The sequence below is a fragment of the Tauraco erythrolophus genome, chromosome 12, assembly GCF_009769465.1.
Source record: "Tauraco erythrolophus isolate bTauEry1 chromosome 12, bTauEry1.pri, whole genome shotgun sequence".
Classification (NCBI taxonomy): domain Eukaryota; kingdom Metazoa; phylum Chordata; class Aves; order Musophagiformes; family Musophagidae; genus Tauraco; species Tauraco erythrolophus.
Genome location: NC_141476.1, coordinates 16,761,177 through 16,905,355, shown reverse-complemented (window position 1 = coordinate 16,905,355; position 144,179 = coordinate 16,761,177). Strand labels below are relative to the sequence as shown.

The 144,179-nt window shown below is 47.0% G+C and overlaps 2 protein-coding genes across 4 annotated transcripts in view; both read right to left on the bottom strand.

The window, feature by feature from the left end:
- DUSP7 (dual specificity phosphatase 7) overlaps positions 1 to 3,954 on the bottom strand; it is an 8,160-nt gene extending 4,206 nt beyond the window's left edge. The window contains exons 1-2 of the mRNA XM_086618867.1: positions 3,543 to 3,954; positions 718 to 1,146 (exon numbers count right to left, since the gene is read on the bottom strand). Coding sequence (XP_086474993.1) covers positions 718 to 1,146; positions 3,543 to 3,954 — 841 coding nt within the window. The remainder of the gene's footprint in view (positions 1 to 717; positions 1,147 to 3,542) is intronic.
- A 45,598-nt stretch (positions 3,955 to 49,552) lies between these two features.
- Positions 49,553 to 107,140, bottom strand: POC1A (POC1 centriolar protein A). 3 transcript variants are annotated; one of them, XM_086618806.1, is made up of 11 exons: positions 107,106 to 107,140; positions 105,594 to 105,678; positions 102,661 to 102,832; positions 99,162 to 99,341; positions 97,900 to 98,007; positions 96,411 to 96,526; positions 91,030 to 91,163; positions 81,287 to 81,355; positions 78,120 to 78,218; positions 62,532 to 62,672; positions 49,553 to 49,814 (listed from the first exon to the last, which is right to left on the bottom strand). In XM_086618806.1, exons 1-11 carry the CDS (start codon positions 107,121 to 107,123, stop codon positions 49,716 to 49,718), a joined length of 1,221 nt encoding a protein of 406 aa, XP_086474932.1. In that variant the 5' UTR covers positions 107,124 to 107,140; the 3' UTR covers positions 49,553 to 49,715. The 3 variants fall into 3 exon arrangements, with proteins under 3 accessions (XP_086474932.1, XP_086474934.1, XP_086474933.1); XM_086618808.1 differs by lacking the exon at positions 62,532 to 62,672; XM_086618807.1 differs by lacking the exon at positions 107,106 to 107,140 and having other exon boundaries at positions 102,661 to 102,828; positions 105,594 to 105,629.
- Positions 107,141 to 144,179: the final 37,039 nt, after the last annotated feature.

Genomic DNA, 144,179 nt, shown 5'->3' with positions numbered 1-144,179 from the left:
TCGAAGTCAACACAAGCCTGGGAGAAGAGACTTGCACCCCTCCCCACGACCAGCCAAAGCTGTCTCAGGGGCCATCCGCACAGCAATTTTTCCAGCTGAGCTCGGCAGTGTAATTATAATCACTAACTCATTGTGTTGACACTTACCTTAGGAGAAGTATCCATACAAGGAGTTAGTTATGCTAGAGAGACATACAGCGGGATCACAACTAGACTAGCAAATTCCCTCAGGAAAAGAAAACATTCATACACCGGCCCCCCCGCCCCCCCCCAAGATTTTAACCACACTTGAGGCTAAGAAATCGCTGGCACCAGTCACATTAACGCAACTCCTATCAACACCCGTTCCTCCGAGCAAAGCAGGCAGAGGAGCTCCCCGCCACCTCGGTTCAGCCATTCCACACAAATGCAAATCCCCATACAAGGGCAGGAGACAGCAGGGCCGGGTTCAGCAGGGCCGGTCCTATCACTTGCAGGTAACTCGGCCGAGGTGCTGCAAGAGGGCTGAATTTTGGAAGGGAAGGCCACCCTGAACCCAGCCAGGGTGACAGGCACCAGAAGTGTCACCTCAGCAGCATGACGCTCTGCTGCTAAGCCAGCATGGATGCTGTGCCCTGGAGAGGTGAGGCCAGAGATGAGCAACAGCCCTGGGAAGCGGCTTGGGATGCCACATTCCCGAGTGGTGAGAATGAAAGGAGATGTTCTGCCAGCTACCTACCAATGAAAGCAATGGCCTCAGGAAAGAACTGTGAGAGGTTCTGGCTCCAGTGATCTGAGATGGGGATCTGCTTGTACTTGAACTCTCCGTCGTGCTCAAACATGTTTGGCAGGTTGGGAGTCACATTCAGGATGTACTTAATGCCGTATTTGCCCAGGACGTCCAAGTTGGTTGAATCTTTGGCACAGCCCAGGTACAGGTAAGGTAGGATCTGGACCGGAAAGGCAGGCTGATTGTTAGGGATGGGGCTCCCATCCGACTCCGTGGCACTGCTGGGTTCCCTGTCGGATTCACCATCCGAGCAGTCAGAGCTAATCCGCAGCCCTCCCAGGCCAAGGACCGATGCTGGGGGAGAGTTGCTGGGTGAGGAGCTGTCAAGGTTCGTCTCGCAGTGCTCTGAATATTCGGTCTGAAACTTGTTAAAGCCACCTGGGAAGGGGGAAAGGAGAGAGGGAAGGGGAGAGACAGAGAGAAAAAGATGTTTTATTCTTCAGAATAGGAAATCCTTCTACCTGGACACATGTCCATGTTACCTAGCAAGTCTTTGCTAGCAAAAAGTTGGTATATCTTAAACTTTGCCCCAAGAAAGGCATCTCCCTGGTCCCTCATCTTTCCTGGGCAGACTGCTGCTGAGCAAACAGGTCCTGGGAAACCAAAGAGAGTTTCTAAGGAAGTTCGATACTGCTTGTGATAAATAGGGGCCAAATCTCAATCGCAAAAGAAACAAGTATCCAAAAATAAAATCAATGGCAAGGGACAATCTCGCCTTGTTTAGCTTGTCAGAAACATGGGTCTGGGGCAATCCAGGCAAGAGCTATTATGCCACCTGGACAGAAAAGCGCAGAAGTATCTGCGTCTGAAAGATAAAGCAAGAACAACCACAACCACCAAATACCCAGCCCAGGCACTAAAACCCACTAAAATAATTCGCCTTCAAGCAGGCAAAAAGGCCTTAAGTTTTGCCGAAGAGCGATCTTCACACCTATTTTATCACTACAAACACGTTTCGTGGCAGAGCAGTGTCACGGGTTTGTTCTTCATCCAAACTGCAGCAGGCTGGAGGAGGGATGGGACCGCCTTCATGTCTAAGGGGGGTCCAAGTCTTTTTCTCCAGCTCCTCAGCTCAACAACTTGGGAAGGAAGGCAGAGGCAGGGAAGCAAAAACCCCACCAAACTACCTTTTTTCCAGACAATATTAAACCTGAGCTCAACCATTGGTAGCTGACACTGACAAATGGTTTAATTAGAAAGGCCTCCTGGAAACTTTGTTAGTGGGTTCAGTGGTTGTGGTGGGGTCACTGAGCAGGACAGACAGCTCCTGCCACATCCATTCATGAAAAAGGCTCGTCCTCATCCTCCTCCTCCCCCCTGCACTGCCAGACAGCACCGAGGAGCCATTTTGGAATTTTAATTGGAAACATTTCCCACCGAGGCTCCCGGAAAGAGGCAGAGAAAGGGGCTCAGCTCCTCCCCTGCCCATCGGGGAGAGCTTAGGAGTAACTTCAAAGCTTCTCCTTCCTGCTAGGGATGAGGACAGGGAGGGAAACGGGAAGACAAAGCAAAGGAGCAATGGAGCCCATCAGGAAATCCCAAACCGGGATGGGATGGGAGACCCACCCACCGGCAGGGGCAGGGAGTGGAGGGACTGTGGGGGAAGAAAGTGGGATCGACCCCTGTGCTTGATCCCCCCCCCCCCCGCCCTTCCATGTCACCTTTGAAGGAGGCTTGTGCGGGCAGAGCAGTCCTGAAGGCTGGTCGCCAAATGCCTGCCTGTCCCCCTGCCACCCCAACCCCTTAGCGGGGGCTCCCCCGGCTACCCAAAAAGGGTCTCTCAAGAAGCGGCAGTGTTTTTTGACGAGCTGCAAGTGGCAACTTTCTTCGCCGCTCTCCTCACCCCCCCCCCCGCCAACTCCTCGGCTCTCCGGTTATTTCTGCCTCAAAGCCGCCACCCAGCGACCGCACCGGGCGGACCGGGAGGACGGGAAGGGTCCCAGCAGCCCCGCTCTGGGCTCTGCTCTGCCCGCTGCGGAGGCCTGCTGGGATCTTTCAAAATGGCAAAAAAAACCTCAACCTCAAACCCTCAAAAAACAAAACGGAAAAACCCTAAATCACCCTCAACCCTCAGGAAAGGGCATGTGCGGGGCTCGGCTCCCCCGCAGCGAGGAGGGCTCCCCGCTCCTCCATCGCCCTGCCCCGGGGGAGCAGCCGGGCTGCCCGCTACCAGCCCCGCCGGCATTCCCAGGGAAAGAGAGAGAAAAAAGCAAGCCCTGGCTTTTCGGAGATGGAGGGGAGAAAAAAAAAAAAAGAAAAAAAAAAGGAGGAGGGCTCTTCTGCCCCCCCAAAACCTGGCCATCCCTTCCAGAGGGGCTAGAGGGGAGCCCGACGCCAGGAGCCCCCGAAAGGCTCCGTGGAGCAGAGGCGAGGGGCGGCAGCGGTGCCCAGCCGGGGTCGGCTTGGGACAGGGCAGCGCTGGAGGGGCCGGCCCGGCGGCGGGGTTGGGGGGCTCCTTCCCGTCGCTGCCGGGGAGGCGACGCAGGAAGAAGCGGGGCGCTCCCGGCCGCTTCCAGCCTGCGACCATTTTGTGCGGTGGATTGACGCGGGATGCAGAGGAGCAAAAAATAAGTAAATATATATATAAAAAATATATAAATCAGGCAGAGGGAGGTGGGGTGAGGAAGCAAAACAACCCAGCCACCTCCGGCCGGCCAGGGGATGGGCGCCCAGCGATGCAGGCGGCCGGCCGGGGGCTGCGGGGGAAGACGGAGAAGGGCTGCGGGAGCAGGACGGGGCTGGAGGAAGGGCGGGGGGGAGTGGGGGCACCTCACCTTTCAGGTAATAGGCTTTGCAGCCGTCATCGCGCAGCTTCTGGAGCAGGAGCCCCAGGACGGAGGTGGCGGCGCCGCCGTCCTGCCAGTCGGCAGTGGCCTCGTCGTAGAGCAGCACGGTGTCGGCCTTGCAGCGCTTGACGAAGCGCTCCTTGTCCTCGTGGTTGGGGATGATGGAGCGGATGGGCAGGTTGCCCTTCTTGAGGCGGCGGAGCATGAGCCCGGGGATGGCCAGGTTGATGGCCGTCTCGATGTGCGAGCTCTCGAAGAGCTCGTGGGGGCGGCAGTCGAGCAGCAGCAGCGAGCGGCCGCCGCCCGACTCCAGCTCCTCCTGCAGCCACTCCGCGCTCTTGCACGGCATCGCCGCAGCCATGGGCGCCCGCGGGGAGCTCCCCCAGACCTGCGTTTTCATGGGGCTCGGCAGCGGCGGCCGCCAGCGCCCGGCCCACCGGCCACCCACGCGGCGGCCAGACGCGGCCCCGCTCCCCTGCTCCCGGACCGGAGCGGGCTTGCGCTCTGCCGGACGCGGCTCCGCTCCGCACGGCCGTGGGTGCGCGCTGGCTGCGGCCCGGAGCGCGGCGGCCCCCGCTCTGCCCTACGCGATGCGCCCCATCCCGGCGGCCTCAATTAAAGCGGGGCTTCGCCGGCGGCTCGGCGTGTCATGCCTCGGGAGGCGGGGCGGGCAGCGGGGCCGGCCGAGCGGCGGCACGCCCCGCCCGGCGCGGCGCGGCGCGGAGCGGCGCGGAGCGGATCGGCGCGGCACCGCGCGCACGCACCGGGCGCCGCGGCACCGCGCCGACGCCCCGCCCACCGCCGCGCGTCACCGCCGTCCGCCGCGCCCCCCTCCCCAGCGCCAATGAGGCGCGGCGGGGGAAAGCCGGCGAGCCCAATATGGGCAGGGGGCGGGGCCCCCCGCGCCGGGGGCGGGGCGCGGGAAGGCGCGCGCGGGGGCCCGCGGGCCGCGGCCCACGCTGGCGGGAGCCCGCGCCGCTGCGGGGCAAAGCCAGCCCGATTCGGCGGGCCGGGGCGCCGCCCCCTCCCCTCCGGCAGTTTTCAGCCAAAAGTTTACGAAAAAGTTAATGGAAGTGACAGAGTCCACAGGCCGGCGGCCGCGGGGGCCTGCGTGGGTTTGAGTGGGTCACACGCAGCCCTGCCTCGGTCTGTGACAGCAACGCACGGTTCCAAAATAATATTGGCTGAGGCTCATTGAGCCTCCGGATTCCCTTTCGTTCTCAGAGTGAGCCTCAAAATAGATTATTTTATCTGTGCATCCTCGTTTATTTTTAGAGTATCTTCCCTATTGGTATCCACTACTATAAATACAAACCTTTTGTGCTACAATACTGAAATTTCAAAACAGGAATGAAACTGGAGGCATCCTTCTGGTTTCCTTCCATCTTTTATGTGCCTGTTGATGTGAATCAGTCCTCCAGTACTGGAAGTTTTCCATGCCTCACTGATCTTTCTCTTTTTAATAAGTAGGATGAGATTAAAACTATGGTTTTGTGTGAGCTGCTTCTCTTGCAGTCTGGTTTCACCATGCAGGCAGTCAAACATTGATGGGTTGCCCAATCTCCATCCTTGTTGGTTTTCAAGATTCGACTCAGCACAGCCTCAAGTAACCTGGTCTGACCTCAGGGCTGACCCAGCTTTAAGCAGGAGGTTTGACTAGAGCCCTCCTGTGGGCTCTTCCCACCTGGCTTATTCTCCAAGCCTATGATCTCCAAATTCTCATGGGCACCAGTGGGATGGGGAACAGCTCCTACTCCCCGATCTGGGACAGATGAGCTGTTCCTTTTTTGCCCTAACTTCTGTTCTCTTTAGCCTCTTACTATAAATTTTCTCAGAAAACACTGTTACACAGGGAAGCACCAGGGTCTGTCTCACCACCAGATTCCCAGGCTCAGTGACCTGACTAGGTCTCGGCAGGGTTTTTTCCCAGCTGGCTGAATTTCAAGACCTGGGCTGTATCTTTTGTAACAGGAAAGATATTGTTCTTTAAAACACACACCCCCCAGACAAACAAACACGTGTGCACACACACACACACAGAGTTTTGGTTGTAATACTGTTTAAAACTGTGCTATTTAAATGACATTGTCTCAGGGCAAAAATTACAAATTGGATTGCATTTGAGGATACTTTTCATCCAGTCGACATCTGCTTTTCTCAAAGCCAAGATCTACTGCTCAAACCATAACAGAGCCACTGTCTCCCCAGTGGTCTATTATATACCCTCGACCCATAAAATATCCCAAGGAGGGTGTTTTCCTTTGTCTTTAGTACAAAAGCAGCACTCGGCTGCGCTGGGGTCCCTGTCTCCTTTTAGTCTAACTCATAAGCCTGGATCCTAATGAAAATACAGACTCATCACAGCCCTTGAGCACATGCTTATCTTTGAGCACGCCAAGCATCCCGTTGCAAAACACTCCGTGATTTCAGCGGGACCGTGCTCCGGACCGTTCGTGGATTTCATCGGCATCAGCGAAATAAACGGCCCGTTCTACATCGCTTTTTTTTTTTTGTGACTCAAGTGTGCCCGAGAAAGCGGAACAGCAGAAGCCGTCCACTTCCCCTTGCCCAGTTTATTTTTACCGCTGGTTGCTGTGGGAAGCTATTGTGATTCAGTGTTGCAGTAGGAAGTTACTAACGCTGCTCTTGCGGCAGAGGATGTTGAAGTTCTTATGCAAGCCACAGTGAAAATAGCTGACCTTTCAGTATGTTTATCAAAGCACCTTCAATTCATAAGGGGAACAGCAGCAGGTTGTGCAGAGAACTTCCACCTGGGTCTGAAGCCCTTGGCGTGCTGAGAACAGTGCTCAAAAACCTTCCGGGGACTCCCTGGCTCCTCTCGGGCGACGCGAGGGAGGCAGGTGTAACCGCCGGCGTGCGGTGCTGTGAAACCAGAAGAGGAATGTTTCACCTCCATTTTGCGGTCGCATTAGTAACCACACAAGTTTCAGGACAGGCTCCAGGCGCATCACCTGCAGAGGCGAGACCAGAGTTCGCCCTGATGAGGGCAAAACCAAAACAATGTCACCAAACGCTGATGTGGCAGCCTCCGCCTGCCCGGCCGGGAGCTGGGGGACACTGGCAGGGGAGCAATAGAGCTTCCCCTCGCTTGTCCCATCTCCCGGCCCTGGGAAGCACGGCTGGCCCTGGGGAATGCCTCCGCCGGCAGGGCGGGCAGCAGCCGGTGCCAGGCTGTCGGGGTGCTGCCCTCTTCAGTCAGCTGCTCCAAAGTGCACCGCAGCCAAAGGCCAGACCTTTCCCTGGCCCTGCAGCCTCCCCACAGCAGCCGGGGCTGCCATCCAGGGAGGTTTCTTCCGTGGAAGAAGAAACTTCTGCTCTGCAAGGAGCCGTGGGCATCCCCCTCAAATCCTCTCCCAAGGAGAAGGCACCTCGCACCCACCAGGTTTCCCAAACAGAAACGATCGGAAGTCTGGGGCCAGGACGCTGTGTGCAGGTGCCAGTGCCTCCTCCAGCACAGCAGGGGTGGCAGGGGCTCGAGGGTCTTGGTGGTGTTTGTCTCACCATGTACGTGGCTTTGCTGACAGCTTGAAGTTCAGCATGCATCCAGAAATGAGCAGCTTTCGGCTCAACTCCCAAGAGTCCTGAGCTCTTGCGACAATGACAGCAAAGCGATAACCACTCTACACGTGGATGGCCATCGTCTCCATGCCGTATCGCCACAACTGCCCTCGGATTTCTAATACACAGGGCTGTGTGCGTCTTTCTGGTTGCTGTCCTGCTGCAGAGACACTCTCCTCCACCAGCCTTTCTACTCGATGCCCAGCACGGTCACCAGCAACTCCCCCATGCCCACAGCCACGTCTTGTTGGCTTGGCTTTGGATTGCTTTTGTCCTCATCCAAACTGGTCTCCCATGATGCCGATGCAGCCACTATCTCAGGTTCCTCATTTCCATCCGCCACCACTTCTCCCAGGTTCTCCGACCGCTGAGCCCACAGGTTGTGTTTTGATGTCTCTTTTCCGCCTGGGTCTTCATTTTGTGTTTTAGAAACAAAGAACATAACCATGAGTCAGAAATGTCAACCCAAAACTCACTCCAGGTCCTGACATAGCGCTGCAGTGGGCATTGCTCCTAAGAATGTGGCAGTTGCTACTTTGAGCCAAAGGAGCAGCCAAAGTCTGAATAAAAGGAAGAAGGTGTCACACCACGAGAAGACTCATGGTACTAAATAACAGCTTAAGCAAGGGCTAGGATGCCCAAGGACTTCAAGAGTAAAGCAAAAGCATTTGCAATCAGAAGCCAGTCAGAAGTTAAACCACGTTTTCTTCTTAAAAATGAAACCCTGAAAAACATGTCTTCTTTTTTTTTTTCTTTTTAACATGCACTTTCTTAACACTGTTGCACCCCGAAAAGATTCTCCTTCCAGTGTCAACTGTCAAAGTAGCCCTTCCCCAGCAACTCTGGGCTGCAGCAACTAAACCTTCTTCCTAGGACTTACCTTCTCATCGCTCAGTCAGCTGTTTGCAACATCTAATAACAAGTATCAAGTGTGATTCATGGTCCAGATATCAATCCACAAAGCTATTAAGCTCCTTCCAGCAGGAGTCTTCACCTGTCTCAGGTGCCGGTGGTCAAATATCCATTAGTACCAAGAGAGGATGCTCCTTTCTGGCAGTTTAATGATGGACTGGCAGCTTGAAGCAGTATTTTGTGGGCAGTATTTCAGCTGGGAATTTGCTGGGATGACCTGGGCTCCCAGGATAGCTTCTGGTTTGCTCTGTGACGTTGAGCAAAATCACAATTTTCTCTACTGCACTCTTCTAATCTGTAGAATGGGACTGGTGCCTCCCCATCACCTTTGCAAGCATTTGGATGCTAGGGAACCAGGCAGGTGGGCTGATGTGACGTTAATATCCTCTTGCACTGCTGAATTTCTTGGATTGAATCACTTTCTTCTAGCTTTAAAAAAAAAAAGGCTTTTTATTTAACTTCAACTTTTCTTCCTGATTACTTAATTGAGGTAGGAGTTATTTTGTCAGAGAAGGGCACTTGTTGATGGTTTACCCTGTGTTTCATTAATGCCTGTAAGAGGTTAAGTCCTGGAAGAGAAATAGATGCATGGCTTTAACAGGGGAAAAAAAAAAAAAAAAAAAAAAAAAGGCCCAAATTTGCTTTCTACTCCTGCACTAATTTGTGACTATTTTTATCACCGTTAACACTGAGCCAGGGTAAAAATATTCCCTAGAAAGTTTAGAATTTACATTTGTCTTCATATATATTCAGCAGAAATCTAGCTCCCCAGCCTCCGCGCTGCCTAATCTGGATTCATTAGCTTCACCCACCCCCGAGAAAAATGTCAGATGACTTTGGCCTGGTGAAGTGCTTCACCCACAAATGCTCAGCAGGACGATCTAAGAGCAGTGCTCTCCTTTCTGCAGCAAGCTGTCCCCGTGGAGAATCAGCTCTGACACTGCAGGTGTCCAACTCGGCGACGGGAACAGATTCCCCCTTCCTAACACAGCCCCGCTTCAGAGCAAAGTCTGCGGTGGGCTCCATCCTGCGAGGACGCCGGCAAGCATCTTCCCCCACTGCTGCCCCAGCAAAGGCAGGTAGACGTAGGCTGAGGAAGAACCAACACGAGGACAAACCTTTGTGGAGCGACTTGTGGAGCATGAGGGAGCCATGAGCATGTGCAAGTTGCACAGCCAGGTCCTTGCGCGGTGCCGTTTTTCCTCTGTTAAATGGGCATAGCATCACTTGCCTCTCTGAGATGCACTCTTGCTGCAGAGCTGGAGGCTTTCATGCCAAGGTGTCAATGAATTCTGGTCCAAAGACAACACAATTGTTCCCTGGCATGTTCCTGCAGAAGAAGCAAACCAGCCCCTCCTGGGCAAAGCCCAGAAGTCATGTGCAGCAGCTGGGCAGCTCAGGGCACTTGTCCCCTCTTTGTGTCTGCACAACCCAACCTGATGTAGGAGCCTTCCCCTCGGGCTGGTTCTTGTCTTTCCACCATTTAGGTCTCCAGGTAGATCTAGAAGATCTGTGGCAACTGCAGGGGAGCAAAGCTGGGTGCAGAGTGCTGCAGGCCTTGGGGAATGTAGACATTTGCTTCCCTTTAGACACCTCCAGAGCAAAATCAAGGCTCCAAGGACCCCATTTTATTGTTTTCTGTGATCATCTCTTAGTGGTTACAGAAGCCCAGAAGTGCTGAGGCTGGAGGTCCCTCTGAGGACCATCTGGTCCAACTCATTTCAAACAACAGCATCTTGGAGCAGGTACTGCATCTCAGTTGGGTATTCCACTGTCTCCAAGGATGGAGACTCCACAACATCTCTGGGCAATCTGGTGCAGTGTTCGACCATCCTCAATGAAAAAGTGTTTTCTTACGCTTAACTGTCACGCCCCATGCTTCAATTTGTTCCCATTGCCTCTCATCCTTTCACTGGGCAAAGTCTGGCTCCATCTTCAGGGTCCAAGGAAACTTCTGCATTCTAATGGAAAGGGGGGTGCTTCCAGCTGGGTGTAAAAAGTCTGATCTGCAGAACCAAAAGTAGTTTTTCTGGGAAATATTGGCCCAACTTTTCTTACAATGCTTTGGCTGGGATAGCTGGTTATATGAAAACTCGGGAGGTCCCCACGCTTTCTACGAAATCCAGGAGAGAAAGGGGGCTTGTGTTTAAGCAGGAGCCAAGACTCCCCATGGGCTCTGCCAGCAAGAGAGGGAAGCTCCAATCTCATTAAACTGGGAAAACATCGTTGAGCAATGACTGTTTCCCTCCTCCCCTGCCTCTGCTTCCTGAGCTCCAGGCTCCTTCCAGAGGAAGAACTGGAGAACATTTCAGATTATTTACCCTTTTAGCAATAGGTTTTAAATGAGCAGGTGCAGAAGCCATGTGCCACCGCCCTTCCAAAATCCTTCCCTGCGGAGGATTAGAGGAGGGGACAGCTCTGATGCTCCCTTTGGCATTAGACCCTCCGGAGTCTGTCACTGCAATGACAGAGCAGAACAGGACATTCATGGGACTTAAAATCTAATAGCAACTCCTCTCAAGCCTGTCTCGTGCATATATTGGACACTGACTGCACAGTGAGTAGCTCAATATATACCTACATACCCCATTTATAATCATTCCTCCTTTTATGTGCCAAAAAAGCCCTTCCTCCACAGAAAACAGCCAGGTGAGAGAGGAATGGCCCAAGACAGGTAGCGCAGGACCAGTTGGTGCTATCTGAGCACCTCCCCTCTGATCCCCCCGCGTCTCCATCGCCTCCCCGGCTCCACACTTCCAGCATCCTTGGCCGCCCGCCCTGTGCACACGTCAGTTCCTCCGCAGCTTCTCCCGGGTGGCCAGGCTGTTTTCAAGAAGCAATTTCCTGCGGAGAAATATTTCTTTTTCAAGGAGGGCAAGTGGCGAGCTTCCTGGTGCGAGCTTTTCGCAGGAAACTGTTGCGAAAGCGGCTTCGGCTTTGCCACCCGCCAGGAAGGGCTGTAAACGAGCATGGTGGGTGCAGGCAGCACCCAGCTCCGTGTCCCTAACCCCACCTTCCCCCTATACATGCCTAAGGTGTCACTTTTGTGCCCCTCGCCCACTTCTCCCAAGGTGCTGCTGGGACGCTGGCTTGAAGCGGGGGAAGAACCTGGGATGGTGCAGGCGGTGCAGAACCTCCTGGTGAAGGTTCTGCGTCGCCCCTCCAGCTCCCAGCCTGTCTCTGTGGTGAGAGAAGGTGAGAGAAGACATGATGACTTTGCCAGGCTTTGGCTCACCAGCCTTCACGCTCTCCCTCTTCACCATGTTGCTGGGTCTGATTTCAAGCAGGGCCACCAAACACCAGGACAGTTCTTCTCTCCCCACCCTGAGCTCGGTGGTCACGGCTCCCCAGCCTGGTCCTGCACTAGGCTTTCTGGGTGCTCCTCTGAGATGCAAACCCTGCCAGGACTTCTTCCCACTGCTGAAGGGTGAGGTAGTCCAGCTCAGCTCTGCTACGGTGGATCTGACGTGGTCCTGGTGGCTTCGGCAGCGCTGTCTGGGATGTACAGTGTGACAAGATCAGAGGCAGACTCAGCAACATGGCGGTGCACCACATCCCTGCCTATCAGCCAAACCCCAAACTGCACCAATTAATCTCTCAGCCGATGCAGAGATATCGGGGAAGGAGGTTGCACCGCGCTGCTGCTTCTCCATCCGTGGCTTTAAAGTCAACTATTGTTCATATCCAGTGAGCAGGGCAGGTCCCCCAGCCAGCGCACGGTCCCCCACAACGCTGCTTTTCATTCACATGGTTGTTCTGGTTTGGATGCATTTGGTGGCTACTACTGGACAGGCGACCCCGGCTCCTGCTCCACTTTGCGATCTCACCACCTGTGCTGTGGCAATGCCGCTTTTTCATGGAGACGTTTTGGTTGTCATCCATCAAGATGCTCCGGTTCCTGAGGGTTATTTTTTTCTTGCACCAAGTCTTCTGGATTTGCAGCCCCTCATTGTGATTAAAATACAACTGAACAAAACCCAAGAAGCCATTTATGTGAAGCGCTTCGTAAGGAAGGAGCTGGTTCCCCTCTCAGACCATCAGAAAATGACTTCTCTTTTCCTTCCAGTGTTAGTAATGTTCAGCTGAACCCTGCTCTTTTTCCCAAAAAAATTTAGTTTCCAGGAAACAAAGCTTTATTTTGAACACAGAGGGTCTCTCGGAGCAATCTCTTTTTTGCTTGCCCTTTTTTTTTTGTTTAATGTATTTCACAAAACTCCAGTTTTCTATGAACTTGTTCAGCAATCCCTGCCGGCCATTGGTCCAGCCTGTTTGACGTTCCTGGGTACACTCACAGCTTTCGGATACACATATACAACCTGCAAGAATGTGACCCAGCACAGAGGGAACTGGACCAGGTTCTCAGGGAAGAGACTGGTCCCTTCCCAACTCACCACTGGCCTAATTGCGTGACGCTGGGCAGGCCCCTTCCCTCTGTCTGTGACCCTTGAAATGGGTCCCTTCGTGCAGCACTTTGCTGGACCTGAGAGTTGGCAAGAAATACCTGAAACACCCACAAGAAGCAAGTCCAGTTTCCACCAGTAGCAGCAGTGCTTGGTGACGAAGTGGGAATCAAAATCTTCTTTCTTCTCCCTTGGCCTGCTGACAGCGCTCTTCCCAGTGCAGCCCATGATGTTGCTGTCTGTGAGAATGCATTGCTGGCTCATGGCCAGCTTATCATAGAATCGTTAAGGTTGGAAAAGATCTCTAAGATCATCAAGTCCAACCGTCAACCCAATACCACCATGTCCACTAAACCATGTCCTGAACTGCTACATCTACACTTTTTTTAACACTTCCAGGCATAGTGACTCCACCACTTCCCTGGGCAGCTTGTTCCAATGAGCTCCAAAGAGCCCAGCTTTGGTGGCCAAAGGGGACATGGGGGAAACCTTCACAGCTGTGACAACAGCCCGGCTTTCACAGGCAGCTGCTATAGCTGGGATGGCCCTGGGACACATGCAAAGCTGGGGAGGCAGGGAGAGCATATGTCATTTAACAGCTCAAGTGGTGGACAAGGGAGAAAATGATGGGTTTTGAGTTGCATGCTTCTCCACATCTGACCACTGACCACAACGGGGGGGGGACACATGGCCTAGGAACACACAAGGCACGAGGGAAAGGGGGATCCTGCAAGCAGCCCGTGCCATTTCAGCGCACGCGTGCGTTGTGCCTGTGCGTCACCATCTCTTCACTCCCTCTTTGAAAAGCGAGGAAGCAGTGATCAGAGAAAGAGGTGAGCAGGCAACTTTTGAGCAAACACATCCTGGGGAATGAGTCACCGGCTTTGCATAAGAAGCCAGACTCCTCTCTGGAGGCAAGGGGGCAGGCAGGGCATCAGGCCAGACGGACGCTCTGAGGAGATGCCTGCAGCATGATAAAAAGGCAACTTGGGACCTTGTGTTAGGAGACCCATCTGAGATGGCAGGTGGGGGTGTGAGATGAAAGCTGAGCGGGGTCTGGGTGAACCCATGCAACTCAGCGCGTAGTGAGCCGGCCCCAGCCCCACAAACTGGCTGTCCACATGGACACGACACTGGGAGTACAGCTCACTGGGGTAGGGTGCTCCCCAGAGCTGGAGAAATCACAGCATCTACCTAACCCAAGTTTTTCCCAGGAAAGCTAGGGAAGGCTTGGGTCTGGGTGGTGGCATTTCTCACGTGGAACGTTATTTCCTTGAAAACCATGGGTATTCAGGTCAAGTAAAAGCTATTAGCAAAGCGGCATCAGACACATTGGGTTGGTTGAGTCAGAGGTAATTTCCAACAGCGTATAAGGTAATTTCCGAGGACCGGGAGTGTTTCGTCACCATGTTTTTGTGGTGACGTCTTCAGCTGTTTTGCTTGTAAGAATCAGCCTTTTGTTTACTATTTTAGCTCATTTCCCCATGGAAAGCCTTTCATTTACTCCCCAGCGTTACCTGGAGCTTTTCATCTGAGTGGGTGAAGAAGGAGGTGGAAGAGGAACAGTTCTTCGGCAGCGTGGCCAGTGTGCCAGAAATGATACTCTTTTTTTAAGCTATTCATAAAGATAACAAGAGATGAAAAGGTTGTGTCGGGAGTGGGATCTTCGCTGGTTGGAAAAAGCGAACTACAAAAGCGCTTCTGTCCTTTCTGCTGGTGCCCTGGCATTTCTGATGTTACCTCTCCCACGGTTTGCCCTATGGGGCAGATGCTCCAGAAGGACAGCCAAGGTGGATGGATGGATGGTAGAGGAGCCCACTGAGGAACTCACGCCCATCCCAGTGGGGCTGTAAGGCCTCAAAGAGAGATGAAAATCTAGCTGAAAAAAACCCAAAACCTCAGAGCCCAGACTTGTTGGGAAGAAGGTGTTGGAAATGCAAATTATTAATTTAAAGAACTGGGACAGGAACCAGGGGTGCCAGGCTGAGCTGTTATCTGCTGCATCAGCTGTGAGTCTGGCTCAGTATTTCAAAATAAAATTAGACTTGCAGTATATGTCTTTAAATATTTAAATTACTTTCAGTAATTCATATGGTGACATTTAAACAAAGTACGCCCAGCAAATGGCTCCCAGTGCTAAAAGGAAATGTTTGCAGGTAATAATATTTAATTTAAGAGGGAACAGCTGATATCAAGGCAGAATCTTAATGCTGAATCCAGCCTACATTCCTCTCTGAACCATGAAATGAAGAATAAATCCCAGGGCCTGTGAACGGTTTAACAGGCAGAGTGATGTGATTCAAGTGCTGGTCCCAGGCACCCCAACAGAGCGGGGAATTACGTGTGCGCCAAAACATTCGCAGGATCGGGGCCTCTGTGCAGAGTTGCTTTGTGGTCTCCCAAAGGCAGGGATGAGCAGCTCCGCGCTGGGAGGTGAGGACCACCGGGGCTTGGTGATGCCAGCCCCTCCTGCCCCCCCACATCCTTCTTGGGCCCTTCGCCGTGGGTCTGATTTAGTAACTAAGGATGAAATCCGTCCCCGGTGCAAACAAGCGCAACTCAATGAAGGCAACTTAGACATGGGCTGCGCTTTGCTGTTGGTGCTCCCGGCCAATTTGGAGAGCTTAGCCGGGTCTGTTACATCAGTCACACTGGATTTCATAACATCAGACATTTCAATGAGAGTGACTCATTCTCTCTTGAAGTGTATTGTATGTATGAGCAGAGATGATTAACTTTTGCTGAATGGTATGATTTCTGGGATGGGAACTGCTATTAATTAGGAGCGGATCTCAGATGTTCGCAAACCCTGTTTTCATGGCCTACTTTGTATATTTTTCTCCATTCTACTTGTTTTTTTAGCTCAGGATAAATATTCAAGTGCGCTTCCCTGCTATCTGCCTCTGAAGCAGCCAGACATCCAGCAATGGCATCTGACTTTCACGGCCAGGAACGGCCCAGGGCTGTCAGTTCCTGTGGCCAAGCTTCAGCTACCTGCCCCCCAAAATCTCTGTTTTCACAGTAAATGCAAATGAAACACAATAAAAGGGAGCTTGCAGCCATTGCAAGTGCAGCAGATAAAGTAGCAAGGGAAATAAAATAAGCTTATGGCTCAGAACATAAAATACAAAGAATTACCCTTCCCCATCCTCCCTCAAATGTTCTTTACCAAAAGAAATTCATCTGGGGGCTTGTGCTAATCTTGTGCTTCTGACTGTTGAGGGTTGAGCTTTTGGGGTTAGCAACACCAGGGACCCTTGGGATAAAGAGTTTCCCAGGTCCAGAAGAAATACCAGCTACAAAGCTGGACAAATTGCCCAGCAAAGGTCAGGATGCTCAGTGGCATCAAACACATCCACAGCACCCGATACCGTGGTCCTTCGCGAAGCACCGCTCTGCCCAAAGAGCCTGAAGGCATTAAACCCAGCCTGCTTGCAATGGCTAAAGGAGGCAGGGATGGGACAGGGTCATCCTTCCCCACCCTACCACAGGCACAGGCAGCCCCAGGCAGTGCCCAGGGGATGCTGAGGAGCAGCTGGGGCTGAAGTTTGGGACGTGGCAGGCCAGGATGGGCCAGGTTGTTTACTGGCACCTTGCCACCACCTTGTGACTCCCAGCATCCACATTTTGATGACAAGGTCCCCTCCCAGCTCCCTCTTGCCCCATCCCATGGCACTGGCAGTGATGGACACACCATCCCACACAGCCAAAGACTCCATCCTACTCCAGCTCCATTGCTGCTGTAGGCAGCAAAACAGTCTTGGGAATAGCCAAACTCTCTTCCTGGCCAGCGAGGAGCTGGAGGAAGGTTTCTTGTCCCTGGTTCCTGGCAAGACACCCCTGTGCAAGTCAACTGGGACTTCCAGAGAGAGAAAGGATGGGCCACTGCTCAACCTGGGGCTCCACCAGCAAAGATAAGGTTCATTCACTTTGCCCAGCACTCCCATCACCGTGCCCCATGCCACCTCCAGCACTTACGGTCGCTCCTCAAATGTCAGGCAGGGACTGCAGGCAGTGGTTACGCAAACAAAGGTCACCGGATCCACGCTTTTCCCTTTCATCAGCTGAGGCTGCACACAGCGCCAGGGCACAGGATGGAGGAGGTCTGGTCCTGCTCCGTGGCAGGCAGCAATGACGAGCACAGGCAAAGCCCAAGAGAAGCAAACTCTGCCAGTATTTGTAACTAACCGAGATGAGAAGAGCTGAAATTTTTGGTCAAAACTGGGATGAGAGGGCTGGGCATTTCAGTGCAAATGGGGAGTGAGCAGTGAACCGCCTGTGTGGCTGGCCTGTGTGGCTGGGCAGCCCAAATCCGGGCGTTTGGGAAATCTCCAGGGTAGCGATTTCTTGCTCTGCTCCGCTTGGCAGAGGCAGCTCGGGGTGACTTGCTGTGGCTCGGGCACTGCAGACGGGCTGGTGGCAGCAGACCTGGAAGCACGGGCTGCCCAAGCTTCCCCGTAACCACCACAGCTCCCAGGCTTGCTCTGGAGAAGCTGGGAGGTGTGGGAACATCAAAAGGCTTCTCCTTTCAGACTCAATGGTGAGGAATGTGAATTCAAAACAGAGATAGGGCTAGTTTCTCTCGAGCTCATGGGAGGACATCACTTCTCCTGCACGCCAGTCCAACCCTGCGTATCTTCAAGGTAACGTGGCATCCAGCGGTAGGAAAACCCCACAGTTTTCCTAAAACAGGGCCGTTTGCACTAGTGAAATGCCACTGGCAGATGGAAGTACGGATGTGTGATTCAGGCACAAGTCTGGGACACGTGAGCCACAGCCCAAACTCCAGGCATGTGGCAAAGGCTGAGCCACGCAGCCCCGAGGGTTTCCTTGGAGACTGACGCAGAAGGGGCTTCTCTTCCAGAGGCTCCTTCTCTCTGCCTTATCAGGCAAAGAAACACCCTCAATCTCATCCCTGCCAAGAGAGATGGCAACACGGCACCGTGCTGGAGGAAGGGGCAGCACTGGGAGCCTGGCGGGGGGCTTTCCTCCCCTCGGAGCGGTTTTCCTGCTGCACAGCTAACTCGTGCTTCTAAAAACTTACGTGGGAGCAACTGTCTCCAAGGCAATTTCCATAACAATGGGTGCAGAAGAACAATCCATGCTGCTGGTACGCCTTGCTCTCTCACACACGCCAAGGAACGGGCACACTGATATTTCAGCAGGGAGATGCCCATGTGAATGAAAGAAAATGAGTATTTAAGTGGTTTGCTCTTGATAGCAACTAGAAATCTCCCCAGGAGACCTGCTGTCCATTGCCCAGACGAGGGGCACAGGCAGGGCTCCCCCCTGCCTTACCCCGAGGAGGCGGCGTGGCCCCGCGTCATTGCCAGACCCTTGGAGCTTGTAGACATAAAACCACCTGACGCCAAAGGTTCTGGGTGCTCAGCCCCAGTCAAACCCGCTGGGTTTGCTCCTTCCCCACACCTTTTCTGGTTGACCCATTAAAGTCAACGCTCAGCAACTGCCTCCGGTTTGGATCGCTCACATCCTGCCGTTACAGCTTTGTTTAAATCCGTGCGGAGCTCAACCTGTTGTCAGACATACACTAATTTGTGTGTTTCTAATTATTTGTTTCCGTCTTAAAACCTGTTTTTCAGCAGATTGCAGCTTTATTTTAATACATGCTTGGCTAGAGCTCGATATACTGGTTGCCAGTAGCCTAGACACAAATGGACTCACATTGCATAGGGGGAGAAAAGAGACGGAGTTAAACTGAATTAAAAGCCTGTTCATAAAAATGAATTAAGCAAAACCACAAAACAAGTGGCAGTTTTGCGTCACAGAAGATCCTGCTTTTACCTTCCTTTGTTTCTACCCCTTGACATAAGATGAATCTCAGCGCTCGCAAAAGGGCATTTGAAACATCTCCTTACACAAACACTTTGACCATTTGACCACCTCCATTTTATGTGACTAAAGCTGTTAAACTTATGTTCAATCCTTTTTTTTTTTTTTTCACTCACACACTCAGCATTAAGAACTAGGAGGCTTTTGGTTTGACTGCCCTGTCCAGAGCACCTGGGAAAGGCATCTTGCTCCTGGTGTGCGGAGGCCCAGCTAGAAGGCTGATGCTATGCAGCATCTCCAGATGGACACCAGTGACCTCCTCCTGCTTGCAGGTCTTGGACTCTGTGGGCTGCTCCTTCATTGATACCAGACACCTGGCAGCGACATGGACATCACCTGGGAAGAGGACTTTTGCTAGGTCAAATTTCAGTGTGGGCACCAGCAGCAAGGAGATGGGCTGGAGGTGGCCACTGCCTCCTGGTTTCATCCTTGCAGAGGAGAATGTCATCCAGATACATCTGCCTCCACCTGCCAGCTGAGCCAGTGGGGACACAGAGGGTCCTTCACCTCCTTATAGCCCTTCCATGTTTCCACCCGAAGATGTTTTTGGTGAGCTTCTGCTCCTTTTTTTGCTAAAAAGGAAAGAAAAAGGGAAGAGACACACTTGATGTTAAGGAAATCTAACAGAGCGTGCAGCAATCCAACTGCTCAGACACATATGCCGCCTTCCTTCTGCTCGGTACCAGCGAGGCTGTGCCGTATTTAGATCTGGCTCCATCTCTCACAAACTTGACCAACTGTTCCTCCACAGTGTCATCTTCACTTGTTTACCCCCAAACTGTTTGCTGAAATCCTCAATTTGGTGAGGGAAAAAGAAAAAATAACTCAAAAAAAAAAAAGTAGGTTTACATTTTTAATCACAGGAAAAGCACTAAATGCTGAGAAAGCCAGACCACCGCACTGCTGAATGGAGAGGTTAAAAGATCCCTTGGTGAGTCACCATCTTCACCAGGGACCTCCTGTGCGTGCACGCAGATGTGCTTCCTAGAAATCACTCTGCTGTGGCGGCGGGGCCAGCCCCATGCAACTGCCAGGGCAGTGTCCGGCCCCAGTCATCAGCCCACGGGATGCTCCCGCAGCGAACGTGCTCCCGGATGGGCGGCACCTTCAGCCACCACTCGTGAAGGCAGGCGAAGACTCTGCGGTGATGTTTGCCCTTGGTGTAACCACCCCGAGCAGATCGCCCAGAGCAAACGAATGTGGGATGGCCTCACTAAGGGAATGGCTGAAGAGTCCAGCAGAGACGGCCCTGCTCAGCGCCTTCACCTGTGGTTACATCATGCACGAGGCAGAGGTGAGCCCTTGTCCTCCTGCATGCGGTGGGGAGTCTTGGAGGCTTCTCATTGAACATCCACATCTCTTCCTGGCTTGCCCTTGATGTCAAGATGCTGGTGTCTCATGGAGGATCTGGTGACAACATGTCCTGCAGCCTTGCAGGACACTGCAACGTGCAGCATCTCAGCCCTCCCACCAGCTCTGGGCCTTGTATACAAACCTTTCTCACGCTTGAGTCAGATCTTAGGGAGTTAAGAGCGTTTTCTCGGCTTGCTGTGCCAGTGGAAGAGCGACTTACAGCACAGCAGATGGATGAAATTCTAATTTGGGTTTCACATGATTTATATAAATAGGCTTAGACGAGGTTGCGCATAGATGGCGCAGCCATCCGCCAGCTTCGCTCTGTTTACCTTAAGACCCTCTCCTCTCTTCCCATTTCTTCCCTCCCCAGTAACGTCATGTGTTCGCAGTAACACATCATCTCAGCCTGTGTCATCCTCCTGCAACTGCACCACTCAGATCTGCTCCCCAGTAACACGGAGCAGCCCCCTGGCCACCCCAGTTACCTGGGGACGGCGTTTATGCTCACCCCTTAAAACAAGGGACTACTTGCCAAGGAGCACCTGGAGCCACAACTCCTCGCTTGGCTCAGGAGATTGGAGAAGGGGTGCATGGACCATGCTGCTTCCTACCCAGGTGACTGGAGAGCAGAACGGGCTCCCTCATCATCTTCACTCACTCATAGAACACTCATTTCTGCCAAGGCTTCTCCCGACCGATGGGTGCTTGGAATGAGGGGACACCAGTGGCCCCACTGCCACCCTCATGAAGATGACATGGCAGCTCCTTCCTCCTCCTCCTCCCCACCAGTCCATCACATCCTGATGAGGAACAAATCAAAGAGCACATCCTTGCTGGGTTTAATTTGAAACCCCTGCCTCGTCCCCACTGCTCCTCTGTCCTTTGCATGGGCTGGTGCTGCTGCCAAGGAGCTTGTGAGAAACAGACGAAGGGGTCACTCCATGCCTGGTGCAGAGGAAGGCAGAAGGGCTCTGCTTTTAGCATCCATCAACCCCCAGACGTCCCTAGGTCTGAGCTGCCAGGGTGATCAATGCCGAAAACACCGAGTCCAGGCTGAAATGGGAAGATGGACACAGGTTTCTCCAGTTCGAAGGCCCAAAGCCGGACTGCTACACAGAATGACATGTCCACTCACCTGCTGGTAAAGGTGGACCCGACGTACCCCAGCCCAACGCTCCGTCGCGCAGCACCTCGGTCTCTCGAGGCTCCAGCAAAAACGTCACAAAGCAGATGCGTAGTTCAGGGCAGAAATCGGCGGAAACGTCATGAAACTTCCTGAGAAGATGCTCTGCCTGCATCCTTCACTTTACAATCTGGTTTTCTGGGGAGACAAGGTTTAGGCAGCCACACCGTCCGCGCACCCCTCCTCTCTGCCTCTCCTTTTTTTTGGACGCTTTCAGCCACATTGTACAGGGGCTCCCGGTTATAACAAGAACACAAATTTTGTGAAGCTCGGAGGCTGATGAGAAGCTGATGAGTGTGCGTTTGGCTTTCACTGGTCGGTGAGAGCCCACGCGCACCCTTTACCCCGCAACACAACCCGTCGGAAAGCAGGCTTTGCCGGTTTCCGCCGCTCGTGGAACAAGTTGGGTTATTTGTATTATTGTATCCTAGGAGTCCTCGTTTCTGTCCTGCATTTAGTCCCTGGCATGAGCAGTATTTTCCATGGTCAGCCTAGAAGGAGGGAGCAGACTTTAACCCCTTCAGTAGAAAGCGCAGATTCCCACACTAGGCTATTTCCATGGAACCCTCTCCATGAGAAACAAAGCCCTCCCAGGATCAAGGCACTTGCAGAGCACTCCCGATGCCAGCGTGGGTTTCCCTCTCAGACAGGTGCAAGGTGGCTCGGGAGCTGCCGAGGAGGCTCCTGGGGGCTGCTCGACCCTTCACAGCTCCTGCAGCTGGTACCATGCTCAAACCCCACCTTCAGTCCAGCCGCTGCCAAAAGTCTCTGATTCAGTCTCTCTTTTCCAGCCACACGTTGTAAAATAGCTCTTCCACAGCTAGACTATGGCACAGGTCACCAATAAATAAAGAAAAAGAGATTTCTCAAGAGACAAAGCAGATAAAAGTCCATGTTTTGGCCTAGTTTCCCTGCTCATGCATCTCTGGTAGAGAGAGCAATGTTAGGCTGGAAGTTGGAGCTACTTCTACCTGGGGAGACACAAGCAGAGCCAGGTCCTGCTCTGGACTTCTGTGGAATATGACAGGAGCTTCACCAGGCGTCTCTGGCTTGAGATGGGCCAGTCAAGGCTTCGCAGAAGTGACACATGACTTGGAGCTTCTTGGGATCAGTCTGGTACATGCTGAAGGACTCTGAGTTGAGAAGGACTCAGGGAGGCCTTCAGGGAGTACAGCTACCCCAAGTCCTTGTGAATTTGAGCCCATTACTGAGGTCCTCCTTAGCGAGCCTTAGCCACATCAACTGCTATTCCCACTTCTGCATGGGTCCATGGTCTGAGATCTGCCTCTAATCATGGGCAGCAGAGAGAAGAACAGAAGCAGAGAAAGGCTAGAGATTCAGGTCAAGAAGTGGTGGGTTCCTGGGACCATGAAAAACTTCTGTCAAGCTTGGAGGCTCAGTTTTCACTGGCGTGGGAAAGAAGAGCAAGTGGCAGATTCAGGGTACTGCTAGCAGAGCAAAGTTTGCAGCGGCTGTTGGGCAAGCGCCCTTGCATTTCCCCAGTGCCCACGACACTGGCAGATGACAAGCATGTCATTCGGAAAATATTTGGGGTTTTCTTCTAACAGTTGCTACCCCTGTGCTGAGGACAAGCAAGAAAAAGGGCTGGATCATCTGTCAAAACCATTTCCCGCTATTGCAATGTTTTTAAGCAAAAACCAAAGCATTCCAAAAAAGACCAAGGAAGACGCCCATAAACCAGAGAAAATAACTTGGAGGATGCAAAGCAGCTCTTGGGCTTGAGTGTCATGTGCTCCAGGCATCACCCAGAGAGGAGGAGAAAGTGAGCCCTGGGCTCAGGACCTGACATCTCCTCCTGCTTCCACCGCAGCAGGAATACCAAGCGGGGACAATCCCTGCCCCAGAACCCAATTTTGGGCTGAAAGGCCATCTTTTCACCTGCCAGGATATCTCCGTTGATGGAAATTCAGCCCCCACCAAAGCTGCACGTGTTTCTCACCCAGCTCACAAGTGATTTGCGGCTGGACGTGGAGTCAGAAGGGTCGATGCACATCCCTCGCAATGTTTCAAACAGAAATTTCTCCAAAAAGGTTTGGGTTTCGAATCAATTTCAGAACTGGATGATTTGATTATTCCTGGATTTCATTTCAGCCTTCATTTTTCTAATCCTTTTAAAAAGCACCTGCTTAGTAGTAATGGCAAAAGATATTCCCTTGGAGAAGTTTGAGTAGCTTGTAGAGGCGACACTTGAAAAATAATAAAAAATAATAAAACTTTGCTGGCTCCCAAAAGTAAAGAAAAAACATCATGTTTGTCTAGAAACATACTTGCACCAGCAGGATTTTCCTAGCACGTGAACCAGCGTTCAGTACAGAGTCTCTGAGGCTTTCCCTGGGTATTAACAATAAAGGGACATTATTTCAGTCCCAAGCAGTAGAATTTTTTACAACATCTTTGACAAACACCCTGTGGCCAAGCTGGAAGCTTCGATGAGCGGGACAGCTGATTCCCACAACAGGTTACAAATCACTGCTTCCCCTTCGCAAGCCAACGTTGAGTTAAACATGGATTTCAGTGTGAACCGTGAAGCACAAATCCAGACCTCAATCCATGCCAGCATAAAAGCTTGGATGAAGCATCTGTTGAAGCCTCTTTCTTAAGCAAGGGCATTTCCCGAGCTGGGCACTTGGAGTCTTTGCCCTGGAACACAAGGGCATCACCTCGGCTCTTTTGGTCTCACACCGAGTGAAGTCACCGTTGCTGCAGCACTACATGGACAGAGCCGTTCCCATTCACAACTCCTGTTCATTCACTCCAAAGCCTTCCTGTTGGCCAGATATTATCATTCTTGTATCACCCTCCAACTATTTTGCAGGGGTGGTAGGAGTGGCTTTTGGAAGTCATTTGAGCGCACATACAAACACAGGCTTGGGCTGCTGTGTGTTTGGACAAATAAATAAGTGCAACTTAAAAAGAAACGTTTTTATGGTAGGCTAGCTACGAGCAGGAAGAGAGTATCCCAGCCCTGCCAGAAAAAAATCCCCGCGGGGATTTCTGAGTGTGCGCAAAACCAACTGGACTAAGAGCCTGCCTGCCCACCCCTCCAATGTGCGTGGGCAAGGAATTTGAGAAAACAGGAAGTTTTTAAAAAACAAAACTAAGGAAAAAAGATGATCCCCTTTCCTTCATAAACACGCTCTAAACTGCCTGAAAAGCAACATGTGAGTCAAGCAATAGAGCCGCCAGTCCAGGTCTCTCCAGCCCCAAGTGCCTGGGAAGGCAGGAGCTGCAAACGCAACACTGATGTAGGCAGCTGCTCCTGCAGCTCCCAGCACCTGGGGACCAGCAGCTTCTGCCCAAAACAGCCACTGGTATATATATTCAAATACATATATCTATTTAATACCATTTATAACACACCTAGGAAGGTCAGCCTGTCTGGGAGTGCTTTTCCCAGCCCGACGGCACAGCAGCAGCGGGTGAGCAGCAGCCCTGGTGCAACACTGTTGGTGGTAGTGGTTTTCCATCCCTAGATAAACCATCCCAGGGCTGTTTGCCTCGACATCCAAAAGAGATGTGGGCAGGATCTGGTTATGGGCCACAATGAGTTGTTTCTGTATCAGGAGATGGTTATGAGAAAGCAGGTGAAGATTTCACAGCCACTGCTCAAGGAGGTTTCACAGGCAGCTCAAATGGAGCAAGGTAGCCTTGGTCTGGAACCAGGACCTGCACAGGGGAGAGAAAGCACAACCAGGGCACACGCCACCATCCCAAGTGCTCTGTGAGCACTGCAGGGAGCAGGATCCCGGCCGTGTGCTCCCCCCTGGGCAGGGCAGCCTGTCCCACTGAGGGCAGTAGGGCAAATGTGCTTAACACCTGGGAGCAGGTCCCAGTCCTGATCCCTCCAAAACCAGCAGCTAAAGCTCCCATTTAGCTTCAATGGTGCCAGGATTTGGCCTGGATTGCAACTAAATCCAGGACCGTCAATGGCTTTGCTTGGGATTTAATTCCCTGGATTAAAGGGAATTCACCCCACAGTCCCCTGGGGAGACCCAGCTCCCCAGGCAGAGCTCAGTGCCCACATCCCACCACCGCTCTGTCATGGCCAACACGAGCAAACCAACCAGAGGTCTCTGGGTTTTACACAAACAAACAGCAAAAAAGAGAAAGAAAGAAAAAAGAAGAAGAGCATTTATTTTCCCCGCAGCTGTGCTCTGCCGGACAGAGGATTTCTGTGGCAGGACAATAACGCTTTATACGGCGAGGTTAAGTTTCAGTTACTTGAAACTATCAGCTCTTGTGTTCAAATCATCTTATTACCTCCACAATCACACAAGGCTTCCCCATCGGCGAGGATTCGGTCATGCTGTTTAAATCGGACGCAGAGGCCAGGCAGGGCTGGATTTAAAGTGATCTAATGGGAGCTGCCTGAAGCCACTTTGGGGAGGGGGGGTACAACCATCCTGTTATTCACCCCGTTGGGCTGTCCAGCCCCTCTTCTGCGGAGAGAGGCAGGTAGCACATGCCATGCTGAGCCCTGTTCCTAAGAAAGAGGCACCCAAAAAACCCAAGGTCTAGCACTGGGCTTTTGGTTCCCAGATATCCCCTCTGACAGTGATGGGCAACCACCTGGCACCACTTTTGGTCTTCTCCAAAATACTTAAGTATTACTTTCTCACTCAAGTATTAAACCTTACTGAATACTTAAGTGAGAAATATTTCTCACTTAATAGTTTAGTGAAGGAACACTTTTATCTTTCTTCAAGCAAACCTGCAACCCAATTCTCTCCTGGCTATTGCCTCTCCCACCAGCAGGTTGCAGAGGGCAGCGTCTCTTCTAATAATCTATCCCAACGCTCTCTGTCACCCATGTGGAAAGAAACAGTCCTAAATCCCATCAGTCCGAGCTCACCCCCAGCTCGGGAAGTTACTTAATATTTTGGCAGGTCCCACAGTCAGCAGTGCTAAATGTGTGATGGAGCCAACGCATGTTTCGGAGCTGTAAAGCTAAAGATAGCAGATGCTGCAGCCCGAGAGCTGCTGCTGAGCTGCGAGGAGGCAGCAGGAGCGCGGGGAAGCGTCTGCCCAGCATCGTCTGGAGAGGCAGCAGGTGCCCAAGCGCTCGCGTTTGTCCCGGTGCAGGGGACGGGGATTCGCAGACCAACCCGGCGCGGCACAAACAGAGGCGCAGAGACAAGGGGACCATTCCGGTCTGACATCTCACTGCACAGGCATGGAAGGCAACCAGGAGCGAAACAGGAGGAATGAGTTGCTCACGTCTTGTTTATCCACGCTGAAACCTGCTGCTCCTCCACCCAGCCTCACCGTGCCGGCCCCCCTTCCCTCTGCCCCAGCCCAGCGCCTCGGAGCCGCGGTGACAGAGAGATGAAGCTGCTGGTAAAAATCAATGATGCTTCAGCAATAAGAAGCAACCAGTGAACTGGCTGCTGCCAGTACCTTCTGTGGGCAGCGGAGCAGCCTGCTGCCTGACCTGGGAGAGCTTCTCCACACCTTAACAGACACCACATAATTGATTGCGCTTGGGTTTCAGACGCAGCTTGACAGCCCTTCCACCGGGCACCCCAGGTACCAGGGCTGGCTCTGTCTCCGAGGTAGGATGTGAAGATTCAACAGCAACAAGCTGCATGGAAGGAAATGGCAGCACTGAAAGAAAACAGCCTTATGAAACACGGTCATGGGCTGGGAATACTTCACCCATCGAGGTACCACAGCTTGTCCCCCATAGCTACCCCAAACAGATGCTCCAAGCCTAAATCATTCCCAAAACATCCACTTTTGAACTGATTCTGCTCTTCCTCACCTGTAAATAGTCTCTGGCCCTGCTCTGCACCAGAGTGGATGGCTCCCCCCAAAACCAGCAGCTGAGTGGGTCTTGCAGCAGGATCCTGCAGCCTTCGTAGTACTGGTGGCCCCTGGATGCTCCCTCAGTCAGGCTCCATGCAGCCTGGTGTGGAGCAGGCACCAGGCCTGGGAGCTGTGCTTGGAGCTGCTCCAGCTCTGCACGAGTCTCCAAGGGAAAACCGTGGCTCCCAGGATCTGATCCACCCCTCGCCCCGAGGTAAGATAACATCATTCTCCATTGAAGAGCTGTAGGATGAACACGTGGCATGAGATTCCCCCTGCAATTAGTTTGCTGTCCCAAAGTCTTGACTACCAAAAGAGAAGATGTTATGTTATCATATCCCAGCATGCAGTCCTGGCTCTCTGGAGGTCTCATGGCCTGGGAAGGGAAGGTGAGGGAGCGACACAGATGCTCCTGGGAATGCACACAGGCCTCCTGGGCTGTGTGGGCAATGCGCTAAGGAAGGTCCCAGATGCAGAGGCCTGGGCACATAGCAGATCACCCTGTGGCTCCTTTCACACTAAAAGGCTTTTTCTCCTACCCAGCTTCCTCCCTGGTTCCTTGGGATCTCAGTTCAGGGGAAGGAGGCGGCCAGCAGAAAGCATAAATGCAGGAGACTTAAAGCAGAGCCTTTCTAAAAGCAGTGCTAAAATGCTCAGTTTCCACAAAGTGGGACAGATTCTGCCCGAAGACTAGCACCTGGAGTCTGTGTTCCAGATGCGCACACCTCTCCTGGATGTTCCTCAGCTCCTGTCCTCAGCACCACCAACCCGACCTCGCTGGCCGGCTCAAGGCGAGGTGACTCCTGGCCTTTTCAGACAAGCCCCAACTGCCCTGCAAAGACGGAGTGGAGGCTCTGCTGGGCTCTCTGCGGGAGCGAGCCCTGCCTGTCCCTCCAGGGACATGGGCCAAGAACCAGAGTCACTGCAAATGGCAGCTCTGTTTTGGGGCAGGCAGGTACTCAGGGGATCGTCTAGACATGATTGCCGTTTCATATGCCTGATCTCACATCTTCCATCTCCAAGCAGCTCTTAAGTAGCTTGACTTAACAATTCAACAAGTTCCCACCCAAGCCCCAGGCTACGGGGAAATTTGCACAGGTGTGGTGGTGTTTCATTGCACAGCAAGATGCAACAGCTCCCGGCCGGCACCGGTGCTTCCCAGGGCTCCCAGAGCACGCTGGATGCTGCCACTGTGTTCTCTCCCACTCGAGATGCTCAGTGCGTGGCCAACATAATCCTTGACATCTCTGAGTGGAGGAGCTGGCACAGGTCGGAGGCACAGCTGTGTCCTGCAGCAGTGGTGGAGCTGGGCATGGAGTCCACCTCCTCTCATGGCTCCATCTTGCAGGGCTGTGGGATCCAGAAACAGCCATACCATTATTATTTTATCATTATTACTTTTACATTATTGTTATTAAATTGCTTTTATCTCAACCCACAAGTCTCCTTCCCTTTTCTCCTTTAATTCTCTTCCCCATTCCCCAGGGGGTGGGAGAGGGTGAGTGAGCGGCTGCATGGTGTTTAGTTGTGGGCTGGGTTAAACCACGACACTCAGCAGAATGCCCAGGCAGAGAGGGCAAGGAGGTGCCCCGGGGGATGTTGGGCACCCAGGCTGGTGACCCTGGGAGCAGAGCATCCCCAGACCCAGAGAGAGCAGCTGGGAGTAGCTCCCAAATTAACAGGAGTGGAGGCTGAGCTCCTGTGTTGGAAGTATTTAAAGATTTTTTGGGCTGGCATCTTCACCTCCTTGTCCACCCCAGCAGCACCCGCCGTGGGTTTAGCCAAGAAGAGTCCCAGTATAGCTCATCCCGCAGCACTGGGGCTGCATGCTGCCCTTCCAAAAGCTTTGATCCGCTCAGGATGCCCCTGCCAACACACCCACAAATACTCTCCTTCTGCCCCAGTTTCCAAATCAAACGTTTTAATTTAAGGCAGGATGAACTATTTTCAAGGGGGGGGCAATCACATGCAGAAAGTGGAATCTCTCTTCATTTTTCCAGAAATTAGCATGAGCCACTTCTTTACTCTTTAAAGTTCTTAAGACATTAACCGAAAAATGCAACATTTGGCCTTTTCATTAGTTCTCTCCCTTTTTTCCTTTCATTTTTTTCCTGTGACAAAATGAAAAGAAAAAAAAAAAAAAGAAGAAAACATTGAAACCATTGGAAATCATTTACAAAAGGGAAGAAACTTTCATTTCTCAACCACAACACAAGCAAAATCCATAGTCTTTTTTAGCACCTTCACTCTCTACCTTCTTACTCCTAGAATTTAGAAGGGGGAGACTTCTTGAAAAGATTTAGGGGGGAAAAAAAGCTGGATTCCAGAGATCCTGCCTCCTCGTGCTCTAGAGAAGTTGCCAAAACTTACTGATATTCGAAGACTATACACTAGCACTGGAACCATGTTGGTGGTGGCAATAGCCAAGAATTGATCTGAAATTAAGTGGGTTTGATGGTGTTTGTACCTTTGTGTGTTCACTTTCATGCTGTCAGGGTCCAACAATAGGCTGAGACGTAACCCTTGGGTTTATAACTCTCTCACGGGGCAGTGATGTTCCTCTGGGCTGGGGACAGCAGCAAAGCCACGTGATCAGCTCCAGCAAAGCTGCATAGCTGGGATTTGCTGATCTGACTTCCAACCAGAGAGAGAGTGCAAGTTGAGAATAAGCTTCCCCTGAGCAAGTTCCGTGACAAAGTCCGAAATAATTGTGGATCTGTTTGCGGATGCTCTGCCAGCAAGGGAGGATGTGCTCACGAACGACGGGATCTGCTCTGATGGCTGGCAGCCGGCTGTCCGCAGTTTATTCAGATGGTTGAGAGATACCAGCTTGGGAATGAGGTTTCCTTCATGCCCTAGACCTACAGAGAGAAAATACGTAACGTGAAGGTTGCGTGCAGCCCAATGTGCTGTAGAGGTGCTCTTTAAGTGGCCTCCAAGCTCTTGCAAATCAAACGCACCTAAATACCAAGCGGATCTCAACCTAATTCCAGAGGTAACACCACCTACTCACATGCCAAAGCAGGGAGCAGACGGCTTGCTAATTAACATGTCTCCTTCATGAATGTTACACTTCCCAAGGAGGAATTTGGTGCTCAAGCGAAAGACTGCTGACAGTGAGCCAAGCTCATCAGAGCCAGGAGGACGCTTTGAGACCGCTGCGATCCCTCCGGCGCGGCTGCTGCTAAAGCTGGTCCCCAGTTCTCACAACCACCAGGTGAGTCGGTGGGTGCCACCCAGGTGACACCTCCAAAACACACACGCAGCTCACAGCCGCATCACGGGGAGATGGGGACAGGGCAGGGAACACAGTAAACCACAGGGTGCTTGTGGTCCTGGAACCTCCATGAACGGAACCTGAAGCCTGATCTTTTATAATCCACACTCAAATTCTTCCCTAAAACCTTCCAGGAGCTTCCTTGGGCTGGGATACCCCACTGGCACTTGCCCTAATTTCCACCATAAGCAGCTGCCCCGGGCAGTTGCCAACGGTACCATCCATGCACAGACATTACACGGCCTGGGGAAGGGTTAGCACAGCCGCACACTTTGCGCCGGGAAGAGCTGGCATTGCCAGCCTGGTTGGAGCTGGGCAGGGCTCCCAAGGCTCTCCCGTGACGAGGTGTTACCTCAGTCTCTATTTGTTTCCATTGGCAGCCTCCTTTGATGTTACCCCGTGAGACTGAGCGGGCAGAGACCAAAGAAACCTCACCGAGATGCACCTGGTGTTCTCGGAAAGCAGCACATTCCCTCAGTGTCCGCCCCACCCCGGCATCTTCGATCCCACTTCGGCACAGCTCAGATGCCCAGACCTCCAAAAACCCATTTAGCGCCTAAATCCCATTGGTCTTGTGTATGGTTGAGATATTTAAGTAGCAGTTGTGCTCCTAAAGTCCTCCGGCAATCTCACTTCGCTAGTCGTAGTTGAACTGCCCAGAGAAAGCCAGGTCTGACCACATTAAAAGGGCTCTTGCTTTTAACCAAAGTTTTGCAACTGCCACGCTGGAGTTGAAGGACTCGTCACTTTGGATGCCGGCAAATTCAGCTGCCATGCTAACAGTGCTGGAGAGCCACCAACCAACAGTCCCATCAGCAGCAACCACCAGCAGTCCCATCACGGCCTCATTTGGAAGAGGCTTCCAGAGGTACCCAACAGACACTCTTGGGCTACAACACATGCTTCAGAGGAGGAGACAACGTCAGGATGTTGCAAAGGCATCACTTGCCAAGCTGTGTAGCCCCCAGCATCGGCTGCAGCCCCTGCTCTACCAGTATAAGATGTGCCATGGGCTTTGCCGCCCATGCCTAACCCCATGGGAGGTTAGCAGGTGTGCTGCAGTGGGAACATGGACCACGCGAGACCTTTGGCCCAAGGATCCTTAGGTCACCTACCATGAGAGAGGGTGGCAGCCTGATTACCATGGCAGAGAGGCGACACAAGGATGACAGAAGGAGAGCAGGATGGACCAGGGTTTGGAGAGCAAATGAACCTTTCCAATTTCCTCCCAGGTCAGCTCGAAGGATGCTGGTAACCCTGCTGAGAGCTAACAGAGAAGCTCTGTCCTTCAGGTTGGGAAGGTAAGAGACCAAGTGTGGTCTCATCTTCATCACTGGACAAGCCAAAACACAGTCCTGCCTGGCTCTCGCTCTTAAGAGATCAAATTCAAGGGCTGCGTGTGAGCTCCCCCCACAACCCAGCTGTTGGCATTTGGCCCATGACGAAGAGCCATCCCAGCAGCAGACTCCAAGCTGAGACTGGATCCCACAGCAACCTTCAAAGCCACCTCTAAGAAAATACACAGCCTGCTGTTATTGCCCTGTGGGACAGGCAGAGACTTCGGAGACCTGCTCCATAGCCCTTTCTGGACAATCACCCTTTAAATTTAGCTCCGACTATGACTGTGCACGAAATCTACTTGGCAGAACAAAACAAAAATCCCAGAAAACTCACTCAATCTTCGTTAGCATGTCTAGCACTGTCCAAACAGCCTCCCCAGCCACTGGAAGGTCTGACTTTCCCCAGCCAAAACACTCCTCTGCAAGTCATTTGAGCTCTTACCTCAGAAAACTCCTCTCCTGCCTGCACACACAGGGAAGCAGCTGTAATCTGACTTTATTACGGCCACATGCGTGCTGTTGCCATGGAAATGGCCACGATGCTACTGGGGCCGACTGCGGCACGGCCGGGCACAGGCAGGGACTGCAGCCAGGCTCCCCGAGGCAGTGCTGCTGGAGAACTCCCCCTTGGCCAAGCTGCTAAAAAAAAAAAAAAAAAAAATCAACCCAACCAGCAACAGCAAAACCATCTCAGGCTGGGGACGAGCAGGTTTCATGGCTGCTTGAACCCTCAGGGTAGAACCAACACCAGGAGACCATTGGAGACCACTTGACATTTATCTTGGTAGTGATGCAGCTCTTGCTATGTCATTATCAATGCACCTGCTTAATTGGCTCCACTGAAAAGTCATTAATAACCCTTAGGAAAGCTAAGGGACAAACATCCCCAAATGTTTCTTGTTCTTCAGGTAACTATTCTCAAGGTCTTGTTCTCTTCAACGGTTTAGCCAGTCAAGTCAGCCCCGTGAGGGTGTGATACCAGTCAAGGCAAGGAAATAGAGAAAAGTCCTTGCCAGTAAAGAGCAGGACATCTCCCAGCCCGACACATCCTCCTCCTTAGTCTTGAACCTGCTAGGTGAAAGAGCAGGAAGAAATGGAAAGGTCTCACTGCCTTCCTCATTCCGGTGGCGCAGGCACTGCCTGGATCCCAATCTACAGGGTGTAGAGGATCACCTCGCGAAAGTGACAGGAGCCTCAGCGACAGGGACATTTCCACAGACCCTGGAGGACAAGTTGAGATGGTGATGGAAAAGGAGGCTGTAAATTCCTAGAGAAGAAGCTGTACTCTCTTAAGCACGATGGATTGGAAACCATCTATACTGGGGAAGCAGAGCTTAAACCACAGCTTGCCAAGGGCTGCCTGCTGGGGAAGGATGGGTCTAAACATGCTCCTAATTCTTCTCATAACCCCGTGGTATCCTTCACAGTTGCTGTTGGAAACAGGAGATACTTCCAGTCAGATCCACTTATCTCCTCCTTCAGCCTGTGCTCAAGCCCCGAGCTGGGCAGGGCTGGGGAGGCCCAAATCCAAGGCTTGGGCTGTGCCAAAGGGCGCTACGCACAATCCCGCGCCAACCCGTGCTGGTGGCCAGGACAGAGGATGGAGCAGGAGTGTTGTAAGCACGGAAGGATGCAGAGACAGACGACTCCTGTGAGTTTCAGAGTTACCAGGGGGTCAAGCAGAAGGGCTCTGTTGCACCCGTAGCAGATTGCGGAAGAAAGAATAAAAACTTGGTTCACTGAAAACAGAGAGAGGATGAAGCTTCAGCTGTCAGGTGTGGGACTTGAGGAAGCAAAAACACTCCTCTAAGGCACAAGGAAGGAAGGAAAGGCATCATTGCACCAACCTGCCCACTGATGCCCAACTGCTCCATCACCGCGGGGAGCGTCAGTGCTCCAAGCCCCGCACCCTTGAGCAAGTGCTGCAAATTCCCAGAGGTGCACCCAGTGCCACGTCACCGAGGTTCGTCTCTCCGTCTGGGCAGGAACGCTTTTAGTGTCCTCCCATCACAGAGCCAGCGTGAGTTATCTCCCAGGCTGGTGCTCAAGCAGGTAGAAACGGCAGCAAAGGGAGATCCCACATCAAGCGCGTGCCTCCCTGCTGCACCCCGGCACTTGGGCTCCCAGACCGCAGGGCTGAGCACCCCACTCACAATTACACATCTCCCAGTTCCTTCGGCCCTTTCATCATCCCAGACATGCAATACCAAGCAAACCTGGCAACGGCTCCTCATTTGCCTTCAGAAGAGTTGAAAGAACCTGGCCAATATTTATAGCAGCGAATCAAGCGAGTAGTGCACCGGCTGCTTTGAGAAAAATAGCTGAGGCTTTTCTGAGCCCGAGATTATTTATTATTCATCAAATTGTATTTCACATTCCCCCTTCAATTTTATGTGGGGTTTTTTCCCTAAAATACGGATTTTTCTTTATGTTGAGGTTTTACTTAAAAAGGAGGACACAGAAAGGGAAAACAGAAGAAAGGGGAAAGAAAGATAACAAAACCCTGTAATTTTATAAAAACAACAAAATTTTCAGTTAACAAAACTGACCCTCACAGAAGCCTGCAGAGGAGCGGGACATCGACAAAAGGCACGATGCACGTTTTTTAGGAACTACTTCTTACGAACTACTCAATGGATCGAGAACCCAGTTTATACCAACACCTCCACCAGGACTGAACCCATACGGCTGATAGCAAACTGTGTCCCAAACTGGCTGCAGGAACGAGTCCCCAGCAAACCAGGAGGATCCCTCTGGGAGGGCTGGAGCGGGGCAGGAGGTGCAGGAGCAGGCGCTCGGCTGACGCCTGGCTCCAGCTCGGAGAACCTCGCTCCTCCGTCAGCTACCCAGAGCACGTCTGACAAAGCTGGCTGACCACAGGGCCGTGAGAAAAGGACAGGATCTGCAACTGAATTACGACGTTTATTTTCTCCAGGGCTTGCCCAGGAGTGAGTCACATCAAGAGAAGGCTTTGAGCATGGTCTGGACCTGGGCAGATAAAAGCAGCGTTATTTGTGAGGGTTTGCTTGAATTAGCCAGAGAGAAAAGTGCACAACGCACCAATCCTGCAAAATAAACACTGTGCCATAGAGGCTTACCCGGAAGAGATTTCCTGAGAAACGCTCTCCTTCGTTTACCACCTGCCCAAGGAGAAGAAAGTGCAAAGCAAGAATCAGCCATGGCTAGACGAGAAGGGCCAAGGCACGGGACACCCTGTGCCCACCCAAACCCCGCAGTGGTGGCCAGGGCTGCCCCTGCGGAGGGAGACAGTGCCCGACCAAGCGGGGATGGAGCAGAATGACAGGATCAGCTCCTGCTGGGATGGCTCCTCCTGGGTCTTCACCCTTTCCCTCAGAGAAAGACGGCCCCGAAGTGGAATACAATATCTGTCTCAGAGGTGGAACGGCAATGGATTATCACACCCTTCAAGCGGGGGATGCTAAGCAAGGCAAAACTGATGACAATTACTTCCTGCTTGACATCTTCCCGTGTCATGGTGTTGGGCTGCTGTCCCCATCTGTACGAGGCCATGATGGGCACATGGTCCCTTCTCCCTGCACCGGGGACCCGAGGCTATGGGGTCAGGGTAAGAATCACCCACAGATGCCCAAGGGCACACTCCTACAGGGATGCCCAGTCTTGAATAGGGAGGGAAAAAGACCAGGGGAGTTTCTTCCCTGGGCAGAGTCCTTTGGGAGAGCCACCAGGAGGGCTTAAATACCGTCAGGCGGGCATCTTCCATTACCCTGGTTACTTTGGCAATGAATGTCTTCACCCCCGTGTTGGAGGTATGCTCCACATGTTATGGGATCACGTCAGGACCAGCTCTCCAGTCCTCATGGCTTGAGCAAGTGGAATTCAGAGAGGCATGGCCTGAGTGTGTCTCATCCACACAAAGGGGAGGGAGAAACAGCAAGAACCACTTGAATGAGGGAAAACGAGTTCATAAGAAAGGTACTGCTTCAGGGGTCAAATCCACCAAGAAAAATCAAACCCAAACCCAAGATATGGGTATATTGGCAGGAGGAAGGCTGCAGAGCAGGGTTAGGGTGGAAAACTGAGGAGAAGGAGAGAGAAGCTCCTGTAAGGGGAACCACAAGTGGAAAGAGAAGAACCAGGCTGAGGAAGAAAACAGGAAAAGCAAGAGACACTCCACAGCGAGAAACAGATGGTCAAAATTAACAGGCAGGTCCTTGCTCATCACATCAGGCACCATTGGCAAACGTTCACTGTTGACATTTCACACCTTCACAAGGGCACGTTGTCACATCTCAACACCCAGAAGGAGAGATGACATCCTTGCTGCGCTTGTCTCCAGTGCCAGGTCCTCCAGCCCAAATCTCTGGCATTAGACTCCAGCCAGGTCTATTCCCTGGAAAGTCTGAACAGGTCTGTGTGTGATGGCAAAGGTGGTCTAGTTCAAGTGGTCTGTTCCTCTGAACAGTTGCTGTGCCTGAGGCATCTCTGTTCGGGAGGTCTCTAATTTATTTGGTCACTTTCCCCTTGTTGTTCAGTCCAGGCCAAGAATTTGCAAGAATTTTCTAGGGACAGGAAAGGCCCTGCCTGAATTCCCTTTGATTTCCTCACCAACCCGAGGGTCACAGTGGCCTTCCAACACTTGCGGTGAAGGGCCACATCACTTGGAAGGGGACACCACTAACATCAACGAGTCGTTTCGTCATCCAAGCCCAGAGGGGAAGTGCACAGGTGTCGTTACCCAAGCCAGTAACATCACAGCAACGGCTTTGCCCAGCCAGGGCGCGTGGTTCAGAGATCCTTTTCCTTCTCGACATTTCAGAAATTAGCTCTGACATCAAACACCTCGATCATTCAAGCGTTTATCTTCCATGGGCTCACCACAGCTCAAACTGAGCCGCTTTCCAGCTGACCGAAAAAACGTTGGAAAAAACAGACGAGTAGGATGTAGGAACTGGGCAAAATGGATTCAGATCTTGCCAGAAGCAAGAGAGAGCTGCACCTGGATGGAACCCAAAGGGAGTGCTCTGAGCACAGCAGGAGCAGCAACGACCTCAGCGCTGCCCTGCCCAAAGCCAGGCTGAACCCTTAATGGTTTCAGGGTAAAGGAAGTCACCTTTTTCTGCAAATTTGCTGTTCAACAAAAGTCTTTCACCCAACTTCACTCTTCTCAGACCAAGTCACCTGGCCCAGAGGCTTTCCACAAGCATCATGCACCAAAGACAAGTTATTGCAAGCCTCTCTGCACAGCCAGGCATCTGCCACTCACCCATCCACACCACATCAGCCAGCTGGTAAACTCATTTCTACTCAAACCTGGAAGCTGTTGTTGCAGAAGACACAACTGAAGACATTTAGCTAAGAGAAGGTACGATCATCTCCTGATGATGCCTCCCATGCAGCCTATTCTGCCCCACAACCCACACACTGGCCTGACCACAGAGACCACCAAAGCTCTGTTCTCGCTCCGCACTGGATGCCCCTGGCCCCGTGCTCGAGGCAGGAACCAAGAGAGCGCTGCACGGCAAAGGGCAGACACACGCACACGCTGCTTGACCAACGTCATGCCTTTGATTTGCAGCCTGTTGTCTTGGTGAGGGTTTAATGAGCTAATTCTTCCCCGTGCTGGGGAGTGGACACGCCGACCTCCCAGACTTCCCTTTGGCTGCGCAGCCCCATGCAGCGATAAGGCTCGAGGGAACCAAGCTGCCAGTTTGCCCGTTGGCAGGTCGAGCTCAAGCTCAGGAAAAGCGTTGAGCTTGTCCTATTTTTGTAGACTCTCCATTAAAAGCATTTCTGAAATCCTTCCACTCCACAGCAGCCAGCCTGAGCAGCAGGAGCCTCACCTCCTGGCTCCTTCTCCTGCCTGTTGCACCACCCTCTCCTCGTGCTCCGATCCACCCTGAGAAACGGAGAAAGTGTGGGTGTCACCCCAACGTATTAGAAAAGGAAGTAACACCACAGCCTGAGCAATCCACTTTGTGCAACGCAGGCGTAGCACAACCAACAAGGGCAGATCCCATCCAGCACATGCTTATTTCATCAGCACAAGCTCCGTGGGTCAGGTTTGAGAAGTGATTTCCCACCGCACGGTATCAGGAACACACCACGCAGCAGCTCTTCTTGGGCAATGGGAGATGTTGCTTCTCTTCCACCAGACAAGCCAAGGCACCGAGCCACGTGGCACCAACCACAGAGGACCTTGCTGCCTGCCCCATTCCAGCCTCCTGCTCAGGATGGCAGAGACCCACCAGGCTTGGCTGAACACAGCCATGGGAGAGTAGAAAGAGGCTGAGAAGGGGAATTTAAGTTTGGGCTTTGTGCGTGAAGCCTGTCACCAAGGAAATGGGTCTCAAAGTGGTAGCAGCAGCCTGTTCCACACCTGACACTTAAGGAAAGGGGTGGTTGTCAGGAACTACAAACTCTACTAGCATATTCTGAGCATCTTCAGGGTGAGCCGAGAAAACAGACTTGGAGGAGGAACATAGGCCTGGTCACTTGGCACAGCACAGTGGGGAGAAAGGCCGTGTATCAAGGGAAGCAGTCTTGAGGGAAGAAAAAGGAGTGAGATGGATCCATTCTTTTTCAGAGCTCTACAGTGAACCCACCAAGCAGCATCAAACCCTTAGCAGAAAAAGAGGAAGGGAATAAGTCACAAAATCAGAATGCAGAAACCAGCTTGCGGAAAGTTAACAGGGGAGGAGGTTTGGTGTGGGAGACAAGAAAGCCTCTTGAGAAAGCACTTGAGAGATGAGCCGTAAGATGCACGGGAAATCCAACAGCACCCACAGCTCCATACCTGGGCCGTGACCCAACCAAAAGCATTTCAACATGGCCACGAGCTATTTCCTCAGCCAAACACGGACACCGGTGAGGGATGCAGGCCATTGTGGGGACCTGTCTTTAGGATGCTCTTCTGCAGTCTCCAAAGAGACTGGCTCACCCTCAGCAACTCCTGTTTTGACCAACAGTTCTGCCTCCTGTGCTACGTCAGTGGAGAGGAGAACATTACAGCAGTGTGGACTCCTTGTAGCTTTCCAACACCTGCAGGTATTTCAGCATTACGTCCGCTCACTTGGCTTTGACTTTCACACCGCCCCATTAATAGAAACGTTATCCCTATCTATGGGAGGAAAAGGCCTAAGTCTTCAGGACTCGGCTCGCCAGCTCCAGCTCAGGACAGGGAGTCCAGAGCCAAACCAAACTCTCCCTGCACCGCCGTGTCTCCATCCAGCGCCCAAACACCGGGGTGCCTTCCAGAAGGCAAAGCCACAAGTGTCCTATGGGATGGCCTGGCCAAAAGAAACAAGAACGCAGGTGCTGATGTTGGCTCAGCCTCTCGCTGGCTCAGATGCTGTAGCTGCAGGAGCTGAGCTCCACGCAGACTGCATAAGTCAGCTGAGACGGTGGCAAAACAGCCGGATGGTCCAGCCGTGCTACACTTCCACTACTGGCCAGCTTAAACCAAACCTGCATCTCTAGGCCCAAGCCACAGATCGCAATGTGACCACATGCAGACAAGTTACACAGTCTTAAGCAAGTCACTCCACCTTCCAGTGAGTCAGGATCCCTGTCCACGAGGGGTGGATTGGTTATGACCTCTCCCATCTCACAGGGCTCCAGCAAAGATCTCAAGGACATTTGCACAATGCTGCGATTACACGACACGCCATCTATGTGGTGGTTTCCATCATGCAGGAGGGCTGAGAAACCTACCTGGTGGGGCTCTGTGAAGGATGCCTCACTGGAGAAGAGGATTGTTTCCAGCACTATCCAAGATTTTTGGGGGTAGGTTGACCCACTGGTGAGACCCACATCCCAGCACACAGAAGTGGTGCACATTGTTCCCTCCAGCCTTGCTTTGTCAGGTCCGCTCACAAGACTGGCCCTGAAAGCCTTTTGCAAAGGGGCTTTGCAAAAGCCTCTCCACTCCCATCCCACGAACATCTCCTTCCCTTCACAGGGGAACTCTAGCAGACAAAGCCCACCTAGAAAGGATAAGGAGTCCTGATCTGTTAGCACAGGAAAGTAAAGGACGAGAGATTTACTTTGCACGTCTGCATGTGCGACATGGATGTCCCTGATACTAGTGAGAAGATCTGGAAAGACAAAGTGTCTTTGGAATGGGCCCCCTTCCTCTACATGCTGACCACCCTGCACCCATCAACCAGGCTTCAGCCTCCAGGCAAGGTCCTCAGCCATGGCACCTGCAGAAGTCCACGATGGCCAGGCTGTGGTGAGAAACACAGTGCACACAGTTCTGGTAACGTGGTTTAGCCAGGCCAAGCTTCTCAGCAGAGGCCACAGGTAAGTAGAGGCAAACAAAAACAAGAGTTGGTCCATCAGGCAAACTCGGAGAGACCTTGCTGAGCTGCTGCATCTCTTCACCTCCTGTCTCAACACAGGTGGTGACCTCGCTGGGGTACCTGCTAACTTCCAGTTCAGATTAGCACAGCCCCTAGCACAAAGGTGAGGATGAGCTTCATAGCAAGCACAACTTGTTACTGCAGCTGGCTCACAGCAGGGACAAACATCTCTGGTTCTCCTACCCATGTCCTGGTTTCTTTTCTCCATCCATCCCACCACAGACCACCCAGGGAATACGACACGTTTCTGTGCTGCCCAATGCACAAAACTCCCAGGGAGGGAACCTCCCATCCCTCTGGCCCGAAGCTCTCTGTTGGTAGCACCTAGGAAACCTTGATGATGGAAGTCTCCTGGTTGACAAGCCCCTTGCCATGGGCTGTCTCACTCTTCCCTGCCTGTTCAGGGATTCTCCAACAGCGATGGAGCTCTCAGCTCACACCTGAGCTCCAGCCTCTCCTTGCTGGCAGAGGAGCTGGCCTGGCAGGAGGAAAGGGAGGCCAGCAAAATCCTTGGGTGAAGGATAAGGAGGGGACTTGAGTCTAATAGTTGTCCTCATGGGCAAATCATGGCTTAATTTGGGGAGGGGACAGGACATTAAATAAATACTGGGGTAAGAACCACATTTATGCTTTCGAAGAGATTCCTGTGCCAAGGCCATGGCATGCACTTACCCCTGGGCTTTGTGGTTGTGCTCGCTCCATGGAGAACACGCTGCCTCCACTGGTGGCACCAGCCACAGTCCCTTTGCCACTCGCTCAGCCGTCGAGCTCTCCAAACACATTCTGTGCCACGGCATCCACTTCACATCAGTCTTCCAGTTGGGGAGAAGCTTTGGCAACGTCTGCCGGGGATCTACCGATTGGCAATTTGGCACCTCCAGCAACCTTCTTCCAGCATAACCCAAGCAGCTGCAGCAGCTTTTCAGCTGCAACACCTCTCCCAGTGCCTGGGACCGGGCCAGAGCAGCTCATTGCAGGACAAGGGGCAGCTGACCCCGCAGCAATCCGAGCAATGCCAGCGTGAATTAGGGAAAGACGGCTTTAGCCAACCTTTGTTTAGCTTTCTGCTGCTCCTTCCCCATCATTCCAAATTAGCAAGGTATTTGCAGGCAAGCCAACCCACATGGGGCCAGGGCAGCAAGCACTTGCAGAAGGGGGCAAAGTGGCTTTTCATTTTAAAAGAAAGGGAAAAAAGCTACTTTCCTGACTACTGGGGCCAGGCTGGAAAACCCAGCCAACATGGATGCACATAAAGCGTACCGCTGCCTTTACCCTCCCCCTCCAGTGCCGTGGTGGAGCCCGGCACAGTCGTGGTGAGATGACCTTGTGCGGTTTCAAAGCTACCTCCCAACTTCAATAGGTGGGAAAGAGGGAAGGAAAATGGCCCCAATCACCGCACCAATTTTCATTGCTATTAAGTATAATCATCTCTGCTCTCTTTCATCTTTGCTTCTCCTCCGAGAGCTGGCAGCAAAGGCAGCACACGGTGAGGAGAGGCAGGAGCACGGGGTAATTGCAGCAAAGAATGTAACCTCCAAAACGAGCGGCCGAGCCGCGGGGCACGGAGCGAAAGGGAAACCCGCTGGCCGCAGGGAAACGAACCCACCCGTCGCTATCGGAAGGCTGGGAAAGGGGAAAGGCAGCAGTGCCGGCGACTTGTTCGACTTTGTTTCTTGAAGCACAGCAAGCGACCGATTCCCAGTGCAGGGAACGACTCGGCAGTGATCCCAAGCTCCAGATCTCACCCAAGCCAGTTTCGCTATGTTGGGATGTGGCTCTGTAAGCGGCGGCAAGGCTGGCCCTTGGCACAGTCAAAGCTGGCAGTTGCTTGCGGCAGTAAATTGCCAGAGGTGCCAAAACCGCCCCAGGCATGCCGCAAGCCGGGGCTGCAGCAGAGCTGGGAGCCACGGCTGTGCCCTCGCCCGCAGCCTGGGAACAGCAAACCCACCCCTGAGTCAGACAACATCGGACCTCCTGCCAGCTGCTGCCTTTCGCAGCACCACGTAGGTGGTGGAGGCAGCTCCAAGCAGGAACACGCTGCTGGGGAGCGCAGGTGCTGGAGGGGCCCTTGGCAAAGCCCTCGTGCTCCGTCCAGAGATGCCATCACAGAGGAATCCCACGGAGGAGAGCAGCAGGGGCCAGGGCTTCACCCAGCGCTTGCTTCCGACCCCACAGCAGGTATGGCACAACGGGAGAGCTCGGCAGTGGGACCTACATGTGCACCCCGCCGCTGTGCCCCATCCCACCCTTGCTACCTCTCCGTGCATCCCACACACAAAGACAGGGTCATTAATCGCCCAGTGCCCAGGTCACCTCATTTATTACCTGGTAGCAGCAAGGGGCAGTTTATCCCCAAGCTCCCCCTGGTCATGTTGCCCGATTTCTCCATGACTCTTCTCCCTTTCCAGGGCCACCACTGCAGCCCCCAAGTCCTGGTTCTGGCACTGGGGCATCCTCCAAGGACTTCTTCTGCAGGCACCTGTGTTCCGACCCACCGGGGCTCAGACTGGCTGTGACTGGAAGGGAGCAGACACTCATTCCCAACAGGAAAAACACAGAAGCAGCGAGAGGGGAGTAAGCACTTTCCCTTACTCAGCTCCGCTGTTTGCAGAAGAGGCCTCTGCCCACAGCCCTCGCTGATACCAAAGGCAGGTGCTACATCAGCTGGTTCTTCTGGTGGCTTTGGTTCCTCTAAAAAAAGCCCCGTCAGTGCTGGGCTACTAACGCCTGGAGCCAGCAGAGCATGGGCTCTTTGCTCACACCAGCTCTTGACCATATCTGAGCCAGGCTGAAGGTTGAGGCCCCTTCTCCAGTTCCCGCGGGTGCAGAGGGAGAAGGCAAAGCCAGGATGCTCCTGGGCCACACCTTGGACATTTCTGGCTATCCAGGAGCCCCTTCACCAGTGGATCCCGTTGCAAAACACAGCTACGAGGTATATTCCTGCTGGCTGGGTCAGCTGAGACTGCTCACTGCTGCCTCCTTACACACAGAATTTGACTTCTCCTCTCTGTAAACAACAGCCTGGACTGTCTCGGCATGGACAAGGGACAGCTGGGTGCCACACCTGGCACAGAGTGTTGCACAGCAACAACAGATCTGCCCTCTAAAAACGAGATGGAGCAGCCTTGTGCACTGCTGTGAAGTCTCCAGAGCAAACCGAGCCTGCTCGACACAACAGCCCCGCTGAAAGGTATCTAAAGAATTTTCAGTTTCCTCCGCAGCACGTAGCCGGGATCACGCCTTCCCTCTCTCACCTGGGCTGCCAAATTTAGAAGACCGATCCCATGGCCCACCCTTATTCCTGCCCCTGCTTCATTGCCCGACCCGCAGGTACTCAGGCAAGAATTTCTGCTTTTGCCCCCATCCCCTGGGCCGCTGTCACAGCATTTTCAAGGACAAACCACCCCTTTGTGCTCAGGTGAGCTCCTCTCCCCCTCGCCGGCACAGACCTCGGCTGATGGCAAGGGCTGTGCTGGCAGGCAGGTTTCTGCGTTCTCCTCCAGCACCTTGCTCCAGACACTTTGCGGCAAATGCTCCTTTTTAAGATCTATTGATTTCATAAATAATAGAGCAAAGGAAAGAAACATCACACAAACACACGGGTCAAATCATCTCTCCCTTAGGAAACGAACAGGGGCTACAAAAGAAATAACGCAGCAGGCGCGCACTGATCTTAAAGCAGAAGATCAAGCGGCATTAAAGTTCTTTGTTAATCAACTTAACAGCACGTAGCTACGGCCGTATTCAAACGGGTCACCTTGAGGGGTCTTGCTCCACGAACCTGCAGGCTCGACACCGGCCTTTTTCACTCCTAAAGCTGTGAGAGCACCTGTAGTATTTTGTCACATTGTTGTACTAAAGACCAAGCCCTTGAAGAAAAGAACAGCTCCATGGCACGGCAGCTGTATCTCTCCCAAATCACCTCTCTCCATCAGGCGTGTAAGATTTTAGTCTCTGCTGCTGGGGCATCGTCTCAAGAGCTTCTGTTAGAGTACGTCCCCCAACTCCTATGGTTTTGTTTCAGCCAGTCGCTGCTGCAGAGCACGACAGGGGAGATGCCTGGTGAGCAGGAGAGTTTGGGAGCACCTTCCCTGGGTAGCATCAGCGCCAAGAACAGAGCCAATCTGCCATTCCTCACCCGTGTTCTCAGACCTGAGGCCTGGGGTAAGTCACTTCCCAGCTGAACAATGCCATTTCCACTCCAGCACTTTGCCTCGCTCCACCTCCACCTAAGCAAGCATCACCCTCTCAATGGGGACTTCACCTGCTGCCCAACACAGACAGCGGCTGAAATGAAGAAACAGCAAGCAGAGGACGAGCTTGTTACAGTCCTGCTTTGCAAAGCTTCTCCACGTTAAGTGCCGTTTTGCCCTACGACCTCCAAAGCAGAACCCAAACACCATCTTGACCTCACTGCATTGACCAAGGTTGAAGCTGCTTTGGGGAAGGGTTTCTTGAACTCTGCCACCACCACAGATGGACACAAGATGGGACAAAACGCCACAGAGACAAAGCTACCAACCCAAAGAAGCCTGCCCTCCCACTCACAGTCTCTCCAAGGATCTGTGATGAAGCCAGATGAAACTTTCAACCATATCGGCTTGCAGGCCACCAGCTCTCAGTAGCGACATGTCACATGCTTCTGCTCCAGCCACGTTTAGTACAGGAAAACGGAACAGTCAGCAGCTTCTGCAATAGCACAACTACCTCTGCCTTGGTTGTACTGACCGATGCTAACAAGGGACAAGTGCTGAAAAACAAAACCAAAATCTTCATTTTTAACTCCTGGAGAAAGCTCTTGTCTAGCAAGCCCAACACACAACAAGAAGCTTCTCCAGCCATAAGCCTGCATCAGAAGACACTGACGTAGAAAGCAACATCTACTGCCCCAGGACGAAAGGAACAATGTCCTCTGAAGCGACCACAGCCTTGGGGAGAAGCTGAGCAACTGGAAGGTAGGGGAGAAGGAAAAAAAAAAAGACTGTTCCTAGGCACCTGCTGCACCACACAGACCAAGCGTAGCAGCAGGCAGAGCCTTTCTTGCATCTACATGTGGCAGAGCGGATTCACAGAAGGGGAAAAGCAACGACGCACACCCTCACCCACCTCCCAGCCCACACATGTTCAAGGAGGTTCTACTCCTGGGAGGATCTCCTGGTGCCCAGCACATCCCCAAGCTGGGAGAGCCCCTAAGATCTGCCCATTTCAGCTGAGCAGTGAAGTTCTGCCTCCAGTTGAGAGATCTGCACACAAAGGTCAGCTGTGGCCTTCAGCAAGGCTGTGCAAACCAGACATGGAAACATTGCTGAGATCAGCCGCCTGAGAGGGAAGTGAGGCCATGCAGGAGCTCCATCCAGGCAGCTACTTAGCTTAACCCTTTCAGTAACCAGCTGAAAGAACAGCTATCACCAACAGCACATGCTCCATTGCAGCCACAAGCTCCTGGAGCAGGCAGGATCAGCCTGTGCAGCACTCCTCGACATCTGCACAAAAATCATCGTGCCACACAGCACCACTGTATCCTCAGCTTGACCGGTGTCCAGAAGGCAGCAATGAGTTATTAGCTGTGTGGAAGATGCCTGCAGGGAGCAGAAACAGCAAAGGAGAATCGAGGCGACAGGTTTTTGGCACTGGGTCACAGTGCTGATTCGGTCTAACTGTTTTGTGACAACAAATGGTGTGTTTCCAGCTGTACTGCATTATCACGGAGGAAGGACCGGAGGGCTGGAGCGAGTACAAAGAAATCTAAGAGTGGTCACTGGGGAAAGACTTCCTTGCAGATGGCAAATTCGTGGCCTCAAGCAGTGGTCACCTAGCCTGTCTCAGCTGCAGTTAAGCAGACCATGAGTGACCCTCTGCCAGAACATCCCCAAATGGTCCATGATGCTCATCCCCCACCAGTAGACACTCCACAGGACCCTCTCCCAACACGCTGATGTTGGGACTAAGCAGAAGTGACACCAGTTGACTTCAAACTCCACCTGAAGCCCTAGGTGACAGCCATCACCAGTGCTGAGTAGTAGAAAGGCATCCAGCACACATACCCCAGCAGCACTGGCTGCTGTGCTACAAGGAGACAGGGAGAAAGAAAAGGATGCCAGAGACCTAAACTCTGGAAGCAAGCCCACCTCTCTCTTCACTGACACACTACGTTCAAATCTCTAGCGAGCTTTTATCCACAGAACCTGTACCTCAAAAGAGGAGGTAAGTTGTATGCATCTCCCCTGATGAGGAGAACAGGGGATTGGAGAGCGATGTTTGCCTGCGGTGGCAGTTCTGTTGCGAGCTGGAAATAGATCCCAGCCTTCCCAGAGACACACGTAAAGCTTCCTACAGCAGGCTAAATCCAGGTTAAACACGCAGATGAGCATCAAAGAGAGCATCTTCCCCATCGCACTTTGTTCCCAAAACTACAGCTGATAGGGTCGTGCCATTTGAGAAGCACTTGGAGACCAACCATTTCCAAAAGCGAGAGAAGAGACGCAGCCCCGCGTGCTCACGTCACAAGTGACAAACCTTTGCAAAACGATTCGCTTCCCTCTCCTCCTACTCGCTCATGTTTCAAAAAACATTTCCTTCAAAAGCAGCTCTTTTGAGAGGTTATATAACGAGCGATTCGTACCACGAGGCTGGCTAGTTTTAGCCCAGCTACTTAGATCATAGTTGGATTTTATCTTCTAGTTAACTGGCGGACTCACGTCCAGCGACGACCCTGGGGGCAGGGGATGCTCCTGGCCATCTCGCTTCCCGGCCAGAAGAGTCAATACCACAGCGCTCCAGTGTTTTTGCCTTTTCAGTTATGAGCTCAGCTGTGGTATCTGTCCAATTCCAGCTCCCAGACAGGAAGGAAAGTGGGCAGTGCCTGAAGATTCTTACTTTTTCACAGATCACGGTTATGTTTAACATGCTCCATACTCATAGCAGCCAAAAAGCCATTTGCAGCAGCGCCGGGCTCCCCAGGGGCCAATCTCAGCACAAAGAACTGTTGCTAAAAGTTTAGTGAGGTCATATGTCTGGCAAATGTAACGGCAACAAATTAAACTACTTTTTTAAGAATCTGGCTTCAAGCATGCCTTGGAGATCCAAACCCAAATCCTTAACTCTTTGTAGCCTCCCAGTGCACGGAGTTCAGCACAAGGGGCCTCCAAGGTAGGCTACATCCTCACGCGGCACAGAAGCAACGTCAGCCCAAGTACAAACAATGCCCTGCTCCTCGCTCGGCTGTTCCACTGCTCCCCAAGTTAACAGCTTCACAAATCAGTCACTGCAGATGTTTCCAAGTCAAGAAAAGGCTGTGGGTTTAAAAGGAAAAGTGGATTTAACTCACTCCAGAGGTTACACTCTCCTCCAGCACTCAAAAACCGTGGTGCTTAGTGGATAGAGTTAAGCATGGAGCCTAGGGACAAGACAGGCAATAGGATTTGGGCTCCTCAGATGTGTTTTTGAGGTTATTGCTCAATGTTTAAGCACAAGGATTGTAATTTAAATGTATTTTCCACACCTGGCCTGCCTCTCAAGCAACAGCCACCCTTTAGAAGTGCTGCTATGTTTTAAGTCTTGATCTCCTCCTCCAGGCAAGGGGTTGTAAGGAGGGGAAATGAAGACAGCAAGTTGCTGAGATTTGGAATAAGGAAATAATTGAGATGGAGAGTACTGTCAGAGGAAATTCCCTTCAGATTACTCTTCTTGCTACCCAAATCATACAGAGGTTGTCAGATTCCCTCTCCTCCTAACTCCCCACACCCACCCACCCTGGGTTACCTCTACAACAATATGTTGCATTGATCAAATGAGTGCTTTTAAGAAGTCGAGTCCAGAAAAGCAACTTTCCCTGCATCCCACTGGCTTGCCCTTCAGCACCTGAGCATCTCGCCTGTCTTAGAAGAACAATTAAATCTTTCAAATGGATTCACTGAGAACATCTGAAACGAAAACACATCTATATCAAATGTGCCCAAGTCATTTGTATTGCCACTCTCCCTAAAACACTACATACAAATTACTTCTGCGGTCTCTAAGACATTAGCAACTACACATTAAAAGGAAGCAAAGGCTATTTTTAAAGCAAAGCTAAAAACCTGATAAATAGCTGTTGGAATAGCTTAAATTTTCTTCTCCCCTCCACATCCACCCCCCCCATCCCCAAAGGCCAGTCCACAACACTGAGGATCAAGTTGATAAATTAGGCGCTTGCAACTCCTTTTTGTCATCGCTTCAGCAGCAGATCGGGGCAGGAACAGCCTTCTCCTAGCAGCAAATTGGCCGCACGTACCTTTGCGTCCCTCCTCCCCACCCACTCGCACCACAACATAAGCTCATTTCAATGAAAATTATGTCAGTGTCTCAGCAGAAAGCCACTGAAAGCTTATAGCAAGAGCACGGAAGAATATCACTGAATTGATTCCATTAGCGTAATCTAAGAGAAAATAATGATTTATCAGACTCGGAGCTTGGAAACAGAAAACAAACAGTCTGTGACAGAGCACAGAGAAACTCAGATTTATAATCAACGCAATAATCATGGAAACGAGAAAGCTCTCAGCCTCCCGCAAATGAAGGAGTGAAATTGATAATGCCAACAAGGGGTTCTTAGAGATGTTGAAAGGACCATGAGGGAAGGAGACCAGAAGCTTCCTAGTGATGGTAGGGGAATGCAAACAGCTTCACCCAGATGGGATGAGGACTAATAACACTATCAAGACACTGTACCAACAGACACAGTCTGCAACAGAAACAGGTGGAAAAAAATAACAACCCACAAAAAAAACAAAAAAAAACCCCACAAACCAAAACCACATGGGCTGGTGTTAAATCTGCTAAGCCCCATGTGAAATAAGGACGCCAGCCAGTCCTCAGGCAAGCATCCACAACACCCACCGCACATCTGGAGACAGGGGCCTTGGAAGCTGTGCAAGGCTGGCAGGCGGTGCTGCAGGAGGGACCACCAAGGGCAGGGACTGAGGCAGCCCCCGGTCTGAAGAGGTCAGACAGACAGTGGTGAGGAGGGTTTCATTAACCCTGCGGTGCTCAAGTTCCCACAGCTCATTTCTCCAGGAATGTGGGTAATGGTTTACTGCAAGAAAGGAGACCTCCAGCGAGTGTTACCGGAAGAGGTGTTGGAGAACAGGATCTCCCAGAAATCCAAATTCTTGTGCAGCTACATATTGAACAGCCACTAAAGCCCTGAAAAAGTCAGGAGGAGCAATGAGGGGAGCAGGGTGAGAGCGCAGAGTGAGTGATGAGCTACTCAACTGTGAAACATCTGCAAAATGACTGAAAATTCAAGACAGTCCAGTACAAGAAGAGGGAAGTTCCACGATGGAGCAAACACTCTGCTATTTGATCACCTTTCCTTTCCCTCTACCCTGCCTTTAATTTAAGAAGCAGATGAAGACAAAGCAAAATCCACTTGGAATCCACCCTGAATCTGACCTGCCAGGGCCTCTCTTCCAGCCTCAAGCAATTGTTTTTCACAAGTTGCACAAGGGAGCAGGTTAAATCCCACCACTGGATTTAATCACCTCTGCACAAATACCAGCCAGGGTCTGAACTGCTCTTTGCCAGATGTGCCAGGCACCACACGGGACTCAGGTGAGCTGGACCCTTCTCCAGGTGCCAGTTGCACTGGGACCTCACCTGCTTGCTATAATCCGAGAACAGAGGTGAACTCCCACTGCCCGAAATATCCCAGGATCTCTTTGCTTGTCACCTATAGCCAGCACACACCTCCGCAACAATCTTAATACAGCCTGAGCCAGACATCTGGCAACTCCAAGATGCTTAAACATCTTAAAACTAACTCAGCAGCAGCAAAGGCAGGAGAGATGCAATCTTCCCAGTTAGTACTCAGACCACACGCTAGCAGCTGTATGTGTGGAAAACACAGGAGATCACAGTCATTATCCATGCTTATGAATAAAATATTCCTTTTATTTTAGTAAAGTAACAAAGCTTATTTACAGATACAATAACTGTACATTCCAATTGGAAAATGGATTGAGCTAAAAATCGCTAAAGCAAGTCACACGCAGTCTGTTAGGAACACAAACAACCTCAAACCTCCCGATGCCTTCGGCTCCCGTCCTCTCTCAGGAAATCAGCTCGTTTTGCTCTGAATGATTTTCTGCTGATTCTCAAGACATTCCTTCAGCTTGTCTTCAGTGAGCGTCAGCCTCTGCTCCAGGATGGAAACCGTCTGCAAAACAAAACAAAAGCTGCTGCTGAGCTGCTCACAAAGACAAGCTACGTGCTGTACTCTCAGTGGGTAACAAAATGCTAAATTCACAGGAGTATTTTGAGGTATTTCAGGGCTTTAACTCCAGCATCAGCATTTGAGCAGGGCAGAGCCCCACACCACTTCAGAGACGAGCGACAGAGGCTGGTGGGCATGAAGATCTCCTGCAGACAACACCAAGCACCCGTTTCAGCACTCTGTGCTTTCAAATTGGGCACTGCGTTTCCTTTCACGGACAAGTTCGTCCTTCCACGTTCATGAGGCACCAGACACTGGAGAGCCACCGGACAATCTTCTAACGACAGACAGAGGTTTTGAACAGTTTTGTCCAGTTTTAGCTTCGATTTTGCCTCTCTGCTTCCGATTCTTTCCTCCTTTTTCCTGAATGCAAACGGTTTGCTGCAATTAAAACACGCAGAACTTGCTGGACAAGCACAATGACAAGCAAGAAAACCCTCCCAATGTAAGGCCGCGCAACAGGCGATGGAGGGGAACTGAAACCCAAAGTGGCAATATCTACCTCAATATAATGCCTGAGTATTTTTGTGTAATTCAGTTACCCCACAAAGGATTGTTATATCTTCCTCCTCGAGCTGAAGTCATCATGTACAGGATGCACAGGAAGAACATTTTCAACACGTGGCAATAAAAGCTTCTGCTGAAAACCTTTTATTGATCACTCCGAGGTAATCAAGGGACCCAGCTATGCAGAACCACTTTCAGCTTCCAAAGACACCGGAACGGCTGATAATAGGCGGTGATGATTTAATGCTTTAATATCCATAAACTTATCAGAAACAATCAATAGCTTCACATTTTGAGCATTTTTACTGCATAAATAACATCCTCTGTTAAAAACAAAGGATGTTCAGAACCTTGGACTTTATTAAAGTAATTCAAATAAACTTGGACAACCGCTGTTTGTATAGAAGTTATACATAGAAAGCCTTTTAATAGCGCATTTCGTAAGCACATCTCAGTGCCTGACAAAAGAAAGCAGGTCTCATTATCCCCATTTTACAGCTGGGGAAACAAAAGCACAAAGAGAGGAAATAGCTTGGCTAAGGCCACTTGAGACTAGGAAAAGTCTCCCGTAAAATGGTTTGGGGAATGAGACGAACGGTGGCGGGAAAGAGAAAACAGATGTAGTAAAAACAACACCAAGCACTATGGCAAAGCCATCTTGCAAGATAGCATATGAACAGTCAGAAAGGGCTATGCATCATAGCATTTACCATCATACTCCCCTTCTCCCTCCCCCAAACATAGCTCAAATGTTATTTCTACTGCACGTCCCGCTGACCTGTGACAAGGCAGAAGAGCTAACTCCTGCTGCCTAGTGCAGCATTGCTGCACCTGTAGAAAGCTTCACCTGAAAGAAAAAACCCTGCATTGATTAAACACTCCCGTGGGCTGTTTATATACAGCACTAGCTTCATTTAGGGTTTTTTTCCTCCTCTCTTGATAGCCCTTTGAGGCACAAGAACACAGCACACAGAGAGCCAGAAGAAGACTCGTGGAGCCAGCAGGTAACATCCTGGTGCCCCAGAGGCAGCAGGAGCCCTCCCTGTCCGCTCAAAGGAGAAGGGATTTCATCTTTTCCACATCCAGCCACACTGTTGCCTAGTGGCTGTCATACAGAGGTCAGGAGTAAAGCTGCTCAGGGCAGAGCACAGCAGGCTGAATGTCTACCAGGCGTTTACAGCAAAGATCTTATCCTGCAAGCAACCAGACAGAGAATGAAAAGCAGTAGGGATCCTGGCTTTTCCATTTGAAAAAGAAGAACCGGTAACTCAAGACTCAGTTAAAAGGGGGAGGTGGTGAAACATTGCATCAAATTTCCTTTAGAAAGATCATCAACTGCATTAATGTCCTGGTCACACTGCCCTGCTAGAAGTAAAGCCCCAAATTATTTGTGGTTCCTATATCCCATGATTTACTGCCACCATGATCCCGCCGATACGAGTTAAGTGCTGTTACACACGGCACCATGAGACTACGCACAACAAAAGCAGATTTCAGAAAGTGTTGAATTTGTGAAAAAGCTGTAAGGAAAATGTTTACTGGAATGGAAATTGCATGTAAGTATAAGCAGAAAACTTGTAGTGAGTATTTTTTGGAAACTAAACGTGGAAAAGTAGCAGTCAGAAATGAAATCCAGGAAGTCCAAAGTAGGAACTGATGACTACAGTCAGTCCATTTAGACTGGAATACAGGATGCCCAAAATACACAGGGCATCTGACATCCTAGGAAGGTAAGGGAAAGCAGAAGCACGCCCGGCTGCTATTAGTGCTATATTGTAACTTACACATAAAAGAAAAGCTCCTTTATTAGCAGCTTTAGAGCATTACAGTTTTACAGTATTTCCATGTTGCTATTCATAAAGCAAGTCCTTGTTGGCAGGCAAATGAAGCTGCACCCATTCCACTCCTGCATGTTTTCACTACTGCTTTTCAGAAGATAACAAACCAACAATGAAGCCAAGGAGGGAAATACCGTTAGGCAGATTCAGCAAGAATTCACTGGAGCCAGGTTCGCACTCCAGCCATTTCTCCGTGGCAGTATCTGGGCTTCCTGTTGTGTCAGGAGCACAGTACGTGTCTCCACTATGCACCAGGGAGTAAACGCTGGATAATTTACTAAAGTCCTGGCTCAAAGTGGCAGAAAGATAAGAGCTTAGGCTTAAATGAGAAGAAAGATCAACTTATTTATTTTTAAATAGTATTTCTGACATTACAGTAATAGACTGAGCATCACTACGGACACTAGAACAGAATATGGATTTTTTCACACAAAAGAAAACTTAAAGTCACTTCTACCAACACTTCCTGTCACATTTGTCTTCATTCATCTCTGCAGACTTAGCCTAGAAAAAACCTGCTCCGCTTTTTGGAAACATTGATGAGAAACTATGTAGAAAAAACAAAGTTGCCTCCTATTTACTTTTTTTTTATTCTGGGGAATATTCAGCTCCATCCTTCCCTAGGACACCTAAACTGCAGTACCTAGTAGTCACACTTGCTTACATGATGACAAGCCCTCTGTGCTCTTCCTCCACGTTATTTTTACTCCCTCAACCCAAATAATAGTGATTTGTGATGCTGTTCCAAGATTATCTCATCAGTATCTTTTGCTTAGTCCCTGTTAAACGTTTCCCTGCCTGATTAAGTGGCAGAGACAGTTTAAGAACCATCAGCCTCAAGGTTGAGGCTTTTGCAGTGGCCCTGGTAGGACCATCAGTCCTGCCTCTTTTGAGGACCGCAGACAAGGGGAAACAGCTGCTCATCGAATGCCAACAGAAACCAGTTGTACAATTGCCAAAGGAAACCTGAAAAGCTGAGTCCAGAGCAAGCAAGCAGAGGCTGCCAGCAGCCCTCTGGAGCAGTGGTAGGAGTCCCTGCCAGCAAAGATCCACCTAGACAGATGGCTGCTCATTAACTAAAGCAGTACTTAACCTGGAGCTGGGGGCAAAGCAGGCAAGAGCACAAGAACAGTGCAATAAGGTCAGGCTCACCCCGCTAAGGGACGACTGCTTTGCAGGGAAAAAGGTGCAGCTCCTGCCCTGCAAGCTGCACATGGGTTTTTCAATACGCTGCTCACACCAGCTTTGATTGCGTTAGCACACGTAATAGCATGGGAGACATAACACCGCTCCAACTGATCACTGGTAACTGTAGGATTCCAAAAAACCCATGTATAGATACAACAGTTACTCAGATCAGGTAACAACAGCTTGGCTGAGCCTACAAGAGATACAATGCTGCACACCAACTGCTAAGTAGATGTGCTCTTGGCTATGTGCAGGCAAAGTATTACACTTGCACTTCTATTCCTGACATCATTTCATAAGATAAAAATCTTCTCTCCCTTGATTTCAAAGGAGGAAGAAGCAGGTTCCTAGCCGTACTTAAAACAAAAAGATTTTTAAAAGTTTGCTCCACTAGTTTTTCTAAGCATATGCTAAAAAAAATATTGCAGGGCACTAACATACCAAATAACTCAACAAAAACCATTACTTTTACCTCTTCAGATTTTTCTTTTCTGTCTGACATGTTAATTTATGAAGACAGCATTTTCTCTTCAATTTAACAAAAAACACCTGCAAAAGAACATCCAACAAGCACCGAGGTTTCTATGTTTCCGTGTGCTCAGTCTCCCTGCTCTACTGTGCTGCTACAGGAGAGACTTCAGGATGCCTTTCAAGAAGTACAATGAAGACTACAGACGGCAGAACGAGACTTGTCAAGTTTGACCTGGAGTTGCAGATTTAAGAGCTCTGCCCTCTGTAACAAGTAAGGCCAATGTTGGTTTATTTTCAAAGCACTAGATGCCCTGCTATAACTTCTATAGTTTTCCCTAAAAACGGTCATTTCAGAGTCAATTTCAGCCCCAAACACAGCCAAGAAATACAGCAAGTGAACTGCATCATAAAAATGCTGCCTTAGCATCCAAGGGTCCCTCCTTGGCAAGTGCTAATGAGTGGGTTCAGCGGTACCTATATACCTCTAGGGCACAAATTCATGACACCTGGACCGCAGACTGCTGCACAGCATTGAGACCTGTTGGCACCATACTGTAAAGTAAAAACAGTCTTGCAAGGGAGGAGGACGGTTGCCCACCTTCAAACGCACCAATTAAAGTGAGTGATATCAACAAGAAGAGGCCCCAGTTACTGTATGGGGGTCACTAAAATGGTACCTCCAACACCCGCCAAAGTCCTGAGCATATACCCAGTCCTACGCAGAGACAGCAAGTAGCAAATATCCAGGTAAATTAAGCTTGAGAGCCCTTTCTCTAAACTAATTCAATGAGTGAAATAAACTACCACAGGAAGGGTTTGCACCACAGTAGCCCTACCTACCTTTTACAGAAAAAAAAATAAAAATTAACTCCTTCCACCAACAATAGTTTAAAATACCAAACTTCAGCTGCAAGATCAAACGGCTCATGGGAGAACTTGTGCAGCAAGTCACTCCGAGGTTCAAGCATGAACCTGTCTGGTAAGAAGCTGTTTTTCCTCCTCTCACACCAAGTTTTGCCTTGACTTGCTGTCAGCCTCCCTTCGAGCTCAGCAGCTGCATCTACCCAACGCAGACCCCTGCTACCAGCGAGCACGCTCACAGAAAGCGAGGCTGCCCTTCTCCTCTGCAAGGTCTATCTGAACGCAGTTCTGAGATGGGACCCAGAACAGCTACCAACATTCCGTGTGCTCTGAAGCATTTTCAGCGAAAACTGGCCGTTTAGACTAACCAAGGAAATAAGCCTCGTACCTGAGAGGTACCACAAGGAATGAAGCCTTCACAGTCATTAACGCTTCATGTAGCAAACAAATGCACACAAGGCTCTTTGCGTGCCAGGACGAGCCTTACTCTAGTGGTCGAAGCCTTAAACTCGGATATCAAATACACAATTAAGGCGGGTTTTGTGTTGTGTTTTTTTGAATATGAATTGATAGCTCCTCATCTGCTCTGAAACAAGACCTGCTCCTCCAGAGACATTTTAAATAAGTTCTGTAGCTCCTTACCGTGTCAACTGCTTTGAATGCAAACTCTAAGATGAATTCTCACAAAGCCTATTTGCATAGAATATTTCACACCAGGCTGATTTACGGACAGTGTATTGATAATTTCAGACTGAAGATGACAGCTCATGTAGCACTTGTGTCTTCCTCTCGATCTTTCTTTAATGCAACTTCATGAATTTTCCTGGGTTTACTTTGTAAGGTGCTTCAAATTCCACAGGCTTTTCTATTTTTTACTACAAAACACTTAGCTCCAGCGTGGCTAGACAGGAACATCTCGGTCAGTGCTGCTGTACAGCTGTGGGTCAGGAAGTCCTTCAACACAGTTTTTGCACATTCAGCTACTGTCGCTGTCGGGTCACGTGCATTGGGAATACGTGACAATGCCTGCAGAAGCGCAAATGCTAGCACTACCTCGGCCTCATCAGGATCCCCACATAGAGCTCCAGATCCGCTCAAGAAGTAGTGTGGCTAAACAACCTGGATATCTGCTCTCTAGCGCAGGGCACAAGAGCTCATAGTCCCAGCAGCTCTCTTCAGCCAACAGTCAGACACACGCTACTCACAATACTTGAAAAGTAAAGAATTTTTTATGTTTAGCAGGCCAAAGCACTACAAGAGGAAGTGGGTAGCTATAAAATTTGAAACTACTATTGCTCAGCTAACCCCTCCTTCTTATTATTACTGTGAGGGTGGTGAGGCACTGGAACAGGTTGCCCACAGAGGCTGTGGATGTCCCATCCCTGGAGGTGTTCAAGGCCAGGCTGGATGAGGCTTTGAGCAACCTGGTGTAGTGGACGGTGTCCCCGTCCATTGCAGGAGGGTTGGAACAAAATGATCTTTAAGATCCCTTCCAACTCAAACCATTCTATGGTTTATGATTATCAGCTGCCATCTCTCTGTCCACCTGCCAGTACACTCCACTTTCTGCAGATGCTTGAATCACAATTAATCAATCCTTTAACTAAATTATAGGAGCAACTTTGGTCTACTGCATGAGTCTACTCATATAGTAGACTCAGTATAGCAACAACAACAAGTTATCGCTTGCAGTGCTCATTGTGCTTTTTACAGTAGGAAAACCATACAGGAGTACCCAAAAATTCCAGTATCATCTGCTTTGCCAGACTCAGCAGCATGGTCAGTACCATTATCACAGTGACCAAAGGGACCCTGTAGGACAGAAAAGGATGTCTTTTGTATTAAATCAACCCTAGCCACAAAGATGAGCCACAGGCTGGGCCAGTTTCTTCTGCACAGTGTGGGGACACAAGGCACACAAGCCATCTGTAACTGAGCCTTTCCATTTACAGCCCTCGTACTAAAAATGTTTCATCACACATTGCTGTTGCTTCAGTCTTGACAGTCGATCAGTCAAAGCTAAACTGATCGCACTCGCTTCAGATCCTGCAAGTTTCTGGAAGGGAATGGCTGCAAGATTCTGCACAGGTACAGGCAGCTTCCTTGGTGCAGAGCTCCTAGATCTCTGGAGTTAGAGCAGCACAGCAAAAGGAGTCAGAAGACTTCAAGTTTCACCACACAGTATGAAAACACAGCAAGTTATGATGAGCTACAACAAAACATCCAAGGACGTACCATGACAGCAACTGCATGACATAGAGGTTAGAACCTCAAATGACTGGAGGTCTCGTCCAACCACAAAGACTTCCCATATCCTTCCCCTGCCGTTCAATCTACCTCTGAAAGGATGCTAAATTAACCCAGCTGCTGGTACTCAATGGCTGAATAACAATTTATATTAATCTGCAAGGTCTGCTTGTGAAAACAAACTGTGGGAGGTGTTTAGTATTCCTCCCCATCAAAGGAAAATGGAAGGTAAAGGTCCTGCACACCTCCAGGGAGACGATCAGCACTTTTGAGAAGCCAGCCTTCAGACTATGTCCTCCTAATATAGCAATATCCCTAGGAGTGCATTTAATTTAGGCAGTCTTAGGAAGAAGAAAAATGTATTTGCATTGAGACTTTGAGATTTTGTAGCAATCATATTTTGGAAGTGAATTTCAGAAAAGTAGCTCTGATGATATTATACAGAGAACTGGCAACAACCAGGGTTCTTCATTTGTTTTGAGTGAGAGATCAAAGCTACTGCATCTCCAAGAAACGGTTTTGACTCATGAGAAATAGCCTCTGTGTCCTTTAAATTAAGATTTACAAACCAAGCTCATCTGGCATTTCACAGATTTTTCAGATGGGAATTTTTTTATTACTGTTTTGGATTATAAACCATTTTTCCCCCCTATGTTGGGTCCACTTGTAGCCAGCAGGTGTTCAGATCTCAAGAGCAACATAGAAACAGAGATATTTGTGCAAGGCAGACGTAGCAGGACTTATGACACCTCCTCCAATTTCCCCTCTCCCCCTAACCCCCCAATCTGTCTTGACTTGGAACTACTTGAAGTCATAAAAGCATTTATTTTACTAAACCAGTTGCTTAACCTACATTCAACACCTCTCAGAAGAGAGGGGCTACGTTCGTTCCTCACCAATGCAGGCTTTGGAGACCACATCTCAGAAAAAAAAAAAAGAGTAAAAAATCTGATGTTACTCTTTTTCATTATAAGCATCAAACACACAAACATTTTCAGTTTTAATTAAAAAGCAACTCACTTGTGTGCAAGTCTTTTTTATGCTAAAGAATTTAATTTAAAAAAATTCTTCTCCTCCCTCCCTCTGCAATCTTTTCTGAAGCGAAATAATCCTTTAATCTCACATGAGCTAGACCACCCTCCAGTTCAGGCTTGGATTATTTTACAGATTTATCAAGTCTTCTCCATCTCACTGCGTTGTTTTCTCTCAGCTTCAATGTAAGATTAGTTTGGGGAAGTATATAAAGCTGTTTCCTGTGGGTGGATTATCGCAGCTATTTATGTATTTTTATGCTAACCTGATTCCGAACTCTTCGTTTGGAGTAGATATCTTCCTTCCCACGTAAAACCAGCAGCTTTTGCCCCAGTGTCTGTTGCTCACCAGTGCTACGGATTAACAGAGTGAACATGGCAGCTGCAGGTGTTTGGAGCGAGGGCAAGGGTATACAAGCTCTCTGAAGATGATCACTGCAAATGCAAGTTTTCCACTGCAGCCGAGACGGTTAACTCACAGATGATCTTCTTTCAGAAGTGCAGTTCAGCCACAAGTGCAGAAAATGCATTTGAGCCAAGTAAATTCTTAATATCTATCTGCTCCATGTTTCTTTCAGCCAAAGCACACCTTTCTGTTCTAGGAAGTTATCCAAGAGATAAAATCACCTTGCTTTCCCCTTAAACTTTATATTCAGCTCACCTCTTCATATATACACTGAGATACTGAGATCCAGCTTTCAATTAAAAAAAAAGTAAAAAAATAATTTATAAACATTTTGCATTTTCCTCCTTTTCACACCTCTAAAGTGTCAATAAAGAAAAGGATTTTTAAACATTGAGATACTGACAAGACACTAAGCTGCAAGAAAGGGAGGAGCAAAGTATCTATATATCATACATTCATTACTCGTCTTCCTCATTCCTTTGCCAGATTTGAATTGCTTCCTTCCCTACAAAGGGGCACCAAGGTATCTTTAAGTAATCCAAAACTACTGGAAACAACCAGTTTATGTCTGGGTCTTAAATTCACTCCATCCTTCAAGGCAGCAGAATTAAGCATGGGCTACTCTTCTGAAAAAGGCAGTCAAACATTAACTTCTTCATTTGCATGTGAAGTATGGCCAAACACAAACCATATTTAGGAAAAAAATAAAAGACGACCTTGTCAGGTCACATTAGACCTCTTTCTTACAAGTAAAACAAACGATGTTCTGACAGAGTTCTGGTGAGGAAGAAGAGAGGAAAGTTTCACTGAATCAAAGACCAGTTTAAAGAAAGTTGCCAAAACCTTAAAGAATAAAATCACAGCACAAAGTAAAAACCATAAAAATAAAGCTTTTTCAATCTGAGGCGGCCATACCTATTCACTGTAGCAGTTACTGCTAGACGTGGTGTGCAACAGCCACTAGTTTCTTCTAATCCATCTTCCTCTAATAAGTGCTGAAGTGTCCAACTGAAGGAGCAAAGCCCGCTCAAGTGTACCCCGCTGCATGGGGCACAACGCCCCTACAGCCACAGCGCTTCTACTTGCAATTGGTGTCTGGCAGGAAGAGACCTCTGAATGGAATGAAAACAATCCCGCTGTCTCCAAGTACGTGACACCCCACTTCATCTGGAAATCTATTGTCACCAGAGGGAAGGTACAGATAATTGGTGAGCGGCAGACAATGCAGCTTCCAGTGTGCAGCTCAGAACAAAGCTGTGCACTGGCAAGAGATGACAGCCTTCAGCTGATGTCTTACTATTACCTCTTTCAGCAGAAATTGAAAGTATTTTCTCTCCTTCCCACTTCTACATGATACCAGGTTTAGCACAATAAACCTTGAAATGATAGTTATGGGAAAAAATATTAGGTTTACATTTGCATAATTAGGTTTACATTTGCATAATTTCCCAAAGTAGTTTATCACAACTTTAAGTTTCCCCCGCTGGTACATTACATCACGTTAAGTGTTGGAAACTACAACAAGAACAAAGAGCGCAGGAACTCAAGGTACCACATCAGAAATATACCCAAGCCCCCATGGAGCGAACAAAATATAAATTCCTGAAAATCCCACGGATAGCTATATCATTAGAGGGTTTCTGGAAATATCATGAGGGCTCTGTCCATTCCCTTCAACGATATGGCCCTGCTTATGCCATTAGTATTCTCTTCAAACAAGCAATGCTTAGGAATTATGAGCCAACAATTTATAACAGAACACCAGGAGCATCCTCAGCCCTTCAAGAAGGGAAAAATACTGACACTTGTTCTGTGTTATTTAGGAAAGCTTTTTGTTCCGTTTTTGAAGAAGCAGTGGTGACCCTTCACAGAAAGAAGTCAGCAGCCCCAAAGCTGCGATATAAAACACGACGTTGGTTTGAATCTGCTACGCTCAGGGAGCAGTGCCTAGTTGTGCTTTGGCAGAAACAGCATGGAAAGACAACCAACCCAACACCACCAGACCGTTGCCATTTCACTTGGATCTCTGCTAGCAATCAGCACACCATGGCTCCTCCTGGTCAATATCTAATTGCATGGAAGAGGAGTAACAGTGGCTCTACCGGAGCTGCATTCCCTTCTCTGTTACAGGCCACCAGCATTGGAAAAATCAAAGTTTAGCTATGCAAGCAGATGCCCTCCAGAGTTACCTTCCAATGCCCTGCCTTGCTACCTACCTGCATCCCTCCTCTTTGAGGAATCTCCTCCCTTACTCTAAGAATAAGAACTTCTTCCAGATTCATTTGCTTAAGTTTGTTTGGTGCTGGTTTGTTTCACCACTTAGTATCAAAACCTTGGCATGAAAATGAAGAATTATGAAACCATTTCAACAGTGTGTCAGGAATATCTACTCGTACAAATGCATTAGAACAGTGTTAATACAAAATACAACATACAGAGATTAGAACCACTCGGAAATTAAGTACTTCAAGGACGGCAAGAGATATATAAAAAAGGTAAAAGGTTGCTGAATACAGAGTTACTTAAGGCAGCTTTTTGGTTTCTTACTATCATTTCAGGCCTTTTTCCAATTTTATCCTATAACCTACTAATTTATTCCTCCCCCACTGATCTCAGTTTCTCTTTCTGCTAGGTTTAAAACAACGCTTGGAATTTTCTACGGTTACACAATATCTTTGAGAGAGATGTTTGCATGGCTTATATCTAGTTTAAATCCCACACATACTGTTTACTGCAGTATTTGCCTACTCTAAACACCTATGAAGTTGTAAAGGAGCCATTACACATCCATCATCAGAAATGTTGATCTGATTTATGTAATGAAAGATAACGATCACATTCCAAATTTACGAGGGAGATGTAAGAAAAAAGTAATAAAATATTTTGCATATACACTGGGTTGCATTTCACTCACAAGCATGAAGGCCCAATGTCGTACAAGATTCCCTCCCCCCCTCCAGCATTCAGCATTTTAGAGATCACAGGAAAAGTGCTTTCTTGCATTTCTGCCAAATGAACTCAAATACCTTTTGGTTTTCACCCTACACTACTTTAGACCATCTATAGTCCCGTAATGTTTTTTAATCCCCAAAATCAGCCCTACTTCAAGCCCCTGGTGGGCTCTCCAATCCATCATCTTACACTTTTCAATGAGTACTTCTCAAGAGCAGAGAGCTAACTCGGACTAGTAATCACTATGTTCAATACCAAGTGTTCAAGACCTGCTTGTTCTTCCTCAGAAACAACATTCAAAGTCACAGAAAAACCCTCCCACACAGATTTTTCCATCCTACAACCACAGTCTCATCTACAGGAGATCATCAATGTTTACTGTCCGTGCTCTCTCCCTGCTTCTCACATACCTCAAAAATACACAACGAAACTCAGCCCCAGACAGTGATCAGAAATGGTATTTCTTCACAGGAGCAATGAGCAGCTACTTAGTTTAACAGAAAACAGCTCTATCCCCAAATTTTTAAGTACACACATACTGTGATGATCACCATTAACAGCTGGTGCTGTTCAAGCACTGCTTAGTGACTCTGAGCAAGAACTGTACATTACCGCTTTAGCAAGGGATTAGTTGTTTGCTAGCTGTGGGTGAAAAGCATGTTTCAGAGATGAGGCACAGAAGGGCCCAAACATGTTGATAGGAGGAGAATATTGCAGAAATTGGACTGTGTAGGTAGGCGTTGGGTGGGGGAAAGGAATAGGATCTGAACAGAGTTTACCTATAGACCGCAGTATAATGGAGGAGGGAAGAGAGAGAGATTATTCACCAAACAGAGTTCTACTGCCAACCACTCCTCTAGGCATCACCTTAGATAAACCTTGGCTAACAGCACAGGTACCAGAGCTGGCTCAAGCAGCACTCTGCTACACTGCACCACAAAGGAACTATGGGAAGAACAGGGCTTGAGCTGGAAGTCGATGCGAGGGAACTGATAGAGATAAGCTGACAAGCAGATGAACACAGATTTGTCAAAAAACTACTAAAAAGCAAAGGTTTTGAACTAGCCACACTTTTATTCTATGAAACTACTGCAAAATATTCCCAATTCTTCCAGTCAGAGGTACCTTTTTCATTGCAAAATTAAAGAGCAAACCATACCTGAGTCAGAACATCCAGCTGTCCCACAATATGCTCCAAGGTATTTGCGAGACTGGCCTCCTCCTCTTGCTGCGCATGGTTCCTACCAGAATCCTGAGCTTTTGTTTTCTTAAGATGAACATCACAATCCATTTCTGATTGCTAGAAAAATAAACAGACAATCTGCTATTACGATGCAAACAACCGGAGAAGGATTGCTGTTTCATGGAGGGTAAACGGCAAAGAACAGTTTATGTTGGGACAGTCTATGTTATTAAAAACAGGCAAAAGAGAACAGGTATTGTGTGTTCTAGCCACAGCTGGAAAAGGAGAAGTTGCTTTAGACTCGTCTGTCTTTATCAGGTGGAGGGTTTTTTTTGATGTTTTCAGAGGGGGGGCGAAGTTGTGCGTGTTTTTTTGTTTGTTTTTAAACCTTCATCAGGAAAGGTGAACCTTAGATAACAATCCTGAAGCAATCCTGCAAGGGTCAAGTTTTGTATGTGAAGAGCTTTGGCATGCTCATGTGGTACACAGGCATAGGTTGTACAGGTAAACGAAGACTTACTGGAGCCACGTGGAAGCACCACATCCGAATTATAAGAATTAAGTTACCCTGAGAGGAGTTCAATTATTTCACTCCAACAGCGCAGTAAAAGCCTCTCCATGTTTGGTAGTTTTAAGGCAGCAGGGATGTAGTACTGTAGTTAAGTTCCACAAAAGCACAATGTTCTAATATGAATTAAAACCAGACAGTTTTGATTTAGTAATTTCATTTTTTTTTTAATATCTGGAACTGGTTTTCCCTCCTCAATGAGGTTAAGAACAAGTTTACTTTGAAGATTCAGTGTCAACTGTTTTCGTTATGCAAGCTTGAATATTTCATTCAGAATAAACTAAGTTTTAAATGCACAAATATATCTTTACTAGAGAACTTATTCTTCTTTCCTTCCCTTTCAAAATGCTATCTTTCTTCTAGAACAAACACTATTTAGATTATTTATCTGCATTACTGCCAGTAAAAGCTCAGAGAAGTTTATCTAACTAAACAAGGGAGCCAACCGATTAAGCAACTGCAGACTTTAGTTTCTCAGTTTACACTAACAGACAAGATCTGAATCTAAAGCCAAGATCACAGCCCAAAACGTAGCTCTCCTTGGCCCGGTGCCGGGTGCAGCTCCATGCCATGCACTTGTAACTCACATAAAGGACTGAAGTTTGCAAATCAACAAAGTAGCAAGGAATTCTGACATTGAAAAATGGTCTCTAAGCTGTCCCACATGTACTTTTTCTAAGCAAGAAATGAAGAGTTACTTCCTTCCCCTCTCTCTATGAATGCGTTTCTCATCAGCGCTGCATTGGTTTACCTGCTCATCTCTATATTTGACGTCAGGTGTATGTAGATGTGCAACTAAGCTGCAACAAGACCTTAGACCATCTCACGGAACTTTAAACCCAAAAATGTTTAGTGCATTATGAAGATATATATACACGTATATGTGTATACACACACACACAAAATATATTTATTTTTTTAAAAATATATATATGTATAAAAAAAATTGTGCTGCTGGGAGTCACTGATTTAGGCCACAAAGGCTTCCAAGGCTGAGGTCCAGCCCAACAGTTAGTCAAAATAATCAATAAGCAGTGAAAAGAACAGAAATGCGACTATATAGGGAAGCTGGAGACTGGAGGTGGGGAGGAAGAGAAAAATGAGGTCGCAGCAATAATAGGCTTTGACAGGAGAATGGCTCGCTGCTGTCCAGTAACTGCTAGTAAGGGCTGACCATTCTTCTAGACCTGGCCATCCAAGCCATCCTCATATAGCCAAGCATCACGAGACCAGTTTCACATAAGGAGCTGGAAAGGAAGGGAAAGGTTTAAAGGATACATATAAAAACCGCTCCACAAGGACCACTGTGCTGCACCACAAGCTTGGGATGCAGCTGGGTATCAGGTGGCACCAACCACACCAGCCTCTGCTAATTTGGTTCCTCCCACTTGCTTGGATAATTTGGATTATCTACAGGCCCCAGGCCAACACAGCCCATGCTCTGGGTCATGTTGCATGGCCTCGGCATGGTAGCCACACTCAGACTACTCCTGTGCTGCAGGTAGCCCAAGAGCCACGCGTTGCTCACCGACGCATTGATTTGATCAACTAAAACACGTTCCTGCAGAGATGAGATAAATGTAGCCTTACAAAGCTGCTATTTGCCATTTAAATTTATAAGTAAGAACAAAAAACCTAAACCACTGCTTTTCAATAGGTAATTAGCATTAAAAAGCATGTTTTCTTGTAATTTTAAGGCTGACTATCCTGTTTTGATGATGTAACTCTAGGCCAGTCAATCATGGCACAGCAGAAATTTGAGTGAGCTAACACTGCATACAACCTGCACTTAAAAACCCCAAATGATGATGAGCTATCCACTTCAAAACCCATTAGAACAAGCTGACTCACAGAAGCAGAAAAATGACTGTACCAACATATTTTCTCCCTCTATCTTTACAGCATATGTCAGACAGCTTTTCATAAAGAGCTGCTGGGTTGAACTCAGAGTTGATATTCTCTTTGTTACAGTCCACAAAGTCTAAGAGCCTGGCGTTATTTGAGGGCAATACTGCACAGATGTTCCCACACCCGATGCTTTAGGGTTCAGGTGGTCCCGCATCGTGTCAAGTTGAAGCCAGGGGACCAGCAGCTGTTTGTCACAGATCCTATTTTCTGCTGACCAGCTCACAGGCTATGTACCACCACCCCCATGAAAAGCCAAGCAAGCCACCTCCACAAAGCCCATGCCAGGCTCCTGAAGGCAGTCTGAATAGTGGCAACTCCCCCAAGAACAGAAGTATATTCACGTCTATAAACAGAAACATGACAATGTGGCATACTGCCCCATTTCAAACACCACAGCTGCTTGAAAGGTTCCTTGGAGCCCATCGTCATCAGGAAGATAACCTGTAGCTAGTGCCTTCAGCAATGAACTTCTGAGTTAGTTTTTATTTGCTGGCTGGACGTGTCCCTAGTTTAGATAGACGAACTACGTCAACACATGGAGTGTGGCTTCCAAAAGGGAGGCTCTCCACTGACCAAGGTCTTTGAATATTCAGTTCCAGGAACAAGCACATCCTACTAGCCTACCCTGCCACAACAGGTGCAAAAAAACAAGTATCCAACACCCACACCTTCAGACAGCACTTTGAATCACTGCCCACAGTCAGGCAGAGAAACTGCAGTCAGTTTGCTCTAGCTTCTTACTCATCCCACCTGCTCTGATGGCATCCAGCTGCAATCTGAAGTCTGGGACCCATCCAAGTAGGCTTCTCAAAGAGGGCCATATATACAGCATTCAGCAAGAGTTGAGCCTGGATTTGCCTAAGGCAGGCACGTCCAGCGCGAGGTGGAGCTCACTGAGAACGCCAGGAAGCTCTCAGTCAGCCGCACGGAAACACTGCAAACTGGAAACGCAGCCCGTGATGGACAGAACGGCAGAAGGACAATGGCAAAGGGTCAGCTGACAGCCAGCTTGGCCAAGGTGGATGTGCACGCTGCTGCATCTCACAGAGGTTGGGTTTTTTTTAACCTTTCCAGAGGTTAAAGCAGACCATTTGCACCCACCTGCCCTTCTGTCCCAGTTCAGATACAGCAAACTGAAGCTGGGTTATGAAGGCAGCAAGGCTGCCTCTACTGAATCCTCAGCATGGCTTCCAAACCTGACAGTGGTAAGCATCACTGTGGGGTCTTTCGGGGGAAGCTTTGCCCTTTACATTTTAACAAGAGAGAAATGTTTGGAAAAAACTTTCCCTTAACAGCCAGACTACAACCTGTACTTACCACTACCTTAATGGCAAGTACCTTTGAAAGGAAACATGAACCCAAGTGAGGGAGAACTGAATTGCCCCTTCTCAAGTTTTGTAAAAGAGGATTAAATCATCCCTGCTACTGCCCATGAGAACGAATGAGAAAACCCTCACAGACTCAATTACAGCCACCCTTCTCCTAGTAGCAATCTATATCACGTGGTGAGCCAGCCACTAGCGATGTAAATTCTAACAGATTTTAAAAAACATTGCAAAAATATAGAAAAAGCCCTGAAACAGTCATTGGCTCTGTGACAGTCTCGGTACTGATGAGCATCACTGTTACAGAGTCACCTGTGCTCCAATCCGACTCACCTGTGAGGTAAAGTGCCAGCTGAATCCTGGGGACAGGCACCAGAAACAATGACACTGCTGTAGGGGTTTAATTTATTTTAGTCAGAGTTCAAGTGCACAATTTATTTGGCACAACTGAACAAATGTATTTGCCATTAAGTATCTTATTACAACATCTGCTTATTAAGCACTGGGAGCATAGCAAGAAGCAGCTGAACATTAAAGGAAGAATAGATGAGCAGTTTCAGAATACAATATAGCTCTCAGTGACAATGAGAAAACAGAAGTGATTTATTTATAGCAACCACTTAAAGACAGCACAGTGCAACTACTTGGGGGAAGGGGAAAATTAATCAGCCTTCATTCCAGAGGTCTCTTACTGAGCCTCTTATGAAAATTGGCCAGCATTCTGGCCAGCTATTATAGTGCTGATCGGGGGTGGAGGGCAAGTATTAACTACACATGTACATCCATAGTAAAACTGGAAGAGACAACTGAAAAAATGCCATTTTACTTTCTAAATTGTGATATTTAGAAGATATATTGACAGGATAACCACCTATCTGAATTTTACACCTACTAATAAAAGGTAGGATTCTTACAATTCAATCCAGAGGAAATATTCCTTTTCCCTTTTCTTCACCCCTCTCCACTGGAAGGGAGGAACTGAGGGGTGCACGGAGGGTAGGTTCAGCTCTACCTTTAGGTGACTTTAAATCAATTTCCACAGTGTATCTACTGTTTTGGGGGTTTTTGTTTGTTTGTTAAAGACAATATGATGTTATGAAGAATTAATTTTCAAGTATCTAGAAAGATGGCATTCCCTTCAAGCAACACAAATACTCAATGTATTCAATTCAACACGGACATCCAATGTATTAAAATTCACTAAGTGCAATTACATTCACTATCTTAACTGAAAAAATTCCCCTAGAAACAACAAAGGAGCAGAAAACTCCCAAAAGGTGGTGTACACTGTTTTATTCAGATCCCAATTCTACTAATTCAAACAAGAGAGAAATACCATTAAAAGTCTTCTATTTGAAGGAGTTATTTTCACCACAGGTAAAGAGATATTTTAAATGTGTTCCCAGAGAGCAACAGTGACATCCAGTGGAAGCATATTGGCTTCAAGGTAAGCTCCACAGGGAGGTCAGATGGAGTACACCACGCTAGGCTGGAGGACTCACTGAGAAGTAACCTCGTTTCTCCCTGCTACATACAAAATGTCATTGACTGAACATAGCTCTCCAAGCACATTTCTCTAGACTGGAAAAGCATCCCCTCTTCAAGGCAGCACTGAAATTTCCAGAGCAATCACATTCTTCAAGACTTGCATTACTCCACATCTACTGTCCAGAGCAGCATAGGGTAACAACTAGAATTAGGATACAAGTTAAATTAGTTTTGTGAAACAACTCATAGGACCATTCATCCCTGGTCACCTTTTATTTCAGGATTTGCTTTTTGATAACAAAAGGGGATTTGGGAAGTAGAGGGAGAAAAAAAAAAAATGAAGGAAGGTGAAAAGAAGGTTACTTCCTTTTATTTTTGTTTGCATTTTGGTTCACACTAAAAGGTAAGTTGGGTTAGATAAGCAAAAGGCCATAAGCGATCTAGACAGAACCCTTCTCCCTAATGGTGCTACTAAAAACACCAAGTTAAAACATCGAAACATGGCACCTCTACAGCAACAGCCATGTTTTGCCATAGGCCAATAAATATTAAGTCTGTGATAACCTCAAGAAGAAATACAGTAAACAGGTACATCTCAAACTTCTTTAAATCCCAAAGCACTCTTGTGCCAAAGCTTAAGTGAACTACTGGCAGAGGCACATGGATGGAGCAAGGTTTGTGTATTTAAGTGAAGCAGCATCACACCATCCAGCTCTGCTGACCAAGCTGCCAGGAAGGAAACAGAGTTAACAACTAATAGCCAGCTACAGTACTCAAATATGCATGAAACCGGCCTGTCCACACGTAGAAGACTGTATGTGGACTGAAATCTGTATTTGCTTACAGAAATACTAGGATCCTATCTCTGCAAGTGATGCTGTTTGGCAATATTCACCCAAGAGCAGGTCCTCATCCTGCTCCTGCCTGTCAGAAGGGAAAAGCTGTTGCCCTCCCTCGTTTCAGTGACCTTGCTCTTCTGGATCACTGTCTGCTGGTCCACTTAACTCACCTCTATATTCTGTAAGTGTCACTTTTAAACCAAGACAGTCATTAGTATCATGGTTTTCAAGGTAACTTCAGGTAGCAATCATCTAGGCAGACTGCCAAAAGCATCCAAGCTACATGCTCTCCATGCTTTTCAGTTGGTTTGTACTGAGCACCACTACATGGTGTATTTCACCATGGTATCAACTGGTTGTGTGCCTGCTATCAGGCTCATGGTTTTTTGTGCTATCTGATCTTTATTTCACACAAAAAGTTGAAAGAAAATAGATCCCTGCACTGATATCCCAGGAGGAAGGTATCTGACACTGGAAGGAATGGAAGTCACAGTTCCTGATACGCTCCGGCAAAGGAGATCACCACAATCCAAAACCAGTAAGGAATACACCTCTAAAAGCTAGGGTTTCCAAATAACTAGTCATTAATACAATTCCCCATTAATTCACAATCTCACTAAGGAAAGATGCTAAAATAATAGGAACTAATTTTCAATAATCAGCTCCTTTCCCATTTTACTTCCTTTTTAAATAGCTACAAAACCCTCTGCAAACATCAAAGAATAGGAAAGTTTTGCATGGATTACATTTCCAAAAGCATAAATGGCATGTCTGTGATGAGTGAAAATTGGAAACAGTGACACCAGACATTGAAAGCCCAGTGAAAGTGCACAGACAGGTAAAACTCAAATGACTACCAGCTGTTAAAAAAAAAAAAAGGGAACGCAGGCCTCTATTTACTGAGAAGAAAAAGGGAAGGGTAGCCTTTGACGTTTCAGACACTGTCTTTTAACATCTTCTATTCCTACTTTTCCTAGGCATTTTACCTCCCTTAACCACTTCTCCCCTCTGTTAAGTCTTAGTGTTTTATTAGGAGATAGGAAGAAGCCTTCCAGAATTTAGGATGGAATAATTAAGCTTTGCTGTACAGGTGATGCTCAACTGGCTATCCTAACATTGCTCCTGGAGAATAACATTACTAAAAATCTGAAAAGAACAGTTTTGTGTGGAAACAAGTCACTATAGGAACAGAAATATAAATATGAGAACATTGATAAGAAATTTCACCAAGAACTGAGCTACTGTTTTCTGGCCCTGTTTAAGATCACTCTTGGGAAAAGCTCCCAAGAAAAAGCAGCCAAACAGCAAAACAAAGTGTTTATCCTCAGCCTTCGGTTATCCAGCTACAGGCTCTTTTACACTAAAAGCAAGTCTCCAAGGCAAGAAGCAAAACACATACAGTGATTTCTTGAAGTGTGAACAACAGCTTCCAGACCATTTTCTTCATCAGAATGATTTGCCTCTTTCTAATAAAATGTGTATATGCTGTGTAACATGTCATGTGCATGCCTACGTGTTACTTATGTGTATATGTATGTAACATGCACCATTTATACATACGCAAACGTACACAGACACACACATATTTGTTATTATTATTTGACACCCACCCACCCATTTGTTATTACTGTTGCTTGAAGTCTGGATTTTAGAAACTTTTAAAGCTTGAGCCATCTTCATCCATCTCAAAGCCGGCACAGAAGAGCAGCTTGAAAAAGAAAGTGTCTTGCCTCTGTCTCTCCTCTTTGAATTATGACTCAAGCATTAAAACAAGCCACATATAGCAGCACCCTAAGTGGGTAAATTTACATTAATTAGCCTGAGATGCTGAACTTAAAAGGCAATTTTTATTCTGACCAATAATGACTTGTCAGGACTTGCCTTATTGTTCCAGAGCCTTAAAGAACAAATCTATTCACTGTAAGATGACAGAAATTAAAAGCTGATCCTCTTATTTCTGAAAAAAAAAAATCTTGTCAAACCAGAACACAGGGAAAACAGCTGTAGCAGCACGGCTACTCCCATCCACTAACGGGCAAAGCTGCTGCAGTCATTCAGAGCTTCTTGGAAAGCCAAGCTGAGGCTGCCTCTACCCTGCCTTTTCCTCTCTCAAGTCCCTCATCAAGACAAGACAGGACAACTCTGACACTTGCAACATGTAAAAACTGTTAGTGCACAAAATCAGAGAAGACATAAGCTTTCATTTGTTTGTCATGCACACCTTTCTCTCCTTACATTGACCAGATCAGGAGGAAAGCAAACCCAAAGGTTTGAAGGGAAAGAGCAACAACATAGGGGCAAAACCCATTAGCTTGTGAAAATTCAGTTTCACACAGTAACAACAACAAAAAAAGCTGAAATACAGTAGTAGAGGGCTAGCCATTAACAGAGGCTTTCTGGAATATCTTCCAGAGCCAAGCTCTTCTGCTGCCTGTTTGTGAGGTAGATACTCATTTAGTGGAGTGAAAGAAAACCATTTATTTTGCTCTGATGCAGCCCCACAGTCAAATTAAGATGCAGAAAACTGACGACATCCGCAGTGTGGCTCCACAAAGAGCACAATCAACTGATACAGCTATTCAGTTCTGCTCAGATAAACTCAGGCTTCCTGATATGAAGAAACCTGGTACTGTTGCTAGACTTTATTCTCCAGTGAATTAGAGTCGGACTCTAGAGCTCAGTTGGATCCAGCTTTCCCAATAATGAAACCGAGGGGTACCTTGTTGGGGGCTACCCACAAAACAGATGATGCAACACTGATGCCTTCCTGCCTGATGTTCTGGGCTGGAACCAGGTTATCTGTACCAGGGTGGAGGAGTTCAGATAGGCCTGTAAACACACAACGTAAGACCAAGTTTCTATCTCTCTTCTTAACACGGTGTGTGTTTATAAATGAATCGACAGTGTGCTCTTTCTGGGCCACACTAGCCGTAGTTCCTACTAGCCATAGTACCACAATGGGAAGAATGATTATTTTGCCATCATCATCCCACTCCAAATCTCTGGCTTCCAGCAAGCTGAGTGGAAGACATCACAGGAGCACATTTCTTGCACAGAAAGAACCACTAGCTTCTCTTGCTAAAAGAAGGATGTGAGCGATGAAAGAAAATGACATCCCTCTGGCTCTCACAAGGTTTACAAGCAAAACCTCTTCAGGCAGTGGCCAAGGTAGAGACCCAACTTTGTCCATACAGTAAAGGAGGGAGAGGAAAGGAGAAGTCTTTTCATCTGTTCCTGTTCAACCTCTGTCTTTAAAAAAAAAAAAAAATACAACAAGGTCACACGTTGGAATAGGCTTACATGAGCAGGCTTCCTTCAGTGAAAGAAGAGTGAAGGTTAGGCAGCTATGAGTAACCATCTGCAACTGCACCACTTGTGAAGGATGTGAGAAGAGCTCCTGAGCATCCTGTGATCAGTCATAGTAAGACTCCTGCCCAAGACTGCTTGGACCACCAAGCAAGGTAGAGAGCAGTGGAAACATCTTGACCACTCATCACATTGTTGTTCTTTTAAGTAAATAATCTACCTACATATTTCAAGAGGAAGACAATCATGTACCAGACTAAAGCTTCCTGGAATGGGAATGCATCCTCGGGGCGGGGGGGGGGGCCCATGGGGGTGGGAGGTGGCAAGCAGACCAGAAAAAAAATAATCATTTTGCAGACCACATTTATCCTGAAGGCTGAAGGCTGGATACCCTGCTGTTGGATACAGGATTCCTCCTTTACGATTCTTAAAAATAAATAGAAGAGCATGGAGGAGGTGCAACGACAACACACATTCACATCCAATTGCAAAGAGCTGCAGCTCTGTGCAATGAAACTGCTTCCCAGGAGGGAATTTCACAGCAAGTAAAAAAAAAAAAAAACATACAAAAGTATTTGTAAGTATTAATGGATGCCAAAATTAGAGATAGTTACCAATTTGGAAGCCAAAGGTCAAAAAAAAGAAAAGACATCTGGCCTATGAGTAACTCAGGAGGAATTTATTTACACAAAGAATGAGCGGCTGACAGAATAAACTGCTGCATCAGCATGGAGACCAGGGGCTGAGCACAGGAGGCACCCGAGGTCACCAAACACAACAGAACCAGCAAAGGAGAGAGGGGGAGTCAGCTTTGGACATTCGGTTACAGGCCTCAGACAACTTTATGATCAGATCACTTTCTTTTTTTAAATTAGTGTCCAATTGTATTCAACAGAACTATTTTGGAAAAATTGCCGTTGAAGAAATAAGCATAGTCCAATGCCTGGAGAAAATTTTAAACACAGCAGTGTAGAAAGAGGCCGAAAGGTCTGTCTTAACCAGCAGATGCATTTGAAGAGTCACAGGCTACTTACTGGTTTAAAAGTCCTTTCTGCTGAAGCACTGCTTTTCCCAAACTTCACTCTGTGAACTTTGCTATGCCATTAGCTTTCAAATCTGGTAGCTCTGCAATCAAGTACCATTTAACTTCAAAGGAGCTAAAGACATTGAAAACATCTGTGCTCTTGAATTTCAAAAGAGCAGAAAGACTTCTTGGTAAGAAAGTGACAGAGGACAACTCTGCACCCCTGTCCATGTCTCCCAAATTGCCCTACCAAGGGATTACCTGCTTTTGAGTCTGTCTGCACATCCACTCACATGAGTGGGGGTCTCTGAGTCCTACCAGGAGCTGAAAACTAAGCTGCGTATATTTAAGTTATACGGTTGCAGAATTCACAACCGAAGTGGCAAGAGAAACACCTCCCCATCATCTGTAAGCTTATGTTCTGCTGTACCTATTAAATCTCTCGCCAGAATACTCTTAGCTTGAGATAAAAACCTACATGTAAGCCTTGCAGACTGTGCATTTCACTGCCTTTTGGACACCTGAAGCTCCCGCTCCCTCTGTTCAAGGTAGCTTTGCCTCTGACATACTGCAACACAAACAAGTTTTAAAGTGTTTTTCTTTAGAAAGCTACATGCAGAGGCTTAGACTAAAGTCTCATTAGTCTCCTTCTTTGCAAAGCAGTATTTTGCACAAAGAGTTACAACATGCCTAAAGAATGTTTAAACTTCAGTAAAGAATCTCTACATCAATGAATACTTCCTATTTTCCATGAAAAACTGTTTACCGACTTAGCTTATACTACAATGTTTTTATTTGTAGTTTTCAGCGTACAACTTGATCCAAACACCCAAGCACTTTCTAACTGTCCATGTGACATCAACTGTTCAGCATTTGCTCATAGCACTTGACCATACATAGTCTTCTTGGAATTAGTCAACAATAGCAGCAAATCTGTCACATAATGAATGAAACAAGTGTTCTGGGACACTCGCGTCAGCTGTAACTGCATGTACGAAGCTTTCCTTGTATTTGGAAAAAAAAACACACCACCAAACCCCCAAAACAAAACACATTATCTGCCCCCTCTGGGAAGAACAAGTTTTATGGTGAATTTTTTTTCACAACATATCAGATCTGCGAATATGTCCTTTGACCTGATCCTATACAACTCTTCATACAGACAAACCCTTATGCTCATAGAGATATTGACCCCAGGACAAGCATAAGAGCTCATATTTCTGAAATCACATTTGAAATCTCTATGTTTTATTCCGACTTTCTTTTAGGTCCCCACCACTCAATATTGCAGCTTAAAGCATGAATTTGCTCTTATTCCTTAGATTCTAGATGAAAGCAAACACAAATGCTTATAGGATCAAGACACAGGACTAAGACTTCATTTCTTCCCATCAGCTCCATACCACATACATCATGAGCACTTGCCCTTAACTTCCGTTTTCAAGGCAATGACGCAACAGTTAACCCCAACAATCTTTAGCTCATAATTTAGGAGTAAGTATTTATTTCAGAGCTATTGTAACTCTGATCTAACATTTAGAGTCTCACATCTACGCTAAAAGATATTTATAAGTCACTTCTGACAGCTTTAGTGTTTTCCAGACTTTCATGCCTGTGCTTTTACACCATAGTCATGACTGCAATTCCTGCTCATCACGAGCTGCTCTTCCATTTGCGTTAGTCCTCGCACAGTGCGGTTTTACTTTCAAAGCAAGCTGCATCTCCCAAGCCTCATATATTTACAGAAAACACAAGCAGGCAGGCAGAGCGACTTTGAAGTTCAAGCCTATTGTTGCAAACAAGTCAAATACCCTGATTCATAATGAACTTTAACCAACTGCCCGAGAAACCAGCATCTTCTGAAGGCTCCAGTCTCCCTCTGCCTATGGAAGTGAAAATCGTTTGAGCAAGTTTGTATTCAAGCTCACCAGCTTTGACAGTTTCATGCCTCTTATCCCACAGGTTATTTAGGATTATTTTTTTCTTCGTATTAATCCTGATGACAAATTAGTTTTGATGTCTTATGTTCAGTTATTCTTTCTTAGCACTCGTGTCAGTCTGAATCTCCCCATGAGAAACTCGCTACTAAACTGAGTGTTTTTACACAGCCACTGTTTTCACTAGTATTTGCACTTTCATGACACTTAAAAAACCTACACAGATACTACACATGACAGCATAAGCTCTCTTTAGAAAAATATTCTCTCTGACTTAAGTAAAGGGTGAAAGCAGATTCAAGATGTGCCTCAGCAGCGTTCATGTGTTTTAGGGGTACTAAAATTAAATAACAATCTATATGCCTGTTTTTAATGTAGTTATATCCCAAAATGACTGCAAAATCTCGGTATTACTCAAGAGGCAGAATCCTGGCCCACTATCACAGCAGTAGAGAAAGGCGAAGCAGTTTCACTTTTCATTGAAGGAAAAGGTGACCTCAGCAGGAAATTAAGAGTCACAGGTGGAAGTTTTAAGTCTTATTTTGATGGGACAAATAACTGATCTCAACTACACAAAAAACATCAAAATACGTACTTCATTATTAAAAATCAAATGTTTTGCTCAAAACAAGAAGGAACTGAATCTGTAGTGAAACTTAAATCTTGCAGTAAGTTGTAGCAGTGACAGTACTCTTTAAGAGCCCAGCATAGTATATTCCTAAAAGATAAAAGTAATGAAATTCACTTGAAAGAAGTAGACTTCCACGAATGGACAAGTTATTAAGGAGCCGAGATTTCTATGCTCATGTTATACTTATCCCTTAAAATAACAAACCAAGCAATTTTCAAGATATATCAGCCTCTTTTTAACAGCAAATAACATTTCGTATCAACTCTAAATTTAAACTTCAAAACAGCCTCTCAGACTACATTGTTTATTCTTCCCCTTCAAACTTCAACAATCATAATTGCCTTAATATTAAAGCGTTGCATTCCTAATAACCTAATACACAAGGATATTGAGTACTACTCATATTTTTGCATTTCCATTCTCCTGAAGCGTAGTGAGCTCTTAGCAGAGACCAGGCACAGGCTCTAGCATGCTACGTGATTGTTCCTGTAACAGGCAGCCACGATACAACTGATATCCCCCAAAAAATTTAGACTATATTGGCTTTGGCAGCACCAATCACACTAAGTGACACGAGACAAAAATTGAAACTCCACTCCTTTCTAGTAGGATATAGTGCTGCATCGCACTTTCAAGGCAAAACAATGTTCTTAACTGCATAAGAGACATCACATTGTTGAACTACATCAACATACTTAGACTAAGACACTGGTCTTAGCCGTGCCAGCCAGCAGCCATGCTCTCCATTGCAACTGCCTTCACCCCTGCTTTTGAACCGGTGACGATTTTACTGCTGAAAGTAGTCAAAGGTTTAATTTACAAGTCTCTATTCCTTCTCAGAGCTGATCTGTCAGATCTAGTGGAAGTATCATTTGTGCTAATAAGACCAAAAGATAACACCACGTTTGCCCAATGAGTAAATAGGAAGGAAGAATCCCACTGACAATCACTCAGTTTGATCCTCCATAAGTTGCACATAACACAGTAACTTTCCAACACTTTTTGTGTTCAAGTAGTACTGCTGAGATCAGCAGCTTCCATGCTGCACACTCAAGCCAAAGGTTGCATTTGGGTGGCAACTCAAAATACTCACTCCTTTGAAGTAATTTAGGTCCCCAAACCAAAGTATGTCTCTTCTTCATGACTCAACATGGATTCACTTTGCCGTCTGTACACAGCACCTGGTCCAAACCAACATATTGCACCTCAAAGAATTTGCAGTGCTCTGTTTCTCATCGGCTCAGAGCATGAGCAGAGCAACCAACCCCTTGTCAACCAACACCACATGACATGGATTTGCCTGTCAGTAGTACACAAACAGTCCCAGCAACATCTATTAGATGTTTTGCCAGGTAAACCCTCTTCCACAGGGGAATAATTTTGTTGGAGGGATAGATGTTCAGGGTGGGTAGTCATTGTTCAAGGGTTTTGTTCAGCAGCTACCTTCAATGCACAACTTCAGAGGTTCTATAACGACGAACTAAGTTTTAGAAGAGCTCAGGCATTTCCTTCCTTTCCTTAAATTACTACTGGATAGTATGCTCTGCTAATAACAGCAGTATAGGTGGGGGTAAACTTACCATAATTTCCTGTTAGCAGACACCTGCCTACACTATTTAAGCCATTCCTTGAAATGTTACAAACTGAAAGCAGTATTTCTTCCCATAAAGGCTTTGTCTCTCCTCCCTCAGTGCCCTCCTCCCTTCTCTGCTCACTCCTGGGCAAAGCACCTTTTCTGGTTCCTTTGTCCTGACTTAAATAGGGCAATTCGCAGAGGCGCCCTATTGGCTCAACCCGAGGGGGATGGCAGTCTGATCTGGTGGCCAGAACTAAGCCTAACCCGGTTCCAAAACCGGGGAGGTCGCAGGGAGCAAAACCCCTCTCCTGCCACCAGAACCACCCCCCCCTCCACATCAAACCATGACAGCATCATACTGAATTACTCAGCTGGCAGATTTATCCATTAGATACAGTAAGAACTCAGATGTCTCTCGACACATGGTTCAGGGAACAGATATGAACTGATGTCTCCAAGTATTTAGGAAAGAAGCTTCAATACAATATGTCACTTACTTCTCACGTGTCTATCTATATCTCTCAAGTCTATGCAGATATTTCTTTTGTCTTTACTGACTGTCAGTGAAAAGATACCATGAACAATACTATTTTCAGGACTGACACCAGTCTAAAGTATTCATATCAGCTAGCAAAATTGCCTTCAGCTGTTACTCATATCTGTGCTTTTTTTGTGGACTATCATCTAAGCCTACCACACATTCTTAAACACAGGCTGTTAATAAAAAAATGCATACATACATACACTAAATTTAAAATCATTACATATCATTTTCCTACAAAGTAAGTACAGTTAAACAAAACAAACAATACAAGATCAGTTAAAAAGAGACATCCTGCAGCTCAAATAAATATCAAGGAAAGATGGCTCTATAGATCAACTGCCTGAAAGAGCCACATGCTTTCAAGTTGCAGAAAGCGTACTGAAAAGGAACTCTACACGACTTCGGCATGCTGACCTACCAGAGTATGATGGGTCCCATCCACACTAGTGCCAGACTTCTGGGTTTTCAGTACATCACCATAATCTGCTGCATCAAAGTTAGTCTTCCACACCATTACCTACAGAAAAAAGGCAAGTGGCTAAGTTATCTCTATTAAATTTTTCCATCTACATTTGCTTAAAGGTCAATTTTATCAACACATCAGAAAAGAGTCAGCAAACGCACACCAAAGCTTACCTAAGAAAGCTCTGCCATCAATTAAGAGTGTTAATTGTAAATAGGCTACTGAATACAGACATAGCATAACTGAGTTCTCAAGAGGTAACTGACCTAGGCCTTCCAACATTCTTTGTGTCAGGAACATCACGGAACTAGAGGTACCAAGAGAACTTCAAAGCAACATGCAGAATATACCATTAAAACCACAAATATGTTAAAATACCATACTTAGGCAACACAGCAGTTATCAACCACACCCCAAACAACTAGTCACTGGTTTATCATCAGATTCATTCATAGGAAAAGGACAGTTAGTACTTTGAGACTAGTGTTAGAAATCTTGAGCTAGTTTGTCAGCTAAATACCAAACTTAAATCTCACGTATAGGTTCCTCTCCATAATGCAGTATTTTTTCAGAAGAGAAAGAAGGCCTCTTACACATAAACCACTTCAACATATCAAGACCAAATCTATGGATTAAAATCCTTAGCAGTGGCTCTGAAGTCTAAACAAAGTTTAAGAGCAATCAATCAACTATTTCAGAAATCTGAAAGACACATATGAACCCAGGCAGCTCATCTTGGTTATCAGAAGCATCAGTGTTTATCATTTACTTACAAGTTTTCATCCCTGCTTCGCCTGAAATAAAAGGATTTTTCTTTTGTAGCTGCATAGTTAACCAACGAGACCATTCCTTTGTGTAACGGAAAAAAAGCAATGCTCTTTTACGGTATAGATTGTCTCTTCACAGCTAGCAAGGGTGCTATTACGACAAAGACGAGCACTGCTACCTAGTCTAACCTGGGGATTAAGAGCAATGCAACACAGCCCAGTGAAGACTGATGACAGAAAAATGGATACTTACTCAGACCACTCCCTTGGGTTGAAGTCTGCCCATGTCTTCAGCAGAGCAACTCACACTATGTTAGAACCAGCCTATATTCGCAGCACAGGGTGCAAATGACACCACCTGATTCCAGCAGGCTCATACAACAGCCTGTTTGCAGTTCAGTAGTTAAACGTGGGTTTTTTTAGACAGACTACATGTCTAAATTACCCCACAACAATAAAAATTACTGTTATTTCTCTTGGATCCAGAAAGCTAGTGTTCAGCAAGGTCCATTCTGCTGAAAAAGCTTCCTGTACATACACAACTAGCAATCCAAGACCAATGTTGGTTTTAATACATACATATATACATTGTATGTTAGAGCTCTTCCTCCATGCACGAAAGGAAGCACTGCCTGCGTTTTAAGATACAAATATAAGGAGAGAGGCAATTCCTTCAATGGGAGCTAAGAACAGGAAAGCCAACAGCCACCCTCACCGATACACTCAATTCAGACACACGTAAGGCTTGAGCTATGACGGAAAGGGCTGCCCAAAGAAGTCAGTATATGACCGTGTGCCATAAGTGCACCTTTACAAAGCACCTTTCTGGGGAGGCATTGCCATTCAATGTTTCAGTTTAACAATACCAGGTGATACTTTGAGGGGAAAAAACACCACCACAATGAACCTCATCTGCAATGAGCTTTACTTCATGTAAAGAAATCCCAACCATAGGAGACAGAGGCAACTGATAAAATCAAAGCCTTTTGAAAGAATCTACTTTACACAATGGAGAAATGTAGGCTAACACATGCTCTTAAGCTAAAATGGAAGTAAATAAAAAGTCAGCTTCTTGGCTATGCCTAGAAATTGAAGTCAAATAAAATTTCTTAAGTTTTCTTATATTTCTTTGCTATATAACTGCAACTTCCAGCTACATCAGGGCTTTTAAGGAACAGAGAAATAACAGCCAAAATGCCTATTTATTTCTTGTGTTAGATAAGCATTTCAAGAGCAAACCTTAATATAGTGACCCCAATATAATTTTATAAGACAAAAACCAGGATGCACCTCTTCAAAACAGTCTGTTTAAAGCCTTAAATAAAAAGTTGTCTTAAAAGAGACATGATGACAAGCTATGCCACATAACTAGGCAAATCTATAAAACACAGTTAAAATGCAGCAGCTCATGAAACTGCCATGAGCTACAACCCTAGGATTAGTTTCCTCCTCAATAGTATACAACTGAAAACATATATCCCATAAAGAACCCAGCAAATCATTTCAGCATGGTCTAGACACACCGGGTACATTTTGCTTTTCCCCACTGACAACAGAAAATAAAACCCAGCAGCTTTTAAATAAAAGTGAATCTGGATTATAACTCGGAACCAGAAGCTAAAGGAAGAGATTCTCCCTTCTGCCCTAAATGTTTCATTGACAAAAACCCTTTACCAGCAGTACGAGACACCCAGGCTCTCAATCCTAGTGCATACATCAAGGTCAACAGAGAAAAGTCCAGCTCTGACCCAAAAAGCTGTGCAACTGCAGCATTAGAACACCTTTGCACCAGGCTCCCATTAATAAAGAGACCTACAGCCCCTATTCATGTCCAATCAGACACAACCAATCACAACTGGTTGCAGTCACTGGAGATGGCTTAGTCCCAGCATTTCAAATAAGACTGAGATGACAGATCTGTGGCAGGAGGAGAGCACCAAGGAATATGAAATACAGAGCACTGTAGACCAGTGGGGCCTGGAAGAGTATTCAGAGGAAGCATCCCTGCCTGCTTGCCTTGTCCTTACGCTTGTGTCTCAGAACTAGATCAGGAGACAATCCATCAGCATAGCCTGTGATACTCAAGATACCTCAACACAGCCATTTGCACACCCACCTAACTTATTTCCCAGCAGCAGATGCCTCAAAGGCCTATAACAAGGGCTGTTTATAGGGTAACATTTCTTCTGTTGTACATACCCATTCCCAGACAATCCAGCTGGAATGCTTCCTCAGTAAGAAAAGTCTATGTTTAATATCTCTCACTATTTTTAATATTTCTTTTTGAAAGCAGTAAGATACCAAGAAAACAGTAACAACAAGGCTCAAAACTATCAATTTAAACTAGTCACATACCTGTTCATCAGATCCTCCAGAGGCAAACAGGTCTCCAGTTCTTGAAAACGCTACACAGGTAGCTGGCCCCTGCAAACAGATTTATAAAGATAGGTTTAAAAAAACAGAAAAGAAAACAAAGTGTTATAAAGCTCGATTCATTAGGGCTTTACCAGGTATTTCTCATTTGACATCACCAATCTAAAGGCAGAATTAAAAAAGCTCTTATCTGTCAGGTAAGTGGGCCATAATTAACATGCTAGGCTTTCTGGCAGTTACTTACCATTTCCGACATTTTGCCCCCAGTTTAAAATACCCACTATTTTGTGGCCATGGCACAATATCCATGGCATTAAGACAGGAAGAAACCAAGTTTTACAGCTTCAGGCTTTTCTTTGTTCCCTTTCAGTCATTCTCTCTTCTCTTTAGAATTAGAAATTTCTAAAACTCCTGTTCTTTCACTAAAAGCAGTGAAACTGTTGAGTTTTGTTAAACGCAGCCTTCAGTTAGCCACCTGACGGAAAGGTTTAAAGCAAAAAAGGAGGTTTAAACACACAGAGCAGCATCAAAAGGCCTACTGAGAAAGACTGTTGGATGTAAAATACTCTCACTACCAACAATTTTAAGCATTCACAAAATCATAAACCATGTCCCATAAAAATATGAGGTTTTTAAAACAAGTTTGACGGGCAATGAATCCACCTTTCATGCTTCAATTGTCAAGCCCTCAGAATCTATATTTTCCAAGCTCCTCTTCACACCATGAACACTAGAACCATGAAAGCAAAATGCACTAAGCCAAGATTTTCACACAATCATGGAACTCCAGGGGCCAGAACTTCAAACATGATCCAGAATCTTCAAGACACTGACACCACAAGACAGCAAATTTCATGGACCACTATGTGCACCAGATTCACTATGGAAAATGGTATCTTCTCTCCACATGCTTTCCCAACACCCTTTCTTTGAAAATACATAACTGCCACTAAAGGACAGCATAAAACACAAGACTCTGATAAAAATAGCCAACACGTAGGGCTACAGGCAAGAAGTGAAAGAATTAGTTCTATCATGAAGGAAAAGGTGAGGTGGAGTTAGTTTGGGCTTTTTTACAGTCATCACATGCTCTCCTATGTATTTCTCAGATATTCCATCAAACTGCTGCCTGCAGAAGACCTGAAACTTAAAGCTCCTGTTTACTCCACCATGACCTAACTTCAAAACATGCTTGATCTGCTATCAACCAAAGCAATAAATTTGCATCAAAATGCTTCTAACCTTGGCCAAATGAATTAAGTCAAGAAATCTGTACAAGCAGAATAACAATGCATAAGATTCAGTATTCAGAGCAGACTCCAATTACTCGTTTTATTTGAGACTTTGCAGACAAGAAGCTCACAAAGTTCTCAGCACAGGAGGAAGAAAGAGCCAAGGCCACCTGAGGAACGCTGGTAAAAAGGACAGGTCACTGGATGGCAGACAGAGCAGCATCAGCAGAATATACTTTTGTACATTAGCTTCTATTTACTGTATTCTGTAGCACTACCTAAAGTTTTCCAGGAGGCAGCTATTCTCTTTGGATACCAACCAGCAGGACAAAGTCAACACAGGGGGGACATTCAAAGGCATGAGAAACAAAACAGAATGACTGCTTCATATCCCACCACGTGGGGAGCACGTGGCCAAGCAACGCCAGAGGCTTCAAACCAAACTGGCGTCGCTCACCATTTTTAAGCTACAGCCTAATGATCTATGCAGGTTTGTGTTAGTCACCAGGTTATATGAAGAACAGAAGTCTGGCTTAAACTGCTCTTCTCTTCGTAGTTTTACAAAAGAGATGCCAGAGTTAGTGCATCCAGGATCATCTTCACACAGCACAGGCACTTGCACTTTCAAGAAGCCTTGTTCTTAAAACAACAGCCAGTTCTGAGAGACTTTAATGGTGCTGACTGCTAGAGCGCTGCTTGAGTAAAAAACACGTGTTTCACACCACGCATCTATTTTAATATGTTTTCAACCTTTCAGAAAGGAGGAGGCACACAGGAAGGATGAGGCAGGCACTCTGAGATGCAGTTAAACAGAGCTGGGAAATCATTACGTGTGTTTGAGTACAGGCACAACAGACAAACTGTTCTGCTTAGAATAAACAGCCGAGGAGCCAGATAGTAAAGTTTTATGTCAGCCACTAAACACATTATTTTCCAGCATGGGCAAAAGCTCAGGCTTAGTGCAGTCTGCAGTGGTCAGAGGCAGGAACGAGCATTTGCCGAGGCAGTCTATGGTCAAGTTTGCTGGGAAAGCAGCTGAACTAGTGACAGGCTGAAAAAAAAAAAACAACCAGAAAAGCCACAACCACCACCATCGGAAAACTCCACCACACAAATACACACCTCCTGACAGAAGCAGAGTTATTCTCTTTCAAGTAAGATCATGTATCTCAGAAGCCAAGTAAGAAGCTTCTCCTCTCCCTGTATCAAGTTGCAATGACTATTCTACTAAGAGTTCATGTCTTCCTAATGGGTATCACATGGAAGTCTGACATCCAGTTTGTTTCTAGTTTCCCTTCTTTCCCTCCTTCGCAGAAGTGAGCTCGTCATTTTAAGTCCTAAAGGCAGACAAATACTCAAAGACTGTATTTGGGATAAACACCCAACTCTCACTGCAACCTATGTCTCACAGTCCTGTGTGCTTTCAAATAAGCTGGCACGAGGTTATGCTGGCAAAACTAGAGTCTTGATGTGGTCACTCTCAGTGTGAAGAATTTTAGCTTCCTTAAAACACATTAAGGTATTCCCACACTATCATTTCACCTGCAGCGATTTCAAAACATTTTGAGGCCTTCTGATAGCAACACCTCACTCAAGAGATCTTGCCAGAACTGATCTAGCAGAAGCAATTTCCAAATGCATGCACAGTCATTAGTGCGACTAAGCTTGTCCAACTAACACAGCATTAAATAATGCAGATATTCCAAACCACAGACGGCACCATCAATCAGCTGAGACAAAGCGTGCTTCTGCCTTCTCCTCCCACCCACCTTCCCTGGCAGTTCAGCTCTCTGACCACTGTCAGGAATGGAGACTGTCTAAAAACACAAAAGCAAAAGACAAATAAGCAATAAGAAAGGGCAGAAACAAGTACCTAGCCAGAAAACTGCACAGTGGTGAATACTGCTCAAAGATAACAGTGCTGAGGATACAGAAGCTGCACTCTGACTGTAATAAACCAGTCCGGGTTGGGAGGGGAAAAAAAAAAAAAACAAAACCAAAAAAAACCCCACCAAACAACGTTCAAGACATTGCTTAAGACAAAATGTTCAAGAACAAGCACAAGTGAGGAATACTGGAGAGGAACAATTTTTCACAAAATGATTTTTATCAGTCTAAATATTTCAGTGTATTTAAACAAAATTTAGCACAATACAAATCACATCAAAACAGGCAGTGAACTGACTCCAAAGTTATGGCATTCTGAAGGGAAAGGAAAAAAAAAAGTTCAACAGAACGTATTCCTCCCAAAATAGAAACTGATATCAAAGACTGAATGTGCCTTTATAAATTGAAAGACGGGGAACAAACAAGTCTACAGACACAACATCCGCTACAGATTTGTTGACATAAGTGAAAAGTATTTTTGCTACATACACTTACAGCACTCTTCCTGGATATAACAGGTTTGCTATAGCAACATATAAATACTAGTTTGCCGAATACTCTCGCAATTTAATATAAACACACAAAACAAAAATAAAATACGCATGCAAGTGATTAGACCCAGCCTAACTCCCATTTGTTCCAGGTAAGCACGACAGAGATCCAACAGGTTTCTGAAACAGTCCTGGACAACAGGTATATGATTGAAGACTAAAGAATTCAGATCTTAAGATATTTTTTCCCCCCTTTAAACTTACTGTTTGCATTAAAAGTGTCAAAAGGCAGCATTTGCATATTCTTCTATACAAGTTGTAGGGAGAATTTTTAGCTTATTTCCCATGCAGAACTAGAACATCTATAATGCAGCCACCTTCTAAAGGACCACTTTATTCCCCTTTCTGTAGCAAGATACAAATGCCCTTCCATCAGTATTTCTCGAGGGTTCAGAAGTTCCAGTTATGCACCCTCATCGTGTTAGGTGCTGCACACAAGCTGCTAGCACCAGTCCTCAAATTCCTACAGCTTCTTGTCTTTGATTAAACAGCAAACTGCAGAAAGAAGGGACTGGACAACGAGATGCACCAAGTCAGCAGTAAGGAACGTTTCTATTTAGTCCTCAGCAGGTCAACAACATAAGGACTGTTGAGCTTTTGTGCATGTCAAAGTTTGAAATTATAATAACAGTTTTTGTGATACTGGGAGAGAGCTGCAGAAAGTTTGAGGGAAAGTACAGAAGAGAGCAAAGAGAGAGCAAAAAGTTATCCACTGGAAACGTTGAGTGGGAAGAACATTGTCACTAATCAATATTCGACTCAGCTCCTCTAGTGAAAGAGTATCAGGCTGGGTGGAGATAAGCCCCAGGAAGCCTTGAAATGGACAAATAGCTCGCACACTAGATGCGGTGAAGAAACTGGAATATCAAAAAAGGAACCCATACAGAAGGAATGACGACAGGATCAAACCTACTCCTTTGCAGCAGCATTCCCAATGAACAAGGTTTGGGCATGGTAGCCACGTATGGTAGCTGAAACACCAGGTGTCGTCCCACTTCTAGCTGCATGCGGAGGTAAGAAGGGTGAGGCACGGCATGCTACACCATCTAATTTACGTGCAGACTACGCCCAGAGACAGAGATTGTGCCTCCTCCTTGTTTTCCCACTTCCTACAGATTAAGGCTATTGATCATAAGGCCTTCACTGCCCCAGCAATTCACAGGTCGATCGGCATACACAAAACATTAAGTGCGGCCTTAGAAAGATGTTCAGAACTATTCTGGATGGCTTAACTGCGTTCACCACCTAGAGAGATGGGATCCGAAGCCAGGACACAGACTACAGCGCTGGACAAGTGACTGGCTGGATGCTAACAACATCAGTAACAATTGACACAGGGATGACAAGAGACAACAGGAATAGCATCCCTGAACACAAAGCTTTCGGAGGCGGAGCTAAAAATAGATCTCTCTGAAATAAATACTTAACAGAAAGGCCAAGAGTTTAGTTTGGGGAAATGGAAATATGCCTGGAGCAGTCAGTCATATCTACATGCAGATAGCAGACGAATGTGTACCATCTATAAATAATAAGCGGACAATCCCAGAGAAAGCCCTCTTGAACACGATTTCCTCCCCCACAGAACTGCTGGAGTACAGAAGACACACAATTTCAAGAACAGCAAGGCCAACACCAACAGTCAATTCGAGTCAAGAGGGGCCAGCCTTGCGAGCTTCAGCTAGGAACAGAGCTAACATTTTGGCTTCAGCGTAACAGCAGAAACAAGAGCCAGGCTGGAGAGGGTCCAGGAATAAACCAGAACAGAGTAGTTTAACGCACAGTCTGCACGATGAAAGGAGAGGCAAAGAGGAAGGTAGCTGGAGAGACAAGTGGGGTCAAGGATTCTTTTTTTTTTTCTTTTTAATCCTAGAAGAAACTAAAGCATACCAGAGAAGAGGCAGGTAAGAGTAAGGGAGGTTCCAAGAGCTGGAACAAGGCATATCTAGAGGATGCAAATAGTTGAATTAAAGGAGAGCTTCCTCTTCTGCTGCCTACAAAAGGAGATGCAGAAGTTGAAAGATACAGGCCAGTATATCCAGTCAAACTCTCTGGGAATAGATTAACTGGCACAAAGAGTAGAAGGAGGTAAGAGTGGTGACAAGGTCTGAGAAGTAAATCCAGCAGCAACCAGCACACTGGGATCCCAGGCATGGGATCATCAGTTCAAGACATAAAAGAGACAATAATAAACAGAGCAGCCACTGTCACTGTTGACAGTGCTTTCAACTGCCTCATGGCACATGAGAAAAGGGTAAGTCATACTTGGACAGACGGACATTGAAATGACAGAGGAGCAAAAGATGTAAAGAATAAGTGATCAAGACAATTAGGAAAACACCAAGAGCAGGTAAGAAACTTGATAAATGCATTTGAGTTTTAAAGAACATAAAGGGCCTGAGGCAAGATCCTAGATGTCACAAGTCTTTCACCTATCACTTGGCTTCGGCAGCAGAAAAAGCAGTGAAGAATGTTCAGTGAAGATCAATTCAAATTAACAGACCTTTTGGTAAGACAGGAGCACTGAGCCCGTATCTCAGGATGAATGACAAACTTACAGCAAGGAAGCCCACAGCTATGAAGACCTATTCAATCTCATCAGAAAAAGTGAAAGACAATAGCAGGATACTTAGCAGGAGAAGAAAGCTGAATTCAAAGACGATAGAGGCAGGAAGAAATACAAGGGGTAAGACAGGTAAAAAAGTTAGCACACACTTGCTTCACAATCTGGTACAGGATGCAGCACATATCCTGCAGAAGAAGCAGACAGGAAAATCCAAATCTTAGAAAGAGATAAGAGCTAGGGAAAAAAAAGCTATGAAAGTCATGGATGTTTGTTGACTTTTTGCAAACAAGACAGACACCCAAAAGACAATGTGGAGAGGAAAAAGGGTGTCAGTACAGGTACTGCACATTGGCAAATCAAGAGATGCAGGACAGAGCTGAGTATTGTGCCCAAGTGGGGATGGAGTGGAAAGCTATAGGGACTGTGGAAAGAATCCACATCTCCACTGGTAAGAACAAGAAAAATGTTTAGATTTTCCTAGAAACTGCACAATGAGGGTGATAACACAAAGCAGAGAAAGGAAGAGGGAAAGGCAACTGAGGAGAAAAGCACAGGAGACAGAGATGGCAATGGCAACAGCAACAAGGGATGTTTTCATGCAGAATACCTCTGAGAAGAAGTCACAAGATTCTCAGCCCACCGAGCTTCGAAAAATTCCTGGTTTAGTACATAGAGCAAGACTGTCATGCCTGCATCTTCCTTCAACAGGGAGTAAGGGCTAGAGCTGACACAAGGAAAATTTATACTGGCACCTTATAATTGAACCTTCAGTAGCTTTTTAACTCCTGAAAGTTTCAGTATTAAAAAAAACAAAACAAAACCCGAAGAATAGAGCACTCCTATTTCCTTTTAATACTCCAAAATGCTAATTTAAAGTCAGTTGCTTGTTGTTTGCAACACACCCTGGCCTCCTTTTGTTTGTCCAGCTCCGTGCAGCCCTGAGGTGTCCTCACACCCTTCAAAGAAGACCAGGCCTGCATGGATGTTTAATGCCACCTAGGCAGACCCGGCAGCAGACAGTAAAGGAGCACACTTGTTTCCTGTCCACGTGCTCAGATCTTGCTCTTTAGTCGGCCAGCAAAGCAGAGAGCACTTATGCCACCCAGGTAGGTAGGATGTAGCTACTTCATTGTTCAAGTCAAGGTTGCTTGGAGAATCATACTTTGCATTTTCTGCCTTTGTATTTATAAACATAACTATGCAGATGTTTTATAAATATTTACTGCGAACTTCCATTCCGCTAAGGAAGTCAGTCTGGAAATGCTCGAATCAAACCAGCCCAAAGGGCAGACAAGCACTGTGTACATACCTGCTCTCCTCCAGCAACTCTCCGGAGGTGACTTACAGCCCCCAAAACATTCTGTTCCTTGATGATGATTCAGTACCAGAGGTGGACCTACATACCAAGCTGGTGTCTCATCTACATGGAATTAAGCAAGAGCACTTCACAGTTTGAAGCACTCCAGATCTAAAATATGCAGCACAGCACAGAATGATATTTCACAGCTGCAAGATGTCAGCTCCAAGCTGCAAACTCCTGCCTCTAACAATCCTTCTGCTACAAGGGGGCCAGCTACATTACAATTAAAGACAGCAATGTAAACTTGGCAATCCTCCCTAGGTAAACTATGGCTAATCAGCTGCTAACAAATTCCTGGCAGTCCAGCAGTTGCGTCAAAGTATGTCTACAGAACCTTAAGGTTTTTTTCCGTCAAGTGTCCACTTGCATGCAGCCTTCCCAGAACCACGTAACAGCAGTCAGCTGTCAGAGCAGGAACAAAGTCTCAACCAGCATATTCACCCACACAAAGTCACAACTCAAGAATGTCTTCAGAACAGGCTGTTCATTTGGTGACTAACATATAGCCCTCACTTAAAAAGGCAAATCTACTTAATGACCAAAAAAATCCACACCCACTTCATTTTTGGACACTTGGGAGACACTGGAAGAAATCATAGTGAGAAAAAGGGGGGGGGGGGGGGGGAAAGCAGCCCTCAGTATTAAGTAGCCCGGGTTTATCTGTGAGCAGAGCAGGCTAGAGGAGCAGCCAGTGCAGGAATCTACCTCAGCAGCTTCTGATGAAAGCAGGGCCTGTTGTCACTGCCAGTTGCTTTGGATTCTCAAAGCTAACTTTTTTTTTGTGCCACTGCACAAGGTGAGGAGTAGTCTACAGCGCAGTGGGGAGGAAAATGGAAAGCAGGCTCAGCCTCCTACTAAACAATAACCAGGCACATCCCTTCCTGAGGGAAGAATGCAAGGTGTAAAGATTCACTGTTCGTCCACACTTATCCTTTTCCAGAAAGCTACTTCCCAAGAACTCACTGGGCAAACAAAGACAAATACAAAACCAAAATGCATTTGTTATCTTTCCCCCATTCTTTTCAGCATTTGAACCCTTTAGTCAGTTTTAATCAGATCTTTCCATGAAGTAGAGCTTTAAGTATGAGGTTGTCCTACTTTTCCATTAATATTACAAAAAAGGAGAAAAGTTAATTAATACACAGCAAAAGTGAAGTTACAGAACGAAGTGGACCTTCTTAGACATCAGACAAGCTAGTCACTAAACGAAGCCGCAAGAAGCCAGAATTCTCGGTTTTGCAGCTTACACAGTGACCATTATTGCCCAGAGCCATCCCCATCACCCCCCAACAGCTTCAGGCTGTGATTTTCTCCAGCTAGTTTTGATGCTTTAAGACTCAGCCCCAATTTTAACAGAGACACAAGTGAGTGAAGAATTTGTTCTCTTTGTCCCTTTGGAAAGGGTACCTTTAAAGTTGGCCTGCTTTTTCCATGCCTTTGAGCCTCAATCAGGATGGACAATGAAATTAGTCTATTTATTTTCATTTAACATTTAAAAAGAGAGCTCCAAGCATTCATATAATTAACCTTACAAACAACACATCCAGCAGCACAATACTAAGAGGCCAATCAGTTAAACTTAACCAACTAGCAGCATTTATCACCTTCAATTATTTAATTCAGTCCATTAACAAAATGGAAACATGTTTCCAAATCACATCCCAAAATATGTTTCCTCTATTTTACCATTACCGTCCTTAAGTCTCCTGTCAGGCGAATAGCATTTATCTTCACAACACCTATGTCAAGGGGGCAAGTGTTATTTGCACCACTCTGGAGAGGGAGGGAGACAGAGCTGTGGTACAGAGAGTGCACGACAGACCCAAGATCAGAGTCTAGGGCGCAGCTCCAACTGTGCCCCTTAAGTCTTTTAGACTTCTATCCTCAAAACTGGAGCTCCCCTTCTGTCTGGCTTTCTCACCCTCCACATTCCTGCCTTACCTCCTTCCCTCCCCATAGGCTTTCGCTTTAAAACAGTGATGACCTCAAAGATTAGTAGCAGTACTGTCATCATAACTTTATGCAAGAAAGTTTTTGAAATACTTTTGGCCATGAAGAATGAAAGACTCAAGCATAGATTTGCCCAGTTTGTTATGGATTTGTACATTACAGTATAAAAGGCTTTGCCTCACCTGGTGACCGTGAAGAGTATATAGAAGTCTTCCTTCTAGCAAGTCCAGAATTTTAAGAGTTGAATCATTGGAAGCAGTAACCAGATAGTTTCCAGAGGGGTGAAAGGAAAGACTGTTTACCACAGCACTGTGCACTAAGGATGGAAAAAACGTATATAATCGTCACTGAGACCAGTTTACATAAGCCCAAGGCAAAAGAATAAAATAAAGTACAAACACATGCCAATTTTCTGTTATAAAGTTTAACAGGAAAATTATCATGGGGGAAACATTCCACAAAACCCCTTCAAAGCACTGGAGAACAAGGGCAGTATTCAATTCTTGTAAAAATAGGCAATACTCTACTGAAAAGAAAAAGGAAGCTTTGCCAATTATTCTGGGAGATTTAAGGCTACAAAAGCTTCCAGTGTAGCCCCAAAATGTAACTATATGCACAAGTGAGCTATACGATTCCAAGAGAGCTGGATATTGACATCTTTTACTACCGTGGAGCTGCTGTTCTCACTCCCAAGTCAGTGTAGAGTAAAATCTATATGCGAGCACGCTAAGGAGAAGACTTAAATTACAATGAAAAATAAGCTCAAAGTTGGCATTGCGCAGGTCTTTTGGTTTACTACCCAACTCTAACCAAGACTGGGTTTACGAGAAACTAGGAAAGAGGAATCAGCAACTTGAAAACAGTCCAGTATCAGCATTATTTCTTCAAACATCCAATTTGTCTCACCAAAAAATTAAAACAAGCATGAATAGACAAACTATCAAGAGCGTAAACTTCCAATAAAGCAATCCTTCCTGCATGAAGATGAAGCCTAAGAGTTATTCTGAAAACAGCTAAAGAAAATGCTAGGAAAAAAGTCAAACTACACTTAAGTTCACCATAACATTAAACACCTACCCTAATGTAGGGCTTTTTTTCCCCCTCCTCAAACAAAACAGGCTATTGAACAGATTTATTTATGAGAACATGCAGTACTTTACATTTGCACACCTTCCTGAGCATATGTGACATTACAGAACATTAAGACTACGCTTGAAGAGGGTTTTAACTATCCAATTATTCTTAATTATACTATGTGCCCTCCAAATGTTCTGGTATCTCAAACCTACTACTACATCCCCCCAGCTAAATTTAAATTCCCTTGAGAGTCTACTGCGCATTTCAAATTCAAACTGCCTGTTAAAAAAAACCCTCAAAATACAATTTTAAAGACACTGAATTTTTTTGCAGATGTGGATTTGAAGCAGAAATCTGAAATAACCTTGCTCAATCGTAAAAAAGAATGCATCTACTTTTTTGAACTCTCAGGAACACTAGATACCTCACCTTAAGTTCTGAGAACATAACTCCTCTTGACTTGGACTATTAAAAAACACAGAAGAGAACCTTAACTCAACACAGGTAACTTCTAAACAGTTATTCCTGTTGGTGTATACTGCCTCTATCACACAGCTACATCTTCCTCTACCCTGTAGAGCTACACCCAGCCCTGTATTGCACTATGTATTAAAGGAGAAAAAGTCTACATGGAGTTTTTCCTCCTGAGAGAGTGCTAAATACATTTGTCCTCTGAAAATTCTATTCCAAGTGATTCGTAATATTCCTCATCCCGTTAGTGTCTACAGTCAGATAAAGGCAAACATATTTTGTCAACTAAGGCAAGTCCTAAAAGGAATCACACCAGAAATAGATGAAGTTAATGATACATCTGCCAAGTCCCAGATAGTGAGCAAAGTATTTCCAGCTTCACCAAAAAAATTTTTCATAAAGGAAAGAAATCATACAGCCTGTGGCTGTGTAAGCAGTCACAGCTTCTGTGCCCAGGGAGTTCTTGGCTGTCGTAACTCCTCAGAGAAAACTTCATCTCTTTTCTGCCAAACCAGCTTGTATCTCCCACAAGGCCATTCACGACACCTCTCCAAAAACTTGCCAGGACGTCCTGCAACATCACTTCATTTCATGTTGTGAACGATAAATCCGGTGCAGCACGAGGTGGCATCTCCCAGTGTCTTGTTGCTACAAGCCTACCTTTCTGCCAGCCAAGCACTAGGAAAAGAATAGCCAGTAAAGGGACTTATGGTGGGGGATTAACAACTAAAACTGGGTCATGTCATCCTACAGACTGACTGAACATAACTGTCCCAAGTCCGATAATACCAATTTTCTGTAATCAGTGCATGCAACAATTCAGTTACCACCAGTGAGAAAATAAATTAGGATGGATTTGACACAGCCAGAGTCCCCAGTGAAGAGATAACCACCATCCAGCTCCATCTGAACTACATAAAAGTACCGACTGCTCTTTTTAAATATCAATTAAAAAACAGGTTAGAGTTGTTTCCTCAGACCTGCAATATAAGTGCTTGAATAAAGCATCCGTCTGCTCTCCTGTACAGTAAACGTGACCAGAGCATACTCTACTTAGCTTAAATAAAAACCAAAACAAAAACCAACATTACACCATTTAAAAAGTTTTGCAGTTTGCTCTCTACTTCCAACTTTCAGTTACAAATGTCACACTTGAAACAAGTCCTGACAACAAGAGCAACACTGCTGAAAGTCTTACCAGTTTTTGAAAACAACCCAACTACAACATGCAAGAGACCATGGCAGAACTAGTTATCTATTAACTCCTTGATGCAACTCAATCTTTATAATGGATTCCCTCCAAATCAGCAGCCTGAGCTCGTCCTGAGGGAGGAGATGCCCTCTAGTGGGACCGGGATGGCAGCTCCACATGGGAGAGCCACAAAACTAAATCCGATTTAGCCAAAAGGCATGTGTACAAACCCTCGAAAGAGCAGGACTTACACTCCCACCTCCAGAACATGCTACAAACGCATCAGTTTGCAGCCACAGGAGCGTGAAGCGGCTGCACAGAGCTACCACTGCAATTTCAGGCCTCTTCGCCTTTTATGACTATTTCTAGTCCAAAGTTTAATATACAATTCGGATTTACTCAGTAGCTGTTAAAAATAACACTCATAACAGGAAAAGATCACTTTGATAGCAAGGGTGTCAGACTAAAATGCCATTCAATAAGGGTGTGATACAGGGGAAATACAGAACCCCAAGACACAAAAAACCTGGCAGCCCGCCTAAACAACCTTGGATTCGGACAATTTAATAGCAGTAAGTGGAAAGCAGGAAGAGACGATTTTTGAGCCAAGTTATACTGTGGCTGGAAACTTGCACTGCAGATCTTGTCACTGTTGAAAAGCTGATAAAGTAGGTTAAAGAACAATCTGGAACTGCTGAAGTATTTAAACACAGTACCTATTTTAGCAACAAGACTTCAGAAAGGCGTTTCCAAGTTTCGATACTGGACACAAGTTAACAATATTTATTACACAAACAATCACACTTCAGTATTCATCACTGTAATTGTACCAGCTCAATACCAATGAACTGGAACAACAGTCCTCAAAAAGTTTGATTTCCATTAGATTTTGTTAACTATTAGAGAACTGGAAGTGATCGTGAGTCCGTAAGTATAACTGAAGAAACAAGAAAAAAAAAAAGCACATTATATGAGAGTTCTAGTTCAGGCAGGTTTACAGTTGAAAAAGAGTGCAAAGAGTGCTTGACTTGACTACATAGGGCGAATACACTTGAGAGGAGGACTCTACATTTAGAAGCTAGGAATAAAACACAATCCAGGAGCAGGAAGCTGATAATAAATAAGGAATATGTGTTTTTTATACCCAAGAAGAAACCTTGTTCCAATGACAATGGAAGTGTCACTATCAGTGTTTAATAATCAGCTCAGATGATCGTAATGATGTTTCCGTCTATGTGCAAAGAGCAGAAGAGCAGCCCTCTCTCTACACGCAGCAGAATTACAAGCGCATTCTAAAGTTTGCAGACTGTTTCTCTTCTACAGCAACCTCCTTGGGGAGCTTTTATTTACTTTTTTTCTGGAACCCAAAGGACTTTCATAATCTTAATAGCTTCTCTGCAGACACTCTGCATTTGCTTCGAGATGAGTAAATCCTATTGCTTTTATCTACCAGAAGAGGTCTACTCATTCACAGGTTGCTGTGAAGGAAGACAAACTGGAAACACTGCTCAGTGAACACTGCTACACTTTCTCTGCCTTTCTGTATCAGGGGAGACTGAAGAACCTGTATTGAGAGCCTGCAAATTCTTTCATTGCCTAGTGAGTAAAGGGATACACAGCCAAAAGTACTTCAAAAAACAATTACAGTTTTTTAATAAAGCCAGGAGGACCAACAGCTTTAATTTCAAACTCAATTTTTGCCTCTTACCTTGTGAAGTTAGCAGGAATCAACTGCAAGCTATTTTTTTTACTCTGTATTTTCTGCCTGGCATCCAGCTGTGAGGCTGTCACAGCAGGAACTGACAGTATCTGATGCGGATGGCAGAAAGAACAATACACTAAGCTCCAGCCGCGTTATCTCTGATCTGCTTTACTAGCATGCCAGAAGCAGTCTTCATGAAAAGCTAACAAAATTAAACTTAATAAGCTATCTGTACTGGAAACAGTGCTTGGGAATATATGGATTTACAAAATACTACAGCAGCCCTAAAAATTGTTAGTAGTAAAGGAAAAAAAAGCCACATTTAGACTTAAACTAATACGCACAAAGCAGGATGATCAAACCTAAAGATGCAGGGATGGGAAAGCATCCTTTTTCTATCCAGTTCTAGCAAACAGCAGCACTGATCAGTTTGGCAAGAACAGGTAGTGGGAGGAGATGCCATTTGGAAGGCAAAGGGGCAGGGAACAAAAATATATAATATATCTAAATATAAAAGCTAGCTACTCCAAGGACAAGCCAACCTGGACAAGCCACAACAAGGCCAAAGCTAACTTTGGAAGCTGAAAATCAAACACACTGGAAAAGGAACTGTAAACATGGATCATGGTATAGAATTGCAATTGGTTGATTTTGATTTTCCTCTTTCGTTAACTTTTCCTAATTTTCTCATGGAAAACTTAACTTTTTGCTTTCCTGGAATGCATCTGATTCCTCCTATAGGCTTATTCAGAGGCAAAAACTGTCTCCTTTACTGCACATCATCTCCTCCAGAATGGTGAACATGAGCCAAGTGGCATCACAGACAACACCTATGCACATCTGCAACATGGAACGGTTTCAGCATCAGGGCCTTTTTGCTTTTTGATGGTGGGCAGAGGAGGAGAAATCAGAACAGAGGTGTTTCTCACCAGTATGTGAGAATCAGCCTTGAGGCTAACACAAAGCAATGCACGATGTTTGGTGAAAAAAGGCTTCCACTGGCAGGCCTAACCCAGCAGCCTTCTGGAAAAGTAGCAGGTGACGAAGAAACAGTCCTTAGACTTCAGAGCAATTCATACCAATACGTGGAAAGGTCTGACTTTTCTGAGATCTTAACTTGCCTTGATAATGTTGAAGAAGTCTATTCATCCTAACGTCCCACACCTTCACTGTGTTATCTGTACCAGCCGCAGCAATGCATGTACCACTGGGATGAAAATCCACATGATTCACAAACCTGTAAATTGCAGTTAAATCCAACTGTTTACATTCAACTATTGCTAAAGATCAAAAACGTCTTTTCAAGAAGGGAAGCTGCATCATGGTGCATTGAACAGTGCAGAAAAGGGGAGACAACCTGAAAATTTGTATTGCTGAATTTCACTTTAAGATCTTGCTTATTACCCCAAGTAGACAGCAGGTTAGATCTAAGCACACCATCTTCAACATTTTGCAATACAGGTGTAGGAGCTGTAAATATAAGTCTCCTGAAATCTGATGGATCCGACTGTCACAACAATATTTCCAAGTGTTCATTTAATGTTTGCATAATATCTGTCTTCTATTAAATTAACAGGGTACCTAGAGCAGTGTGTACAAGACTAAACAGATATTTTTCTGCTATTGTGCTTAACTAATTTTAAGATGGAACTTACTTAATTTGTGCCTGAAATCATATTTTGCCACTTGGAAGGTGGGGAGGCTGAGATCAAATTCCTTTCTGGACTTCTATGCAATCAATTTTTATTTTGAACACACAAGTAACAGTTAAAACCTTCAAAGCATTCAATGAAGAGCATCTTGTAACTCCTCAAGCAATCCACGCAAGAAATTGGATAAAATTAATTATCCTTTGAGTATTGTCATAACAAATGCTGAGGAAGATGAGGTATTTCAATAGGCTGTTTGGACAGGCTATATTCTTAAGAGCACTGGAAAAAACAATGCTGTCTGATTTTGTCTTAATATCATTGTATATTATTACCTGGAAAGAACACAACTTTGTACTTAAAAATTCAATGCAGCAAGAAATTTGGAAGAATCCAGTCTCCATTCCCTAAGGACTTGTTCTGTGTTTCTGGACAATTTAACTTTTGCTGTGGCTCAATACTTGCCACGAAAAAATTCTGATTCAACAGCTGTTTTTCTGAATACAAAGTGGTTATCCAAAACCTTGCTGTTCAAAAATTTGGGAATAAACAAAGCATCCAAGTACCAATCTGCCAGTACTCTTTTGCTCTTTCACTTCAACTCGGAGCAAAATAAAAAAATCTTAACATAGCCCGAAGAGGAAACAAAGAATTTAAGCATCTCCAAAAATAAAAAAGCATAAAGAAACTAAGTCTTGACGTGTTGGACAGTTATCGAAACGTAACCCTCAAGGTTCCAATCTGGAGAAGTCATAAAAAGGTCAAAGCAATTCTGGAAGTTGTTTTTGCATCTGGTCCTCTGCTGGTTGTTTTTGCAATAGGTGATAATGATTTTTTAAGAGGTAGAAATGACTGCCAGGCCAAGGACCTCTGCAGTCACAAAACCAGGTGTACATTCACCAAGCCTCCTCATTCCAGAATTCACAAGGCGGCCAGCCCTCATGCACCGCCAGGTACTTACCCGCCGTGCTCACAGAAGGAGTGTATACATTCTCTGCTGGTTTTATCCCACAGTTTGACAGTTTTATCATCGCTGGCTGACACTATCAGTCGTCCATCAGGAGAGAATCTAAGATAAGAGTTACAGCAATTAAGAAACACCCCCAAACAAAAGGTGTACAGGGTCAACTGGATTTGGCCAGCTGTCAAGGTATGCTGGTAAACACAACTCGCTCTTCAAGAAGTCACACTGGCATCAGTAGGGCTAAAAATCCAATCACTGGAAGTCGAGGGGGGCAAAAAACAGAAAAAAAGCAAGCCAGAAGTCCTCAAACTGTCCCTAACAGCACAAACACATAAAATAACGTTCAGGGAAGACTTAAGTTCAACTTAAGATCTCCTGTCCTACTTGTTTCAACTTCGGTGTTTCTCAAGTTGTTTCTCTGCTCGGATTCAAAACGACTCCTGCCTTTGCCACAAGCATTCAGAGCAATACAACTATTCCCAAGGTAACAGCTGCAGTAGCTGAAGTTTCTTTATTCGAGTGCCTTAGAAGAATATATTAAGCTCTTATCTCAAAATTCCATATACAAGACAGATCAGTATCTCTCTTCAGAGGCATACATTTTACAAGATCGGGACTTGAGTCCCTGACTAGAGAACATCATCATACACACCGGAAGAACATTCTTTCTGCTCTGCTGCAGGCACCTATAGTACTCCCAGCCACTGCCACCATCACATTCAAGAACTATAACGAACTTTTCAACTATAGAGAAACTGTGGGTTTATCCTAGATGCATGTATACCTAAAAACTCCTCAGAACAACCCAGATGGACAACTGAAAATCAAATCTGGGACAGTTATCAGGAAATACTGGTTTTATTACGGCAGCACTTTCAGCATTTTGGAAGGAGCACAGACGATCATTTTTAACTAGAGGCATGACAAGTCCAAAAGTAACTAAGCTGAATTAACGACATAAATCTTTCATTTTGCTTCTGTTAGCAACTTCCAGATGCAGAAGTCTCCATACCAGGCGAAAGCAAAACAGAACAAATCACTAAGCAGGAAAGTTTCTGCTTGACAAAGATCCCTGAAGAAACACAAAGTGGGTACACAACTATTATATGAAAGGACTTCTTTGCAGGTTACCAAGAGATTTCAGTCACTAGACTCACTTGAGTCATCTTGAAGAGAAAAGTGTTACACAAAACCATGATACTGAGTCTCTGCTTTGAGGGATAAATCCCCATCTCCATTTGTCAGAAAGCCGTACTTACCTGGCACAGCGAACCCAGTTTATGTGTTGACTGAGGGAGAACAGGAACTTCTGCCTGTGAACCGTCCACACTTTGACTGTTTTATCATCAGAAGCTGTAACTAAGGACTGGCCATCGCTGGAGAAGTGAACACTTCTTACAGTTGCCGTATGAGCCTTGAACACAGTAGATTCTCCTTTGCTATACAGAAGGAAAGAGCACTTTAAAACTGCACAACAGGGCAGCAAAGACATTATGTACCTGAAAACACAAAGCTTCCGTATGCTGAGCAGTGCTATTAACCACCATTTTATGGAACTGCATGTGCTTCATTAGGAAGAAAACTTTGATCAACCCCAAGCAATCTCATGCTTCAAGAGCTGTTCAGAACGCACAGCTACAAACAGTTGTTCCAGCTCAATACTGGAGCCCAATCCAACAGAAAACAACCTGTGTTTCCTATATGGGGCAAAAATGGTATTGTTAATTTGTGCAATCATTTAAAACATTTATGGAAACACTGATATAAAAGAAGATGCTGAGATTCTATCACATTACCAGGTGCTTTGCTGCAAGGCAAGTGAGGAGGGAGGTTAAGTGCTTTCACGGTTCATCTAGATGGATCCAAGCGGGCAACTACCTCACAACTGTTCCTGTGATGGCCCACACTCCAGCTGAACGCTTCCGATGCAGCATCACACAAGAAATAACACAAGTGAATTCAGCATGCCTGACCCTGTACAACTTTGAGCAAGCTGTCAGTAACTCCGCCAGGCAAGACAAAGGACAAGGTGCTGTTGTTCTTCTTTACCCATCGTTTCCAAATAAATGCAAGAGGCATTCTTCTGGCAAATAAACACCAGGCATATTTAGAGATCCAACAGATATATGGGACTCTTGGTCCAAAATACATCTCCAGCATGTACTGTACTACCAGGAGCTCCATATTCACAGACAGAAGAGAACAACAGAAAGACATAGTGGTTTGCTCCCTTCTCCATTAAGATTTAACAGGCTTTACACTGAGGCTGAGGACTATCAAAACTACTTGTAAAGGCCAAAAAATCAAAATACTACATACCTTCCAGTAATATTCCCTCCCTCCTCAGAAAAGGTCAGAGCTGCCTAGTTTTATTTAATCCTTTATCTGCCAGAAGGCAAGGAACAGTAAAGGTTACTTCTCAGGAAAGTTTTCCTTCTATCCAAAAACCACAAAACACCCCCAAGTCTGATAAAAACTCATGCAGAAACATGAAATTACAAAATTCCGTCAGCATGGCTTACAAAAAACAAATCTCAAAGACCGAAATCCACACACCAGGGTAGCATTAACTCCTTCAGTAACAAACCACCCTTGAAAGGGACTGCAAGTTTTCAGAATGAGATGCATCCATCTCAATCCTCATCATCTGAGAGAACTGGCAGATGAAGTTGCTAAGCCACTATCCCTCATATCTGAGAAGTGTGGCAGTCTGGTGAAGTTCCCACTGACTGGAAAAGGGGAAACACAGCCCCCATTTTTAAAAAGGGAAAAAAGGAAGACGCAGGGAACTACAGGTCAGGCAGTCTCACCTCTGTGCCTGGCAAGGGGAAGAAGGCTTCTCCTCCCTCCTCTTCTGATGACAGTGCAAAACTGGCAAGCTGAAAGTCTCAAACCTGATTCGACCTCAATGCTGTTTGGGTATTTTGTGTTATATTTAGAGAAGGTAAATTGACAAAGAATACTAAATAAACACAGATTAAAGGTGCCAGGCACCAAGGTAATCTTGACCAGCATAACAGTAACAACTCCCTTTTCACACCAGCCCTTTTCTGACATGACGGCCACATCTGCAGTTTAGACCACAGAGCTCACATCCCTCAGCAACCAAGACAGAATCACCCAACACACATTGTTTTCTCATCACATCCCAGTCCGTTCTTGAAATGTGCACGTTAGCTTCTGAGAAATCTAACAAGCCTGTGCTGTAATTTATTTTCAGCATTCTGTGGTAGCAGCACAGCTCTGGAGATCACAAAATGACACTGTTAGTCTCTTTCTTTATAGAGGATTGACAAGCAACAAGGGTAAATTTTAATCACAGTCCACCTTGTGCCTTTTAATAATATATATGCTAGCATGTCGTTGTGATAATTTCTTCTCAGAAAGTTTAACTAAATGGAAATAGTTATACTTGAAATTACAATCTTCAAATGTTAGTTATATTTCACTATAAGATATTTAAAAGCACTTTTATCACATATTTTTTCAAAGTGCCTTTCAGAACCTGAGTTCCATGGCAGAGATTACTTATGATTTAATAGATCATCACATAAAGCTTCCAATGGGTAATCATAACCGTAAGAACTCAGCAAAAACAAACAACTAGAAATGCTTTCTCAGGTTCCTGAAGCAACATGTTTATTTTAAAGTTGGGGTATGTTTTCTGTATGGTTTTATTTGGTTCAGGTTTTTTTAAATTCCTTTTATTCGCCACCGCAATCATCAGGTCTGTTTCTGGACACAATCTTTTAGTCTTTGACAGCAGCAATTTACAAGCTCACAAGAAAACAAGCCTCTGATACCTTTCTATATGCCTGCCCATTCAGAAAAAACAATCCTGTGGGATTTTTAGTTTAGTTTAGTGTGGGAACTAAGAGACCAGAGGAAACACTGGCAGTTGCTTTTCTGCATCTGGGCTGCAAAATTAAGTCTTCGAGCAGAATTTCTTCAGCACTCACCCATTTGTGTTGTATTTCAATTAAGTGGTCCTCACTGAAGACATAACACTTAAAACAATGCATTGCAGAGTAAAACAACTGAAGCTGAGGTCTCTCAGTGAATGATTGCCAAGAACTTGACAAGTGTTTATGAATTAAGGCAACTAAACCCTCTACTCAGAAATAGAAGCTTCATAATTAAGCTAAGGTACTGAAAGGGTAAGTAAATTTTTGTTAATAACATGCAAGCTCACAAAAAGGTCAATGCATCATCTAAAGCGGTCTTTTATATTCGTAATATACCATCTATTAGTGGAAGGCAGAGTTACTAGTTTTAGACCAAGAAATAAAGATTAAAGGCACCTGTTTTGTGGACTACAGCAAGCACGCAAGCTAGTAACCTCCACCCTGCTCACCGAACAGGCATCTCCATCATTAAACCTCAACTTGTGTTTCAGCATCTTGCTTAACACTGGCAAAGATGCAAAGGATTGATTTGCTAGGAGGAAAGACAGATTGGGGGAGAATGGGGAAGAAAAATCCAACAGCTCAACACTCATGAGCTACATCAGTGACTTGTTACATTACCATAGGTAGTTAATACTGACTTTAAGCTTTACAAAGGATTTTAGTTTTGTTTCCAATGCAATTTCAAGACCAAATTACCTCTCCTCTGTCAGAGCTGCCACATAAAATAGTTCTTTCTCCCCCCAAACAGATCCCAGTCCCATAGCTGGAGAACTGCTATCAAGAAGCAAGCAGAAATCCCAAGCCATAGCTAAAACTACAAAAAGAGAGACAGAAGGGAACAGATACTTACACACTGGGAACCCATAAACGGACTGTTTTGTCTCTAGAGCCTGAAGCCACCAGGTGACCAGACGGTGAAAACTGAACACACATCACCGCGTCTTTGTGGCCCACAAAGCGATAGGCTCTCATCTGTGGTCTCATACTCCAGATCATCAGGCATGAATCCATCGAGCCACTTGCTGAAATAAAAAGGAAAAACAAAACCACAAAAAAAAACAAACTTGCATTAGTTCTCCTTCAATTACGCTGAAACTACATTTCACTCAGTTCACCATCACAGCTTCCAGCAATCTCAAGTACATTGCCCCTGAAGCTTCACCAATGTGTTGCAAACTGTATATCTCACTAGTAATTCAAACAACACAAAGTCAGTCGTGCATTGGCTTGGACTGACAATTTACTTCCTAGAGTCAGGTCATGCAACAGCTGCAGAGGCAAAAGCCACACAAGTTGCAAAACTTCTTCCAAATAAATAAACACTAAGGAAACACACAGAAGGTCTGTGGATGAAGGGCCTCTCACCACTTTTTTATCAGGAAGCAGAGGAAACTATCAGGTGCAGCAGGTTAAACATCAACACACTATAGATTAGGTAGAGAAGCCCTGTGAGTTGGTGACTTAAAGGCAACCCAGCTATGTCTCCCTCCACCACCTCTCTCTTGCTGCAGAACGTTGATTGAAGTCAGCTCAGCAGTTCTTAACAATATATGAAAAATACAAGCTTGCAACACAATTAGAACATTGTTCCATGTGCTATTAGTAGGAAGGGTCAGCAGGACTTGGTAGTCGTGACAGGCTTTAAGGAACTACAGATGGAGATGAGGTCTCTCCATCTGCTCACACCCACTCTTCCACTCATGCTTACTTCTATACTCACCTGTGGGGGAAAAAAAAACAACCACCACCACAACTTGCCTTTACTTTCGGGCTTCTAAGAAAGGGGTGGAAGAGGGCACAGGCATGCTCCAAAGAGAAGAAAGAAGAGAAAGGGCTGAAGGGAAACCCCAGAGGATAAAGACTTATGGGAAGGCAGATGTCTCCTAAGATGGATGCTGCTTTTTCAAGACCTCCCTCAGCAGCAAGAGCAAAGGGTCACTTCAGTAGGAGGCAGAATTCAGACACACGCGCTGGATCCATCACGAACACAACCGACAGCTCATCTCCACGACACTGAACTTCATACAAGCTACAACCCCCTCCCTATCTGGCAGGAGCGGTATCAGTCCCTGCCAAGAACACCAGTAAATTCCACTTCAGTACAGAACTCCCATTGTCAGCTCAGCACAGTGGAAACTGGAGAGCTGCTCATCCCCTAAAGCCTGCCATACTGCGTGAAGTCTGTAGCACTGGGACTCCAGCAATTCATAAAAGAGCAAACATACACCCGCAGCAACTTGAGTCTCAAACAATGACAGTAAAAATACTCCTTCAAATCAACAAAAAACTTTGTAGATTTTCCACAAGCAAATACAGAAAATACACATCTTAGCCTGCCAACAAATCCAAGCTGCACCTCTGTCCCTCCACCAAAGTGCCAGCCAAGTGGGGCACATCTCCAACAAGATCTTAAGATATTCCCAGAAAAAAAGATCAGTCTGATGGCAGGTTCTGACATGGTGCTATCATCATGACAAGAAGATTTCCGTTCATTAGCGTTGTGGCAAAATACCAATAGCTTTTGCTGGAAATGTCCTTCTATTTAACAGTCATTTCAACACAAAAACGTCACCTCTTTTCCTCCTATTGATTCAGGATTAATATATGCCTATTTCAAACAGGATCATTCATTATGTGTGTGCCCTAACGTGAAACAAAAAACCTCACGTTTGTCAGTTCAACTGCTGTTTTTGTTTGGTTCTGTATTTCATACAGGCAACACCTTTCCTTACGGATACTAAAATTTAAGAGGAGACAACTGTGTAAGAGTAGATTGAGCACGTAGCCTAGCATCAAGAGATTTGAATGTTACTCACAACTACTCTAAGTAATTGTCTGGCAAGGATATTAAGTTGCAATATCACAGTGCCCCCAGGACCAACGTTAAAAAATTTAAGGAAAATAATGCTCTGATGTCTCAATAAAGCACTTCAGTATGACACTGTTTACATGCGACTTGTTGGCAATAACTATTATCCTCACTGGATTGGGCAAGCAATGTCATGGAATAAAAGGCCAAAATCTCTAGGTTTGTTATTTTATTTTTGAGGGTGGAGAAGGGGAAAAATAACTTTAAAAGGAAGGGAAAAGACAGCAAAGGACAACAACAAAAACAGCAGCAGGGAGAGAGAGAGGGGGGCCAAGATGAGTCTGAGCCATTTTCATTTCCTTGCAGCTTCCAGAGTGCTAGGTAGGTTGCAAGATGCAGACCAGGATTCTTACTTGCTAGACTGCTGCACTTCTATTTATTCATGCCCATTGCACCCACTGCCTACCAGGCACATCGCCTCAAACGATCATTTCTGTCTTATCTTCTCTGCAAGCCAAAGCGATGTCCACCGTGCCACACAGGCTGAAGAGCAACTTTGTTAAGAGCCAAAAACCCTCCTGGTTTCTACTCAGTACACACACAACGGGTTACTAAAGAGCAACTAGGACACAAGCCTTGGCATAACACCACAGGCAGCCATCTAAAGGGGAGAAATGGAAGATGGAGAAGAAAAAGTAAAGTTTTACCTGACTGAATGGTAAAGCAAGGTACATGAAATTATAAGCAACAGTAGATGTCCCTAAAGCTTTAGCAGGATGCACACAAGCTGCCACTCCTATGGTTCGACAACAGGATTGCTTTTTTCAGAGCACATAGAAATGCTCATCCTGAAATTCCTCAAAATCTCATCATCACAAAAATAAGTTCTTTGCTCTTGTAGAGCTCAGTACCTCCACTGCTCCCTCCATTTAACTACAGGAGAGAAGCCATCGAAACACAGAGAGACGTTTTACCCAATTGCTTCTTATTGAGGCTGAAGTCCACGCTAGTGATGGCATCTCTGTGGCCCTTGAAGTGTCTCTCCAGGGACGGATCTTCCTAGAAGACAATAATGTTCAGACACCATAGATTAAGAACCATCTGCACGCTATAAAACCCCTTTTATTTCTATGACAAGCAAACCAAGCCACATATTCATCCCACAAAAGCAAGGTAGAAACGTGAACATTGTGCAACACAAACCGTGAATTTCATGTGTATCAACAAACTTTAAGAAAGGCAAGTTGTCCAAGCTGATAACCCCCCTGCATGTTAGATGACTCATGTGAATCATTTGTGCATTTTTACAACGTGCTGCTGGTATGGAGACCCCCAAAGCTGACTTTGGAACAGATCAGCCATGTCAACAACCACCTGAGCAGCTTGCCAAGCTCAGCTTTGCTCTGATAGCTGCTCATCTCAGCCCAGCTGTAGCCAAGAGGCCACTGTTTGCACAGAAGGGACAAACCTGCAAGACTTAACAAACTTGTCAAAACAGACAGGTAGAATGAGAACTGCAGCAAAACAGACTGACCCACCACTGTTCCCCTACAACTGGGGAACACAGCATGTGCCTGCACAGCACTTTGCTGCAAAGGCCAAACAAAGCCTGAAGTCGGGAAAAAAAAAACACCACCACAAAGAGCCAAAACAAAACACGACCGAGAGAATCATTACAAGAGGTTGTAACGGTTGAAAATTGTCCAGATTTCGGAACAGGCTGATCAGCCTTCAACCACTGCTCTCATCCACACAGTCTCTGCCTCCCTGGCAACACCCCCCACCACCAGCCCGCTCCCAGCAACCCCAGACGACCACAGCACTCTCCTGGGCCACAGGCTGCCCCCCGCTCGGGCCTCCACCGCAGCCCCACCTGCTCAAACAACCACCCAGTCCCAGGAGAATTCTTGAATGGGTTGGGTTGGAAGGGATCTCAAAGATCATCTAGTTCCAACGCCCCTGCCATAGGCAGGGAAACCCTCCACTACACCAGGTTGCCCAAAGTCTCATCCAACCTGGCCTCGAACACTTCCAGGGATGGGGCAGCCACAGCTTCTCTGGGCAACCTGTTCCAGTGCCTCACCACCCTCAGAATGAAAAATTTCTTCCTTAGATCTAATCGAAATCTCCCCTCTTTCAGTTTAAAGCCATTGCCCCTTGTCCTGTCACTACACGCCCTTGTAAAAAGGGCGCTGACCTCCCCCCAGCACCAGCCCTTCCCAGGCGCGGAGCTCCCCCCACCCGCACCAGCGCCCCTCGCCAGCCCAGAGGTGCCCCTCCGTCCCCAAACACCGACCAGTCCCAGCGGCAGCAGCACCCCGAGCCCCGGCAGCACTGAGTCCCCCGCACCCTCCCGCACACCCGGGCGGCCCGCGGCCCGGCCCCGGCGGCCCCCCCCAGGCCTTCCCCCGCTCAGCCCGGCCCCGGCACCACTAAAACCCGCCGCCGCCGCAACAAGCCCCGACCCAGCCCGGCCGCCCCCTCACCAGGCAGCCGGCGGCCATGACGCCTCCCGCGCTCCCGCGCGCCGCAGCAACGGTTCCGCCCCGACAGGGGCCCCGGCGCCGCGCCGGAAGCGGCTGGCGGCGACACTTCCGGCCGCGGGCGACGCCTGCGCACTGAGCGGGGCCGCCATTGCAGACCCGGCAGGGGGAACGGGAATGTCGTGCAGCCGGAGGCCCGCCCGCCTCCTCCCGCCGGTCGGGCCATGGAGCAAACCCGGCTGGAGGCGTCGGGAAGGGGCGGCGCGGGCTTCGCCGTGAAAGTCAGTGCCTCTCAGCACAGCTGGCGCTGAGGGCGCTCACCAGTGTTAAACAAGCTCCTTCCCTCGCTGTTACTGATCACTCTGTGCGATATGAAAGCGCGTTAGCTTTGTAAATGTATAGGAGCGCATATGATATGCTGCGATGTGAGGAAGTAGTGACATTTTACTGGAGACTTCGGAGACAAGCTAAAGGCTGGCCCGACTGGGCATGCGGCCTGCGCTGTGTGGAATCTTGGATAAGATAATCCCTTATTTTGAGGGATGAAAGGTCACCCTGAACAACCAGGATAACACCAGCATCCTGGCCTCTCCAACACGGCTTTGGAACCCTCCTAGTGTCGCGTACGAGTGACTCCCACAAGACTGACTCCAGGGATGTCTGGATCAACAGACAAGCAGCAAAAGTGCTGCAGAAACAAAAGCTTTCCTATGATGAGCAATTGGTAGTGTGGGTGGTAGGGACCAGTCAAATCGTGTTGTACCTGAACAGTCGAAGGGTGCAAGATCCCTGTGTAAAACCACATTCGGGGTTCCCCAATTTGGCTGGGACGCCGCCGTTTTCGTAAATAACTATTTACCCTTGTAATTCTAGACTTTGTCTCCTGGCCTCTCTCGTCAGTCAGCACGGGCCAGTTGCGAATTTTCACAACGTAATACATTGCCCATGCCGAGATGGCATTTTCCATCCTGTTGGGTCTCTCCCCAACACGGCTCTTGCCACGTCAGCAGGAGATGTGCTTCCAAACTTTGTGCTGAAGTCCGAGAAGAGCAGAACTGCACGTAATTCTCCTGCTTGTATTTTACAGGCTCATTTTCAGGCTGTCAGACATTGTATTCCTTCCTCTTCATCCTCTGGGCAGGAGATGTTCGTCTCCACTCTACCTGACTCACTCCTGCTTTTTTCATAAATGCAGAGCACTTTCTTGTTTGAAGGCCCTGTGACTTAAAACTGGGGGGTTTTGGAGGAAGTTTGTTCTATTGTGTGAAATTGGGTTAAAAATGAAACTGATTTTTCTCCAGTTATTCAGAAACTGACAGCTTTGTTCAACACACGGGGAATCCTCCAGCTTTTATTCCATTGTTACCAAACCACTTCCAATTTACACAGGCGTGGCTTTGTTGTTGAAAACTGCCTGTTATGGTGTAGGGCAGTGGATGGGGTCCAACATGGCGCTCTGGGAGAGTGCAGCCAAGCAACAAGGATCTTTACAGGATTCCAAGCTGCACTGACATTGGACCAGAAATTATTTTTCTCCCACTCCTAATCGAGAGCAAAAAAAGGAAAAGAAGGTTTCCCTAATGTGAAGCAACCCAAGCAATCAAGCACTCAAATTCTCGGAAAGCAACTGGTCGTGTGTTTTGTTTAAATGCTTATTTGTGCCTTTTACAGCTTTTTTCCTTTTTCTTCTTTAAGATTAGTATCTCTAACTGAAAAGTTGCTTCATGCAGGGTTAAAAAAATATTTGCTTTCTTAAGGAAAAGGAGAGCCAAGCGGAACACCTGACAATTTCAAACCTTTTCCATATTTGTCAGGATCATAGAATCATAGAATGGTTAGGGCTGGAAGGGACCTTCAAAGGTCATCTAGTCCAACCCCCCTGCAAGGAACAGGGATATCTCCAACTAGATCAGGTTGCTCAGGGCCTCGTCCAACCTGGCCTTGAACGTCTCCAGGGATGGAGCATCCACCACCTCTCTGGGCAACCTGTTCCAGTGTTCTACAACTCTCATGGTATTGCCAAGTCAGAAACATGTTGTGGTTGCACTCCCACTTACAAAAGCAGGAAATGGGAACGTTTGCTTTTATTGAAGGATTCCACCATGCAAAAAAATACTCAACCAACCTTCTAGATGATGCATTAGCAGCATCTATGGTAACTATGGGTGGCTACTTCACCTACCAAGTCCTCAGCCGTGGGGTGCCACTGCATAACACCAACAGCCAGAGGAAACAGCAGCCCACTGGCAAGACATTAACACCTGCAGCAATCCAGAACAAATGTCAAAAGAAAAAGAATTAAAAATCATTCATGCCAAGGTGTTTGGGGAAAAAAGGGCCCTCAGGAGCAAGGGGCACACATCAGGTCTTGTGGTGGAGAAGACAGTCTCCAGATAGCACAGTTTGGCCAGGGAAGCACGGGCCAGGCTCTGTCCCAGCATCCGACCTTCTTTGTGGCTTTATCTGCCCTGAGTTTGAGCAGGATGAGATTTTCCCATCCCTAAGAAACCGTGGCCCTGGGAGCCAGCCCCCTCCCAATGCCCTGGCCGGGGAGAAGGACCCCAGCCCATGTGCCATCACCCCACCACTGGCAGCACCCTGATGTCACCACCGGCTGAAGAGACAGGGCCAGGAGTGTGACTCCTGCTTTTCTTCAGATAACCACCTGAGGGCAGGCTGAGGCCTCGTCCAGCCTTCAGTTTTCTAAAGCTACAGAAGTAAGCAGGAAAATTGGATAAAGCACAACATGATTTCATTAAAGGCGAATCATGCCAAAGTAGCCAGCTTCTTTGTTAAGACTACCATAACTCTGGTATGAGTGAGCTAGCCTCTTTTCAAATACTACTCCCCAGCTTGCAACTTAGACATTGTCTAGTAGTTCTCAGCAAGCTCAGCCAGGAACCAGGAAAAGACCAGAAGTCCCAGGATCTGCCACCTCTATCGTAAGTACAGTGCCTGGCACTGCCAGCCCTGCGGTCCCTGCACGCTGCAAGGCAGCACACAGCCACGTTGGGCAGCGAAGCGATTGCACAGCATCAGACCCACCCAGAATTCACAGGGGTCATTCTTGCGTGAAATTACAGCTAACCTTTGACTTCAAGCCCAGTCCAGAGAGCCTGAACTTGCTAGAGTGACTGGGTCTAAGATTAGCAGCTAAACTGAATGTTTACCCCTTCTGTATTGCAACCCTCAATTCTCATGTGTCCTGTTAATATTTAAACTGCTGAGCACACCAGTTTCTATACCTACTTCTGCAGTTTTAAGAATATGCCATCTGGGAGACAGTGTGCTAGGCTTCAGAAAGCCATGATGAGACTGTTTTCCTGGAAAAGCTGAGGTTCTCAACAAGACCAGTGCTGGGAAGAAGTATTTACCGTCTACAGAAGAAGCACCAAGAGATGTGGAGTTGGTCAAGGCAACACACAAAAGCCAAGATGGAACCAGCAACCGCACCCAGGTCTCCCAGTTGCTAGCAGCAGTCTCGAAACAAGGTCATCCTGTCTCTGTAACCACCATGATCCCAGTATGGGTCTTCCACAGCCGTTTTGTGTCACATCCCAATATGCCCTAAAGATGGAGGCAGAGGCCTGAGCAACCAGCCCTGCAATGCTTTGGAATACATCAACCCAGCCAGCTGGAAGAAACAGTCACCCTGTTATTGCCACTTTCCGTCCAGAGAGCACGGCAGGGATTTAGGCAGCCTAAGCAGACAGCTGCAAAGAAGCCAAAAACCGCAGGTGAAGATCCATGTAGTCCAGAGCCTCACTGTCCATGCTTCCCTCCGTGCTGCTGTGGAAGGAGGCAGCTGCAGACAGTTTAGGCACTGCAGAGGGGACCACGTCCACCAGGGAGCTCAGCTGATGACAATGACATGGTCTCATTGCTTCCACGGGGAGATGCTTCTTTACATCAGCTGAAGATGTAGCTTTTTGCTGCCACATCAGTGATTTTCTCCCTTACTAATTACTTTGCTCTCCCATGTGTGCCAAACCCATTTATTTATAGCCTACATTTTTTTTTCTCCCCACCTGCCTTTATGCTTATTTTCTGTTCTTATGGAGTGAAGAAAAAGACAGGAGAAAAAATATCTTTTCATCAAGTAAATCTCTTGCTGACCTAAAAGCAAATTTGTTCAAGCAAATTCAGGGAGCTTTGATATTGTGTGAGTTAAGAGACAAAAGGGAAGGGGAACAGACTCTGCTGCTATCAGAACGGATCTTTACTGCTGCGTAACAACTAGGCAATGGAGCAAAAGCCACGGGAATTTAAAAAGGAAGCTCAGCCAAAGTTCACCTCGTTGTCCTGGGTGCTTGTTATCAGGGCCTTGAAAAGAGGGAGGAAGGCAACATGAGCTGATTATAGCAACAACTGGAAAAGGCTGACAAGGCTGGGGGAACCCGTCGTCCCGCCCCAGCACTCGGCGTGCAGGGGTGCTTCGCTGTTGTAAAGCAAAGGGTCGGCAGAGCCTGGGCTATGGAGCTGCTCAGGCCTCTAAAAGAAAATTTGTCCGTCTCAGATCCAAAGCATCTGCTAGTCCGAGAGCCAGAAGGCACCCTGTTAATTGCAATACCCTGTTTTATTTGCTGCCTTGTCTTTGCAGGCGATTTGTACGCACAAGTACAGGCTGGGTGGAGAATGGATTGAGAGCAGCCCTGAGGAAAAGGACTTGGGAGTGCTGGTGGATGAGAAGCTCAACATGAGCCGGCAATGTGCACTGGCAGCCCAGAAAGCCAACCATATCCTGGGCTGCATTCAAAGCAGCATGGGCAGCAGGTCAAGGGAGGTGATTCTGCCCCTCTACTCTGCTCTCGTGAGACCCCACCTGGAATACTGTGTTCAGCTCTGGAGTCCCCAACACAAGAAGGACATGGAGCTGCTGGAGCGGGTCCAGAGGAGGGCCACGAAGATGATCCGAGGTCTGGAGCACCTCTGCTATAAAGACAGGCTGAGAGAGTTGAGGCTGTTCAGCCTGGAGAAGAGAAGGCTCCGGGGTGATCTTATTGCAGCCTTCCAGTACCTAAAGGGGGCCTACAGGAAAGCTGGAGAGGGACTTTTTACAAGGACATGTAGTGATAGGACAAGGGGCAATGGATTTAAACTGAAAGAGGGCAGATTTAGATTAGATATAAGGAAGAAATTCTTCACTCTGAGGGTGGTGAGGCACTGGAACAGGTTGCCCAGAGAAGTTGTGGATGTCCCATCCCTGGAAGTGTTCGAGGCCAGGTTGGATGAGGCTTTGGGCAACCTGGTGTAGTGGAGGATTTCCCTGCCCATGGCAGGGGCATTGGAACTAGATAATCTTTAAAGTCCCTTCCAACCCAAACCACTCTGTGATTCTATGACTTTCACTGCTCATCCATATAGCTGAAGTGGTGAGGGGAAGGGTGACAAGAGGACAGAGACCTACTGACTACCAAGACGTACCCTGGGACGCCAGTGGAATGCACTACTACTCCATGCGTTAAACTGTACAGTTCTTCAGCCGTCCAAGAGAGGTGGAGGGAAGGGAGCTCATACATGCCTGCTATTTCCAGAACTGGCCTAAAGGAGAATTCAGGAGTGAGAAATCCTGACAAGCTGGATCAAGCCTGAATCCCATCGGCAGCTTTCTGGGCATCTACAAAGTTGTCTCTGATAACCTACATTGGTTTTAGTGTCTTAAGCCACTGTAAGATCTTCAAATCCATTACACAAATGTAGATCAAACCCACCTCTAAAATATCTACCAGTACAGGTGGCCCCAGACATGGAGCTGTTCCTTCTGGACACATGCACCTCTTTTGTCCATAGGTTTCCCCTTCTGCAGTATGAATAAGCCCTCTCTTCCCCACATTACAGGCTAGCCCCAAACTCCGTGGCTCCAGAGGCATTTTTGTTTTATTGACATGCAGGTGCTTGCTAAGCAAGCAGAGCCTCTCTGCTGATCTTGCTGACCCAGGGCAGGCAGTTGCTTTCAGTCCCTGAACTTTCTCTGCTGTTACCTGCAGGTAACAGGGGTGAGTGGAGTTCAGACTTCACTGAACTCACAATTGCATCAACCCAGAACCCAAAGTGCACAGAGACCGGTACTAGGAAAATGCTAGCCGAGTTCACAGGAGTGAAGCTGAGACCTCTCAGACATGGAGTTCCCTGTTCAAGAGGTGTGCGCCCAGCATCCACACCCGGCAGGGGCATTGCCACACAGACCTCAGCGCTGGGGTACACCAGGCCAGAGAAAGTAAAGCTACACAGTCCAGCAGTGTCGCTCACCAGCCTGGGCTGCACCTCCAAGGATGTCATTGCATCTTCCGTAGCCAAGAGGAAATGGCCCGCCTTTTGTAGGCAGGGTCTAAACCTTAGTTAATTAGTTAATTACATTCAATTCAGTTCAAGCCAGCTGGGTAATAATAATTGGATGCCATAATTCCTCCTTTTTGTTTTACAGTTTTTTGTTTTCAAGAAGGCTTTACAGTGAGCAGAAACCCAGTTCATTCATTCCAACTCCAGCTCACTTCCCTCTTTTGGGGTTGCGACTTTACCTTCTTTACCGAAGGACTCTCGCTCCAGCTCTGGCTCTTTTGGCTCTGGCGAGGGAGTCGGGGTTGCGGTCTTCAGGGTCTCTCGTGTTCGTATCACATCAGGGTCACCAGTTGTTGCTCACCAGCCTGGGCTGCAGCTCCAAGGATGTCATTGCATCTTCCACAGCCAGGAGGAAATGGCCCACCTTTTGTAGACAGGGTCTAAACCTTAGTTAATTAGTTAATTACATTCAATTCAATTCAAGCCAGCTGGGTAATAATAATTGGATGCCATACAGCAGCACCAACCTAATAAACCAGAAAGGTAGGATCAGCCTGAGCAGTGCTAGAGGAGCATACACCAAGTTCTTCATCTCACTCCATTAGGCTGGTTTCCAGTCCGTGTTCATCACTGGGCTGGATCACATTTGGCCTTAACTTTTCAGCCTATAATCTTGTCGAAAAAATCTTTGTCCCAATATATGCAAAGTCCAGGTCCTCACTCTGCAGATTAGAGGAGGGTATCAGTCTGCTCCTGCTAAAGGGCCTCACGTTTCTGTGCAAATTATTACATGGGAAGAGCCAAAAGGATCCACACCCAGCCATGCCAAAGGCAGAGTGGGCAGGAGGACATCGAGGTTTCTAGAGAAACTCCTGTTGACAGCACTGAGTTTGGTCAGCACATGCAACCACACAACCATCTCGTCCTTCTAAAGCTCTACGCTCCCAGTGGCCCTGCACCTCCTGAAGACCCAGGGTGGCCATCTGCTCTCCTTTCCACACCATTCCTGCACACTACAAAGGGGAATCACAGATCAACACAACCAGAGCCAACCACAGAACAAAACCAAGTATCTGTTGTGTTTGTCGCCTTTACATGCTGAAGGGAAAGATGCATCTGTATGCAAAAAGTCAGAGCAGCCCTAGTTAAAACCAGTGTTAACTCTGAAGCATCCACCTAACCATCTCCCCTGCAGCCTCCTTCTCCTCTCGGAACGGCTTCGCAGTAGGCTGTTCTACTCCAACAGTAGTTACCAAAGCCAGACCCTTCTGCAGTGAATTCAACTGCATGAGGGGACAACAGTCCTTTTTATTTCCAACCAGTTCAAGGCAGGCAGAACCAGAGAAGCGGTGTGGCCCACTGCCCACCACCCAACCCAGTTGCTTCCTTGCACTGATCGTTTCCGCTTCCAACATCTCATCCTTGGAGAGAGAAAGAGGCTTCTGGCTGCTCTATCTGTGCAGTGCCAACAGGAGCTCAGCCTTTGCTGGACCTCTTGGCACTACTATGACATTGGCACATGTTTGTGCTGGGTTGTCTGTCTTGCTAAGACCACTGAAGGACAACTGGGAACATTAAAGCCACACCACTATATAAGAGCAGTGTTTACCACTGTCCAAACAGGACCTGACAACTGGAAAAGGTTGATTGTTCAAACAGTTCATTACTAACTCTATTAGACTATTTACTACCAACTCTATTAGACCCTATTTACTTCCACCTCTATGAGGCTCTACTTGCTCTGTAGTGACTCTCTTCTCTCTATCAAGCATGTCCACACCGGGTCCAGTCCCGTGCCCACAGGCGCAGCGTTGGTGGCACGGGTGGGACAAGGTGGGGCCGTTGGGCTGTGGCCGTGGCAAGGGCTGCTGCCAGCACGGGCATCGCCAGCCAGGGGCTGCAGCAGGGAGAGAGGCGCAGCCCAGGGGACCAGCCCAGCCGCTGCGCCGGGCTGCACTGGGGGGAAGGTGGGAAAGCCCAGCCCTGGTGCCAAAGGTGGCAGCTGCGGTGCAGGAGGTGCAGCGAGTGGCATGCTGGAGGGGCCTGGCTGCTGGGTGGTGGTGCCAGGGATGGGGCAGCCCCGGTGGTCTCCCTGCCTGCAGCTCCAGCAAGGTTGGGAAGTGGGGAGTAGCTCTGTCTGGAGGCATACGGGATCTGTGAGTGTGGGGACGTGCTTTAGCAGGAGTTGCTTTTCCTTGGCAAGTACGGACTTCCTGCGGGCAGACACCTGTGTGTCCTGCAGTGCAGCTGGTACGAACACACCCCTTCCACCCCAGCAGTGGCTCCTCATGCAGGCTGAAGGCTTCTGGGGCACTTTTCATCCAGCTCCGTATCTGTGCACAAAGCAGCTGTGACTGGTTTTGCATTCCACTCTTGACTTGCTCCTTTCCAGCAGCTGGAGGTGATCCCTCTTAAAGTTAGGGCTATAATAGAAGCATAAAAGCTAAAAAATCTAAAAATCTAAGCTGATTGTAAGGCAAAAATGATTAAAGTGCTCGTGGACCTGTTGCTTCTACATTGGTGGGTGGAAATCTGGTGAGTCTGTAAACTCAGTCTGGGGTTCTGCTGTGCAAACAGGACTACTGGAAAAGGATTATTGTTCAAACCGTTTATTAACAACTCTACTAAACTATTTCTTACTAACTCTAATAAGCTCTATCTATTAACAACTCTACTAACTAGATGCTATTGGCTTGCTGCCGACTCTCTGTGCCCTCTCTAGGATGTGCTCTGGGGTCCAGTGGCATTGCCTGCACCTGTGGCATGGAGTCTGCAGTAGTAGTAGAGTATCTAAAAAAAAGCAAAGGAGAAGAGTTAGTTGACACCGTTTCAAGAGAGAAGACCCCAACCTATGAGAACTAAGAGACTGAGTTGCAAAAGACTGGCACCAGGATATGGAAAAGGACTCTCAGGAGCGTTTGAACCCTAAAGCTCAGGCTAAAACATTATGTCACAGTTCCGTTCAGTCATCGCTACCTGGGGTTTTTGCCATTCCAAATCATAATGCCAAATATCACGGCCTTGCAGCAATTTTGGTGTGGATGTGAGCACGCAGGCAATACTGCTGTGGTCCTTAGATGTATCTTCTCGGCATTCAGCACATGGCGCAGGAAGGTTTCAAATTTGGTACAGGAGACACGTAGCAGACATTACAAGAAATGAGGCTACGCTGAGTCGCTTTTTCCATTGTTAAAATGGTTCAAACTCAGCAGATGTCACCGAACTGTATTTTATCCACATTTCTACCAGTCAGAAAGACTAACTCAAACCTTCCTGAAAACGACCTGAGAAGGAAATGAAACACAGACCGCTCGCTACTGTCCCCATCTCCCCTATTCCAAGGATGCCTTATTTGACGTGAAGGCCCGTCTCTCCCCCAAGACTCTTGTGAGCATTAGGTGATGTGCAGAGCAACTACTGTACCTGGCTGTGAGCAGAAGCTGCTGCCTCTTCGGCCAGGAATTCAGGCAGGGAGGCAGATCTTTGGAAATCCCAGAGCATTTTGGTGAATCTGTAGTTGGTCAGCTGTCTGATAAAACTCTTCACGCGCTGTGTGGCAAAGACGTGCAGAGGTCCTCCGTTGCCCAGCACCTCCGCTTTCACCAGTTCTTCATTGATGGCCATGCATTTTCCACCCTTGCTCCACCAAATGGACTGATCTGGTTGCTTTCCACCATTTTCCAAAGCTTCTGTGGAAAGGAGAGGGAAGAGAATTCGTTCGCTTCGCTCTTCCTCTTCTTAGAAGCAGGAGGGACTGGTTTGACCTTGTGCCCCTCACCACCGGCTCGTGAGTTTGCTGGTCTGGCAGCAGCACAGGGTGTTCTTTCCCCTTGTCGTGGAGGGCCAGAAGTAGTCATGGCTGCCGACTGCCCCAGCACATCCAGAGCAGAAAAGAATTGTAATAGTTGTTCTGCTGGTGACAGCGCCCTTTTCATTTCTTTGGTTCCAGTGAGAACAAAGTCTCCCTCACTGGTCACTGCCCTGGAGAGCCAGGCCATGTCTTGCTGGTCAGCAAGCAAAGGCCAACTGGCGCTGGCTGCCTCCAGGTAACCAAGGGGATGTTCTGACAAGTCCCTGTGATGCCCATGCTGCGTAGTGGCCAGAGGAGAAATGGCTGAGGAGTACTTGTTGCTTTTCCCTCCCAGACCAACTGGTGGTGGGATTCGCAAGCCCAGAAGTCAATAAAGCTGTGTGGAAGGGCTGTAGGCCATGAGAGGACAGTGCTGCATCTGGTTGCATCCGAGAGCGGGTCCGCAGGGAGGAGGAGGGATGGCTGCAGTTTTGGGCATCCCAGTGCCTCGTTTGGGAAGCTTTCCAGCTGGGCACCTCTGACACCTGCAGAAATGTCCTTACGGGTTTTGCTGTGCTGGTGGCTCTTGAGCAGCTGCTTCACAGCCTTTGGCAGAGAGTGGGGAGCAGCCAGGCTGGGGCTGCAGCCAGTGCCCTGAGTGCTGGGTTCGAGGGGTCCTTCTTCAACCAGACTTTGCCTCACCTTCCCTGTGCATTACCCTGACTAGGTCCCTCCTCGTCCCCTTTACTCCCCTCTGGGCTCTCCAGTGGTGTGGGAAAGTCTGTTTCCCAAGCTGTATGAATGCAAGAAATGGAAATCTTTTCCTGTCTACTGCCCATTTCTTCTCTAGACAGAGAAAGGCTCTGTGATTTGAAGAGCACTGTGTGCTGGTTAGTGTTAGTGCTGTTAATACTTAGATGGGAGACCGCCTGGGAATACTGGGTGCTGTAGGCTTTTCCATGTCATTTACATCATGCTCAGGTCCAACACATCCTCATTAACCACCACCTTACTTCCCGTCCTTTCATATAATACACAGATATCATTCCCTTCGTATATGGACCATCTCTGTAAAATGTCTGTAAAATGTCCACAAAATATCCATTGAGTTGATTTAGTCCACGACTTTGGGCTCCATCTGTTATGGTGGTCTGTCAGGACAGGAGGAGTGGTGTGTTGCATGGAGTTACTGGGCACCAAAGCCAGCTCAGGTCAGGGCACTGCTGCACTTGCATTGCTTCTTGTAAGGCTTATCCTGTATTGGTTCAGGTGGTTCCTGCTACAGCAGTTCCTATAACCTGCAACTGAAATCATGGGTTACAACAATTTAAAGGTATTTCCATAGCACCCCTGGTCCTTTTGGACCAGACCATAGGGTTTAACCTTGCAATGAACTCCTTCCCTCGCTCCTAGCCTGGCTAGGACTTATCCACAGACTGCAGTCCCTTAGGGGTGTACCTGCTCCAAGTGGAGTCTTATCTATGAGCCACAGTCTCTTCAAAGGTATACCTGCTGCAGCATAGACTTACCCACAGCCACAGTGACTTTGAGGTGCACCTGTTCCAGTGTGGCCTTATCCATGGGCCTCAATGCCTTCAGAGATACACCTGCTCCAGTGTGTCCTTACCTGCAGCCACAGACCCTTCAGAAGTAAATCTGCTCCAGCATGGCCTTACCCATGGCTGCAGTCCCTCCAGGTATGTACCTGCTCCGTCATGGGCTTATCTATAGCCATGCGCTTTGAGGTGATCCAGCATGACCTCATGCACTGCCACTGATGCTTCAAGAGGTACTTGCTGCAGCATGGATTTATCCATAGCCATAGGTGCTTCGAGGTGTAACTTCTCCAGCGTGGACCTGTCCTTTGGCCACAATCCCTTCAGAGGTATACCTGCTGCAGCACAGACATGACCATGGCCACAGATGCTTCGAGATGTACCTGCTCTGGTGTGGACTTATTCCTGGCCACAGATGCTTCGTAGTGTCCTGCTCCCACATGGACTCATCCACAGGTCACAGTCCCTTTGACTCGAGTTCACACTGGAGTTCCAGCCTGTCCAGTGCAGCAGCACAAACAGCAGCCACGCCTTGGCCACCCGCCAGCCCAGGCGCTTCGCCATCGCTGTTATCAAAATGTTCCAGGCACAGCACAGCAAGACGATAAGCAGCGCCAGCAAGCCACGGAAGCAAAAAGCAGCCACTAACGAGCACTAGACTCTACTACACAGTCAGGCAAGCAAGCCCTGTAGCAAGCACGGGAGCCTGCCAATTAATAGCTAAACAGCAATAACAGCTATAAATTCCATCTAACACATTCCAATCAAATCTATCGTTATCTCGAACCCTTTGAGCCTCACGTTGGGGACACCAAAAAGGACTGTCATGGTTTAACCCCAGATGGCAACTAAGCACCAACGCAGCCGCTCGCTCACTCCCTCACAGTGAGACGGGGAGAGAATCAGAAGGGTGAAAGTGAGAAAACTCGTGGGTTGAGATAAAGACAGTTTAACAGGTCAAGCAAAAGCTGCATGCACAAGGAAAGCAGAACAAAGAATTCATTCATCACTTCCCATGGGCAGGCAGGTGTTCAGCCATCCCCAGGAAAGCAGGGTTCCATCACGTGTAATGGTGACTTGGGAAGACAACACCATCACTCCGAATGTCCCGTCCTTCCTTCTTCTTCCTCCAGCTTTATATGCTGAGCATGACATCATGTGGGATATCCCTTCGCTCAGTCGGGGTCAGCTGTCCCAGCTGTGTCCCCTCCCAATTTCTTGTGCACCCCCAGCATGCTCACTGGTGGGGTGGAGTGAGAAGCAGAAAAGGCCTTGACTGTGTGTAAGCACTGCTCAGTGATAACGAAAACGTCCCTGTGTTATTTTTCAGCACAAACCCAAAACACAGCCCCATACTAGCTGCTATGAAGAAAATTAACTCTATCCCAGCCCAAACCAGTACACACTGCTTCTGCAAGGGAATAGCCCTGCACCGAGGCAATGCTCCCCTGCCAGATTTCAGCAGTCTCCCAGGGGCTGTTCTGTTGGATCAACTAGAAGTAAAAGACTATGAGGGCTGTGCAAATGAAATGGAAGAAATGGGAGGTGTGCAACCCCCTCTCTCCTTGGTTTGGTTCCTCTGCTTCTCTTTGCTCTTCCAAACGTAGGAATGAAAGCAACAAAATCAGTCCCACTCTGTAAACCTTTTAGATCAGCCTCCTCTCTACAGGATCAGGAGCCTTTTCTGTAAAGGAGAGGTCTGATCTCAAGAGCCCAGAAGTCAATAAAGCTGTGTTGAACAGTTGTAGGCCATGAGAGGACTGTGCTGTGCCTGGTTGCATCCAGGAGTGGGTCCGCAGGGAGGAGCGGGGACAGTTGCAGCGTTAGGCATCCCAGTGCCTCCATTTCTAAAGTTTTTGTGATTCACTGGAGAAAGATCTTACAAACCTTGGCTGCACATTCTTTAAAAGCCAAGCAAAACACTCCCATCTCTAAACACTGCAGGACTACACAGTAGTAATTTCTAGTCTCCCCAGGCACTGACAGCATTTTTGCTCCAACAGAAGCCTAATGGGCTGGTGAAAGATCAGCATCTTTCCCTCTGAGCTGCATGGCCACTTTTGGAGCAGCCCAGCATACAGCTTAGCCCAGCCCAGCACACCACAGCAGGATATTCAAGCTGTGCCTGATATGGGTTGTCATAACCTTTGTCACAGTCACCAGGCACCCTCGTGTTCCAGGCATGTGGTGCCATGACATGCTCCGACCTTTCAGTGCGCTCCCTCCCTGGCACTGGCTGCATTGTGCCCTTCATCTTGTGGCTTCTCTAGCCCTGGAGGAGTTTAACTGGGAGGAAGCCATTTTGCCTTTTCCTTCTTATATTTGATGAGAAAGGGAAGGGGGTGCATGAAGAAATTTGCCCTGAAATACCCTCTCTGGATTTGAAGAGCTGGCCACAGTTTTCCCTGAGCCAGCTTTGCATGTTCAACATAAGCCGTACTGACCCAATGCTCCAGGCACTACAATACTGATGAAGCTCCTTCAGGCCAGCATTTAAAGATCTGCAAACAAGGACTCCTCATACGCCCCGAGATCTATCCTGCAGCTGGAAAAGCTCCTTTGTGGCAAACTAACCTTTCAAAGGGGCTACGAATACTTCTGCCAAGCAAGGGGAAGGGCTTCCCTTGTTGAAACACACTGCGGCAAGCCTCTGCGTGGCATAAACCTCTTCATGCCACCAGGATCAATGCAGAGCACCCATCTATGGTACCCAGTATCTGAGCTCCTGCTTCTCTCCCTCTCGCAGCCCAGCGTGAGGCAGGTTGGCTGCAGCATTTTGCCAGCTCTGTAACAGAGGAGGCTATTTCTAAGGTGACAGAGACCCAGAAGACAGCTGAGAGCCCAGAACTACTCCTGGGCTCACCTTGTTAGCAGCCCCAGGTTACTGTTCTCTAACAATCTACTCTAAGCATTGGCTAAGTTTGGAAACGGTGCTAAAAGCAGACTTGACACTATTATGCCAATGAACAAAGAGCTTGTCAACAGAGGGAGATTCACGAGCAGCAGGATAAGGGAGTAGCACAAACATCACTATACAGTATTTCCTCTATAGAATGGTTTATATCTAAGTGTGAGTCCTTCAAAATGCTGTAACAGAGCTCTCATACTGTATTAAGTGCTGGAAAATGGGAGGAGCAGAGCACATTTCATTGTCCGGCTTCAGACTTTTGCAAATGGATTTGAATCCTCCACCCAAAACACAGACTCAACTAACAAGCCAGTTCCTAACACTTTCTGACCCTTGAAAAGTATCCATATTCAGCTTCTGGCTTTCACTTTATCTCCAGAAAATCCTCAGCAATTTAGGTTTGCTCCAAGGGTGAAGCTCACCAAGTGTTCACACAAGCCAAGGAACAGCAAGCAACATGCAGTTGTTGGCAGCAGGGCAAACCCTTTGGGGTGGAGTGCCAGGACCCAGCGATCGCAGCCACCTCTCCCATCTCTGCCTTCAGGAAGCAACTCATTCTGTTTTCTCCTGTGAAAGCAGGAAGAAGAAGAAAGGAGATGGTTGTCACGAGAGGATGAACAAGTCAAAAAAAGAGAGGTGTTACAGCTGCAGTGAGTTTGAGATGTGCTGCTTTGAGCCATCCTGAGGTGTAGGAGAAGCCACTGTCCCCTGCAGCACCTCAGGCCTTCTCAGAACAATTTTTTTCTCACCACAAGTCACCCAGCCCTGCATTTCTTGGTCAGGTTTACTCCCTCTTGGAGAGCAGACACATTCCTCTGCCTTTCAGCTCAATGCCAGGTCCGCAACGTGCCTGACAGATAAACCAAGCTCTATCAAGACCAAGGGCATTCTTGTCTATCACTGCACCTTGACCCATTGTACAAGATCTTTCTTATCAACTCCCGGAGATGTGGGAAGCAGCTGGAACCTGGGATCTGTGGGAGGAAGGGACAGCATGAGGTGTCTCAAAAGTAGAAAGATCAGAAAAGTCAGGCTCAAACCAAGCGAGGCAGACAAAGCCCATAACCCCTGCCAGGAGGATGAGCAATGCGAACAGTGGATGCCTGTATCTGAAGGAGAGATTTTTTCCCAGTCACAGCAGAGGAATATGTTTTAAGTAGCTGGCTTTTGGCCTTCTGTTTTCTTTATTCATTCAAAGACAAAACCAAAAGTGACAACATATCCTGCTTTATTGAAGCACAGAAGGAAACATCTGGGGAGGGCAGGCAGAACATGAGAAAGTCCAGACCAGCCTAAAGGGAGACATGCACAAACCCTCCTGCTCAGCCTGCTGAATATGTAGATATTTATCTACACAGCCTCCTACTACAGCTGAATGGAAAATACCTGCTAGGCTTTGCGATGCTCCAAGCAGCCAGGAGGAGAACAGGGGGGATATCTCACTCAACTGCTCCTCAGGAGTTGCTTGGTTTCTTGAATAACCACCACTGCACAGAAGGACCAGACCCTCAGCTGATGTGAGCAGCCTCCACCGTAGCTGCATTCATACTTACACCAGTTCAAGAGCCGCATGGCTACTGCTCAATTTTCAAGCTTGTGGTAACTTCTAACCTGTACAAGTAGAAGCAGAAGAGCAGAATGAGGAAGTGATCCACTGAAACTCGTTCTGTGTAAGGGACTTCCCTGGAGAACCAGCACGAGAACGGTGCTGCCTGCCCAGAGAAGTGCCGCACTAAACCAGGTGCTGGAGAACGGCCAAGCACTGGTTCAAGCTGGGTGCTCCGTTCACAGAAGACAGTACCTCTGCCAAGCACAGGCAGTGGCTGAACACTGTTATAATTAGAGCTGAAGTGCCAGGCCAGTTGTTTCCAACTCTGTTATTTTTATTATGTGTCTTTCAGTATTTTGTATTCACCTGAAGAGAGCCAGTGTCCGATTCCAGGGGGTAAGAGAACTTCATGTGAAGAGGATCCAGTGTTCTGTTCTCCTAGTCATGCAGAATGGTCCTCATTGCAAACCTAAGTGCATCGCAAAGGCTCATAACTAGAAGGCAGAGGGGAAAGACCCTACTTGCTAAGTCAATTTCTTGAACAATTAGGGTTGGCAGCATTAAGTTCTGTCGAATTACTTCGAGGGTAATTTTTCTAATCAGCAAATATTTATTAGAAATTGCAGAGGTACAGTAAGGGACTGGCACAAGGAAGGATAGGCTATTTCATCTGCAACTGTCCTGACCTTCAGGGAAAAAACCCTCCAGCATAACATAGTTGCCATAAATACTTGCACCATGACAAAAGATGTCAGAAATGCAGGCTGTTGACATTATGGGATACTTAGCCAAGATGAAACCATATGCCTTTCAAACTGTGAGCCGTAAAGACCAGCAAGTTTTATGACAGTGTGATGTGCCATCCTAGAGTTTAGAGGGCAGGAAAGTGCAGCTGACCTTGAACACACAATACTAATTTCTTTGAAAGAAGTTCATTCCCAAATAATACGGAACTCTCTAACTCACTGCCAAGTTCTGGACCTAAACCAAGCAAGTTCATAAAAGGGTTAGACAGATCAATGCAGAATGGTTCACCAGCACCTTTATGTCCTGGGCTGTACCCTCTGGCTCAGGGGATTGCCAGGAGCATAGTGCATACCAACATCTTCCCTTAGTGTCTACTACTAGCTGGATGGATTCATAGATTCATAGATTCATAGATTTCTAGGTTGGAAAAGACCTTAGAGATCATCGAGTCCAACCATCCCTAATCCCCATTAAACCATATCCTCAAGTAGATCATCCACCCTATTCTTAAACACATCCAGGGATGGGGACTCAACCACCTCCCTGGGCAGCCTATTCCAGTGGCTGACAACCCTTTCAGAGAAGAAATACTTCCTAACATCCAACCTGAATCTCCCCTGACTAAGCTTATGCCCATTTCCTCTTGTTCTATCACCCATCACTAATGTAAAGAGTCCTTCCCCTACCTCCCCACCATCTTTTCTCAAGTATTTATAGGCCGTAATCAGGTCTCCCCTCAGCCTCCTCTTCTCCAGGCTAAACAGCCCCAACTCCCTCAGCCGCTCCTCATAAGTTTTATTTTCCAGCCCCTTGACCAGTTTAGTCGCCCTTCTTTGGACTCGCTCCAGGAGCTCAATATCTCTCTTAAAGCGAGGGGCCCAAAACTGGACACAATATTCCAGGTGCGGCCTCACCAGTGCCGAGTACAGGGGCAGGATCACTTCCCTGCTCCTGCTGGTCACACTATTCTTGATACAGACCAGTTTGGTCTGACTTGCTCATCACATACAGTCAGCCAAGACTCAAGTATTTGAGGCTCTATTTTATTTGAGCAAAACAAAGCCTCCTCGCCTGGTGGTGAGGGACTTTACAGGCTTGTTTCTCGAAGTGTCTCATGTTTTGTTCTTCCTTCTGTCTCTTGCAAGCCTGAGCAGAAGACAGGCCACCATCTCCAAAAAGGGCAGACACTGAGCTGCTCTGCTTCTTGTTTGTAAAGTATTGCAACACACTTGTGCAAACAAACAGTCTAACCTCAGATGAAACAGACGTCTTAGATAAATCCCATGCGTGGGATTAGTCACGTTGATGTTGCAATCATTGGTGTCATGGATAAAAATGACCCAAAGAAGAAGAATACGATAATCTTTGATTACGGCTTATTTACATTAATTATAAACGAAGACTCACAACTCTCTTGTGCTAGCCCAACAGCTGTGCCTACCTGTTGTCTGTTATCTTAGCTCAAGACTATGCCAGAGCAGATTTCCTGTTGCACCTCCAGAGTGGGCTGCCTGTTCTTACAACTTCAGCCAAACAGCAGAAGCATGGGATTACTGCATCTGCGTTATACGTTTCTTTTACAGCTACAAGAACAATTCCTTGCTGCTATAAAGACGTGCCCTCATCTCACCTCCAGATGACATAATTATAAGCTAAAGGTTCCTGGTGCCAATCACACCATAAATTCTTACATAAGTGAATGCCCTTGAGACTGCTCCTGAGCTGAGCCGTGGTTGCTGCTCTGCTGGTGATGTGAGCACCTGCCATGGTTGCTCTGGGCTTAGGCTATGGAAAAGAGGCTTTAGCATTTAAAAAAATCACTAGTAAACCCATTACATTGTTTTAAGTTAAACATATCTTTTATACAACCCCTCCTCTTCCCAAGTGAAATACAGCTGTGCAGACGTGATGCTCTTACAGCTTTTGACCTAATGTTTTTTTGCAGTAGAGGAGGTGGAAAGATGATACAAAGCCCATACACGCTAAACCACCTTCGCAGCAGGAAAATCAAATCCCTTACATAGTAAGAGCAACCACAGAGAGTCAGGTCATTGGACTAAGGCAATTGATTGGGTGGACAAACTGAGGTATCTGACTGGTTTTCTAAGAGTAGGTGACTATTTACACAGAGTGTGCAACTACCCTGTCTCTGCTCTGCAGATACAACCTGAAGTCCAAACACCAGCGCCTGTAACAGCGTTACTCTGCAGTGATATCGTTTGCGTGTGTTTTGTAAATAAACAAAGAGTGACTCATAACCGAAACCCAGGGCAGGGGTTATGACACAGGCTAAGTCACCACCTTCTCATTTGTCCAAAGATGCCGTCACACATAATGGGACTGACTGCAGCACGGTAACGCCGGAGAGGAAGCAACCCTGGATGTCGAGGCCAAATCCTCCTGCCCGTGCTTGCCGCGAGTAGCACCTTGCCTGAAGCAGAGCCCTGCAGCAGCACACGTTCGTCCTGGCAGCTCAGTGGCATTTGCTCTAACTGGGAACAGCAGCCCTGGCCTGGCAGGATATCCCACAAAGGTGGACGTTCGTGCTATATCCTCACCCAAAAGCACCTCTTCCCCCCAGTGCTGTGTGTGCCATCCCACCCTCCAGACAACTACACTGAGTTAGCACTGGGCAAGTGAAAAAAGTACAGAAGATACTAGATGAGAAATTAATGTTTAACCTTTGTCTGCTTTAAACTACTGGCAAATAGTTGCAGGCAATCCAGAAATTTTTTCCACTCACTTGGTTTCTAATTTGCAAGTAACTTTTTTTTCCTCTGCCGTACAAGGAGCTCCATGAACAGCAGACCTAAGGAAACCTGGTCCCCCATGGATTTAGTATTTAGAGAATTAGTTTCTGCATGGGGTTTTTTTCCTCATAGCTACAATGGTTCGAATCTGCTACAGCCTCTTTCTTGGTCAGTGTACTGTAAGGTCTCTATCCACTGGCTATGTGGCTTCAGAGATCCCTTAGGGACCTTTAAAAGCTTTACTGTTCTTCGAGTTTTTCATTGAACTGAAGCATGGCCACCACGTTCAAAGCTGCTGGCAGGCAGTCAGCACAACCACAGCACAACCATGTGCCATCATGAAGTTCAGCTTAAAACAGATGGAAAAGGAAGCCAATAGTGAATCATATAATAACCTAGCAAAAATCCTTTAAAATGCAAGAGAACTGCAAGCAACATCAAATCTGAAATGGCATCAAATCAGAAAATTCTTGTTTGTAGCCTCGTCTCCTCAATTCCCAGAGACATAGCCTGAACCTCAAACCAAACAGCTTGAACAGTCATGATCTAGCTACCAGATCTTCAGCCCTGAATGCCCAGACAGTGGGGAAGCTCTTCAGTCCAAATCTGGAGTCTTGTTCTTCTCTCACGAACAGTAGCCAGCCACAACTGCCTCGCATAAACCCTCCTGTCACAAAAGGACAGTCAGTCCTTTATCCTTGCAGCCTTTCACCCTGCAGGACTGCCTGGTACTACTGGAGAAGCAGTAGCTGTGTATAAATGGAAGGCTGATTCAGGCTGGGACACTGGTCTATTTTCTTGTCCCCCCAACACGATCTCACCCACCACAAGAGAGCTGAAAAGCCAATTCCCTGCGTGGTCTCACTCCAAGCTGCAGTGGCCACACTGGGCTGAGCAACCAGAGACTTACTGGAGGCTGTGATCCTTAAGGCTTCGTCTGGTTGTAATTAAGCCATCTCGTTCTTCTTGATGAAGGCTTGGTGGGGAGGGTATCCTGCCCGCTTTACTCGGCTGTGTCTGAAAATACCATGTGAGCAAGGAGGCAGTGGGGGGACAAGGGAAAGAGGCTGCTAGGGTCTGCTTGCAGGCTGCAGAAGGAGCAGAGCCATGCTAAGACCGTCAGTATGAGCTTTCAGTGACCTCGTCCCACCTCCTCACCTCCCTCAACATGCATTCAGAGTCATCTGCACGTCCTTCCTCCCTTGCCCAGCAGGGCCCGGATGTGCTCCTCACTCCCACTCTGGGCAGCCCAGGTCTGCACTGGGGAACACTGCACCACCCCTGAGGTGGAAGCCAGGACCTGAGCACTGGCAGGTAGGGAGCATGCAGGAAGGAGCAACCCCAGGCTGCAGCGAGCTCACTGCACCGTGAACAGCCAAGGTTTTTTACTCCTCCGAGCATCCTCTACTTTAAGATTAATTCAAATAAAAGTTGTTTTTCATCCACAGGACAACTGAAGCTTGCAAGACAACTAACTGGTGGGACAGCTACTCACTAGCAGCCCTAATTATTATTCAAGACTCAATCTAGTGTTTACTTTAAAGACTCTCCATGTTCTAGTACAGCTCTTCAGCAACATCTGAGGCTACAGTAACCATTACAACTGTTGTCCCATAGTTTGGGTGAAAACCTGTGTTAAACAGGATGAAGACTGATCTTAAGATGAGCTAAGTTGAGCAAATGAGAGACGTGCTCTGGCAACAGAAAGCTGTGCAGAGCGTTGCCCATGCCGCCATCTCAAGAAGTCAAGTCCAAAGGCTACCTAACCTCATCTCTTATCCAGAGCAACACCAGACACTTCCCAAGGAGGTGCAAGAACCCCAGCCTGCCTGCATAGGTCTCAACCTGCCCTCCAAAACCTTGGGACTGGTTTATGTCTGGACCATAACACTCATTACTCCCTTGGGAAGGTATCACCATTCATTACAACACCAGGTCACCTTGCTTCTCATTTAAGAACTTGATTTAGACGCTCTGTCTAGCTAAATTTATGGCCTCACCAACTTCTGAAGACAACGAGACACACATAAGTAAACTCAGTTAATCAGTGGTTAAAATGATTTTTTTCACAGCCCAATCACCCTTTAAGTTCCACAATTTCATGGGAACAAGAGGACAGGCCGGAGATGTTGGGAACAGGAGGTTCTCCTCAGCTACCACACAATACATACCATTCCTGGGTAGCTATTTGTTGCCACCAATTGCGCTGGGAACAGCACTGTGCCCTGTGACACAGTGGATTTGATTTATAATAAAACCAAAAAGAGAAAAAATACAGCAGCCTTGACATCTGCTTGACTCACCCCTGCTGCTGTGTTTAATATTGTTGGAGAATTGCTCCATGCAGGGAGCAATTTAGAAAAAGTTTGATGAGGAAAGGCTTGTGATGAGGGAAGCTCATCTGCTTTACTTTAGACCAGCTGCATGCCTGCCCAGGACAGATGCACTTGGCACATACACGGAGATGGCTCATACATACTGAAAGAGCAACTCATTCAATAACCACACATTTATGAGACAGTTTCTAATCAAACCCTTCCTCCAAGCAAAGATAACAGGCTATCCTGGACGTTCTAACCACAAGTACATGACAGCTCTTGCACTCTGCTGTCTACAGCATGCAGCAGCCTCATTGTGCAAGGACCCACCAAGCCAACGTGACAATCCCAGCTCAGCGCACTCATCCTCTGTCTAACTCAGAAAATCTTGCACTAGGAACTTACCCTAATCCTACATCTTCAGTAAGACTTCCAAGCTGTCTGCAGTACACTGGCAGATCGCATGGCAGTGCCTCCAGCTAAGATACATGCCTGCTTGCCTGCTTTCTTAATGCTCTGCTCTGCGTGGGTGCACAAAGCATGGGAGATGTCTTTTCACTGGAGGTGGAAAAAATGTCATTCTGTTCAAAATTTCATTGCTGTATTGCTTCCTACATTGACTTCTTTTTAGACTAGTGTAGTGTGAGGAGACAAGGAGGACTGCATACCCATGAGTTAGACAGCTAATAAGCTACAAGCAACAGGCCTTGCCCTGGGAAGCCACTGAGCTCCGACTTCCACAAAATCAGTAGTTTAGGAGAGGGATCAGCAATCTTTCAGAAAAGGACATTTTTTTCTAAAGCAAGAATTGGACTTGGCTTGGGAGCAGCCCACGGGACTCTCTCCCAGAGCTGCAGCTGACCTGTCTGTGTTGCAGGGGGAAGCGCAGGGCTCCCCTGGCCACCAAGCTCTGGGCTCAGCAGCTCCAGTACTAGCACCCATGAGCCACCAGCTACTTTGTCTCCCTCCTCCCAACCCTGTTGCACGTTGGTGGAGTCTGTCCAGATAGTAGGAGAATGTGCAATTCACCTGGCAAGCGAGCAAATACGTTGGCACAGCCCCTAGTGAGGTTAAAATTGGAGAAGACCGTTTTTTCACTGCTCAGCCTCACTGAGTTGGTGGGCCAGAGTCAGAGATGACCCTCCATGTGCTGGCTGAGGATCAACAAGGCAGGGGAACTGGGATCTGCAGTCATCGTCATATACTAAATAGAAACCACCAAGATCAAGATGCTGAAGAGGGAGGTCAGTCCAGTCATAGACAGATCTAGATAGCGAGGAGCAATGGCTGCAAGAGATAAGCACATCTAAAACAAAGCAAGCAGGTCTGCAAGAACCTGTACCCTGGAAAAAGATCAGTCGCGCCTTCAAGCAGAAGAGCCTGTGCCAGGCACCTCCTGCAACTGGAGAGGCTTCAGTCAGGCTTAGCAGGAGTGAATGCAGCAACAGCACAAGTGTCCAGCGAGGGGGTGCTCAGCCAGCCCTGCTACCACGAGCAGACACATAGCTATGCTGGGAACCCAAGGAGGGGACCCAGCAAAGCAGAGCCCTCTGCTTGCTGCACGACCCACATCCCCATACACCTCTTCATCGCTAAGAATGTAGCATATTGAAATCTCGTTTCCTAAGTTAACTTATGAGATCATATTGCCTCACCTTGATTTACTAGTGAAGCCTGGGAGAGATTTCAGCTTCTCCTGTGAAGCCTGGCTGTCTCAAAAACATCACATTTCTACGCATTCTGAAGGAAAAGAGAAATCCCTCAGTTAGCAAGTAGAGAGGGGAGCCACACTTGTGCTCCTGTTAAGGAATGGGTTGTATGCTGGCTGGCCAGCAAACACACCCACACACTTCCCAAGCGGTAAGTAGTCAGGGCACAGGGTGCTTCCAGCCCAGTTGGTACTTAGGGGATTTGGGAGAAGTGAGAATAGTGAAGAGTATTAAGAGTTACTGCATCAGAGGCAAGTATAAGTCATGTCAGACTTCACCAAACCTGTTATTCAGAGAGCAATTTGTCCCTTGCTTAGGTTACAGTCAGGAGTTTAGGCTAAGGGCTTTCTCTTTTCTCAGTGGGTATCACAAGGTGTCAGCTCTGGTACGAGCGAAGTGGAGCAGCCCCAGGGTAACAGCACTGGAACGACACCAAGACGAATTGTGGTTTGGGTCCCAGTTTTACTTTTGGCATCCAGAGACATTTGCTTGTCATGTGTCCCGTTTTCACCTCGGGTGGGACAGTCCGGTCTCCCAGCAGAGACGGCTCCTCCAGCATACAGGGCACAGGTCTCCGCTGTGCAAACAACGACCAAGGTAAGACCGGCAGAAACAACCTCCTAATTACCAAAACCGAGCCCAAGAAAGTCACTGAAGGGTGAGCAACCCCTGACCACTCAAGTCAAGTTCCTATTGTCTACCTTAAAGCACTGTTCCCCCACCACAGGACACACCGGACCTGCTCACTTTCAGGGTATCACACACCCCTCCAGCTGCAGAGTTTCCCCTCTTCGACTGCTCTGCACAGGCGGGAGGAAGAGGAACAGGCCACACTGCCTGTCACCCCCCTCAGAGCAAACTTCCCTGCTTTTCCAGAAAGAGCTGCTCAGTGGAGGAGCCCTGCTAGATTTCTCCTACTTTTGAAATTGTTTTTTCCTTCCAGCTGATAACGACCTACATAATAAGCAGGTCACTGGAACACGAGAGATTTTTTCTGAGGCAGAGAAGAAAAGCCAAGCAGTTCCCCCACTGTGCGTGCTTCCGAGGACAAAGTGAAGTGCCGTTTCCCAGAGGTCCCACTCGACAGCCTCCTTTGTGCTCTTCCTGTCTGAAATCAGTGGGAGCTGCTGGGATCCCAGCAGGGACATGATCGGACCCTGAGCAAAACATCAGGCTAGTTAAGGACCCGTTCCATGAGGTATTGAGGGGAGCTTCAGCAACATAAACACTCCTCACATGAACAGTAAACATGCCACGTGCAGCCTCTGTTGCACAAGGCTGAGAGCCCCCGGAATGGCCTGACTGTGTGAGATTCAAGCCACTGCATAAGGTGAGCTCTCATCAAACAAGCCATAAAGGGAGGGAAGGACAGAGCAGGAAGATGTGAGGGGGACAAGTCCTCACCATGATCCCCATGGTACAGCTCCTCTCCATCTGAAGGAAGGATCTGGTTGCAGTAGGTCTGCAGACCACAGAAATACAAGACCGAGTCATTCCCAGCTGGAACAGTGCCCTACCTGAAAATTTGGCAGGCAAGAAGCAGGGTTAGAAGAGCTTGAACTTGATTACTTCTCAAGCTCTAGTCATTTCTGATCCTCTACGTGGAGCATTCCTAAAGCTTGCTACAATAAAGTACAAACTGGAAATGAGAAAGATTTGAGTAGCCAAGAGAAGAGAGACCCTGGGATATCCCTTCAGCATCAGTACAGTTTAAGGCATGGCAGCACAGAACTAAACTGTCTCAAGATGTTGTCTTCAGCACCATCCTCTCTAATCCTGCACCTGATCTCTCCCCATCTTCAGCTCCTGCTCCCAAACGGGAGACAACACTGCAAAAGATGTAGGCCAGCATATCTAATCCCCACACCAACTGGTGCACTGCAAGCAGGAAGCAGCTAACTACCTACCCAAGGGTAAGGCAAAAATCTATCAGAGAAATGAATGTAACGTGGTCCCGCCTGGGGCTCAGAGTCAGTCCCAGAAGGATATACGAAGTGAGTAACTAGAGCAGATAAGGGTGAAAAGCTCTCTCAGCCTGATGGCTCAGAGAGCTCCAGCAACAATAGTGCAAGTCTGGTAACTAGGTCACAGTTATGATCCTTAATTAATCCTGAAGAGACCCCATCTGCCATGGGGAACATGACAGATAAGGTAGCTCATTAAACCCAGGAGCAGGCCAGGGGTTAATGCCAGACCCCAGCCTAGCCCCTAGAGATTTGGGGACAAAATCCTGTGCAGCAGCAGCACCTGCTTTGCCCAGCCTGCTCTCTGCCAAGCTTTTAGCCAGCAGATGCACTAGGCTCTCCTGATCTCCTCCAAGGAGGTGATGGCAGGCCGGAGCCTGTTCGCTACCCACTGCCCAAACCACACTGACATAAAACATGTTAACAGGAGAGAGACGGGATTGAAAACAGCCCAGGGGCAGGCAGACATGGGGCTCCAGCACCAGCCACACCAAATCCTGCTGGGCAGTGGAGCCCCTGCTCCCTGCACTGCGCTTCACCCACAACCCTGCTCTTCTCTCCCACACTCCTCTATGCTGGAGTGTGCTATCCGAGGCACTTCTCCTAACTCCTCTGGGAGAAGCTGAGAGATACCAGCTTCTCCACATGTGATACCTCAACTTGCACAGAGGGTTAAATTAACATGCTGGGCTCACAGTCACAGCCCTGAGACACCAGTGCTGCAAAGGGACACCAAGGCCAGAGGAGAAAAGGGCCTGACACTGCAGCTGAAGTTACGAGATGTCATGTGCTGGCAAGGCCAAGTTCTTCACTTGGCAGAAATGCCTGTCCCTGACCATGACAGCAGAGAGCCTGTCTGTCAGTGGGGTGGCACAGAGCAGCTGAAGACAAGGGGATGGATGGCTGATACCCGGGAGAACAGTCAAGAACAGTCGAGGTGTATGTGGTCTGCCCTGGCCTCTAGAGCTAGCTGCGTTTTGCATTTACACATGATCCCTATGAATGTCTTGATCTGTGTAAATCCACTGGTGACAGGGAGATAAGCTGATATGATGTTGATTGGGTTTTGCTTCTGCTACCTGAGCAATTAATTAAAAAGCAGCCACCATCACAGCAAAGACAGCAAAATCTAACAGGGCTTCTGAAGACTCAGCACAGAGCAGAAGCATTAAAAATAGTTCTTTCAAAGGAGGGATGTGTGACTAATAAGCCCTAAACTGACAATTGTTGGGAGATGGGGGCAGCGTAGTACTAAAGCCATGTCTCCAGGGACCCTTATTAAGATGTCACTTGTGCTCACTACCACCCCCAAAGGCATTGTGTTCAGCAACACGCACAACTGACAGCACGCCAGGGAACAGACATGACTCCATACAATTAAATCAGAACAAGTAGCAAGGAGAAGAGCTGCCAAGTAAACATAAAACAGTATTTCTACCCAAGGAAGCTTTGAATAGCAGAGCAATCAAACTCTAGACATACACACCATCACCATACACGTGCACTGTTCTCCCTCATCCAAGTGCAGCTGAGTGAGAGACTGCACCGCCGCGAGATCGCTCCATGAAAACTAGGTCACTGGCTATCAAGCCCAAGAGACAGTGCAAGGACTTCGGGAAGGATGTACTGAAATCACTTCTTCCAATGAAAACATAAGCTTAGGAAGCAGCTCTAGTTTATTTGTTCTTGTAATTGGAGCTTTAAAGCTCAATTACTTGCTCAAAATCTCATCGTCCTTTACGGTAAATATATCTTGACAGGGTTTTTGCTGTGGAGACACGCAGTTTTGGTAACCATGCTGAAGCAAACACATCACCTTTCTGAGACAGTAAAACAGAGAGCACAGTAGCGTGGAGCAATCCGTGGTCCCAAAGGCCCATGAGGGAACCCAGAGCTTGTCCCCTTCACTCCCCCACAAAAGAGCAGCACACTTGTTTGCAGTGCCAAGCACCAGCCTCCTCTCTCCCTCCTCCAGCCAAAGTACAAGACCAGGCGCTACGCAAGCCCTGAAGATCCTTCTGGATTTCGGCACTAGATAGCACAAAGATCCAGAGGGTGAGCACACGTTCACGTATTAGAGTTGTTGGCTCCTGTTTTGTGGCTGAAGTGGTGGCTGCCCCCCTCCCAGGTACCCTAATCTCCACTACAGGGTCTCATTCCTGCTGCAGGTTGGACAGGATGAATGTCTGCCTTGCATCTTAGAGCCTGGCCTAGTAAGTGTGTATTGCCCAGCATGACATCCCTCCCCAAAACAGCTTCATCCAAGACATCATTGCCTCACAAAATGCAGCTTGACAAAAGAGCCCTACCTCACACCCACTCAGACACAGAGACTGCTCAACACGCTCCATCAAAGGCAGAAGAATTAACCTTTCAGTAGTGAATGCGCTGGGGGAAAACACAGCAAGGCAACCCAGCCACCTCTCTACTGGTTAAATACTGAAATAACACATGCCAGCTGTGCTGTATTCGCAGACTTCAAAGTGCCAAACAACAGAAACACACAACTATCATCAGGGCTTTTGAGGAAACAGTTCAGCCACTGCTTAAACCCTCATGTCCTAGCAATAGCCTCGTGCAGTGGGGTTTATCTGAAAGTTTGCTGGTGCTACTGAAGGCTGGAGAGAATCAGTTACCCTTCACCCCAAATTACGTCTCCACATCGAGCCACCACCCCTCCACACCACATTCTCATATGGCTTGGTACCTTCTATGTGATTAATCATCCCTTATCCCCTACAAGGAGGGTGTCTCAGGAGAGGTCTCCTGTCCTAACATTGAATTTTTTTTTTCCAATTAACACATCACCAAATTTCAGACTGGAAACGATGCAATTTTTTGAGAACATGAACTCTGAATTGCTTTTTCAAGTTAAACTTTGACGCAAAGACTTGTCAAGACTAAAAGTCTTCAAAAATCAAGATCAGAAGCACTCAAAAAAACCCCAACCAAACCACCACAAGTCCACTCTAGTTCTCCTAGGACCTTGTGGGATGGCTGCAGGAATTTTGGGGCAAAGTGCTGGAACCTACAAGTCTGAAGAGACTACATTTTCTAATGTATATAAGAGCTCCATAAGATTAGCAGAGTTCCACAGAAAACCACAGCACACAAGTCAATCACATGATCCATCACTAATGCTAAGCTGGCAATAACCCTCTACTCTCCCTTGGTTTTCTCTAACAATCAATTCAACAGGAGAAACCAGGCACGTAAAAAGAATGACCTAACCTCAGGTTTGTATTTTTGCTTAATTTCTCAGCTGATCCCTTTCAACTTTTTAGTTACGCAATGTCTGCACTTCCATCTCTTTCTAGGACATTCCCTAGAATCAGCTTCACCCAGGGCTAGGGCACTGTGCGTTTCCAAGAGAAAGCACACGCATCTTGCCTGATTAAGTGAAGAGACTCCTGAAAGAAGAGATTAGATACTCCACGTTCTTTACCATGTCTCCTGGAGATACAAGAACAACACATTAATCCTTTTCCAACCATTACCACCACCCCAAGCCAACACTTAACAAGACTAGGCTTGCTCAGCACACCAACTCAGAGACAACTCACTCCTTTGAGTCCTCTAGCCCTGTAGATCTTGGAATGGTGTTCAAAGCAGCTGAAAAACCATCAGGTCAAATAAACTACATGCAGAAAAGGCTGCCAGTGGGGTCATGGTACCCAAAGAAACCTCCCATGCCAGCTGTCCTGGCTGGTCCTCACTTGCACTCCTCCTGGTACTGCCTGTGCTACTTGGCAGGCAGAGCGGCCCACGAGCCTTGAAAGCAGAGCTCAGAGGTTTGTGTGACTCAGGCTGTTTGTAAGACAGTGCAAGCAGAGCACTTGCCAGTTTTTTGAAGAGTTCAGTACAAAGACAAACACAGAATGGAAGCCTCATATACTCCAATAACCTGAATACGTCACAGTTTCTCTAGTCTGCAGCTCCCAAGTTCGGATTTGGAGATATGATGTGCTAATTACCTCCCTTAATATTTCAGCACTGGCCCCTTCTTCCCCATTGCTGATACTCTCCTCATTTTAATTCCTTATCACCACCCTCTAACTTTATAATCTTTAGAGCATAAGGAGGAATAATACATCTTGCACCTCAAAGGTTAAGCAACAACAGCTATTGCAAAATAGCACAGCAAACCCCATGGGCAGAACACACCAACACACACTGGGAGATGGAAAGATTCGCAGAGGAAGGAGATGGACACCAAGCAGGCTGTAGCTCATCCTTCCAGCACAGGCTGTGGTGTCACACAGACTCTACTCCCACTCACAGGGAGTGGGTTTGGCCCCGTGATGTTTCATAGCCTCTGTTGCCACACGTTTTCATGCTATTTTCATGTCTGGAACATCTCCACTTAGGTGTGTCGCAACCTTCTGCTCTACTGCTTGGCCATTTCCCTCTCAACAATTTGGATTGTTTCTTTCAAGGAGCTAACTCTAATTGACTATAAGACTACAGCAACTAATATTAACTATAACAACGAATTCTTTAACTATAAGGCTTCCCTGACCGTTGATGGAAACAATAAAAGATCAAAACTGCTTTACACTTCCCTCTGTTTATTGCTTGCTTTCTCCAAGACAGTTCTTAAGACTGTCTCAAGACCAGTAATATCTAATGCTATGGGATAGCGGGATAAGAAGAAAAGCCACTCAGATTACAGAAGAGTCCTGTTGCCTCAGTGGGTTCTCATTCATGGGACAACACCCACACAGGAATTCTCAGCTTGGGTCTAGTCAGGAAGGGGATTTTCCCCCACCTTCTTATGTCATCAGCAGACATTTCATTCTGAAATGCTTCTCCTTCTCCTTACTTCAATGAAACATAAATCCGTGAAGAAGAAATTAAAATACCGGATGCAAAAGAGAATAATAAGCCTTTGCTGAAACAAACCACAACAACTAGCCTTGCTTTTAGGTGTACTCTACCTGCAATAGACATTTTAAGGTGACAGCTTTTTGAAATCCCATCATTTTCACCCACCCAAAAGAAATTAGAGACTATTAGGACATCACAAGATGCCTTTATCCCTATTTCCAGGCTGAAAAGGCAATCTTATTTGTATTAACTATACCTGGGGAAAAAAAAAGGTAGCATGTACATCTGCAGGAAATGGATTAAAATCCTGTCTAGTCAGAGAATCTCCATTTTGACAAACAAAACTACATCAATTTATACAAAGGATTTAACTTACCATGTCAAAGTGAGTCTGGGGTGACAGGGGAGGAGTGAGGGCACTTGAATATGCTACTGCCTTGGCAGGCCCACCCAACAGGTACACAAGTCAGAGAGATGATTTTTTGTCATAGTTTAACCTCGGTAGGCAGTTAATCCCCACACAGCCATTTGCTCATTCCTCCCCAGCAGGATGAGAGAGAGAATCAGAAGCATAAAAGTGCAAAAACTTGTGGGTTGAGATAAAGATGGTTTAATAATTAAAAGAGAGGGAAAAACAACAAAAAGAGGAAAAAAAACACCAAAACCAAGAAAAGAAAGTGATGCAAAAGAAAACAATTGGTCAACACCAACTGACCAATGCCCAGCCAGTCCCTGAGCAACGGCAGCCCCAGCCAAGCTGCACCACCCCAACTGTACTGCAGAGCTTGATGTCACATACGGTGTGGGATACCCCTTGGTCAGTCCCGGTCGTCCCCTCCCAGCTGTTCGGGCACCCCCAGCCTACTTGCTGACAGGGCAGTGCGAGAAACAGAAAAGCCTTTGACACTGTGCAAGCACTGTTCAGCAGTGACTAAAACATCCCTGGGTTATCAACACTATTTTCATCACAAATCCAAAGCATCACTCCATACAAGCTGCTATGAAGAAAATTAACTCCATCCCAGCCAAAACCAGTACATTCTTACAGGGCGAGAGGGAGAGAATAAGGTATACCTTTGATTTCCAGAAATCTTCTGGCTTGGCAGAAAAGTCCTAACATTGACACTGCTTTAAAGGAGCCAGCCCACAGGCTCCAACACAGCATTTTTCACTGCTGTGGGTCCATCTTTTGTTTTCAAGGACTTTTACAATCTTGCCTCTACTTGATTTCCACATTCCTGCCAATGCCCACACTAACGCAGATATGAGCTCACTAGAGCTACCTGGTGTAGCAAAATGCTTTACTATATAAACATGACTTGAGGGTCTCTCTGGGCCTGGAGCATTTAAATTCAGATGAAGAGGAGACCCATTTCTTTCTCCCCTCTGTCAGCTGTCCTTCCTATACAGAGAGGAGGAGCAGAAGGCTATCTACTTAACTCCTAGAAACTCGTTAGAGAGAGCTACAGAGATCTCTGACTTCAGAGCTAAGTCCTTTCTCCACCCTCTCACACCTTCATACAGGAAACACTCAGATTCACTTTTTCTAAGGTGCTTCTGCTCTCTGCTGACCACATAGAGAGTTCAAGCTCCTAAACTGGATGTAGAAGGTGGTATCTTTGCCCGAGTAGCTAATGAGGATAAATGAGGGCTGAGATATGCAAGAAAAATGACAGGCTGAAGCCCAGCAATAATCCTAACTAAAAACATACTGGTTGGAGCCTACTGGATCAGAATTTCTGAGAGGAGGAGGATAACTGTGAGAGAGGAGCAAACAAGAGTGTGAATGCAAATCACTGCAAGCATGGCAAAGCTCACAGTAGCTGGAAGGATTTGTGTATCATTTCCTGCCGTGTGCTGCACAAAGCAAGACAAACTCAAGGACGGAAGGCGAAATAAGGACTATTGTGTGATTTTCTATATCTGAAGCAACTGGAGGGATGTCAGGGAGATATTTTGCAATTAAGATAAACCATTGCTGGATGTGTTAATCAGATGGGCTGTAGACTGCAGCAGCCTTGGTGTGGGAGCAGCGCCCTTCAGCAGAAGGGCAGGGTACCTCGTATGAGTGCAGCAACAGCTTCTGCTGTCCCAGCTGAGCATGAGTCATACCCCTGTAATGGGACTTTGCCAAGGGACCAAACTCCTCTGCATCAATGGGCAGCACCTGGGGCCCAGCAGATGGGCAAAAATGTCCTGACCCAACACCCTTGTGAGGACCCACCAGCAGTTCATGAATTTTAAAAGATATCCATTGCATTGGGAAGAAAAACTTGGCGCTTGTCTGTATGAGATGGGGTAAGAAGCTTGCCTGGCCTGCGTCTGTGAAACAGGGGTGCTGCTCAGTCACTCTGCAACAGGTCGCACGTGCCTCAGCATTCAGCAGCTCTTCCAGCTTGGTCAAATTATCCATCAATTAGAAGGTCCTATAAAGAAATGAGATTCCCTGTTCTGTCAGGTAAAGAAGACACTGGATCCAAATGAGAAATATCTGCTAAAGAAATTCAGCATGAGAAGAATTTTCACTATGCAGCTACTATCACAACCCTCGAATTTTGCCTTAAAAGGTAAACCAAGTCCTCTCTAAAAACTGCTGGTCTCAGAACCGGAGGTGGAAGTTCTCAGATCTAAGCCTGGAATCTGAGTCTGGATTAAATCCAGATGTCAGGATCACATCCACTCCCTTGGAAAATTCAGATCTCAATATAGACAGTGGCTTGTGCCTGGGGAGAGGGAATTGTTTTTCCGGCTCACCCTCTTGTGACACTGACTGGGTGGGAAAAAATGAGGAATATGCACAGCTCTGGCTTCAAAAGCGGGCAAAAGGGATTAAATGTTGCTAATGGTACAGTTACACCCTTTCATTTGGACAGACTGAGTGCAGAGGGGCTTTGATTCTTGCTTTTCTGCTGAAGTATCTAAATGTTCTCTTAAAAGAAGAAAATTCATTAAAATTCCATGAAAGGAGCTAACCACTGACAGATGTGAGGCCGGATGAAGGCTACAAACCTGTGAATCAAGTTCTATTTCCAGGAATATTGGGAAAAATGTGCTTGAGAGAAGAGTTATGGGAGGGAAGTACTGAAGGTAACTTACACCTGCATGTAAGGTAACATTACCACTTACACCTATGTGGTAAACTGGTAATGTGGAGAGACCATCTTCAGCAGCAGCTCTTCATAGATATCTGCAGAAAACCAACTCGACTCTGTGGCAGAGGGTTTTCTTCCCCCATTTCAATTTCTACATGGGGAAGCACTTTCTATGGCTTCTCATCCACCTCACAAACTACTGGAATTTAACCTTTTTTTCCCTCTGGCAACTTACTTAGCAAAGAAATGGACAAATCATCAGAATGGAATGGGCTTTAAAAAAAATCAGCAGAGGCTCTCAGGGTAGCTGAGAGTCTTCCCTTCCCCTGCATCAGATGGACCTTTCAGGCAGATCAAGCCTTCTCTGCCAAATCCATCTGGTGCTCAGCATCTCAGGTACCAGCTCCAAAGACTGCTCCAAAACACAGTTACAGACTGGAACTACCCACCTTCCAACTTAAACTTCAACATGGCCAGCTGAATAAATTTGTTCTTGAACCAAAGATATTCCCTCAGCTTAAACTATTTTCCTTCTTTATTACATGCTACTCTGCCCCGTCCATATTCACAGGCAGTCATTGCTTCTCCCCTGCCCACCGTACCTGCTGTCTCTCTCCAGACGGGCTACGAAAGCCTGTGCTCTCTCTATTAGGATGGGCTCCCTGTTCCCTGTCACGCTGCCAAGGTACTGTCCCTTGTCACAGCCTGAAGTCCTCCTTTGGCACGTGGCAAACAGCACTTGCATGGCAGTTCAGGCTATCTTCTCCTGAGCCCTGTTAAGATGATGGTAATACATCGCTACAATTAACACCTTTAAACACCATTTAATTAATCCACTGAAGCCGTAAGAAATTTTAATTACTGGCAGCTTTATTAGTATTTACTTCACCTTCAACATGTAAGCTCTGGCAGTATTTTCAAAGGGAGCGAACTGGCAGAGCAGTTGAGAAACACTCTTTTGCCCTGACTTTTCCCCGCTCTGCTGGTCCCAGAGCTCAGTCATCTCTGCGCACTGACAAGGACATGTTCCTTCGGCAGCTCTCCAAGACGAGGGTCAAGTTAATGTCATTCCATTGCTATTCAGCTCTGCCCAACTCCTGTCATGTACAAGGTTAAACAAATTCACTAAAATCAAGCTCTAAAGAAGCGTTATTGTGGGGTCTGATAAACTGCACAGATTGTAGGGAACTCTGACAGGAAAGCTGAGAGTTCTGCTCCACTTGGAGATCTCCGTATCATAGCCGAGGTCAACGTGTCTCAGCTGCCAGCCTTGAACGATGTTTGCGTAAGAAGCAGATGCTCTTCAGACTTCACACACACTTTTGAACACAAAACCACGAGTTTCTGAATTCCAGCAACAGAGCAGACTAACATACTTCATCCCTCAACCTTGCAACATGGTAAGATGCTGCTGTTAAGATTATCAGGATAAAGAAGGATTTATCAGATTTTTGTGGGATTGAACCTGCTGTGGCAGGTGTCCATGCAGATGAGCTCTGCAGCCTGTTGCAGTACTCTGCCAGCATATTTGCACAACGCCTTTCTCCGGTGCCTCTTAAAACAAAACATGTATTCCCTCTGTCCCTCTTAAGTAGCATGGTCAATCAATAAGGGAAGAATAGGAGAAGAAGGGAAAATACTATAAATCAAGCATATGGGACTTGATTTCTGTTGTTAAGACTGAAATTAATCCAAGGAGCACTGGGTGATCCCTTAGGTTCAGACACATTAATTCTGTGCTCTAAGGACACTCGTCAGGTATCTACGTGGCACAATGTTGTGGTGTTCCCTCATTTTTTAAAGTAATGGATGTGATACAAAGCTTCAGGGTAGGGAGTCAAATGTTGATGGTCAGGGGAACGGGAAAAGCAATAATCTGAAACACAGATCAGGTATCTTTAAACTTCAGTGCTAACTATTATATTTTGTAAAATGTAAGTATTTGGGACGTGTAACAGTAACTGAAAGCCAGTTGTGAAAACAGAGCACTTTTCATGAGCAATCTGAATAACTTGAAGCACTGACCTGGTATTACCAAATGACCAAGGCTCTTGCTATCATAACTGCCCGCTGATGCTCACTGATCAAAGGCTGTTTCTTAATGGGAACACTTGCGTTACATTGCTGGAATAACAAGTTATATTGTCTAAGATTTATTAAGCATTGGGACTTCTTAAACAATCTTATCTTAAATTCCTAACGAGCAAGAAGCCAACTGTGTTTAAAAAACCACTAGCCCTACTAAGACCCAAATCCCACGCCCTGCTTTGTAAAGCCCTATCTACTTTTTTCAGGGCCCCGCAAGGTGTATGCAAGGACAGAACTCTGTCCTGTTTCCTACCTCAGAGCTTAGTAACATGCTGGAGTTGACAGCAAGTCTGCTGTCTGACTGCAGTTAAAGGTTGCCTTCCTCTTGATCTACTTACTCAGGTCACAAAGTTTACATACTGCAGCCAGCATCCTCAAAGTGAGTCAATAATTAAGAGAGGAGGGTCAGGCAAATATCCTTCCTGCTGGTCTTCCCCGTGCCCTCCAATAGAGGAGTTATCTAAAGATTAATTTGGAACATGTAAGCACTCACCAATACTTTCTGAGTGCCTTTTGTATCCAAACTTGAGCTCAGCAGCCTCAGTTCTATGTAGGTTTTGTATTTCCATAATCGCTCTACTACGAGCGCCTTCTAGCAACTACATAACGTGACAACACGCGAAATACCAGTCAAGTAAGAGCTTTAAAAGAGCTCTCCTCAAAACTCTACCTGTTACAAAACCCACTCTTGCCTCAAAACGCCCGAGCCAGCTCTCAGGTGGCTGAGGGACGCAAGGCCAAAAGAGGCGGCACTCTGCCCAAATCCTGTCTTCTGTGAAATTGTTGTTTCGCAAGATGAGGGAAAAAACGCATCATCATCTTTCTTCTCCATTCTTTCCACACTTCAGCAGTTAGCATACGCTTACAGGAACTCGTACTACTGCAGCTTGGATAGCCAGATATAAGGAGAGCTCCTTTTACCATTATCCACCCGTAAGTACTATTTTAAACAAATAGACTTCAACATACATTGCAAACCAGAGGATGCAGGATTCAACTTTACTTGCTGCTGTCGTGCTCACAAGAGTCTTAGTTATCTTCAAAACCTGGGCCATGGCACCACGCTGCAAAAACACAGTGGTGGAAGTCTGAGCATCACTGATAGAGCAACTGTTAAGGCTCATGCCAGGTGTAAGCGAAGTGAGAGGGGTTCAGGATCCCACCACCACCACCGAGACTACTCACTGCTTTCCGAGTCCCTGTCCCAGGACCCACAGGGGGCCAGAGGTGCGCATTTACGAAGAAAACATGGGACGTGTTTGAGCAGCGCTGGGTTTCCCCACTCAGCTGAGTCAGAGCTCGTGTTTTCCAACGAACGGGCACACGAGGGGCCCCTAAATCTACTGTCCTTGGGGTAAGGAACTCCAACACTTCTGGGAAACAGGCGCTGCAGAGCCGGGGGCTGCGGGGAAACCCAGAGCAGGACAACCGCCCGCCTCTGCTTCCCGTGCGCGCCACGTCCCCGCTGCGCGCCGCCTGCCCGCTCCGTCCCTCACGCAC

Excerpts from the sequence above, each read along its gene's own strand:
- POC1A (XM_086618806.1), bottom strand. Across the intron at positions 102,833-105,593 it reads CCTCAATAAGAAGCAATTGG|CAAGTGGCTCGATGGATTCA; the intron begins GTAAAACGTCTC and ends TTTTTATTTCAG. Across the intron at positions 91,164-96,410 it reads ACTTCTTCAACATTATCAAG|TGCACAGTGCTGTGGTAAAC; the intron begins GCAAGTTAAGAT and ends TTCCATCCTTAG.